Raw genomic sequence first — 144,179 nt, forward strand, 5'->3', positions numbered from 1 at the left:
GGGGAAATAATGTTGATTTTCTGAAAGGCAGGCATCAGACCGTCTTGAGTGTAAATCAGTCAAAAGGAATTTGCAAGAGCTCTTTACTTAAATACATGCCAAATAGCCTGGGACAAATCCACAGAATGAAACAACCGTAGAAATAAAAAAAGTTGTACAGGAATGTGGCTGACTAGATAATATTGGTTCAAGGTCCTTTCAGGCTACGGGCTCCTGAGCATTCAATGTGCAATTCAAAAATTCATATTGATTTTGCAAGCTGATACCGAAAGAAGAACTTCATGTGTTCAATTCTCTCTCAAAGTGGTTCTAAGTGCTTATAATTACATTTCAGACATCTGCGGCAACAATCACAGCTCTGTGCTAGTTTTCGCAACCCAGATTGACTGACAGCATCTCTACTGACAACAGTTCTGATTCAGCTTCAGCCTGAGTTGTGAGAATTTGCAGTTGGGAGCCTTATCTGAGCTGTCACTGTTATGTCTTATCACCCTCAAGCAAATAGCCATTCCTGGATGGTACTCACCACTCGAATTGCCTTAAATTAGAACGTTGGTGGGACCGGACTCCAGTATTTGCTGGTATTTTTGCCCCATAAAGTTTAAAATTTTTCATTTTGAACAACTGGAATTTAACTTCCCAAATTAGTTATTGGGGTAGTCCAGCAGGTGGTGGTAGCTCAAGTGAGCCCCTGCTCTGATGGTCAGCCTACTATCTATTTATACCGAACCCAATAGCTCTGTTTTCATTTGCCTGTTGACAAACATGGAGGGGGTCAAAATAAGAATGACACTGGGTAGACTAGACCGCTCATTGGAATAAAACCTTTTCTCTTACAAACATGAAGACTTGGTTTTCATCTCTGGATCTCACAGTGGAAGGAGAAAACTGACTCCTGAGAGTTGTTCCCTGACTTCTTCACGCATGCTCTCATATGTGCCCCACCCCCGACAGGTGCATTGCGACAGTACTGTTACTACTGTGGCTGCTCCTGCTAAAAGTAATAGCAAAAATAAATGGAATTTTAAAATAAGAATAGCAATATAATTTCATGTCAGAATTATATGAAAATACAATTTTGGAGTCTGCAAACCAAGTTTAACTGGACCTGCAATTCGATGATTCATTCATACACTCTTTCCCAGTGGTTTTACCATAGTAGTTGCGACTGAGACCATGCAGCAACAAAGGCTCCTATGCTTACCATCTATTCTTTGCAGAGAATGTTTGTTGATTCCTGCTGGATAATCCATGAGACAAAGGCAACTCCCTTGGAGAGTCAGTCCTAATTCTTTTACCTGTTCCTCCCTCCCACCCCCGGCCCAAAGAATAAAGTTTTGCTTCAGGGAATGTTTGCTAAAAGGCCAGCCTAGATGTTGAAGAGACACAGATGGACAAAGGTTGGCCCCAGTTCAGAGACTGATGGATAAGATACTCTTCCATTGTGACTGGAATCTTGAGAAGCACACCATCAGATGAATTTTCAGTCTTTTCTTTCAAGAACTTTGTTGAATGGCAAGGAACTGAGGGGGACTCAGCGGAAATCTCATGGTTTTAGGTAACTCAGCAGCAAGCTTGCTGAAGGTGGTGCAACCAATTGCAGAAGCGTATGCTAACATGTGCAAGGCGGTGTGCAGAAAAGGTTGGGAAGGAGAGAGTGTGGCTAGGTGTGGCATAGATGAGGATAGTTACATACTTTTGATATTAGCATTTTTTGCTTCTCACCTAAGCATGCTATGCCAGAAAGAGAGAGGAACACATTTGTGTCTTTCTACAATGCCAGAATTCGTTGAATAGCAATAAATCCATGAGTATTGGCCATTTCAATAGCTATGATCTGACTTAAAATCAAGGCTACCTGCCTTGGTAGCCTGGCTGAGGACAGTGCAAGTTCTTTACTTCCATCTTAATTACTAAGATTAATTCATATCACCCATCACATAGCCCATGGTGAATATGCATATTTATACATATTAGATATGGGTTGCAGAATGGATACAATTTAAAGAGGAGGCTGCAGTGGTATCTAAGAGATTTCAGGAAGTGACTTCAGGAAAAGTCTGGGTTCTTAAGATAATGAACAGTGAAGCAAGGGAGTTGTTGACAGAGCTCCTGGGGATGGTTTGAGACTGAAGGTACAGAGTTCAACAGGGGGGTGAAGAGTGGAGCAGGAAATAGGCGTCAAGTCAGGTCCAGGTCCAGAATAGCAGGTGGCTGCTTTAATGGCAGAGGACCAAAATGAGTTTGGGAGTTCTCAGTCCTTGAGGCCCACCGCGGGCACCCGGTGATAAGCTGGCATGAGGCCACGCTATTGAAGTTTTAGGTGTACATCACTTTGTGGCATCTAGATGAAGGAGCCACACCCTTTGCTCTACCTGGTGTGTCTGAGAAGTTCCTGGGCTGTTCTTCCTGAAGTGGTTATAATATGCCCATGTGTGCCCAAAGTCTTAACTCACTTCAATAAACTTCTCGGGTGGCTCCTGTTCTCCTCTCAGGAAAAAGTCATTTTTCAGCCTGTGCTGGAGAGGTGGTGCCAGGCAGATGGTGGAGACTCTGGGCCCACCTAGGGCCTATGGTCATTCTTTTCTCTGAAATGGAGCCAGAAGCTGCTTGTAACTTGTAGTCTTGTGGGGGCAGTGCACAGCTGGAAATCCCACTTTATTTTACACCATACTGGAGTAACCCAGAGTGGAACACAACCTGATCTCAACAGTCCCTCTGCACTTTTATCTGGTGTCTGGCTCCTCCTAAAGGCAATCTGAGAATGGTTAATTTAAAACGTATTTTTATCCCTGGTACAAAGGTGTTTTGTTTTGTTGTTTTGTTTTTTGCTTTTTAAATCTTATTTGTCAGTAAGAGATACCACAAACCGGCAAAGGCCAGAAAAAAATTAGATGACCGCAGGGATGAAGCCTCAGCCCCTGTCTCATCATCAACTGTGAAATGCTACACTTGGGCTTCATTCTCCATTTTCCCCTCCTTTCTTTGCTGCCAAATCCTTCTCTTGTTTCCTACTTCTCCTCATCCAATAGTTTCCAGTGCAGGGTAGAAACTAGCTACTTGATTTTGCTTTCTCTTTGAATTTCTCTGCTTAAAAACCTCATCCACACCTGTGACTTCAAATAAAAATTTTGTACTCGAATGTAAGAGAACAAATAGTTCCCCAGCTTGCACTGGAGACTTCAGATTCTTCCCGCTGATGCCTTGCAAGTATAGCCACTGGCTTGACAATGAATTCGAGGTTCAGCATGTCCCGGCATAATCCTCCTATGAAAACGGGTCTTCCTCCAGGGGTCTTTCCTAAGAGAATGTTGTCATCAATCACTCAGGCAAATCAAGACACTAAATGCCTTCTTGCCCCTCATTTCCTCCACTCAACCGCAAAAATGAGCCTGTGGATTTCTGAAATACTACAAGATTCAGCTGTATCCACTTTTTTTCTTCTTTATCCCCACTTTTCTACTTTAGATTTTCTAAATTTCTGATCTGTAGCTACAAGTTCCTAACCACTCCTGAAATCCACCCTTGTACAGTTCCATTAACCTCAATAATTTCATTCTTGAGTCCAAAGAAGCGCATACCATGTAACTTTTCCTGCCTTACAGCTTTCAACCATTTCCAAGTGTTATTAAGATATATGTATGTGTCTCTGTGTATGGTGTATGTGTGTGTACATGCTACATGTGTGTATGTAGTATATGTGTCTGCATGTGTATATTCATATGTGCACACAAGCATATGTATGTGTGGAAACATGGTACATTTGTGTATTCTCTGAATATGTGTATTCATGTGTACACACATGCATGTGTATGTGTGGAAACATGGTACATCCGTGTATTATCTAAATATGTGTATTCATATGTGCACACATGCATGTGTATGTGCAGAAATGTGGCACATCTTTGTATTGCATGCACGTGTGTAATCATATGTGCATATGTGTACACATGTGTACTGTATGTGTGCTTGTGTGTATATGTAGGGTATGTGTGCATTCATACATGCAGATGTTCATGTGTGTGGAATGGAAAAGGGTACAGGTCCTTGTGCATTACATTCTTTTGTTTTCCAAAATATTCTTTTATTTATTTTTTATTTTCCAAGGCAGAGTTCTTCTGGGTAGTCTTGGCTATCTTGAAACTCTGTAGACCAGACTTGCCTTGAACTTAGAGATCTGCCTATCTTTTCCTCCTGATGCTAAGATTAAAGCTAAGCCCCACCACCAGCTGAAAGTCCAGAACATTCTTAATAATGATGATGATGATGATGATGATGATGATAACAAAAATAAACAAAATAACCAAGCCAAGTTCCTGCACTGTTCTCACATGTGTGCATATCACAGAACTCACTGGATAGCTCTTTCAGGCTTTGTTTCAGTTTTCTAGACTTCTTTCATGTTTCCATGTTCTAGTGCATTTTCAGTTATATTAAAGATCCACAGGCTGTTTCCTCTTCTTGGACTTAATTTGGAAGGACCCTTACTTCCTATAGAATGACCTGAAGACAAATGAGGTCTTCAGAACTATAAAACAACTGAGCCTCAGAGGAGTCTTGGCCTTCTTCTGAGAATCTGCCCTGATCTCATGCAAACTCCATCCAGTGATCTGATTGACCAAAAAATCCAAGAGGTAGTTTTAGTAAATCCATTAAAAAAAAAAAAAGAAAGAACAGTCTCCCATAAGGTCTTGGATGTTGTCAAAGGCTGCTTGTTCATTCCCGGGTACCCAGACTCCTGAAATAATTACACAGAAACTGTATTGATTACAACACCACTTGGCCTATTTGCTTATACATATTTCTAGTTCATTCTTATCTCTTAAATTAATTCATTTCTTTCATTTTATATTTTACTATGAGGCTTGTGACCTACTAGCAAGGTTCTGCTTCATGGCTTGTATCTTTCTCCTCTGGTGGCTTCATGGCATCTCACTGACTCTGCCTTCTTTCTCCCAGCATTCAGTTTAGTTTTCCCCACCTAGCTCTATTCTGCGAATGCACTGGCCAAAACAACTTCTTTATTCATTAACCAATAAAAGTAACAGATATACAGAAGGACTTCCCACACCATTTCCCCTTTTCTGTTTAAATAAAAAGGAAGGTTTTAATTTATCATAGTAAAATTACATATAACAAAATAGGTATCAAGCAGGAGTTACAATTACAATATTAAATATTTACTTTATCTTTTGTCATAACTAAGGAAAATTATAACTATCTGTTTTTCAATTCCATCAAAGACTCCAAAAGGAGATAATATTACCTAAGTAAACAGAAAGTGCATTGTAAGCAACTTCCAAAACTCTAGAATTGACAGAGACATCTCACTGTCTGGACAGTCATCCCCAGTACCATTGGAGAATCCATCTTCAGCCTACAGGCCCATAGTATCTAGCAGACTTTTCCACAAAGCAGAAAATTTCAAAGACGGTTCTGCCTATATTATCAGTCACTTCTGTGTCCTATAGAATGTCTAACAGACTCTTTGATGAAGCAGGAACCCTGAAGGATCATCTCACCTTTAGGTAAGTTCAGCAGTTATTTTTCTCTGGATCCTGGATGTTCACTTCTTACAACATAACATCAAGCAGTCCAGGCAAGAGCAGTTTTTTGCCCAAATGGCTAGCAAACTCCATGAGGAACCTCTTTGGTGCCCATCTTCCTCTTGAAGCTATTGGTGCTACCAAGAACAGATGTGTCTCATTGTCGTGAAAAGTCCTAAGTTATCAAAACATTTAAATGCCATATTCTGAAGGTCTCTGAAAGATTTGAAGAATACCTATCTAACTGACCTAGATCTCTATATATCTAGGAAACCTAATTAACATGACTACAAGCTTGACTATTATAGATGATTATTTATCAACCTATATTTATTAATTATACATTGCATTTCTAAATGAGCTGCAAAAAATAATACCTTAATCAGAGCATAAATATGCATATAACAAAAATGACCTTAAATTTGTATCAATAAACCAGGATCCATACCAGTGCAAATTTCTATAGCATATCTATAACATATCCCCTTTTAAATGTAAACAGACATTTATAAACATTTAAGGAATTTGGGCATAGTTCTCTCCAAATTGCTTCCTGTTTTTTGTTAGGCAAAGTAATTTTGGGGTTTGTGGAGATCTTTCAGGGGGTCTTAGTGCATCAAATCACATCAGTCTGGAATTAATTCACAGGTTCTCATCTTCTGTAGAAACAAAAACAGAACCTCTTTTCCAAAGCAACATATTCTTAGACTCAAATTTTGAAATCAAGAAACTTTGAAAACACATATGTTGGATTAGTTTAGCAGTCTGTAAAGTGAAATATCTTTCTGTTCTTAGCTCCTTCATAGTCAAAAAATTCAAAGAAAACACAATAATATACATAATCTAGACGCTCTGTGTATATTTCATCTTTATGTGGCTTATTTTTCTTACTCTATTACTTTTTTACAAGTTTATTATTTATTATCTTTACTCCTTTAATCTATGACTATCTTTACTCTTTTATATTACTTTTACTGTCTCTTTACTCTTTTTTTCTTTCTCCTAAACCTATGTACAATTTTTTTAAAGATACTGTGTCTCATTTAGAGGTCTTTAATGTCTGAATCTGTCATCTTGTGTCTGTAATCTTTTTTTCTGTCCTAAAGAACTTTTGAAATAGTAAGCAGCTTGGTCTCAGTGGCCCTGGGTGCTGACTCCACCTCTCTCCACTTTTCAGAACGGCAGAGGTACCATTACTACCAGCTCTGGTACCTCCAGGCAGCAGCCCCGCTCACCACTTTAACTCTGAGAAGGAGCATACAGTACATAAACCCTTTTTATCTGAGTAATAGCTAAATATGCCATGCAGCACACTGTGTGGTCTGTAAATATCTCTGGGTATGGTGGCAGGAACCCATCATGCTCTCCTGTTTGTGCAAGCCTAGTAGACCTGATTCCACTGCCTGCCCAGGTGGGGAGCGCTGAGCTGCGGGAGTGGTGTCAGCTAATTTCTTCCCTACCCAAAATGGGCAAACAAACACCAAGGCCCACAAATGCCATTCAAGTGCTCAGCCTCCTGAAAGAGCCAGAGAAATTTGTGCTGCTGTTTTGAAACCATGGGGGGGGGTGTTTTGTTTTGTTTTGTTTACCTTTCTTAAAGGAGCTGTAGCATGCTGCCAGCAAGCAGAGCCCATCTGAAAGAAAACTGCAGCTAAACTTTGTTTTTTAGAGTCTAGAATTGCATTCCAAGTTTTCTCAGTTTTTACGTGGATATAGTCAACCTTGTTGTGCCAATCTTTTGTGGGAGGCAGCTTGTTTGTATTCGACTGCTCAGCCCCAAAATAACCATACAGAACACTGTATTAATTAAATCACTGCTTGACCAATCATGCAAGTGTACTGTTAGCTAACTCTTATGTCTTTGTTTAACCCATTTCCATTATTTTATACTTTACCATGAGGCTGTGGCTTTGCATCTGTCTCCTCTGGTGACTGAATGGCATCTTACTGACTCCATCTTCTTTCTCCCAGTATTCAGTTTAGTTTTCCCTTGCCTAGCTCTATTCTGCTAAGCCACTGGCCAAAACAGCTTCTTTATTCATTAACCAAAAAAAAAAAAAAAAGGCCACACATATGGAGAAGGACTTCCCATACCACATGGGTACCTTTATTGCTTATATTTATAACTCCTGCACAATGAAGAGGATTCCTTCAAGGGACCCCTGAAACAAAACATACTCTGGGATCGTTTGCTGTCTATTGATGCCAGAAAGTTGAAAAATGTACTCACAATTGTTCGTGTTTGTCTATGTAAAAATCAATATGCCTTTTGATTAAAAAGTAAAATCAATCTTTCTTTTAAAAAGTAAACACATAGATTTTTTTAAGACTCAAATAATTTAATACAAGTGTACATAACATAATGTAAGATGTAACTCATTCCCAGGTCTTTGACCCTTTTCCCAGACATGAAGAATTTGTTATCAATACTTTTTTTTTCCTTTTTCTTTTTATGTAACAGCCCTGTCTGTCCTGAAACTTACTTAGTAGACCAGGCTGGATTCGAATTCAGAGATCCATCTGCCGTTCCCTCCAAGGTACTGGGACTAAAGGCACGGGCCACCAATGCCGAGCTCAATATTGTCTCTTACGTCTTTCAGGGATTGGCCATGCACACACAGTACAAGCACATAGAGATGCAAAGACGTTCAATTGTAGATCTTCACAGTCCCTTTTCTTATTGCTCCATTGCTTTCTCTGTACGCTCTGTCATAACTTATTAAACTCATTTTCTGCTTTTAATTTTTAATAGTTTGTTTTTTAAATTAGAAATGGCTGCCATAGGATCATATGATTGAAGACATCTTTCACAGTTGGTGAACTGTGGGAAGGATTTGGAGGTGTGGCCTGTGGCACTGGGGGCAGGCTTTGAGGGTTCAAGGACTCACCCTATTTCCAGTTAGCTCTCTGTCTCTCTGCCTTGTAATTGTTTCAACATGTGAGCTCTCAGTTATTGCTCCAGCACCATGCTTGTCTGCCTGCTCCCATGCTTCCACCAAGATACACACTGGATGCTAGTCCTCCTCCAAAACTGTAAGCAAGCCCCTGATTCGACTCTTTTATTAGTTGCCTTGGTCGGGGTGTTTCCTCACAACAATAGGCAAGTCACAAAGACAATGATAATGAATGCTCTGTCAAACTTTTATCACAACAACAACAAAAAAAGGCAACAATGTTTTATGTGTCCAGTGTCTTCATATGAAGGTATGTTCTGAAGGAAAGTTTTCTAGTAATAACATTTCTTTATCTAAGCTATTTTCTGAGTCAGGCAGTGGTGGCACATACTTTTAATCCCAGTACTCTGGAGCCACAGGCAGGTGGATGGATCTCTGTGAGTCTGAGGCCAGCCTGGTTTACAAAGTGAGTTCCAGGACAGGGGCGGCTACAAAGAAACCCTGTCTCAAAAATCAAAATAAAAAATAAAAACAAAAAAATATTTTCTGTATTCTTTTGGACGTGAGTACCAAGTTATCCTAAAGAAGTAGTCTCAGTGCTTTGTGTGGACTCTAGCCATGCAAGAAGATGTCTATTTCCCTATTACTGAAGGCTAGTAGGTATTGTCTAGTCCATTTTTTTCCAGTTTGTTGGTAAACATTGTTGTCTTGTCTAAGTTTTTGATGATTGCTTATGTTTATTTAATTATTTGGTGAGGCTAAGGATTTTTCATATTATAACAACTGTTTCACTTGTTCTCTGAGTTGAATAGCAATGCATCAAGTTGTTCAGAAATAATCGACCAATTTCTTATTTAAAAACTTGTTCTGTTTTTTCTTAATGTACATGGGTGTTTTGCCTGCATGTGTGCCTGTGCACCATCTGTGTAACATGTATGTTCAGAGGCTAGAAGAGGGCATCAGATCCCCCGGGACTGGAATTAAAAACACTTGTGAGTTACAATGTGGGTGCTAGGGGTTGAACCTGGGTCTTCTGGAAGAGCAACCAGTGAGTGTTCTTAGTCCCGGACTCATCTTTTAGCTTGTAGTGTATTTTCTTATATATTAAAAAATAATTTTTTATATATTGTATTTTTAAAAAATCAATTTGTTCTTTGATTTCCTTTGGCTGATTTTAAAGTTTCAACAGATTAAATTATCAGGTTGTGTCTTACTGTGGTATAATACATATATGCACAAAATCATACATATTTGCATATGTGGGCATGCTTTTTAACATGTGAAACTCATATTTTTATAGTTAGAAGCTTGGGTCTCTGCTTTACAGGAGAGGAATTAGGAGGAAAGACATGAACAATTATAATTGGTGACTTTTAAATGATCATTATCCATGGCTGAAGGAATTTAAAACTCTCACGGCAGCCGCGAAGTCAATGCTTCTTTATTCTCCCTGACTGACAGCACATCACAAAGCAGCATCCAAGGTTTTTCTTCATTTAATTTGTTCTCAACTCTCAGCTGAAGACTGAATTGAGGGCTTTGCACACATGAGGCAAATACTCCACCCCTGAGCCATACTCCCGCCCTACAAGCACTCTTTGAAAGAATGATTTGCTCATGGTAGACACTGGACCAAAAAAAAAAAAATCATTAGTCCTAAAAATAAGTAAAATTAAATGTAATACTTAAAATAGTATTCATAGTCTATGTACATGTTAAAAAGCAAATAATTGTTTTTAAAACAGAAATTAAAGCTCACCTATATCTTTGTTTATCAGATTTAACCACTTTTGTTTCTTTTTCTTCTTCCCGCTGTTTTGTCTATGTCATATGCTAGCCAATAGGAATGAGAGCAGGATGGCAGACTCCTTTCTTTTGTTTCCTTTTACCATCATGTATCTCTTTGAAGAACCTTTTCTCCCTGCAGCCTGCCCCAGTTACAGCAAGCATACATTTAACCCAGTCTACACTTTCCCTTTTCAGGCATGCGCACCTCAAAACAGATCAGTCATGACCCTTATCATCTTGCTAGAGTGTGCATTTCTGCTTTGTTATTGTTTTCATCTTGTAGGGGATTTTAGAATGTGAGGACCCTGTGTGGGGAAACTGCTGCCCCTTTACAGGTGATTAATTCTTCCTTGAGAACAAAGGTAACACTGAACTAGAAGGGAGCATTGTTCAAACTCTCCTGGATTCAGCTATGCCTGAAGCTGTTGACATGGACCAATATCTTTCTTTTCGAGTTTGAACTAGTTGCGAGCTTTGTTTGTGTTGCTGTTATTGACATTGCTTCAGTTGATATTGGAAGAGTTTCGATAGTATGTGGAGTTGCTACAGTGAGGACTCTGACTTCACTTCTCTATTTTAGGGTTCTATTACAATGCAAAATGGAGGGCTTGAAGACACAAAGAAAACAAAGATAAAGGCCGTTCCTCCTAGCTGACTAAGGAACCAGGCTAAGGTACAGATCTGAGTCAGAGTGCTGGACAGAGCCCTAGGCAGAATCTGCTCAAGACTTAACACATTACCAGATGAGTTGCCAGCGAGGGTGGTTTTATTACATATTTCCATCAAAGTGGACTGAGCTTTATTTAATGAAGATTAGAGGAGTTAATTAAGTGGATTTAGAATTTAATATACAGGGCTTTTACTGCCAAACAGCTTTCAAATACATGAGTAATTTTCCTGATTGGGGCTGGCTATGGAATCAGACTACTGTGAGTTTTATCATTTTATCTAGCAGCAGCAACATCAGACAGTCGAAGCATTTTCAGGAGAGTGACAAGTTCCAAGGCACACTCATCTGGGCTGAGAGTCCAGTTCATTAGACAGAAGTTTTGCGTAAGCTATCAGGGACATATTTAATTGTGAACGGTTGGTAGTCGTGAAATACCATGTTAATGAGTAGAGAAATAGTATTCATTCTCTTGTTTATTCATTAACCTATTCATAATTCAACAGTTTCTTATGGACCTCTGTTGTGGGTTTGAATGAGAAATGTTCCTCAGAAGCTCACGAGTTTGAACACTTGGTATCCAGTGGGGGAGGCTGTTTGGTGAGGTTATGGAACCTTAGAGGTGGTTTGTGAGTTTATAGCCTTCCCTCACTTCCTAGTTAATCTTTCTTTCTGCTTCTCCTATGTGGACGAAGATGTGATCAGACAGCTCCTACTAGTGTTGTCATGCGTTCCCTGACCATCACCAGGCCTTTTCTACCATGATTGACTCCATCCCTCTGCAATTGTGAGTCAGAATAAATTCTACTTCTTTTTTTAAACATTTATTTACTTATTATGTACACAGTGTTTAGCCTCCATGTATACCTACAGGCCAGAAGAGGGCACCAGATCTCATTACAGGTGGTTGTGAGCCACCACGTGGTTGCTGGGAACTGAACTCAGGACCTCAGGAAGAGCAGTCAGTGCTCTTAACTGCTGAGCCATCTCTCCAGCCCTAAATTCTATTTCTTTAAGCTGTTTTTGTCAGGACATTTTAGCTCAGCAACAGAAAAATAGTGAATAAAATCACTTTTGAAATGCCTACCACCATCTAGATCCAATAACAAATGAATAAATGACATAGGTTTTCCCCCTCATGCTCTATATGTTCAAAGCACCTCAGTTACATGGAACCAAACTTAGTGTGCATGTTTATTAATCTGTGTAGTGATGGGTATTTTCTTCTAAAATAATGAGGGCAATCAGGGCAATGAGCTGCACAAATAGAACTGTAAACATGGAGAACAGGGACTTACTTTCTGTGAAATCTTCCTTTTGATTGCCTCTCTTCTCTGTTTTGCTTTGCTAGTGGAGGGCCAGTCTTAATACTGTGCGGGGTAATTATTTCATAGGAGGTAAGAGAGTGAGTGATGAAAGGAGCTGATATGAGTAATTATAGTGTTATTAAAGATAAAATATTTTCATAATTTGCAGTGATGACATGCTATCATTACATAGACGTTTTTCCCAGTGATTTCATCCCGGCATTACTTTGCCTTTCTATTGTGACCAGAAGGCAGGGGTTATCAGCATCCTTCAGTGCTGCAGATCTTGAGTAAGTGATCTTTGTAAGTCAGGGTTTGATCAGGTGTCAAGGAAAGCCCGATTATAGGTTTAAAGGGAGAAAAACCACAGCTGCAACGTTTCCCCAGATATCTGCTTCAGGATTTTCAGTAAACAAGAACTTTGGACACATTCATTTACTTTCTGTAGGCTTCAGCTTTCTTTATCTGGAACGAGGAAAGGGCCAGATTCCAGGTCTACTTGCATTTCGAGTCATCCACTGTGGGCAAGCCATGTGCTGTGTGCTTTAATGTTAGATTAACTTAAATTTAAACCAATTCTCACAGCATAAGAAGAAAACTAGTTACCAAAGTACACAATTTCCCAAGGCAACCCAGCTAAGGAGGCGGTCAATAGAGTAATCTGATTCTCAATTTCAAAATCAGTGTTCTGTGTACTTTTGTATTTCCTCTATATTTTAACAGTTCTGGATTTACATAAAACACACACATTTAAATAAAAATGCATCTACATTTATTTACTTATAGGCAAGTGAAATATTAACATCAAGACTTATTAAAGATGTTTTGTGTCGTATTTGATATAATGAATCTAAATTATAATGTTTTGAAGAGTCTTTCCACAAACTTTTTGTGATATAGTAATGTTTGAGGTCTCTGAGTGATAAAAGAACATGAAAATCATAGGACATGGGTATAGTCCATTGACAAAGCTTAGCATGCCCAAAGGAAACCCTGGGTCTCATCTCCAGTTTAATAGCTAAACCAAAATAAAATGTAATAACCAATTGTGGTGTGTGTTCCATAAAACAAGATGCTTACTGGTTAATATTCTAGATCAGAGGCCAAACTGAAGTAGTAATTACTTTGTTGACAAAGGGATATTTTCAAACATACCTTCTCATTCTGCTTGACTCAACAAAAGGATTTTCATCACATACACTGACCCCGAGGAAGCTATTATTGAAAAGAAAGATTTAGGTGGACTTCCATATTTGGTAAATCTGCTACTGAGCCTTCCATTAATAGTTATTTGTCTGCTGATAGATGTTAAATGCTATTATTTGCGTGCAGGACTGACATTACATGTAGATATGCAGATGGGCAGTAGAGGACAAGGTGTGATATATTTGGGACACAGACATGCAGGATATACTGCTTTGGAAAAGCCATGGTATTTCTGTAGTAGACTAGCGCTTTATGTTGTACTCTCTGTTATGTATCTTGAGCAATAGTTGAGGATATTTACTTATATTCTAGAAAAGGAAAATGTGGGAGACTTGAGAGAGGGAAAAGTATTAAGTCTATGAGCAAGTAGATGTGAGACTTGGCAGACCTGGGAAAGTAAATAGAGTAGATATCATAAGCAGATAAAAGTGATGGAAGGTACAAGAAAAGTATTTATGCACCAAAAAGAATGGGAAGGACCAGGAGATGCCCACTATTCACGGTCCACTGAATGTACAGCGGGCATTTGAAGCACTCAGTACTTATTGACTTGATCAGTGACTTCTAATATAATCATCTAGTCCGGAAACACACGTGCTGTACCCAAAAACCACATGCACAATCTTCAGCCCATTAATGGGTTTTTTTTTTGGTCTGGTTGTGACTATGGCCAGTAATCACTGCCCCCATCTGTCCAGAAGAGCAAGTGGTCCTTAGTGCCTTTGATCTGTCAGCTCGCTTTGCTCTTTCATTTCGACCCGAGCCTTAAAATCACACTCATCACTGGGGGACATTGATGTGTCTGAGTTCAAAGACAGGTACAAACACACGAATTAATCCAGACAGTGTCTATGATATTGTAACTTAATATTGAGATATAATGATACTTTTTCAACTTGTGCCCCTTTGTTTTTAACCATTCTTTAGTTTTATTATCTTTGTGCGTGCATATAAGAAATGTGTATATAGGCATACACATGTGTGTAGGCAGAGGTTTTCATCGGGATCACGGGTCAGCTCTGTTCTGCCAACAGTTTCCAAATAGCCAGAGACTTAATATTAATTACAAATGTTCAGCTGATAGCTTAGGCTTGTTACTAACTAGCTTTTACAACTTAAATTAACCCACATTTTTATCTATGTTCTACCACGTGGCTTGGTACCTTATCTCAGTACTGCATGTTCACATCTTCTTCTTCTGCATCTCTTCATGACTCTAGAGATTCTGCCCTTCTTCCCAGCATTCTCTCTGCCCTGAAAAATCCTGCCTAGCCATCGACCAGTCAGGTCTTTATTAACCAATGTTTACAGTGTACAAACATTATTCTACAACATGTGTGCATGCAGATGCTTGCAGAATTCGGAAGAGGGTGTCACAGTCTCTGGATGAGAGTTTGAGAGGACCTTTAGTCCTTGATGTCCGTGCTGGCAACTGCACTCCAATCTTCTGGAAGTAGCAAGTGCTCTTAACTGCTTGTTATGGTTTGAATAGAAATGGGCCCCATAGAATCAGGGAGTGGCACTTTAGGATGTGTGGCCTTGTTGCGCAGGTGTTGAGTTGTTGGAAGAATTGTATCTCAGTTCACTTTCTGGTGCCTGTGTATCAGGACATAGAATTCTCAGCTCCTTCTCCAGCACCATGTCTGCCTACTCTCAGCTTTGTTTCTCAGCCCCAATTTAATGTTTTCTTCATAAGAGTTGTAGTGGTCATGGGATGTCTTCACAACCCTAACTAAGACACTGCTGAATCATCTCATCACACTGTCTGTGTTTTTAAATATGAAACAACCATGAGATATGAGTATATACTGAGCCTTTTGGGCCCATGAATTGGTGCTAGCCTATCTGGCTATAAAAACTCTTGGTAGCTGCTGTTGTATCAAATTAATTCATCATATGGCAGGGCTGCTTAAAATTTCCCTCATATTTCCATTTTGTATTTACAAATGATAATAATTACACTGCAGTGGGGAGAGAATATATCATTTCAGAAAAATATTTGGTCACCCAAAGAGAATATTTTCCTGTCACAAAAATACATTTCAATAAGAGTCTGGCTGCTTCACACAAGCAATGAATTCATAGTTCATCAGGACAAAAATCAGATTTTAAACCCTGTGCCCATTTAAGCATTCATTCCTAAAGGTAAGTAATAGTGACTTTCTAAAGGCCACTGTGTCTCCCAACAGGTGAGCCAGCGCAGGGCCCAAAGCCGGCAGGATATCTGAGAGAGTGCTACTGATCCATCTGGGTCCTGGGTAATGACCAAGCACACATTCTAGCGTGTTATGAAAATACTAAAAATAAAAAGCCACAGCTGTCACAATTAATAGACACAATTCACGGACACAAAAAGAGACTGAGAATGTCTGTTTATTAGCGAGGCGGACTAAGGGTGTTAGAGAGACGCTTCAAGCGCTGACCACTGCTGTTCCTTCCTGCTGTAAATTTGACCATGACATTACACATTTCCATCTGACCCTAGGAGCATGAACTTCCATCATCTCATGTTAGCTGACATGACCTGGGAACTTGGGCCCGGCCATGCAAAATGCTTAATTCAATAAAACTTATTCTCTAGCCAACATGGTTGAGCGATAGCAGCAGATGCGTGAAACATGAAAATGAGTAAAATTTAAATGATGTGATTAACAAATGCTTCTGAGTTCCTTCTGTGCCCTGGAATGCCCTAGGTGGTAGGAAGTGCTAACAGTGGTGATGTAAACTCAAGGATACTCACCATTGAGAGAAAGAAGTCCAGAGGCTTGATTGACAGTACACCCATGGTCTCAGTGACCTGAATGCTTTCTGTCCTTCAATATTCTTCTATGATTTTGAAGTATTTCTTGAGTTTTTTTTTTCTGATCATAAAACACATGTTTCATGTTTAGGTAGCATGTTCTCATAAGACCATGTCCAGAAGTGGGAAAATGGAAGTTGTGGGAGAAAGATGAATTATTAGCCAGTTAACAAACACACACAGGTGACATTTTTGAGACCTCTTATTTAGCCTTCTAATATTTTGAATTTTTATTTTTAAGTGTTTTTATTCATTTGTTTATTGTATGTATGGGTATTTGGCCTGCATGCAGTGCCCATAGTAGCCAGAAGGGGGCATTAGCGCTCCTGTGATTGGAATTCCATATAGTTGTGAACCTCCAGGTGTGTATGGAAATCAGGCCACAGTCCTCCAGAATAGCATGAGCCATCTCTCCAGCCTCTAGCCTCTTTTTAAATAAAAACACAAAGAAGTTTCTGGTACTACTGTAAGGTCTGCACAATCCACAGTGGTATTCATCAGTGTTAAGTGACTATGAAACACTGACCTGAAGAACTAGGAAATAGAATTTTTGGTTAAAATCTTGTCAAACTTTTAGGTTAAATTTTACAAACTTAAATTTATATAGTATATTGAACAGTATAATTGTTGATTCCTTTAGTGGCACACATGCCACAAATTGTAGCGAGGATGGCTGGACAAGTGATTTGCCTGAAAAGCTCGAGATTGGATTTTTGGCAGCAACCAAGGGTGAAATCCATAGGAGGTAAATAGGGAGCATCACGGGGCTGATACTGTAGCAGGGAGAGCTAGCATGCACACATATAAAATGAGTACAAAAGGAAACCATGGTCCAAGTTGACCTAAATCAACAGAATCTTTTAGACTGGATCTAAATAATCCAGACTCTAGAGGCATATAATTGCAGGAACAGAAATGGGAGAGAAAGATTTGAAAATGGGAGTAAGAAAAACTTCTAGAAGCTTGTCATCTGGTAGAAAAGGCAGATATGCAAAAGAAATTGTTAGTAATAGATTTAGGTAGACATATTATCTGTGAACACATATATTAAACGTTTTTGTTATACATATCCATGCAGACATACACAGTTAATACAGTTTTTTTTTTTTAAATCAAGAACAAGGCATCTTTGATCTCTCTCACAAGCCTTACGAAACAAAATCCTCTAGACTGGTGTTGGAATGTGGCCCACATACCATCCTTGAAGCAACAGTTGATGTGACATTGGACGGTGTGTGTGTGTTTCTATGGTTACCAAGCAATATCTCAGTTTCCGTAGGCCTTGCTACAATGGGACAGTCACAAACACAGCGAGAACTCAGAAAGGGCCTATGAAACCCTACAATTCCAAATGTTGCCAGTGCTTGAGGCCTGAAGGCGGGATTAGCTGTCACTGGACCTGTCTGGCAAGAAGCTCTCAAGGCGACAGTAGCTTAATTCATGTTTAGGTTTTGGTGTGATTGAGGGACAAGAGACTGCATAAAGCTCACACCATATTACCCTCTGAGACCTCTGCAGTTATGAAGAACTTCCCCCAAGTCCTTGGTGCTTCTAAAGAACAAGAGGCTCTGCACATTCCAAGGTCTAGTGTTGTGAACTTCTTTTTCTTTCTTTTCCTTATTGTTCTTTTCTTACCCAGCCTCCTCCTGAGACAGGGTTTCTCTGTGTAGCCTTGGCTGTCCTGGAACTCTCTGTAGACCAGGCTAGCTTCAAACTCAGAGATCCTCCTGTCTTAGCCTCCAGAATGCTCTACCACTGCCCGGCTGTTTCTAAAGCCTGCTCCAGTTTCTGATTTTTTTTAAAGGAGGTTTTTGTTTGTTTTGGTATTTTGAGACAGGGGTTCTCTGTTTAACTTTGAGTGTCCTGGAACTCACTCTGTAGACCAGCCTGACCTCAAACTCACAGAGATCTGCCTGCCTCTCTCTGCCTCCTGAGTGTTGGGATTACAGGCATGCCCTACCGCTGCCTAGCTAGATGAGTTATTATTTTCATACCAACTCCAGTTCCAACTCCCCCCTTCTCCTGCCTCTCATTTCCTGTCCCCTATCCATTCCTCAAATGGGGTAAATCTTCCCTTGGGGAGTCAACAAAGTCTGGGGGAGATATGGGGGGGTTTTATGATTTTTTAAAAAAAATGCTGCAAGATCCCTGGCAGCAGTAGGCAGCAGAAATGCTGTAGGTCCCAAATGGTGGTAGGGGGCCATGTGGCAGCAGACAGCGGGCCCTGGGAGCAGTCAGTCCGAGGCAGAGATGGCTGCCAGTCCCCCAGCCGTGGTTGGTCCCAGGCAGGGAGACACATGGCAGGTGGGCAGGAGACAGACATATGGATAGACAGGACATGCAGAGTGAGGTTGAACATTTATTCAAGGGGTTATGGAGGGGGGAGGAGAAGGAGGTAGAGAGAGACAGAGAGAGAGAGAGAGAGAGAGAGAGAGAGAGAGAGAGAGAGAGAGAGAAAGAAGAAGAAGAAGAAGAAGAAGAAGAAGAAGAAGAAGAAGAGAAGAGAGAAGAGGAGAAAGAGACAGAGAAGGGGGAAGCAGAGAAGTGGGGAGAAAGGCAGAAGTAGAGTGCCTCTCTGAGAGGAAGATGGAAAAGAGAGTGAGCTCAGGCTGGAAGCCGATCAGCCTGCCTCAGCAGATGGGGGAGGGAGTGGGCGTGGCTTGTCTCTTAAAGAGACAGAACAACCATTACAGGGGGAGAGCAATGAAAGAAATATCTTGATAGAATGAGTAAATGAGCTATTTTTAAAGATGCTCTGAATGACTTCCTTCTGCATATATATATGCAAGAATATATCATATCCATATAAAAACCCATTTCCTCCATATTTGTCTTTGGATTCAATGGTCTTAGGTGTGACATCCCTTTTTCTGGTGATTTCATACTTTAATGTTCTCAACTGTAGTGAAGTACAAAGAAGACACCAAACTGAAGGCTTATGCTAACTACATCTCAGAAGAGTCAAACACATTCACCTCTGTGATAGGTATCCAAATCTTCTTACAGTCTAGGTTCACAGGCCTGTCTACAGCTGTACCAACAGCAACAAGGCAATTAAAAGCTTCCAAACTATTATGGTAAGATTTTATCTTTATGGGGAGAACAGGTAATGATGACATGGTTGGTATCATTTTTGGGAGGGAATCATCTTCAAATAAGTTCTACAGAAACATGACCAACCTCATCTTCATAGATCATATCAGTTTGTGTCTGAAGTCAGTTATACCGTTAACGCTACTTAATGTAATAGCCTACTTTTCCTACCCATTGTAGGTGCAGATCTGGGCCGCTCAACACATGTGTTGAGCATTTAAAGTTGAGTTTAATAAGAACGAAATAAAAAAAAAAACACTTCCTACAGAATGGTAGATCAATTTCAAGGTCCATACAGGGCTACCACCAGGTCTGGAGCTCTCTTTCCCCGACATACTTCAAGTTCCAGATCTAGAATAATTCTATCGTCATTGAATGTATTAGTAGACTCTAGACACTATTGGACTTAAATATTTGATAGTTCAGTCTTCAAGAAGTGCCAACTGATGCGCTATTCACACTTATCTAAGTGTATGGTAAATACACTTAGGATATTTACTATTGAGAAAGCCAAATAAATATTTCTGGGACATGATCTTGGAAATAATTTTTTTTGGGGGGGGGCTTTAGACCCAAGTAAAAAATAATGCCCTCCTCTTCCTTCAATTCTCTCAATGTAGGACCAAACAAATGGAATGTTCACTCCTGAGGTTCTGTGGCAGCCGAAGGGCGGCTGTCGGTAGAACAGACTGAATGGGTTCAGGCATCCACACACGTGTCACACATTCCTGTTGTTGAGTGGAGCTGGCACAGGAAGCAAAGTCAGCAAGGGATGGACAGGCCAAGAGCTGTGTGTGATAACATGTTCTCTAACTTATATGTGACAGGGTAGAACTCCAAAGTACATGAGATTTCTGTATATCAAGTTGCCCTTCTTGGTTGTTAAGGAAGTCTGTTTCTCAAGGGATACTAAAACTCACTTTGTTGGCTTGTATAGTGTCTATAAAATTTAAAGATAGGGTAGGTGAGTCTTGGTCTTGCAAATGTTAGGGTGGGGTCTGCGGTCGCAGGCATGAATAATGAATTCAGCTTCTTGGCTGCTTCATCACTACTGCTCCAAATGGTTAACATCTGAGCTATCTGTGGCCTCAGAAATTTCAGTCTAAAGGTCCCCATGCATTCTCATCTGGACCATAGCCTGGTGCTGCAGGCCAGGGACAGCTTCTGAGTTCTGTTTATTGGAAAGAAACCTGTTTTTTTTTTTTTTTTTTTTTTTTTGCTCTGGCGGAAAAAGGGGCAGATGAAACTTTCCAACATCGCCTTTCTTCGGAATGATCGGTTTCAGGCTTTCTCCTCCTCGGGTTGGAGGAAGGAACTTCACCCCCTCGGGCTAAGGCTCTCGGGGCGCACAGGGCGGCTTTGTCTGAAAGGCGGCGGAGTCGGGAAACGTGGAGCAGAGCCGCAGGGCGGCGGGAACTGGGACTAGTCTAGAACTTTCTTCCGCCCAGGGCAAGAGTAGCCGAGTTCCGGCCAGGACCTGGGGGCGTGCCCGGGTCGGGGTCGGGTCGCCCGCGGCTCGGGGAGCGCGCGGGGCTGGTGTGGGTGGAGCGGCCCCGCGGGGAGGAGCCCGTCGGGAGGAGGCGGTGCTCCCGCCGGCCGAGCAGCGAGCTGCGACCCGGCGGCCCTGACCCCGCGTCTCCGCGGAGGGCGAGCGCGGCCGCGGACAAAGGAGCATGTCGTTGCGGAGCAGGATCGGTCCTCGGGCCGCCTGGAGGATCGGGCCACCACCGGGCCCGGCTCGCCCCGCCGCCTCCCGCTAGGCCGGTGCCCCTCGCCGCTCGGCTCGCAGGCCCGGCCAGCGGCATGGAGCCGCCGCTGCTGCTGCCGCTGGCGCTGCTCGCCCTGCTGTGTACGGGAGGAGAGCACGGGGTCGCGGCGCTGCCAGCGGGCTGTAAGCACGACGGGCGGGCCCGGGGTACCGGCAGGGCGGCCGGCGCCGAGGGCAAGGTGGTGTGCAGCAGCCTGGAGCTCGCGCAGGTCCTGCCCCCGGACACGCTGCCCAACCGCACGGTCACCCTGTGAGTAACGCAGGTCGCCCCCTGGCCCTTTCCGGGGGCGGGGGAAGTGCACCGAACGGGTTCGGGGTGGGGGGTCTCCCCTGTATCCATGCTCCTTTGTGTGCGCGCAGCGGCGGGCAGGGGGTGGTGCTGGGAAAGCCCTTAAGCTTAGCGTGGAGACCGGGGTGGCCGATCGCGTTACCAAACGCCTCTGCTACTTTGCAAAGAAAAGTTTTCGGGGTTCTCGGGCGCGCCCCATGCTATCTCTGCTTTTGCGCCGCTCCGGTTGCCGCGTACCACGTGAGGATGCAAGTAAACACTAAGTCGGCGCAGTTAAAGCTCATTCATCCTGGCTTGGGGCTCAGAAGTGTTCTTGAAAATGAGGTTGCACCTGAGGTAGAGCGTGCAGGACACTTGGGCTTAGGATGACTCTTTGTGGTCCCCACACCCATTCGGAGACCTTGCCGTTTTCTGCCTTAGCTTTAATGTTCTTTAAGAACAACTTCTTCTGAAGTAAAGTTACTAATGTCTGAAAAGTGCGAGATAAAGTTGTTCAGGTCCCATACTCAAGTATGTTTCAGCCCCATACTCAAGTCTGAGAGCTCACACTGGAAAACCAGGAACTTCGGGATTGAAAGCTGTTTGCTCAGAGAGCCCCCCAGACTCCAGAGGATGGAGGGACTTTGGGTTTTCGCGGTAGGTTTCCACCTGGAAGGAAAAAGTTTAGTCTTGGAAACGTAGTTCTTTGTGCCAATTGGGCTGAATCGTTGGCCCAATGACTGTTTTCTGTAAGAGATGAAAATTGGTTTGGAAAAGTTTAAGTCAGAGTGTTTCTAATGGATATTTTGTCAGACTGAAATATGAGTCCCCGGGCTTCGTGTTCCTCCGTGTTGTTTTGGTTGGTTTCTTAAAAAAAGAACCAAGGCGGCCACTAGGCACACATGAAGGCAAAGGCATGTGTGATCTACGAAACCACTTAAAAGTGGTATTTTTAATTTAGCCCAGCTCAACAGAAGGATATGTGGTGGGGTGGTTTCAAATAGCGCAGTCAACTCCTTTGTTGACTCATTTTCATTCTCTCCCTTCCTCTCCTACTTTCTTTTTCCCTTCCTTTCTTTTTTTTTTTTTTTCCAATAAGGAGACATTTAACAGGAGATACTGCGTGTGTTTCTGTTGACTCCGGTTTATAAAGATGGGTAAAGTAGTTTTTGTTTTGTTGGACTCTCACTGACCCAACTGGTCTTTGTTGTCTTTGCCATTTGGTGGTGGCAGGAGTTGTATTCATTTAGTTTTTGACCAGATGCTTTGAAGTGAAAAGTGTTGGTCCCTTACTTACAGTCCGAGACTGGTGGAGAAAGGCCCCGTCTTGGAGAAGTCACTTGTGACTGTACCCATGTTTTGACTTAAACCACAAATGTTATGACTTAAGCAATGATTTGATAAACCCTCAAATGCTGGCCAGTGAGTGACACTCAGCCTGATTCCTTTTATGTTCAGTGTTTCTGAAATGGATCAACTGCATGTAAATTGTTGAAAAAAATTGGTGATATTGTAGAAAGTCACTTTTTACCTCTTACAAATTGCAATAGATTTGTATGAGTGTAGTAAGGCCTTTGAAATATCATTTTGATCCTTTTTTTCTGTCTGTCTGAAACTGTTTAGATGAAAATAAAATGAATAAACTTAGGTGACTAGGAGGAAGTAATTAAGGATAGGTTAAGCTGATGCTGAGCGTGTTAGGGTATTTCAGGCCGGCGAAGGCCTTAGGAGGCTACTTACTTTATTTTGCTAGACAAGCTATCAAAAGAACTGTGGGTAGCTGGCAGATCCAAGACACATAGTGACTTGGTGTCTGGGTCCTGGTCTAAGATTCTTGTCCTGCAGTTGAGATGTTTCTCATCAGAGACCCACATTTGCCTCCATCTTTCTTGGATCAGTGCTCATTGCTTTGAGCTGCTGCTTGGTGGACAATGTTGTGTGGGAGTTAGGATTGCCTTTTTTTTTTCTTTCTTAAGACTGCAGTAGATTGCTACACACCTGACTCCTTGAAATAATAAACTTCTTTTTCCCTCGGTTCAGGAGACCAAGGCCCCAAACCAAGATGCTAGCTTCACAAACTTCAGGACAGACTTCCTTGATTCTTTTTTCATCTGTTGCCCTTCAGTTTATGACTGGAGAACTCTAACCTTCCCATCTGTGTTTACCTGGCCCTCTTCCCTTGTGTCTTTGTGCCTTAGATGGCTCTCTCTCTCACAAAATGAACATAGAGAGATTGAATTTAAGGTTCACTTTAAGTTCAGATCATCTCACGTCAGGGTTCCTTAGTTCATTACGCCTGCAAAGACCTGTTTTCCAAATAAAGTTACAAAAGTAGCGGCAATTAGTGAGGACTTGGACAGATATATTTTTGGGGAATCGCCAAAATTACAAAAATGTCTCATTACAGCATAGAAATAGAAATAAGAGTGGGGGTGAGGTGTCGGTCAGTGGTTGAGCGTCTTGGGCCTAGCTCACACAGTGTTCTGAGGCTGATTTTCATCACTATGGAAACAAACAACCATTCTTCTTGAGGGATGCACAGGTATTTGGAGAATAGTTTCTGAATAACCCTTTAAGTAATATCGGAAATGTTTTACTATGGGATACACATCTAGCACAAATGACCCAGGGGAAGACCACAACCTTGGTGCTCGCCGTCACCAAGAGCCAGGCTCTGAAGGTCTTGAGCCAATCCTGGGAAAATGAAGAACAGTGAAGAAAAAAAATAATTAACACAGAGAGCCAAAGAGGGGGTTGGAGTCAGTGTGCTTCACCGTGCCAGCACTCCCAGAAGGCAGTACCCAGTTAAGATGCCGTGCAGTCGGTGGCAATGGAACGTTAGGAGCAAATGCCCATTGCTTGGATGCCCACAAGAAGGAGACATTGGAAGATGAGCTCTTTGATTTAGGTTCTAGGCCCCAAACCTGTGTGGCCAAAGGTTTTCAGTGAGTTGTCACGTTGCTGCAGAGAGGAAATTTAATTGGTTTGGATTGTGAGGATGACAGAGACGGGCTAGTTTCCTGTTTGGTGAGGAACTTGACATCTCTGTAGCTTGATGATGTAGCTGACCTTCTAACTGTGTGCGTGAACAGCTCTCACTTCCAGGGCTGTCTTGTTTGCTTGTTTGAGGCAGGGTTTTGCAGAGCTGTATTTATCTGAAGAAGCTGAGCAGGAATCTTTGACTTCATCATGCTTGTTCCCAGGTTCTCTTATAAGCCTTTGTTAAGGAATTAAATTACATTTATGAGTATTATATACAAGTTGAACAAAAATTACCTCTATTTAATAGTTATGCAGGAAGCAAATTATTTAGTACCTTCCCATGTTCTATATGAGATATTCGGTATGTTGTTTTCAAAGTTCTGAGAACTTCATTGGTTGAGTGTTTTGCAAGTTTAGCTGTGCTTTTCCATGTTTGCCGTCACAGTGGTTCTAGGAGAATACATAGATTTGAGATTGTCACTTAGGCACGAAGTCTAGTTTTCTCTTAGATTGTTTGGTAAATGGAAATAGTGTATGAGTTTGAGTTTTTTATTATAAAATATCATGATTGTTTCCTGCCAATTGGTAATTATTTAGACATCTCGGTGTGGCCCAGTAGAAGGTACAAGAAGTAGAAGTCTTGTCTTCTGGAACTTAGCCGTGGTTAGAGAGAAAGGACAGGATGGTAGGAATAGGTGGCAGTAAGGAACTAGTAGAGAATGCCTGTAATTCTGCAGCAAGTCCCACGTTGCAGGCATTCCCCATGTTTTAGGAGACTAGAAATGGGGAGAAATCTGGGTAGTTATGGAGTCACTGGGAAAAATTTTTTCCTGGAAGAAGTAAGGACTCGAGTTTGACCTCAAGGAAGGGAAAGATTGGATTGGAGGACAGAGAACATGCTAGGCATAAGAAGATACACTGGTTGCCAGCCCTGTTGAAAGGGACTTCTTGTGTTGGATCATTCGTGTAGCAATAGATGGCGGACACTGGCTTTCATACACCCTGTACTTCACAGACCTGCCTTGTTGGAGTAGTTGGGAAAGAGATGGGAAGGAGGAGGGAGTCGTAGGCAGAAGCTAGGGGCTGTTGGAACAGTGGAGATTGGAAAGGAGACCACCCTTCTGGAGGAGCCACTGAGGCTGATGGAGCAAAGAGACAACTAACCATGAGAGCCCAAAGAAGATTATATTTCATGGTAGGAGAAGCTGCCTGGTGATGAGGTGCCCAGAGGTCATGTACAGACAGACCAGGATGACCCTTCAAGAGTCCATACAACACAAGTGAAAGATGCCAGGCTGGGTGGCTTGAAGGCAGTAGGGATTGGGTGATAGAACCAGCATACGGGCAAGGCAAGAGTGTGGGGTGAAAGCAAGCAGGAGGGTGTGCTGTCCTTAAATGATTTGAGTTTCCTGGGGAATTTGGGAGTGTACTGAATAGGATTGGAGAGAGTGGCCAAGAGAACTGGCCATGGAAGGGGAGATAGATGGAGCTGACGTATGTGGAGTGTGGCTTATTTAGCAGCAGGGACTTTCTGTCCTTGCCAGAGTGGTAAGAGACAAGGTGTAGCTAGGCAAATGGAGCAAGAGAGCAAGGTGCAGGGAGGAGGTCTCCTCCATTGCTTCTGTGTCCTCGGAAAACACAGGCAAAGGAAGGAGGTTGGAGGAGGAAGGTGAGAAGAGGAGGGAAAAGGGAAGTCCTTTCAGAAAGGGAAGCCACTGGGAATTGCCTAGTAGTCACCAGCGTGGATTCCTGTCCAGTTCTGTCTGATGATGGGACTCAGATCCAGAAGGAAGCAACCGGCAGGCTTGCTCTATCCAGTTGCCTTTGGCTTGTAGCTCCCACTCCGTGTGGGTAGCAGGTTGCTGGCTAGGCAGGCCAGTATAGTCACAAAATTGAGCATGTTTTGTGGAACAGCCACTCTCCCCTTTATTAACCCGCGGTGCTCCCAGATAGCCACCGGGTAAGGTTGCCATCTTTGAATTCAAGAACTTGCCTGCAGCCTGGTTGCCCTACTTGCAACAAAGCTTAGGGTTTCTCCCAGCAGGTGTCTTCTTGCTGTTATGGTGGCTCTGATCCCCTGGGTTTGCCTCTTTGCCAGGGAGAATCTGCTCCAGCGAAAAGTCAGGGGTCAGCAGGAAGGAGTCCTGTCCGTTTTTACTCTGAAGTTTCTGTCTAGACTCTGTGCCTTTCATTGTCTCTGGAGCAGAGTCTGTGCTTAGCTTTCTCGAGAGCTCGGCTTTCATCCTTGGCTTGGAATCTGTGCTCTGGGAAATTTTGGATCCTCCACAGTCTGGCTCAGCTTCTGGGAAGTCTTCGCTCACTGACTCTTGGTTTGGTCTTAGGTCACTTTGTTTTTGTCTTCTCTGCCTTTTTCTCCTTCCCTTTACCTCCTGTCCCCTCTCGCTACTCCCAAGGCGTGGTTCAGGCCAACCACCCTGGAACACTGAGATAAGTTCTGTCCCACACCGTCTGCAATCCTGGATAGCCGTGGACACAGTCTCGAAGGGAAGGATTCGGAAGAGACCTCTCTCAGGTCTCTCGTACAGCAAGTGTTCTTTGTTGGCAAGCGTATTGTCAACAAAGATTCAGGAGCGAACGGTGGAAAATCAGGAAGCGTGGAGGTCGAAAGAAGGATGAGAATTCAGGCTTTGACACTGTTACAGCAACTGAGAGCATCTGTTTATTTTGGTCTGGCCCAGTAATGCCTAGCTGTGGGACCCATGATTCAGAAATGGCTGCAGTAGGTGCCTCTGGAGTTACACTCGACCTACTCCATCTTCTCTAGCGACCTGCATTCCTACAAGGACTGCTTTACAGGCGCAGTGCAGAAGGAGGGACAGACTGAGGCATCTTTGGTCCTTGAATGCCTCGCTTAAGTTTGTCTGATATGATGTCAAGGTTTTGCATAACCCCACCTCCAAATCTTGTTTCTTCTTGCCTGCTTGGAGTCCTTCAGCATCGGGAATACAGGAGAGCAGTTGGTGGATTTGGCGGTATGCCAGGTTCAGGCACAAAGGACCTGGGAAAGTTTGGGGGTGTTTGTTCCAGTGTAGTCACTGCATCTGTCCCCAGGAGCCTGTAACGATGGGCTTAAAAAAGAAGTAAGATAGAATAAGCAACATACAAGTAAAAAAAAATATGTATATAAATAAAAAAAAAATCTTGAAGTAACTCAGAAAGTGACCAAGGATAGAGATCTTCTTTTTGTGTATTTATTTGGTTTTCTTACTGGCCTCTACTCTTGGCAATCCTCCTGCCTCTGCCTCTTCAGTGTGGAGTGCTGAGCTTTGCTTTTAAGCATTATAGGCTTGCAGTTCGGTGAATGGTCAGTTAGTTCAGCTTTTTCTTGGGATGCTATTTTCTGTTCTGCTTTGACTCTGGAAATCTTATGTCCAGAGACTACAACGAATGCATTATTATATTATTATTTTTCCTGTAACTAGAAAAAACCCAGATCTAGAGTACTCTAGGTTTTAGTGGCATGTTAATTCACTCTTCAAGATTAAAAAACTATAGATGTAAACTTGGTCTCTGAGATTTTGATTGTTATACAGCAGCTCAGTTTGGTATGGTTTATCTCGAATGCATGTTTAAATTTAGTGTAATGTAGAAGGTGATTTAAAAAGTAAGAAGGTCCTCCCAAGGTTTGGTTTTTCCTTTTGACTAAATTTCCATCACCTTTGCTTGTCCAGTAAGGGGATCTGTGCATGTTGGGGTGACTTCCACAGGCTCACTCTTCGCACATTGGCTCTGTGCGGCCTGCAGAGCTGACATTGACTTTGCTTTCGTACTGTTTTTAGCAAAGCATTTCTTGCCCTCTGATTCTTCTTGTGTCGAGCCTGAGGTGGTCAAGTACAAGGTCAGACCCCAGCCCTATGTAGAACCTCTGCTCTCCTTCAGCCTGCAGCCTCTTCCTCCATTTCCTGTTTGCCTGCAGACGACAAACCTGAGTTTGAACCTTTGCCTTCCTACATACCGTGAGGACTGTCCAAAGACTAGAATTTGCTTTAATGTTTACTTACCTTCGTAGTAAATATCTTAGTCTGTAACCGTTTGAATTCACGTAATGACTAGCTGTTCATATTTGGGGTAGTTTCAGGTTTCTCTCTGGACTTGACTGTTTTATAGTTTTTGCCCGGCCCAGTCTTACACTACCACTCTGGAGCTCTGCCTCTCGCCTCCTAGCTGTCCCTATCTGTTGTGCCTCTCCTTGAGTGGACGAGACCAGCCCCTCAGGATGTGAGTTTACTCCTGCTCTCCCACATGCCCACATTCTGCTGAGACAGAGCAGACTGCAGAGATGGTTTATGGGGCTTTAGATATGTTAGCGGGAGTCAGGGTTCCCAAAGGGAGGATCATACGACAGCACTAGGCAGGACTTTGCTGAGGGGGCCCAGTGATGAATTCATTTGTTCCATTGACCATGGCTGTGTTGTCTTTTCTTTCTCGTCCATCTCCTGGGCACAAAGCCTCGCTGTGCCCCCAAGTGTCTCCAACGTGGAAACTTAGTCGTGTCATTATTCATGGAGTCACCAGATACTCACACACACACACACACACACACACACACACACACACACACACACACATGGTGGTGAAGTATAGTGAAGAAGGCATCCGTCGTCTCCACTTTCCAGAAGCCTGCTGGGTGTGTGCTGTTGAAAATTTTATCCATATCACCCAGGAGCATTAACGATTCCCATACCTGGACCAGAGGCCTGTGTTCTGATGCCCTTCTTCAGGGGTGGGGCACCAGACAGTAGTGATTTTCACTGATTCCCATGTCACCTACGATTAAAAACACATTGTAAGGTATCCCGGTCACCATAAGGGTTAATCGTGGCTACCAGCTGTCCTCTGCTGCAACAAAGGAAGATGGAAGAAAGAACTTAGAAACAAATTGAGGGCAGCTGGGAGAGGAGGTGGGAGGGGAGAGGAGGGGGGAGGGCTGTTTTCGGTGCAGAAAAGAGGGATGAAATTAAGAGACATTGCTGGGACATAGAGAGCTGCAGGCTCGGGCCTTGTTCCCAGGAGAGGAGAAGAATCGTTTGCAGAGCCGGGCATGGTGTCCGACAGTGGATTTCCTGTTAGGTTGGTGGGTGAGGGCAGGGTGGTGCTAGAGACGGGCTGTGGAGATGGGTGAGTGGACTTGAAAGGCCTGACCACTGCCAACATTTGTCCCAGCGGCCCTTGAGGGCCTGCTGTGTGTTTGATTTTGGACGGGCAACCAAACAGAAAGGGTCCTTGCTCACGGTCCCTTTACTCGTTAAATCCCTGAGATTTAAAACTAGAGATTGGTTCTTGGCATTACTCAAGGTCCGGTTTCCATGTGCGAACCTTCTCAGAGAGCAGGAGTCAAGAAGATGAGTCACTGGAATCTTCCGACAGAGACCACAGTGTGAACAGCGAGTCGCTAGATGAACGCCAGCAGTGTGAAGGCTGGGATCCCCACTGCAGAGGACACTGCCAGAGAAGACGACGTGGCAAACCAATTCTGGGCTTTGGACAGTACTCCCTGTGTGTGGGAGGGCACGGCTCAGATGGGCTTGTAGCCTCTTGCAGGCAGACAGGAGGAGAAGGCAGACGACACTCTGGGCAGCAGGGGCGGGAAGGTTCTGCGCAGGGCTGAGGTCTGATCTTGTGCTTGTATTTTCCTCAGGCTCTAGAAGAAAAACAAAAGAGATAAATGGCTGGTCTGATAAAAGAAAAAAAGAGAGAGAGACAGAGAGAGTAGCCGGGGAGAGAGAGGCAGAAGTTACTTCTTCAGAAGAGGAATTGGGAGAGAGAGCATAAAGAATGTAGTTTTTGCTGTTATTGTTCCCGGCCTGAAGGAGCATTCCTGTTGCATCGTTTCCTTGCTGTTTTGGCTGGCCTGCGGGGGGCGTTCCTGCTCACCTCTTCGTGTGGCTGACCTCACAGTTGGCACGCGTGCCGTGAACATGGCCCAAGACTGCCGAGCGTGAGACTCGCTTGCCCGCGCGGAGCAGCTCAGCTCTCAGGCTGGCAGTTGTTAGGTTGTTATCAGCTCTCTTCACTGGCGTCCCTGCTTCTTAATTTAAATAAAACACCAATCTTACACCTGCTCTTCTTTGTCTTCCTTCCCATGTTTTGCCTTCTTAAGTTTAAATTCCATAATATTTCTACACTTGTCATATTTTTCCAGAATGTTCATCATAGGTGTGGGGTTAGAACATGGCATGTCTGCAGAATTATGGACTCTGTTCAAGGAAGGCTGAAGTACTACCCTGGCAGTCGGTTAAGAACTTTTATTGATCTCATATAGGATTTTGTCCAGTGACAATATCACCATAGCAACTTTTCTTTTCTTTTCTTTTCTTTTCTTTTCTTTTCTTTTCTTTTCTTTTCCTTTCTTTTCTTTTCTTTTCTTTTCTTTTCTTTTCTTTCCTTTTCCTTTCTTTCTTTTTGTTTTTTTTTTTTTTTTGAGAGGGTTTCTCTCTGTAGCCCCTGCTTCCTGGCTGTCCTGGCACTCCCTTTGTAGACCAGGCTACCCTTGAACTCACAGAGGAGAAAAATCTTTATAAGGCTTGTTAGGTCTGAATGTGAAAGTGCTGCCCTGCCCACCTGTTGAAATTGTGTTTGCAGACTGATGTTTTTCCAAGGAAGCCAAGCATGGTGTTGGAGGGAATGGAAGGTTCCCGGGGGTATTTCCTCCCAGATACCACTGTCTACCCTCCCACGGACATGCTCTGAATGTGACTGGTATACATGCAAACACACGTATGTACGTACACATATGAGAATTCCATCAGTACACGATATGAGAATATTTCTCTTCTGGGATGTGTAATCCCACGGTGTGGCTGGCTCCTTCCGAACTGCTGTCCGGGGCTGCTCTGCTTCATCTAGCAAGAGCACTTCAGGGACGGACAGTTAAGAGGACTCCCGTGCTGGCCTGCGTTTCAGTCTAAATCCCCCTTGGATTTAGCTGAAAGAAACTCTGCACGGCCTTTCCATGGAATGATAATGAAGGGTCTCTAACAGCAGTGTTGGTTTCCCTTCTTTAGGCATGCTTGATTCGGAGGCAATTAGCTGATTCCTTTCCCATCAAGATAAGACTTAAAGAGCCTTCTTGTCTGTGCAGTTTTTCCTGACTTCTTATGAAAAAGGCAGAAAGAGATCACAGGGCAGTGGTGAAGATGTCCTTTCTGTTATTCTTCTCTGTTTTTAAGTGATTTTCATTAAGTATTAAATAGAACAATATAGTGAAAAGTCTACCAAAGAGGGACTCAGTAAGCACAGATGGACGCGCCCTTGGGATTAGTAAAGAGAGCTTCGAGGCTCTCCCCAGTGGTCCTGTTCTCCTTCCTCAGGTACCCCGAGCTTCGGAGGCGTCATGTTCTAGCTCTTGGTGATGAGCCTGCCTGACATTTGCATTCTCCAACAGTTCATGCTTGGCGCTGCTGTTTGTATTCTTAAAAATAACACCATTCTATTTGTGAGCCAGTTCGTTGTTAATGTCCACGTATCCCGTAATTTGTTATTACATAGAGTGATGTATCTATTATGTGTCTACAACATATGCATGTATTATTACTCAGCCATCTCTTGCTAGTGATATGTGTGTGTACTCACGTGAGCATGTGTCTATCCACCCCCCCCCCCCATATATGGACACAGTCGGCCGTGAATATTCTCAGGCTCAACTACCACAGATTCATTCCATCTCACTGAAGAATAGGGAGACACCTCCTAGCCGAACGTGAGAATATCAGGGAAACGGGGTCTCTGTAAAGAGAAATACTGAATGCTCCTGTGCCTGAATCTGACACAGACACCAGTGTGACCAACAGGAACCCATAGCGTGGCCAGCGCGTGGGGACAGCAAATGTGGGCATTCCACAAAAACATGAGAAGTCCCATAATGTAACACAAGCAAGCAGCAGGCAGGCACGAGGCAAGATGAGCAACCGGCTTTTAAACAGGGTGCAGGGCTGATTCCAAGCTCCCACTGCAAGCACATTAGGATTCTTAGGCTGGGCCGTGAACGGAGAGCTTGGTCTTAGAGAATGACAAACAAAAATCAATGTTAAAAAAGGAAAACATCCGGCCTGAGCCTCCTGATACACTTGGCTGGAAGTTTTTAAAATAAACACACACACACACACACACACACACACACACTCTCCATGTGAGAGTCCAGCTTTCGCTCTCTCAGTCTATCTGACGGTGCAGTGCCTGTCTCTCCCGCCACATGATTCTGTTTCCTATTCCAGTGGCTTCCAGCCTTCTGGGAAGCATGCCTTATCTTTCTTCTCCGAACTTCTTGCAGTTTGTGAAGGTGTCCTTGGCATACCCTGGTCTGTCCTTGCTCCTCTCTTCGAAGCTCCCCAAATGTCCCCTGTAGCACGATGCTGCACGCCCTCTTTGCCCCATTGCTGGCCTCCTTGGACCTCATTGGCTCTCTGTCTCCTCCAGTCCACTTTCTGTCTTAACCAGTTGCTCACTAGTTTCTGCCCCCTGTGTGCACTCAGGCTGCTGAGAGTAAAGCTTCTGGCTGCCCCACAGCATTTCCCTTCTCATTCTGGTCCTGTAGTCTGATGCCTGCATTTGATATCACACTCCCGTTATTACTGAATTTCAGCAACTGAATCCACCCTTTCATCTTGTGTGGTTTGGGCTAGAAAGCCCCTAGAAGCAGTCTGCTGGTTTCCCCACCAAGAGAAACCCAAGAAGGATAATGACCTTTGGGGCAGAGGGGCATGTGTCATGTGGTGTGAACCTCCGAGAAATATAGACTGTGTTCCTCTAGATTATTTTAGGTCATTTTTTTGCTTAAAACAAAAAACAAAACAAAACCCTAGTTAACTCCTCTATTAGATTTGATTTTTCGGGACTCTCTGGAGGGAAAATTGCTTAAGTGCCCCCCTCTCTTGTGGTAATGGGGTGTATTAGTTACACTTTTTTGGAAAAAAAAATTCGTGACAAAGCTGTAATATATTGAAAGAAGGGTGTGTTCTGACTCACAGTTTGAAGGTACAGTCCGTCATAGCGAGGAAAGCATGGTGGCAGGGGCTTGAGGTGGCCGGTCGCATGGCATTTAGTCAGCAAGTAGATGAACACTGGCACAGGTACCCTGCCATGGACACTCGTCAGTGGGATGGGGCTGCCCCGCGTGTAGGACGCTTCTTCCCACCGCAGTTATTCCAGCCTAGAGACCCTCGCACACACGGGCCAGAACTTGTGTCATGCGATTCTAGATCCTGCCAGTGTTTCCCCGTGCTACTGTGACTGAACTCAGGTCCTCCAGAGAGGTATCTGAAAAAGGATTAAAAAAAAAAAAAAGAAAGAAAAAAAAACTTATCAACTTGGCTAGAAGTTAGCAACCATGTACCATATTCATGCCTGTGAAGAACTTTAATACTTCATTTTATGTATTTAAAAAAATGTATAAGCCTTATTTCCTGGTGTTCACTTTTGCATTGTGTAGTGTTTTAGCGATGATAACGTCTTTTGGATTCGGACGTTTTGCTGTTGATGTGTGCAGCAAAACTGTGGGAGGAGAAATAGGGAGCTCTTCCGTTTTGTCTTAGTGCCTAGGGAGTGTGTGTGTGTGTGTGTGTGTGGAGGACCCAGGACCAGTAGAGGGTGAAAAAGAGGCTCCTCTCTTCCTGAATGGGAGGTGGGAATAACATGGTTGGCTCAGCGGTTTTCATGCTCTTGAATTTCTGTTTTACATTGGTTTATGAAACATGTGTGTTAGGGAGCCCCATCCCTTGGCCTAACCACCACCATCTTCATCAGAGCCGCTGTGACTACGTCTAAGAGGTCTGTATACTGTGGGCTTTTGCTCCGAGAAGGAAGGACTGGGCAAAGGAATTACTGCATTCTCACCTGAGATTTTGACAGCTCCCATCCTGTCCCCCCTGCTATTTGTATACAGTTCTGTCCTAATTGCACATGGTCTTTGGAGGTGCTAGAGTATAGTATAAAGGATGAAAAGCAAAACAAAGGCGGGTGGGTACTTTGGGCAGCTGTCGGGAAGTCACCATCCGTCATAGGGTGAGACTTTAAAGTGGTGTGGCAGCTTTGGGGTCATACGCCTATAAGCATCCCTTCATCTGCATTTTGTTAGTAAACCAGATAAACTCCTTGGTTCCCCAGGATGTCTTTTGGTGGACTAGCACATTGATTTGTGCTAGAGGACAGACATTGGTTTGCAATTCCCCAGAGAAAGGGTTCCCATGAAATGGGGTTCTGTTATGCCCTACTGCTGTGTTCTGGCATGACTCAGTTTATTTTCCAGGGGTGAGTTTACTTTTTGTTGGGTTATTAAAGGGGAGGAGAGTAAAATGAAAGATCCTGCCCTCACTTTTCTTGTAAGAATAGGATTTCAGAAAACACCCCTTACTCTTGTGTGAGTTCTTTTTGAGATCTGTAGCTTTCATTGTTGAAGTAACCACAGTTGAGTCAGCTCATGCACGGGGCTAGTAGGGTTCTTTAGAGAAAGGAACTATAGGATGCAGATGGAGAGAGGGAAGGAAGGATGGAAGTGATGTTACAACAGTTGGCTCATTTGGTTGTAGAGTCTATAAGGAGTGCCATCCAGCGTGCAGACTGGAGAACCACGGGATTCTCTGGTGCGATTCGTCCCAAAGTCAGGGCTCCTCAAGCTGAGCATCGGGTACAGGAGACAGCAGTGTGGGCGTAAGTCCCAGCCTGGATCTAGAAGTACCAGGCACACCCATGTCCCGTGACCAGTGAAATAATGTTTCCCTGGGCACCCGTAGTCCCATAGTGGACACAGAACATTCATTACCTGAACGGATCGAATGGTTTTTCTTTTCAAATTGGTTTGGGAGTTACCTTGAGCTGCCGGGGCTTAGGGAGCATAAGTTATGTTTGGAGCGCCTTGGTTTTAGAACCTCAACATTCTTGGCTGATTTCCAGGTTCTAGAGATCATTGATATCTTGATACTTGTTGGGTAGTAGCTACTGAACTCAGCACTTCCCAAACAGCAGATTCCAGGCTCTGTCAGATTTCCACGAGGGGGGAGCATCTGTGTTTTCAGGTGCTCTGGCTGAGGCGCCTCCTCTCCACTTTCATAGGTTGTAGAGCCTGGCTTTTGGGTCTTCTCTGTCACTGCAGGCCGGCAGTTCTGACTATTGCTGTACCATAAAAGCAACCATTTACCAGTAGGGTTGAGCGTAAGTCTGTAAAGTGGTTGACACAAGAGACCGGTGTACACTGAACAACAGGTGGGTTGGTTAGAGATGGCTGACTGATGGGGAGACAGGAACTGAGAGACCGCACTTAGCACTTAGGTCCTAATGGCACTGGAAGGGAAGACGTTTATTATCCTATTTCGCTCTCCTGGCAGTAGCTGTGGGAATGACCAGGACAATTCTGCTAAGGTAGAGCTCTGCTCATCTGCGTTCTTAGACGGACTGTTTCATCCTGGGATCACAAATGACTCCTCAGACATAGCTGCCTTGTAGACCTGGGACAACTAAGACCATCGGGGGGGGGGGGCACAGCTGCCCTTTGTCTTCTTTCCATGTAAAGCCAGCTTTTGCCACTCCGCCTAAGTTTCCGGGGAGGTTCAGGCTTCCCCTGGTTCTGAGCTCCAAGATCCCTGTTTAATAATGACACAAGAAAGGAGGAAGCAGAGGAAATAACAGCAGACGGGTTTCAGGGAATTCGCACAGGCTTTGCCAAGTGTGGATGGTAGCCCTTAGCTCATTACAGCTACTCTGGCCTTCACGTCCCCCAACAGGGATTGTGAGTTACATTGTCCTTAAGAGCTCTTTAAATGCCAGGTTTCTATGAATTTCCATAGCTCACAAAACCAAATCAAACCTGACAAGATCGCTGAGGTGTTTTCTAAAGGCACAGACGTTAATGAAGCCCCAGTAGTTTTATTAGAAGGGATGGATTCGTTCCATCATTAGATGGCATTCACACAGTAAGTGCAGGGGCTGTCTTGGCAGAGGCAGCCAGGGAAGGCTGGGCAGGGTGGGGGTGCTGTGATTGGCGGCTGGCCTGCCTGGTTCCTTCCCTCTCTTTATTCACTACTCTTAGCTGCTCTAATTGCCCCTCACTTGCCAGTTGAGACCTGCCCTCCTTCCCTTGGGCTAATCCCCACATCGGGACCTTGAACTCTGCTTCTCTGTTAACTGGATTTCTTTCTTGTCTCAGGGTTCCCATCTTTAAGAAGTACTTGTGAAGCCTGTTTAGTATGTGAACCCTAATATATCCCTGTTTCTTCCTTTGCCACAGGAACATAGATTTTTAAGTTCCAGCTCCATGAGTAACCCGGGCTGCTTGTTTCAATTTCTGAGCTCTCGGTGAATGTGTGGGCATCCATCAGTATAGGAATCACAGGCATTTTTGTTAGGTAGTAAATGCCCCCCCCCCCACCTGCAGTTCCCACAGGAATTCTCCTGGCTCCGCCTCCTCAGCACTACCATTACCCAGGCTGCATCACATCTCTCACACTTGCCTCGCAGGTGTTTTGCCAATTGAGCTTTCTCTCAAACCCTCAAAAGATGGTTCCCCTTCCTCCTTCCCTCTTTTTTTTTTTTAAACCAGTGTAATTATTTATGCTCTGTACAGAGTAGTGAGCTCTATCGTGGTCCAAATGTTGATTCCCAACAGGGTTCTTCAGTTGGTGGAGTGCTTGCCCAGCACGCAGAAGGTCCTGGGTTCAGTTTGCAGCGGTGCATGTGTTTGCTATGCTGGTGCCTGCCTGTGATCCCAGCATTTGGGAAATAGGGATGGATCAGAAATTCGAGGTCATCCTCTACTTCGTAGTACTGAGCTCTCTGCCAGCCCGGGATGCACGAAACCCTGTCTCAGAAAACAAAACGGGGCAGACTTAACCCCAAAAGACAAAAGTAGTAACCCTTCCTCAAAAATAAAACAAACAACAGGCAAACAAAAAGCAACAGCCCAGTTTGAATCAGTCATCTTTTCTCATGTAGTCTTTCCTAAGGACTCTGATTAGGAACGACTCTAATCAGCAATCAGATCTTTGGGAGCTGCATTGGGGGAACCTAAATGAGAAAGAAATGACTAGCAAGCCATCAAAAACAAGGCTAACTCTAACATAATTTTGCTGACTGTGTCAGGTCCTGTGGTATGTACGGGAGTGTTGGAGTTACTGTCACAGTTCCCTAATGGGGTCGTTATCATGGGGAGGCCGGGTTCGTGCCTGAGGAAGTACGGCAGGAGAAGGTTCCGAGGTCACCCAGCCACCAAGACGTGGAACCCAGTTTGAGCTCAGGCAGTTGGCATCCGGAGCCTATCTTAAGAGTGACAGGACAGACTGACCTTCAGCAGTGTGAGCTGAGTCTGTGAGGTGACCCTGTCGCTCTCAGAGTCCGATGTGAGGCTGGCAAGCGGTGATCCATGCGCCTACATTGATGAGTATGCAATACTTTATTTGAATGCTTTTTTTTTTTTTAGCAGGTTTTGGCCCTACTGCCCCTAAATCTGCCCCTGGGAAATGTCTGTAGCTTCGTTCTTGTTATCATCCTCTCTTCGTCTTTCCCATTCATTTTTTAGCTCCTGCGTATTTGTCAGAGGAGCCCCCCCGATCTGTCACTTGGTTTCCTTCGAGCTACTTCTTTTACAGTGCATTTTTATTACTTTTATGTACGTATATAGGTGTGCTGGAGGGTGAGCTTGTGCCCATGGGTGCTGGGAACTGTCCTCTATCCTCTTCAAGAACGGGGAACGTTCATACACTCAACTGCGGAGCTCTCTTTCCTTCCTTACGTTATCCAGGACAAACAAGATGAGTAACTGGTCCTTTCTTACTCACTTTCAAAATAGTGAATTGACTCTATTTATAGTCTTTAATCTTTTACTCATAGAAATGTCTCACTAGTTAATAATTAAAAATAATCCTCTAAGTTAAAAATGGAATGATTATTTGCTTAGAATTTAGTACTTTGACTCTATGATCCCCCCTCTGCCCGTGTGTATGTGTATGTGTGTGTGTGTGTGTGTGTGTGTGTGTGTGAGAGAGAGAGAGAGAGAGAGAGAGAGAGAGAGAGAAAGTGAATTCAGGAACTTGTGTCATGGCATATGTGTGGAGGTCAGAGGGCAGCCTTGGGTTTGGGTCTGGGTCTGTGACTTTCTCCTTGTTCGAGAGAGGATTTCTTCATTGTTCACCCATGCATACAGACTAGCTGGCTGGAATCTTCCAGGGAGTCAGTCTCCCATCTCTTTCTCCAATATTCTATATGAGGGCTGGAATTATTGATGTTTGCCACCACAACTGCCTTCATGCAGACACTGGGGATTTGAACTCAGGACTTCAGGCTTGCATGGTAAGTACCTTATCCACTAAGCCTCTCCCCAGACCTGTCTTTAGTCTCCTAACAAAACAAGTCACAATAGTGACAAACAAGTCCCTAACAAGTCTGCTAACAGCTGGTGGTGGTTTGTGGCAGTTTCATTTAGGACAGAGTGTGTGTAAGTTGTGTCCTTTGCAGTCGAATGATAGAGCATGTGCCTTTTAGCAGGTTCCTACATTTAAGTGCACATTCAAATCCCTGGGGAGGCCTGTTCAGTAGAATACAAGGCTCTGCCTTTCAGGTCCTGATGCTTCATCCCATTGCTGGTGTAACTCAAGGTACAAAAGGCTTGGGAACCTCTATCTTTGACAGAGACCATCTGCATGCATCAGGATGTAGTATTTGGGACTGCCAAAATAGCACCACCAAGGATCTCCCACAATGTCTAATTGATGGTAATGATGTTTGCTTTTGAGACAGTTCTTTACTCTGTAGAGCAGGCTGGCCTGGAACTCACTGTGTACCTCAGGCTAGCCTCCTGAGCCTGCCGCCTCAGCCATGAGCTGTTTGTTATTCCTTTATTAGTTTCTGTTCATCAAACAAAACAGGGTCATACTGTGTGATGTTGCTAGTGACACATTTAAAACATAGGTGTGGTCTTGGGTACTGATTTAGACACAGATCTATGAAAGACCTTTCTGAGATACGTAGGAATTTGACTGCGGCCTGGGTATGAAAATCACCTGAACTGGAAAGGTGGAGTCGGTAGCAGAGATCGCTGGCATCCCTGGTGACTGCGAGAGGATCTGTGTCTACAGAGCCCATGCCTGCTTGTGTCTATGGGAGACAGTGTCAGGGCTGTGTGAAGGTGGGAACTTAGCTGTCTGTTCGTGTACACTGCCACTGCTACTGTAATAAAAATTACTTAAAAACAAATCACTCTTTAGTGAGAATTGTCACTTATCATTCAAGATGGTCTCTTCATCTTACTAAACCTTAATATCTGTGGTTTTTTTGTATATTATTTTTCTCCAGTAGATTTTTTTTTCACCAGCCAGGACATTACTATTTTGCTGATTTGGTTGTGTACCCCAGCCCACTAGTATATAAACTTCATGAAGACTGGAATTTTATTTTGATTTCTTTCCCCCAGCATCTCTAATGCTCTCAAGCATGTAGTCGACACTCAATAAATCTTCATCACCAAGTACCTGAATGAGTAAAAATCGATGTGCATGTATATTGAGTTCTCTGAGGGAGCTGTGGGTTTCAGTCATGTTTAAAAACTATTGTATTAAACTATGTTTTGTAACAAACCAAAAAGCCCTTGAGATGAGTTAGCTTAAATAAAGTTTGCTTCTGTAAGGTTACTTCTGTAGGGAAGTTTCTAGAACTGGAGGGTCAGCACCAGAGGCTGAAAATGGTTTAGTATATGCACTCCCTTCACCCCCAGTCCCCCGCCCCGCCCAGCATGTGTACAGGTTTTCTCTGTAGCCAGTGGGGAGGAATTGACCACAGAAACAGCCTGACTGGCTTGTTTGGGCATGTGTCTTAGGTGCTGCAGCGTTCAGCCTCCTCACTGGTAGGAAGTTCATCTGCTCTGATTGACCAGATGCTACATTGCTTGGTCAGTGGTGTGTGTGTACTCTTTAGTTAGAGTTTTTTTTCAGGTCAAGGTGGGTTCAGTAGGTACTGAGGCTGTTTTGGGTTAAGCTTTAATCCTTTACTAGATATAATTTAGCATCCTCTTCCCTAAAAGTTCTAACTGTGCTTAGGGGCATATTCCTGGCTCTGATTCTGTGCTTGAAGATCTGCTTCTATCCGATATTCATTCACACTCATTCATCCATCCCTCACCTTCCCCCCTTTCTCCTGCCTTTTACTCTCCGTCTTTCCCTCCATCTCCTTCCTCTTAATAGAGCTAGGCTAAAGAAAACAGGACAAAGGGCTGGCTGCATATAGCTTTTTCCTTCTAGTATACCTTTTCAAAGTAAGCTAATTTTATGTCCCTGTGTTTGCTCCCAACACACCAATGCCTTTTCCTTGGTTACTACTATAAAGCCGTAGTGTGGGACGTGCCTTGGAGGGAGTTTGTGTAGGAAGGCTTCTTGGCAGCTTTTGTTTCCTGCGAGCTATACATTCTCAAGAGTGAGGGCAAACACATTCCTGTTCTTCCTGTTGTACAGCCTGGGAGTGGAAAAGGGGGTTTTACATTTGAAATGGATTTGATGATCAGAACTGCCGTTGGTGAAATTTTATCTTCTCTCCTTCAGAAAAGGAAACGACGTTCTTCTTTTCCGTTCACTAGTGAGTTAAAGAGAAAGTGTTTATGACCTTTGTTAAAATGAGAGCAGAGACTCTATTCATGATCATTTTGATGAATGGTAGTTGGGCCGAGACCCTGGGCTTAACTTCTAATATAATACTGGCGAATGGGGGTGGCTTGCCAAGGAGGTTGGGGCAGAGGGTCATTAGACGGAAAATTACTAAGTGGAGATGTGAAGGGAGAGACTGTTGCAAAACTGACCTAACAGGATTCTTCCAGGTGATCTGCTGTCAGGAGGGACGTCAGGGAAGTGAGAAATTCCATCAGATAGCAAGAGAAGGGGGAGGGGTTCTAACTTAACGAAATTATTGTTAAAGTGGATTCCATGCCACAGGGCCAAAGGTTGAGGCCTTCTGAAGAGGAGGGTCCTGAGTCACCTGACTAGAGTTTGGTTGGGGAGAGCATCTGTGTGTGTGTGGGGGGGGTTTATAAAGAAAATCTTGCTCTTGTTTCTATGTTTTGAGCTTGTTACTCAAAATTTGTGAAATTAAAAAAAAGATACTGTAAAATTTATTCTCCATCTTGGTAAAGGATGTTCATTGGATTTTCTGTCTTTGTTAAACCTTAAGGACTTGGCACTTGTGCCGATATGGTGAGCCCTGCTGTAGAGTTTCAGGACGGCTCTTATGGGTCCTAGCATCTCTACACAGGTTACGTGTGGCTCTTGTGCACATTGTGCTGGGAATGTGGGCACTAGGAAAGCACGCTTGTCTTCTGTGGCCTTCTAAGGTCCCCTCCTCCTGAACATGTGCGACTGGACCCTGTGAGTCCAGCTGCCCGTGCCACTTCAGTGGCTGCCCTTTCTCCTCACCCTGTGTGAACCCTGAATCTTCTATGCCTGCTGCCCTGTCCTCCTCTGGCCGGTTCTACCTGACACAAAACCCATCCACTCCCTGCCTGCACTTCTGACCTGCAGAGCTGGGAACTGTTGGTGGCAACCTTTGCTGGGGTGCAAGGATCTTGCTCTTCAGAATCTTCCAGAACTTCCTACCCACTGGAGTGGGGGAGGGCGTGACCTAGGGTATATAGTTCAGAAATGTGTTCTCCTAATAAGCTTATTTTCAGTCATCTTTAAAGTCTGTCTTCTTGTTGGACCAGCTTCTCATAGTGCTTAATACCTGGGCCGTGTGTGTGTGTGTGTGTGTGTGTGTTTATTAGTCCTTGAGGTCTGCTTTTATATCCTTGGTGTCACTTCCAACCCAGAGTAGTTGCTCAGATATATTCTGAGCTAATGAGTAATTGATACATCATCAAAATTTTCAGCTGAAAAAACAAAACTCTGAGTCCTCCAAAACCTCAGTGTGGCCCCAATGGAAAGCTTTCTGTTTGATTAAAATGCCAAATAAACATGCTTTTTATTGTATTCATAAATATCACGTTTCCAGCATTCTCTCTGATGTACCGACACCTTGAAGAATCGGTGTCCTTTGCTCAAGGAGCTAATGTGTTTGTAAGACATGATGGAGTGTTGTTTAATAAACAGTTTTTCATTTTTAGACGTTGTTGAAAGATATCTAGTATGGTGTTAAAAACCTTTTAGATTTTCTTAATCAACTAAAATTTGTGTAACTTTATGTAAACTCACTCATAAAATACTCACTGTGTTTAATGCTAAGACTGAAAAATAGGTTATTTACCTTTTATTTATGAAATTGCTAAATAAAACATTGAAAACAAATGAGGGAAAATCAGACCTTAATGTATTATTTTAAGTGTTGGATCTCTGAGAAAAATGCTTGGGAACTTGAAATGTTATTTAATGAGCCATTTGGAAAGTCAGGGTTTATTGTGTACTCAGGTGATGTTTGCTATGTTCGTATGGTTATTAGAGGCATCTTTTAATTTTCAGACTCTGTAATCATGTGTTCCAAGCTGTCTTTGACTTGCTGTCTCATGTAATTGTTCACTTTGGGCAGATTGAAGTTCAGTGTTGTGTACGGCTTTGAGAATGTAGCTAAGTTCTCCAGGCTGCTCTGTAAAAAACATTTCATGGATATATAGTGAGGGGACAGCTTGTTCGTCCCGGCCACCCAGAACCGAAATAATCACACAGAAACTGTATTAATTAAATCACTGTTTGGCCCATTAGCTCTAGCTTCTTATTGGCTAACTTTTACATATTAATTTAACCCATTTCTATTAATCTGTGTATTGCCACGTGGCTGTGGCTTACCGGGAAAAGTTCTGGAGTCTATCTCCAGCAGTGTTACCTGGCTCTTCTCTCTGACTCCACCTCCTTTCTCCCAACATTCAGTTTAGTTTTCCCCGCCCACCTCTATTCCCTGCACAGGCCCCAGACAGTTTCTTTCTTAAACAATGGTATTCACAGCATACAGAGGGAAATCCCACCTCATGGATAAGTAAATCTGAGATGTCCAGCAGAAGAAATTCGGTGTCCTCTGTTTGGGTTGGTGGGGGTTTCTGAGTGCGCTTGGTCAGAGAGTTCATTGGCAGGCTGCTTAGTTGCATTTTTGTTCTGTCTATAGCTATGTTGTCAGTGGTAGTAGGGCCTTTGTGTACACCCCACAATCCTTAGTTGTTACAGGGTACCGCCTATCGCCTGTACAAGATTATCCTAACGCTGGGAAAAATGAGCCTCTGCAGTGTAACGGCTGGTGAAGACTGGTGTGTGAGCAAGGCCGCATGGTAGCCTTGTCCAGTTGGCAGTTATCAGTGGGCACTGCTGAATGGAAACTCCTTCTGCCAGGCTGGTTGTTGTCTGGTTGTTGTGATGAAGCAGTACTAATGGCCTAGTTTAAGTACCATGCCACGTGTTTGCTTATATGCCCGCTAACAACCTCCATTTTCTTTCCTCAGTACCTAGAATAGTTTATAGATGAGATATTTAGTATCAGAGGTTAAGAACCTTGTGCAAAACGATGAAGCCAGATCTTGGTATTAAGGTTCAAATCCAGGTAGGTTGTGTGCCAGAGTTTGCCTTCTGTCCTGGTGTTACCTGCTCAGTAACTGTTGGGGTCAAGGCTGGGACTGTAAGCAGGACCCTAAACAACATATTTGTTAGTGCACAGCCAGGAAACAGTGTCACATTGTTCTCCTCAGCTGGTCATGTGATCCACTTTGGTGATGGGGTAGCCCCCAGCACCATGCCCATGGCTCAGAGTGAGTGAATTCTTATATTCAGGGACACCATATTGTTTCACATTGTTGCCATAGAATTTCTGGACCTTAACTTTGGTCCACACGGCAATCTTGTGATTAAAGTAATAATTCTGTTAAGAAAAAGATGTTTGAAATTTTCTTTTTTTCCACACATTGTTCCCTCTCACTTCTGCCCTGTCCAAAATCCTGTTGAAAATGATAGCAGAAACTCAGACAGGGCTGAAAAATGGGAGAGGTGCTCCTGTGGCCTTGGAGCGCTGGGGACTCTGGGAACTCTGGGGACTCTGGAGTAAATACGGGCGGATGATGAGATTGATGGTCAGACTCCAGAGCAGGGGACTTGCGACCCAAGAGAGAAAGTGCCGACTCACTAGAAAAATGAATTTTCTCAACAGCATCCTGGAAGAGTCCCAAGAACCGCAGCTATAGGGAGTGGCGGCAGAAATGGATAATGTGTGTGCCCAGCCAGGAGCTAATGACCTTGAAACAGCTCTGTTCAGCTGAACCGCTGGGCCGGGAGGAGGGGATGGTGATCTGAGTTGGCCTCAGCTACTGGACCATTTTGCTTGGTCTCTGACTGTCTGGTGATTTGCCGAGGCTGAACAGAGCGGGAGACTGCAGCAGGAAGCCGTTGAGCCTCACAGCTTTTGTATCTCCGCCCTCTAAATTACTAGACTTCTCAAATTTGGCATACGGGGAGTCTTGCTGTCTCGGTCTACCCTTGTTTTCATATATGCTAGCGAAACCCTTCTGCTGCCCCTCAGTATTGATCAGCCCAGGGAACAACCAGGAAGGTAGACATTTGAGAAAATGTCAACACTGTGAGCCAGCAACGAACCAGTCTTTTGTAAGCATTGGTGCAATGTTAACACGGGAGAATTCTAGTTTGTACCTCAGATCCAAAAGAATAGCAGATCCATAGGGCAAGAATAGTTCGTGGGAAAGGATGAGAAGGGAGCTCTGAGTAGTTCAGTCGTGGGATTGAGATGTGAAGGAGCCTGTCCTGGGGTCAGTGGGTGGACTGAAGGGCAGAAGAGAAGCAGTCGGGATGTGGAGAATTAGTGGTCTGGAAAATTGAGCAGAGGATTTATTTGCAAATTCAAAGCAGAAGGATTAAGATGGAAGTTGTGAAGCAGGAGTTAGAACTGGAGGGCGGGGCTAAGGGGTAAGTATCAGCTAAGGCAGAGACAGAATCGCAGACACCCTGCGGGCTGGAGAGATTATTTATTTCTCTCTAGAGCTGGCTTCTCTAAATATGGAGGTTTCTCTCTCCACACCACAATGGTACCACGTCTTTAGCACCTCTGCCAACCCCCATCCCTCTCATCCAGGGTCCCAAGTCACAACCCTCCAGGTTTGCATAGATCATTTTAACACACACATTCCCAGCTGTGGTTTAGAAATAGCTTAGGCGAGGTTCAGGTGCACAGGGTTTGGGGAGAAGCTGCTTGAAAGTTTTAATCTAATATTACCTGGCTTTTCTCTTACGTTTTACTATTTTTTTTGTCAGTGCTTTCTTGTTCTTTTTTTAGATGAATGCCTGTTACTTTAATTATTGTGGCACACACTGCATGTCTCATTAATTCTGAGGATTCAAAAGTACATTTTAGTTTGCTTTTTGAGTGTGAGTATCTGTGTGTATGTATACAGTGGTGTATACTTGTGATCCATAATGCACTTGTGGAAGTCAGAAGAAAACCTGTTTACTCCACTGTACATGTAACAGGGATTTCAACATTGAGGTTTTTTGTTTGTTTGTTTGTTTCTTCGAGATAGGATTTTTTTTCTGTGTAACAGCCTTAATTTTCCTGAAACTTACTTTGCCGACCAGGCTGGCCCTAAACTCACAGAGATTCGCCTGCCTCTGCCTTCGGAGTGGTGAATTAAAGGCATGTACTACCACCACGCCCAGCTAAAAACGTGTTTGTAAGAGTATCTTCAGTCATGAAAATATGAAATACAATTTGGATGGCTCTGAAGTGTTTTTAAACGTTTGTTTAGTTTACCAACCTTCCTATTCCTCATTTCTCCCACGCTCTCAGTCGAATCTTGTTTCTAGAAACGTCAGTATTTCTTATATAGCACGGTTAGATGACGGCTTAAGAGAGCTGTGGCTTCGTAGTTTTCCCTGGCGTAGGAATGGATTCACCCAGCCTGTCTGACATGCACAATTCTGAGAGTGGTGTCGTTCCTTCTCACTCACACCGACTGTCCTGTCTTCTGCTATACAACTTCTAACTTCAGTGCTGCTTCGTAATGGGACCTTGATGTATAAACATTAAACCATAACTAAAGATCTTAAAATTCAACCACAGGTTGTACGTGGGCCCACGACAGCACTTCCTGATTAAACTCATGGCGCCTTCCTTCTCTAGGAGCTGGAGATTTCTCCCTCCTAGTGTTACGAGGGCACCAGCGTGGACAGGCGTCATAGGATACTGGAGTAGTAGAAGACAACCACACATTCTCGGGTAGATTTTCAGAAAATTCCCCAGAGCTTCCCAGAGGAAGGGGGGGAGTCTAGATTTATACTTCTCTGTACCACTAGAGGCCAGTAAATTACCTACTCTGTGTCTTGTGGTCCTCAGCGAAGGATCCTTGAACAGAGAAACTTAAACCTAGCCATATTTTCATTTCATTCATTATGGAACAGCTGTTGTGAGTACCTTGCCATGGGAGCCTTCTGGGAACCGCAGGCCAGGATGGAGGTTGAAGTACAGAATGATTTACTGGGGAAGAATGACTGAAAAAGAAAAATGAAGGAAAGCAGGAGGTGGTGAGGGTCCAAGCTGAGCATATCTGAAAGCAGAGGCAAGAAGAACGCTGGGTAGGAGACGCCTTTGCCTCCCCTACAGCTATAAGCTGGTTTTGACTGGCCCAGCACAAGCTGTCAGTGTGGTGACTGCCCAGGGGACATTGTGTGCTGGGCGGATGGCTGGAATTCTCAGTCCACAGACTGGGCACTGCTTACAGAATGAGCACCTTCAGAAAACTGAAAAGGAGAAAGATTCTTTCCAGGCCTGCAGCTGGACCCTTTCTGCCAACAGCTACGCTGCTGGATGGCTTAGTGAGAGGGGACACATGCAGCACCTCAGTGGCTGCAGATGATACGTTCTGTCCGGGTGATGGCATTAGCATCTGATCTCAGCTGGTGGGTAGGATCGGCAGTCTGAGCGAACCGCCTGCTGCCTAACTAGTTACACAGATTTTTATTACTGTTTTGGAGGCTTCGGTATAACCTTTGTTCTGAGGTTTTCAGGAAGGGTGAGGAAATCCACCTGAGGGGTAGATGTTCTCCAGTGTGGTTGTCTTTCTGTCTGTGAGATTTACCAGTAATGGTCAAACAAGAAAAGATACATGCGCTGTATAGCCCTTACCGTGGCTGCACTTTACGAGATGTATGTTCAGTGAGCGGAGTAATGGCAAACCAAAGCGTACCGTAACCTGGAACAACTTTCTGCAGAAGTGAATGAATGGATTCATCTAATCGAGAGGACCCATTGGTAAACAGAGTGCTTAGTTGGGTATAATGGGCCATGGACTAGATAGAGTGTTGAGCAATGTTGAGCTTACGGTTTCCTCAGCAGAAAAATAAGCAAGCAAACCGTCAGCAGAAAACAAACAAGCAAACAAACAAACCAAAACCAAAACAGCAACAACAACAACAAAACTCCAAAGCTCCCCTTCATTTCTAAGGAGTTTCATCCTGACTTTAGCTGAGAGCAGTTGGCCATAAAGGTTTTGAGTGTAAGCCAAAAGAGGCTAATGACTCACCAGGCTCTAAACCTGGCCTGCTTTGCACTATGGGAAAGGTTGTAGGGAGAGCATACGTTATTCTACACAATAAACTTGACGTGTATCAATTTGTACTATACCTTGTATTACAAGAGTAAATTAGACTTGTCAGTGCATGGAGGCTTACTATGTGAATAATGCTTTGTCTCTCTCCCCACCCGCTCCCTGCACTGCCTCCAAACTCTTTAGCTTTAGGTGACCTTGCACGTATGTTCCTCTTGACTGTTTCTCCCAAGAGCTTGGATTGCAGGCTTGTCCCACCCTATCTAGTTTATGTGGAATCAGGTCTTGAACCTAGAACTTTGTGAGTGACAGGCAAGCACTCTGTCAAGGAACCTACATCCTGAGCTCCTGTGCCTTGATCGGTATGACTCTCTAGGGAGTTTTATCTCCTTGAATCTGCAATACTTACCTGTCAATACTCATTTGGTAGGCAGGTAAAAAAGAGCTCTTTACTGGAACCCATAGTAATATTTAACCGTTAGCTTTTACAATCATTTTGCTATATTCATATAGTTATGTGACATACAGCATGTCATATATTTTACCTAAGTGCATGCATCTGTGTAGGATGGGTTTTCTAGGAAGCAATCAACGTGTTTCCATTGACTCGTTTCCCTGACATAGTGGTTCCGTTGATGCATTGTAAAAATGTGAGTGATTGTTTCCTCCATAATAAGTTATATTTTCCCATGGTAATAAATGAATAAATGATACATGGTATCTTGACTAAGTCTATATTTTCTTCTGATTTAAGATGCACATTTGCCAATAAAGTCATGATCCTTTGTGGTTTTCTTCTTTTTTTGTTTTAAGGAGACATGGGTCTCCCTTTGTCCTTGACCTCCTGGCCTCACACGATCAATCATATTTTCCTCAACCACCCTCACAAATGGGGCTTCAAGATCTGTTATATGTTATGTGTTTGATTTCATTTTTACTTGTACCAAGTTGTCTGTTCAGTCTTTGCTCATTTTTTCTATTATGAATTCTCTGATTTGCACTATGATTTCATCTTCCTGTGGCCCTGTCTGCTTTTCGTTGTCCAATGGCACCTGTCACTGGCTTTGGGCCTGCTGTTATCCTGAATGGTCTTGTTTCTAGGTCCTTCATTACATCTGCATGAACAGATCCTCACTTTGGTCCTAAGAGGATCCTTTCCAGGTAACAGGTAAACCCATCTGCCATTCCATTCTGTCTGTCCTAGCTTCATTTCTGGTGCTGAGATAAAACACTCTGACAAAAAGCAATTTAGAGGAAGAAGGGTCTTGCTGCAACGTATACTTCCAGGTTGGAGTTCTGTTGTCACAGCGAAGTTAAGGTAGGAACTTCAAGTAGCTAGAGAAGAACAGAGAAAAGTGTGTGCACGCTCGCTTGTGCCCAGCTTGATTCATCCACTCTCATGCAGGTCAGGATGCTCAGTGGGCTGCTGGGTCTTCCCACATCGGTCAACGTAAGACAAACTGCCTACAGACATGCCCACAGACCAACCTCACTGAGATGCTCTTCTCTCATGATTCTGGGTTGGGTCAAGTTGACAATTAAAATTAAGCATAACGACCCCCATTCAGTGCGCTTCCCTAACCTCACTGGATTGCTAACCTGGATTTCCCCGCTAGCAGTCAACATCCCACACTGTGTTCCTGAGGTCGAGAGTGCTCTGGAAGTGTGGTTTCAAGTTCCTTTCGCAAAGGAAATTATATTGTGACTACTCTTGCCATTCAGCGAGCGGTTCCCGTTGATAACATTCAGGTTCTGATCCATTTTGGGTCTAATAGTAGCAATCGTCTGAGGACATCTAATCTATATCATTCCTTTTGGTTTTGATTTAATATCTGTCTGGTGCTTTTTTTATACTTGAGTGTAGATGATGTAGGGCGCTAACTCGGCCTTGCGTGCGGTGGCAGTGGCCATTAGACTCTTCCATCTAGTTTCTGAACTGAAGAGGTGGACACTGAACAACATTCCACTCATTGTCTGTAGATTGTGTCTTGTTCACATCATTAATGTAGAACAGGAATGGGTCTACATAAGCTCTATAACTCTGGCCGAGTTTGAAATTTCAAAGGTGTCAGCGAAAAATATTGATTATGAATGGGTTTTCGGTTCATCGTGATATATATGATATTAAGCACCTGCTGGTTCCACAGCCCCCCGTTTCAAAATTGAGTATAAAAGCTGTCTGCAAAGTAGATTTATTCTTTCCGATCCTGTTTTCCTGCACAAAAATCCTTAAACACATCCAGTAATGTGTAGACGGAATATATTAACTTGAGGTTGTAAACTATATTTTAAGGTTACAGTTATAACTTTTTAAGTGTGATGAAATGTCTTCCTTTTTACTTTCCTCAATAAAACCTATCATTTATTGCCGTAAAGCCTTTATGCCTGAGGAAATGACAGTCCCATTGCTGAAGCTATTCCACATCATAGGCAGAGCTGTGCTGTCAGTGCCCCCCAGTTCTGTGCAAGCTTCTTCCGTATCTTGGCATCTTTCCTCACTCAGAAATGGTGTCTTGAGCTGGGTGGAGTGTGTATTTTCCCCCTGATTTTTGGGTTAATGCTTACATATTCTTGGCCTCAGTCAAACTTAGCGGCTTTGTCTATTAGAACATAAATCAGTATGGAAAATAAAAGAAGCCGGAGGGATTTTGGTCATCATTTTGACGTAATATCCTCTATGTTAGTGTTAGGGATATTGAAGGCTGTTAGAGAGTGAAGTGGCTGGCACAGCCCCAGTCATCTCGGTAGTTTCTGTTAATACCTGGGCTCCGAACCTGATTGCTCTCTCTACGTCTTTTGGTGCATGATAAGATCATAACATCAGTCACTGTCTGAGCATTGCTTGATCTAAACAAACAAACAAACAAATGGGACTGAATCTCAAAGCACTTAGCATTTCTTTTAGCTGTTACTTCTGAGACTATACATAGCCTCAAAATTAACTCAGTTTACAGCAAAAAATACTTAAGTTTCATTCATATGTTTACCACCAGGAAGGAGGATATGAAACCCTGGAAGGAAGAGTCTCTCTGTAGATATTTCAGAATTTATACTATTGAGTATAGTCAAAGAGAAGTGCATGATGGCCTTGTCACCCAGATAACTAGCCATGTGCCCGTGCGTGCCTTCTGGGTCTTTGCCGTTTTTCTTGTTTGTGGATACATCTAGATTCTTTTCTGTCTGTGGTATTAAGTTTGTTGTTTGCTCCTAATTGATGTGATCATTTCCTTGCCCTCGGCTGGCAGCTATACTGGACGTGTAAACTTGCTTTGTTGAGTTGTATTTGTCCTCTGCTCTCGGCCCTTTGGTAGGCCCAAGCATTTGTTCCATATATGTATCACATTGAGATCATGGTGTCAGGCTCAGGATGCACGTGGTGGCCTTGTGATCTATGCTATATTGGGTGACCGTGGGCTGAGACTCTGGATGTCCAGTGATGAGGATTGGGGTTCTTGCTCTGAACTACCTGGTTGTGGGAGAAGCCTGTTGGCACAGTGACTTTGGGGCCATATGTGTGAGTCAGGTTTTCCTTGCCTGAGTCAACTACCTTTCTTTTTAAGAGCTTTATCATTTTCATGGAAGAAAACACTATTGTATTTTAGTTAGAATGTATTGCACCTTGCTTTCCCCAGTCTCACTCTTTGGGCTTTGTCTTTGCTTCAGTGATGCCTTGGAGCCAGACAGAATGCTACCTAATGGGATACTTTGACCACAAGGTACAAAGTGAACTGAGAAGGGTGTATATACTTCAGATTCAGGAAAATGAACCCTGTATCTTAATGGCTGCTCACTGGGTGTGTCATGCCTTTTAAAACCCCCTGTTAGTGTTCATGAGCCTGTCCTTGTTCTTAGGAGTTAGGAAACTCTTGCTGGAGACCAAGGTAACTAGAAAGTGCTAGAGCTGTGGCCTGAGTGGGGCAGGCTTGACCTGGAGCTCTTAAGCGCATCACAGTCGCTGCTCTGTCTGCTGTATTCATCCCAGGGCAGGGACCTCTCCCTTTCTCTTTCCTGCTCTCCTCTCCCTCTCCCCAGGGCAGGGACCTCTCCCTTTCTCTTTCCTGACCTCCTTCTCTCCCTTTCCCCAGGGCAGGGATCTCTCCCTTTCTCTTTCCCGCCCTCCTTCTCTCCCTGTCTTCTTTTCCTTCTTCCTTTTACAAATCTGACATATCCAAAGAAGGCTGGATAACAGCTGGCTATTCTTTGTTTGTTTTATCAGTTGAGTTATGCTATACAGAGATGCATACCTACAGTCTTGCCTTTCAGAGTACCCCGTTAGTACTACACATAATGACTCTTCTGCCTGTTGCAAAGGTTTTTCCTGAGAGGCAACACCATGTGAAATGCAGTTTTCCGCCCTAAATGACAGTTGTATGGCTCTTGGCCAACTTCGTTGCATGCTGAGGAATGTGGGCAGAGAAGACATTGCTTGGGTTCAAAATCTGGCTGCATTTGAAATGTGGCTCCACAGTTAAGAGTACTCACGCAGAGGACCTGAGTTGGGGTTTCAGCTCCAGTTTCAAGGGTTTTACACTGCTCCATGATAGCCGATCTGGCCTCTGAGGGCACTTGGACGTATGCAGTGTAGCAGTGTATATACACACTGACACACGATTATGTGTAAAAGTGAAAATAAATCTTCAAAATCTGAATGCTGATTGCAGCGTCACCTGGCACTTTACCTAGTTGTTGTTGCTTGCCTGCCTGCCTGCCTGCCTGCCTGCCTGCCTGCCTGCCTGCCTTCCTTCCTTCCTTTCTTTCGAGACTGGCTTTCTCTGTGTAATAGCCCTAAGCTGTCCTGGAACTGGAACTAGCTCTTGTAGACCAGGCTCACAGAGATCCACCTGCTTCTGCCTCCCGAGTGCTGGGATAAAAGGCTTGCGCTGCCACACCGCCGCCAGGCAGTTTGCTTAGTTCTTGTCTCAAATTTCTCATTTTCTCCTCATCTTGATTTCATCACCCTCTTGAACCAGATACTATTGTGTTTTCACTTTGTTTCTGGACACGGTCGACGTTCAGGTGCTGAACACTGTAGAAAATTCCAGACTACTAAAGGAAGGAACATAAAATATGTACAGTCTCTTTTTGTGGGGAGTTCTATCAGGGACGCTGCCCATCTGTGGCTCTTTGAAAGCAGATTTTTGGTTTTTATTTTATCTTTTAGTGAACACTCTCCTGGTATGTGAGGTTAGCCATGATGGCGCAACTACTGGGACAGTGAGCGTTAAGGCAAAGCAGGCAGCGCACACATAGTTAGTACATCTGCATATTTTCTAACTGCAGGTGAGATCCAGCATGTTCAGCGTGAGTTTTCTAACATATTTATTTGTAACATAGATAATTTTGGGATCTCATGTCATGTTTTCTAATATGTTTCTAGTTGTAACAGGTCCTTAAGTTTCTAAGTTGACCAACTTTACCCTATATTGATCCTATTGCTATTGTCTGTTCAGTTCCCTCCCCCTTTTCATTTTCACAGAAGTGTGACAAGATTGACTTAAGATGGGCCAAGATCTGGAAGCTCTTTTGGGAGAGAAACTACCTTGTTCCCAACTGCCTAAGAAATTCTGGTTAATGATGTCTGAGAATTTCTTCTACTACATTTAACCAAAATGAGCTCAGTTGCTTTGATACTGATGGCGTGTGCTTAGACAAGTCACATACTAATTTTTTGCTTGTCATTTTTAGGATTCTGAGCAACAACAAGATATCTGAGCTGAAGAATGGTTCGTTTTCTGGGTTAAGTCTCCTCGAAAGATTGTGAGTATTCTCTCATGGTCATTTCTTCATATTTTATGTAATTAATGTATTTTCATTGTAAGCCTGCCGAAGGAACTCCCAACAATTAAAAAAAATTTCCAACATTTTATTATGCAGAAGTTCAGGAAGTGACATTTCAAAGAGAAGCAATCACATAGTCCGAGGTCAGCACGCTTTCTGGGAATAGCCAGACAGTAATTCCAGTTCTCCTCTGTGGGCTCTCCGTTCGGTCACAGTGTCTGCACTGTGCCCGTGAAGTGGTAAAGCAATCTAGACAGCAATGAGTCAGTACTTACTGATGTATTGTACATGACAGCACGGTGGTCATGAAGGACCTCGTGCGGCTCTCTTCCAATAAAGCTGTTTACTGGACAAGCCAAGGACCACAGTCTGCTGACCACTTGCTGGCCGAACAGGGGTGATAGTTTCAAATGGTGCATCCTAACACGACGTCATGTTTCTACTTAGAAGTTTTCTCATGAGCTGATGTAGTGCAGCCACTTATTTTGGTGGATTTGGGGGAATGGATATGCTGTTTGCTTGTGTTCTGAATGCTGCTCAAGGATCCTGTTTAAAACTGACCTGGTACACATTCGTTTACAGTAAAACTTAAAAGTACGTAAGGGAGCCGCACTGTGCATGCACAGTTCTGGGAACTTAGAATCCAGACTTATTTTCTCAATTCTGTTTGTTCTTCTTGATATTCTGACCTTCTCTACCCATGTTTCCCTTGACCATTCATCCAGCGGCTTTCACAGTCAAACTCCCATGGCTTTTGATTGCTTAGACTGCTTCAGCGTATACCATCTAGAGTTCTGTGTCCTTTTGTTCATGGCTCTGTTCTCTTCATTTTACTACATGTCTTTTTTTTAACTTTTATGATTTATTTATCTTTTATTTTATGTGCATTGGTGAAGGTGTCAGTTCCCCTGGAACTGGATTTTCTGACAGTTGTGAGCTGCCATGTGGGTGCTGGGAGTTGAACCCGGGTCCTCTGGAAGAGCAGTCGGTGCTCTTAACCACTGAGCCATTTCTTCAACCCCTTTACTACATGTCTTTAAGTTAGGTTATGTGTATATACTTATCAATATCCATAATATGCAGGACTACATATACATAAATATATGCATACTTTATGCATACGTGTACAAAGCATGTGAACACACACACACATACACACACACACACACACATCCATAAAATCTTTCTTGGCCCTTCAGGACTTAGTGCTCACATTCTTTTTCTACTGTTTCTGTTCACGTATTCCTGGCATAGTTCTCACAGTCCATGAGTCTTGAGGATGCTGGCTGCTTCTTCAACTCCAGACCCGACTGTGCCAACTAGTCCTTCATACACATTCTGTGGTTGTTTCAGGATGGGTGTTTGGATAAGTTTGGTTGAGTGGAAATGTGCCTGGGGTTTGAGGGAACGAATTTCCTTACTGTCAGGAGGAACGAAGGAACCCACACTTGCTAGGACCAGGGCATCAGAGAGTGGGGTGAGGAGCGACTCTCAGCCGTGGGGAGACAGCGCTGAATCCACACCAATCGGTATTGGGATGGAGAAGACAACATCTTCCCTTCGACCACTCTTCCTTGTAAAACAGTGTTGTTGGCAGATATCCCAGCATGCAGCACACTGCGAGGCATTTAGTATTTGCTGAGCTGATAATTGGAGAAATTCATGTGATTAAAGGAAGGGATACAGACCCTTGCGGTTTTTTGATGGTGTCTTTCATATAGAGAAACACTCCATTTGGCTTCATGTGGTAGTTCATGTACACCATAAACAATGTAGCCAAGACGGCTAATACTCTGTGCTGCACTGTGACGTATGCCTTTCGTTCACATCATTTTAACTTCCTTTGTCTTTGACTATATTTTCTGCTTTTTGTTGATAATAAATCTCTATACATAGTTGAAACAAATTGAGTTGCCGTTGTGGGTATTAAAATGAGTTAAATGTTTTTAGCCAGGGGTCTATTTATACCTGACTCCCAAAACCATGCTTTTGTGAGGAAAACAAAATATGCATATACACAAGCCAGACTCTAGGGAAACTAAAGTTTCCTACTGATCAGTGTGATTCACTCCCAGTTCTTAAGTCAGTGTCGTGTGTTACTTTGGGATCACCGGAGGAACTTGTCATCTGGTTTTAGCTGATGCAAGAGTCTCTCTAGTCCCTAACTGAATAGGGGCTTTGGAGAAAGAGCTCTTGGTTTCTTAGGAGATACAAGAATACAGTGCTTGTTCCTTGTTGTTTTTTTTGTTTGTTTGTTTGTTTGTTTTTTTCTTGTGATTGTGCCCAGAGGAATTTGGGCACCTGGGGTACCACATCCTGAATGACGGACATGCATTTCCCTGTAGGGGACGGTGGCTCTGAGAGGTGTATGGAGCCAGCCACATCTGCTCGGCTTCTCCATTTCCTTTAATGTGCGATGATAGTTTTATTATTATTACTACATTTGAGACAGGAACTTAGTTTGCCATCCTAGCATTGAACTAGCCAAGAGCACCCTGCCTTCTGAGTGCCGGGATGACAGGTGTGCACTGCCATACCCAGCTGAGGTGAGCCTTGGGCTGCTTGCAATTAAAGGTACCTCATCCCTTATTTTATATATTCATTCCTAAAGACGTCAGTGCTTTTACCCTTTGGTTGCCATGGTAAAACACCATGACCAAGGCAGCCTAGAGAGTCGGCTGTGACTGAGAAGCTTGGCAGCCAGAGGACAGCATAGCCCCTGGAACAGGAAGCTGACAGCTCACATCTGTGACCCTAAGCATGGAGCAGAGAGGACAGCATGGAAGTAGGTGGGGCTCTTTGCTCTCAAAGCCCTCCGCTGATGTCATAGTTCTTCAACAATCCAGCAAAGCCACACTACCCAACTTCCCCTCCACACACAACAGTACCACCAACTGAGGACCGAGTACTCAGATGCCAATGGAGGACATTTCTCACTCAGGTCACTGCGGTGATTCTTCTGTTGCTGCCGAGGAGAGTCGAGAGATTTCTTTTGGCTTACAGTTCCAGAGGATCTATAGATCATGGTGGGGCATCGTGGTAGCTCAGACAGACTGAGAGGCTGTGTGAGATGAGCTTCCCCGTGGTCAGTCACGGGGTGATGGCGAACAGGAAGTTCCACCTGAAGCAGACTGGCTGTAACCCTGAAAGGCCAGTCGCGAATGACACATCTCAACCAGCTATGCCCCACCCCGTAGAGGGGTTCTATGGCCTCTAAAAACAGTGCCACTAGCTGGGGACCAAGTGTCCACACACGTAAGCCTGAGGGAGGACGTTAAACAGGCATACAGGCATTCAGGTTTGTAAGAACATGTCCTGGGCTTCTTTTTAGGTAGGTTTTTTTTTTTTTTTTTTTTTTTTGTGATTTAGCCCTGCATCCTGAAGTTGGACTACTGTGTACTAGAGTACTAGACACACTTTGCATTGTTGGGGAGAGAAATACTAAATGAGTGGGTCTGATTATAAATATCTTTTGGCAGTGTCTGATTAATATGGCTATTATTAAATATTATATAATATGTCAAGAATTTTGTATTGTTAAAGAAAAATGTATCTTTAAATCATATTACAGTACTCAGTTATTCATGCGAGGTATTTTGTAGAAACACACACAGTTTATCACTGACCACAGATTTATGAGCGGCTTGGTTCCTCGTGGAGAAGCTGTTTAGAATCTGAGAAGGGAAGCTTATGCTTTAAAAAAGTAGGGCTGCTATTGTATATTTCTATTTGCAGAGATTTTGTTTGTTTTGTTTATTCAAAATAAGTGATAATCAGAGTTATTTACTCTGAAACTCTCCCTCCTTGAGGTGTGCAGTGCGAGAGTGGGAGGCAGGACCTGAAAAGTCGAGGCTTCTGAGGTATGTGCCTCCTGTTAAGATCTGATACATTTAAGAAAGGTGGGACAAAGGGAATTTTATTATGAAAGCTTGTATACTTCTGAAACATGAAAAGGACCATGTTCCCTCCCAAATCAGCAGTTTGCTCATATTCAGCAATTTAATAATGATTAACAGTTTGCTGCCCAACATTACCATTGGAATATGGCAGTACATCATGTATACATTCGAAGTTATCACATGGATGTCACTGATGGACATCATGACACTGTTGTTTCTGAGAAGTGTTCATGTTGTGTGAGATGCCATGTTATTCACCCTGTCTGACTTGATTCGATAGCTGGCTGATTTTGTGACTCCATAGTTACATATGGAGTTGTAACTATAGTTACAACTATATGTTGTATAGTTGCCTGAAGGATCTGTAAAGTTAAGGGTTGGTCTTGTGATTTTGGGTCTCTTAGCTTTGGCTTATTGTTTCCTCCATTTATCTGCCTCCCAACCTACTCTCTGTACATGATCCCATTTCCCGAGGCCACAGTACACCATGGTCTGTCTGTCTTACAAGTTCCTGGTGCTGTGGACTTGATGTTGAGGAGAGAAACCAGTGCCGAGTGTGCCAGAGAAGCGTCCTGTCACCGACTACATGTCTAATGTGAAAATGGTCCTTTGTAGACACGTTGCGAAATGAAGTTGGGAAGACTTGAATGCAGGAGCGTGAAGGAAGGGGTCATAGGGAAGACGGACAAGGACAGGGTCTCAGGGATCAAGGCTCTTTAAAGACTTCGCATTTTTTCCTCCCTCTCGAGTAATGGGAACTTTTGGAGGTTTTAACAGAGAGACACAATCAAGGTTCTGCTCAGGAAGATGACCTGCAATGGAGAAAAGCTGAGGAGATAGATACACTGTTTAAAAAGTCTGTGCTCGATATACAGTGCAAACTGTGTTTAAAAGTCTATGCCACATACTGCCACGGGGCTCGCACAGGACCTGAGTGACTTGAGACATTACTGTCGTATACAATAATTTATTTTTCAGCTTCATTTTCAAACATGCAGGGAGGCTGAAAGAATCTTCCCTCCAGCACCTTGATTTAATGATGACCAGCTTCATGGCGTGTTTGGTTATCAATTTTTCAATTGCTTTAGGTGTAAATTTACTTAGTTCCTTTAATGAATTCCTGCTTCATGAAGGGTGTGCCTGAATCCTGACATCAAGAACTTGACCAAATTTTCTTCATCTTTGTGCATGAGGAGCAAAGATTCCTTTTGCTCCCTTTAAGTCCACATGAGTGTTGGGTGGGTATGAGAAAGCATCTCATATCATGGCAGATATGAAGCAGAGAAGGAGGAAGTCCTGTCCCTAGTGAGCTACTTCCAACAGTGAGACTTCACCTCCCAGGGTCCCCACCCCCTCCAAAAGTAGCATCCCCAACTAGAGACCAAGTATTTAACACATGAGCCCGTGGGGGACAGTTCATTTTCCAGCCATAATACTCAAGGAAGGAAGCGTGCCAGAAGTCAGTGGCGGCCACGACACAGATAGGATTCGTAAAAGTGGAACTGGAGTGGTCCAGAGTACTTGTAGTCCATCTCATCACCTGCGTGGCCAGCATGGGAAGCCACACAGTCAGCGACACATCAGGAATGTTGGCTCACAGTGAGTGAGTGAGTGACTTCTGCCACGGTGAGCAGAGACCAGCCTTATCAGAGTGTGTGTGTGCGTGTGTGTGTGTGCGTGTGTGTGTGTGCGTGCGTGTGCGTGTGTGAGTGTGCGTGTGTGTGAGTGTGCGTGTGTGTGTGCGTGTGTGTGTGAGAGAGAGGGGAGGAGGGGAGGGAAGGAAGGGAGAGAGAGACAGAGAGAGAGAGAGAGAGAGAGAGAGAGAGAGAGAGAGAGAAAGAAACCTTCCAGAATGCTGCCCCTGTATTGCATTCTTGCTGCGTTGGCAATTAGAATAAGCTTTTAGAAGAAAAGAAAAGCATGTGTGAGTCAGACTGCACGGCAGTTTTCATTAGCTAGGAGAGCAGTGATGTGGGGTGTGCCTCTCAGATGTCAGATGGGATGGGCAAAAACCCAGGACACTGCTCAACTTGGTGAGACTTATTCTCAGGCGTCTTTTCTTGAACATAAGTTGAAAAGGGATTCTGGTGATTTCTGAGCTGTAGTGGGTTTGAAAAGGTTATCAGACGACTGTGTCTGAGTCTTAGAGACGTCCTGGGCATGGGTTCAACTGTCCTTGGTAGAACCATAGTTCTTAGATATGCATGGTGCAGGTTAACTCCTTGTTGTAGGAGCGGGTATTGTCCAAGTCCAGGATCGATGGCCAGGATGGCCTTTCCCATCCCGAGTGAACTGGAAGGGACTTTGGAGTCAGGTAGCTGTCATTCTGACTTGGTGAACATTCACTTAGCTCATATCTGTTGTTTGGTCAGCAGTGTGCATGTGGCCAAGCCGTGTGTGAAGACAAGAGTCCCAGGAGATTCAGGAATGGCTCTGTAGGGGCAAGGCTGTCATCACTGAGGTGGACTTGTGGAGAAGACTTTCTGTGTGTTGCCCTCAGGCTTGCTGACAGATGACCAGCGGGCACTCATTGGACAGGGCATCTGGGTGGGCTACTTACTGGAAGCAACGTGATACTAGGAAATTATCCAAAGTACTGGCCTTCTACAGAGGTCTAGTTCACACTTGGATTATCCATCTTCAGAGGCCTGACCTTCTCATGGGTAGGGAGACATACATGGCTCTGGAACTCACTGCTTCCCTCCTATCGTCGAGTACTGGCATGGAGATGGTCGTCTGCTTGAGAAGATTAAAATGACAGGAGATACAGCTTCTTCTGTCTTTGCTCTGGGCAATGCATTGTGATTTATAATGTGTTTATTTATAACCTCAGTTTATGGAGAATTTCAGTCTAGAATCCCAGGGAAGGGGAACAAAACAAATCACACGAATTTCAGAGTACGTCTTTTAAAAATATTATTTTGGAAAAATTCGATTTAATGATATTTGTGATAAGCACAATTACCGATGTGCTTAATAACCAAAGTAAGGAAGAGATTGCAGACATAATGTGTGTGTGGTCCTGGAACACTGCCTTAGTGGCTAAAATGCTACCTTTGGAAGAGGGAGGGCTGCTGGGCGCTGGTGGCGCACGCCTTTAATCCCAGCACTCGAGAGGAAGTGGCAGAGGCCGGCAGATCTCTGTGAGTTCGAGGCCAGCCTGGTCTACAAGAGCTAGTTCCAGGACAGGCTCTAAAGCTACAGAGAAACCCGGTCTCAAAAAGCAAAACAAAACAAAAGGAAAAAAATCTGACTTCGTTCCACACATCCTGAAATTTTCTGGAGGACCAAGAAGGCTGAGTCTGATGAAGCAAGACTTTGCTGATCCACTCCTCCTAGACAAAGGGGTGGAGAAAGAACAGCCTTTCCTGGAGAAAACCGCAGGGCTGACAGTACTACCCAACATTTAAAAAAAAAAAAAAGAGGAAGAAGGAGGGAGGACGAGAGTTTGTTTGGTTCACCCCGAATATAATCCATATAAACACCTGGAAGGCGCGACAGCCCGCCTGGGCTTCCCGTCTAGGGAGGCTGAGACAGGAGATCCCCAGAGTAAGCTGACTAGCAAGACAAACCATCAGCAAGACCCTTGTTTAGATAATAAGGAGGAAGTGCTGTTGAGGCGATTCATGACATCGCGCTTGGTTTACACATGCAAGCACACATGCCCTTGCACCCCCGTGTCTGCACGCATGCCTGCAGACATTGCACACCATACGTACATGAACATGGCAAAAGGGAAGGACAAAATAGATCTGCTTAGAATTGATGGACCTCTGAGTGCTACTAGAACCCTGTACCTCTTGTGACATCTTGTTGGTGAAACAAAAGGCTTTGAGGTCAGAGGTCTCAAGTTTGCGTTCCCATTTTGTCACTCGCTGCTGGGGAGATTGTGGCTTACCCACCTTTGCTGTGGTTTTCTCCCACCTTGGTGGTTGTGTCTGTGGCAGGTAAGTGTATGCTGAAATACTTCATGAGGCGTTGACTGTTTGACTGTCTTCCTTTCGCAGGGACCTCCGGAACAACCTGATTAGCAGGATAGCCCCTGGTGCCTTTTGGGGACTGTCGTCGCTGAAGAAATTGTGAGTTTTGAATTGCTTGCTTGGGAGTCTGAACCATGCCTTTTATCGCTAGCAGTGAACTCCAGCTTGACAAAAGAGGCTCATCTGGCCAGGTCCCTGGCAGAAAAGAGAGGGTTTAAATGTTCCATCAGTATGCTTTGGGTGCCTCTCTTACACTAACAGACACATTATCATGTCAGCGCTGTAGCCGCGACTACTGTAGAGACAATCCTGGAGTTTGACTCCAGTCAAACTGTACGTCTTTGGAGTCCCAGGAATTCAGGCTTTCCATTCATGGTGTAATTGCTTGCCATTTCCTTGTGTGTTTTTACTTCGAAGCCTAAAGAGTCTGTTTGATTGCTCTGAAGGCTCACCTCCTGCTAGTTCCTCACATTGGAAGCTGACTGCACTAAAGGCACGTAGACCATCCTCCATTCTGTTCCCTGTAAAGACAGCTACTGCGCACTGGCTACGTACACACGCCCACTTCTCTGGAACAGCTCACAGCCTCTCGATGTGAGTGAGAAGGTGGACCGGAGGACTGACCTCCTAAGTGCCCTATCTGGACTTAGATGACAAAATACTGACCAAAGAGAGAAAATTAGATTTGTTAACGTGCTATACAGTGTGGGCAAAGAGTCAGGAATGAATGGCTGCCAGACAGCGACTTGTTATTACTCTGGTTCACTGAGCCTCCTCAAGAAGGAATGATACTATTTTTGGAGAAGAAGCAGGATGAAGGAAACAGACTCTTGAGTCTGTGCGTGGTTAGGTAAATGAAGAATTAATGATAAGCCCCGATAAGCCCTGTCCCGTCAGGAACTCTGGATCTGGGCCAAGTTTGTTTTAATCATCCTTCCCAGTAACTGATGCTTACAATTCATGTTTCCCCTCCGACTTCTTCCTTCTATTACCATCACATGTTCTCTGTTTCCTGTGTGTTCCACACCACTGTCTTCACAGCCGTTTGGATAGCAGAAAAATCAATGCTTGTAACACCTCCATGCCAAGATACAGGCCAGAGGAACTAGACTGAACTAAAAGGCAGTTCAGTGACATTTTCAGCAAACCTCTGGTTTCTGCTTTAGTTCCTTATCCTAAATAATGTCTCAAGTACCTCCATCCAAAAGTTTAATAATCTTGTTCAGTAGCGTTTAAGTTAATTACTGGTAATTGTGCGGGGTTTTGCCTTAGCCTGTTTGCACTGCACTGCACACTAAGTGCTCTTCTGGTGTTCCTGCCTTGGAAGGTAATTGCCATTTACAGTCTTCTTCCTGCCAGCAAATACATTCTTAATTCCAAGCAGCTGACTTGTAATTGCGCTTATGGCGTGCTACTTGCAAGCTGAAGGAGTCCTACGTGGAGGCTTAGTGGGATGGAAAGATAGCCCTGTAGTTCGTAGTTAATGGTTGCTAGTTTCTTTTATAGACCCAGACTCTCTTTCTTGCAAAGCTTCAGGTCATTCATTTCAGTGGCCACACAAAGTGTTTGTCTGTGTCCATGCTTTGGTCTGTAGTTATAGATAATTGGAGTCAGGAAGATTAAGTAGCTTCTGAAAGAGAAACTACCAGGAGTAGTGGAAACTCGAACCCTTTCACGCGTTCTTCTTGGCTTTATCAACGAATTTAAGCTGATTCTCAATCCAAATGAAAACTCATTATCAATACCTAAATTCCATTTAAGTAGGTGAAGCTATAATGAAATTGTTTCCCAAAGAGTCAATGGTAATTACATCACTTAAAGCTCAGAAGAAGGGAGCTAGGATAACGAATAGGACCGGAACACGCTTGTTCCAGCAACAGCCCACAAGATGATACCTCATTTTCTTAAACTGTAAAACCTAGAAATAAAAGGAAAATCTACTTTTAAAAAAATCCCACATGATTAAATGCTTGGCTTTAAGATGGTAAGGAGCTTGAGCTATCCAAGCCAAGAGCAGGCTTTGTGTGGCTTAAGGTTACTTTAGCCATAAAAGAGGAAAGCCAGAACTAAAACGTCTTGTTCTGCTGGATAACTCAGGGTGGCCTTGAAATCCACAGGGGCAAACTCACTGAGGAGGTACCCAGGTGACGTGCTCTGGGCTTTGGATTTATAGTCAAATGCATGTGCTTTGTGTGGTGAATTTTGCAGCTTTTGTTTGGAAATGAGCCCTCTACCCTCCTCTTTTTTTTTTTATTTTTTTAGTGTAACTCAAAGTATAGCAAAGGATGTGTTCTTCTGTGTTGGAAACTCATGTGGACGTTAGAAGAAATAGAACAGTTTTTTTTGAGATTTTGATTTATAGAAGTTTCTAATTTCGCTATAATAGTCTAAGTGAATTCAGTTACTCAAAATGTAACAACTGATAAAAGGAAGGATTCATCACAGGTTTTTTTTTTTTTTTTTTCCCAGAGTTAGAAACAGAGATAGAAAGGCGTGCCAGCCATGCCAGGGAAAAGTATGAAATTGCCTTTCTACACAGCTTTCACTGGCACCCTGGGTAAATGGAAGCTCCAGTGTGTTCCTTGTTCCAGGTGTGCATTTCAGTAAGAGAGCACAGCAGCCATATTAGCTAGAGCTTCACAGGGCCAGTGAGAGGGCTCCACAGGCAAAGCCCTTGTCGGGCAAGCCTTACGTGAGTTCCCTCCACGGACACAGCCTGGAAGGAGAGAACCACCTCCCGAAAGTTGTCCGTCAACCTCCACATGACGCTGTGTCACTTGTGTGCCTTGTACTTATGCTTGCTCCCCCACATCGTCATAAATAATAGTTAATAAGTATGCATAAATAAAAAGGAGGACACTTTATAGATTTATGAGAAGAAATATTTCGAGGGCGGCAGGTGCTAGGAGTTGTTAGGCATTACGGTATGCTGGTAGAATGGCTGGGCTGTTACCCCAGTAATTTTAACAGCATCTAGATGTTGTTAAAATCATTTGGCTTGAGAGTGAATGACAGATTTGTAAGGTCAAAGCTAAGTTAGTGTTTCTCCTCATCATTCTGCTTAGAGCGTCTGAGTATCTAAAGGCTGGGGTTATAAAAGTCATATTTGCTAATGCGATTTGATGATTGGGCTACGTTCCTGAGCCCTCTCCCTTGACTGACTCTGCAGGGCATCTCAGGAGTTCTAGCACATAGTAAGATAGAGTGAATCTTGTTTTTACTACTCCAGTGTTGTCTTGAATAATTTCATAGAGTAAGTGGGTGAAATATAATTAAATAGCATCTCGTGTGTGTGTGTGTGCCAGAAGGAAGGTAAACCAGGAACTATTTTCTGGAGTGCTGTTTGTGTCACATTTGTGGGAGGATGCAGAAAAGAAGGGAGTTAATGTTCTTGACCCGAATCAGAATCTATCAGAGCTATATTAATTAAGAGAGCTAAATAAAGTCATCCCTTCCTTCTTCCCTTAGGGACCTGACAAACAACCGAATAGGCTGTCTGAACGCAGACATTTTTCGAGGGCTCACCAATCTAGTTCGGCTGTAAGTACCTTTTCTACTCTATTAAAACTTAAGGTATTTGAACCAGTAGGTACCGAGGAGTCTCTGAACATCAGTGGCATGCTAATTAAGTAGCAACTTTAGGCCTTGTAGAAGCCACAGAGACAGGAAGCTTACTACTGGGTCATGAGATGTTGTATTCTCAGAATAGAAGATGGGTTGAGAATCCCTTACCAGACATGCTTAGGACCAGAGTGTTTCCTACTTGAGGAGATCTATGCACAAGGACATACTTTGCAGGTGAGACGCAAATGTAAATGCGGAATTCTTTTCTCTTTCATAATCACCCCCTAATCAGAGCCTGGAGATAATCTTACACAATATTTTAAATGCTCAGTTGCATGAAACACAAGTTTCGTGATATAAAATTTTCCATGCTGTTGTCATGGAGCTCAAATATTTTGGGACACGTTGGATTTAAGATTTTCAGATTAAGGACTTATAATATATCATCTCACCACACCGGTCCTGCGATCTCCCTGGAGACCATTGTGTACTGATTCTGAGTGTTAGTGCTTGTGTGATAATAGGACTCTGTCCCAACCCAAGAACCCCTTGTGTGGGTGTGAGTGACTCCCCCCACCATCATTTTCTGCCCTCTCTCCATAGGTGGCACTCTCTACCACACTGAAGGATTCAGTCCATACCTTAGAGGAGAGCTTGGCCTATTCACAACCCCCACACTTCTGTCCTGTGCCCTTTCTGTGTTCTGTTCTGCCTCTCCTCCCCTTCTCAGATAATCTAAATTTATCTGTCTGTGGTACACAGAACAGATCTCATGGTTTTTGAATGATGCTACCAGGGTTTTCAGAGACCGCCATGATTCTTTTAATGTTAGAAACCCACGGAGCGTGTTCTGTCTATCCTGAAGATTTACCACCAATATTGAGTGCCCATTTTCTTTCTTTTTAACTTGATGATTACAGCAGTACAAGTTAATATCATATTGTTCTTTTTACCTGTGTGCCATATCCGTAACTTGTCAAATTTTATATAAGATGCTTTCCTAACAAACAAACAAACAAAGGTTAAAGAATCATGGGGTGCCTATTTTCTACCTCTACCTGCCTGAAGCACACTCCCCCCAAGTAAGACATGTGTTGTCTTTACTCCAGTTCTTCAGTGTGTAATCAGGCAGCGCTCAGTCCCTGGCACACTATAACACTACTGCCATTGAGTTTACTCATACAACATGCTGAAAGGTTTGACCTGAGCAGCATTTGGCTGGAAGTGGGCCAAGGGAGGGTATAGACCTCATCTGAGGTCCTAGTTGCCCTGTGCACCAAGAGTCTTCCCAGCCCCAGGGCTTATTACTCTGTCCACATCTCTTCAGTCTTGGTGTGTGGTTGGTTGCTGTTGACCATGAAGGTCACTCTTTCAACATTTGTTTCTTTTCTGAATGATCCCAAGTGAACATCGGAGCAGGCATTCTAGTGGGGAATCCATACGGAATGTTGGGTTGTTCTGAAACTGGGTAGAAGAATCTTACTTAGTATTAAGGTATTTTTAAAGCTTTTGCCTAGTACATTGTGAAGACCACTGCCCTCCAGCCTCATGAAGGTATTTACACTTCCCCTCTTCTATATAAGAACTCAAGCAACTTACATGAATTCCTTATTTTTGTTCATATCATAGGATATTCAAGACAATATCAAATAGTAAGTGATGTGTTTGCTAAGTATTTTAAAAAGTGAACCTATTTCCTCTTTTCCCCTAGAAACCTTTCAGGGAATTTGTTTACTTCACTGTCTCAAGGAACTTTTGATTATCTCGGCTCATTGCGGTCTTTGTAAGTAAGAATTCTTTGTTGTATTTAATTTATATTCAGTGTTGAGGGAAATAAAAAGCAGACAGTGGTTTTGTAGTTTAAGAGGTTTCATGAGAAATGTCTCGCAAATTTTCAAAACTTTTGCTTTTGCGGGAGCCAGCGTCTGACCTGAAGCTCATGAGGTAAATCTCAGGGATATTTCAAACCAAGAGGGTCATCACCTGATAATGTGTCCCTCCCAACTGCAGGAAAAATGAATGAACTGGTGGCAGTTGTGTCTCATGACTTCATTTTCAGATCCAGAAGTTTTTGTTGTTGACTAAATGTCTAAAGTATAGCCCGTTCATTCCTCCTGAAAGACTCATTCTGGAACGACTTTATACGTAAAGGATTAAATTCTGTCCCATAATTTCTGCTCCACATTAAATGTCCAGTTTGTTACAGATTTTCCTAGGAGTGCTTATTGAGAAGTCTCTCCACGTATGATCAAATTCACACAGTTCTCTGTAATTATATAGATTATTTTGTCTGTCGCAAATAGAGGCTGCAAAGGAATCATGTTTGAAAATTAACTCTGTTTCCAGATAATCATTATTCTATTTCAACCTATAAATTATACTGATTTTTGTAAGAATCACAGTTAAACTGTTTATCACATTGTCGTTATGTATGATTTATTGGGTTGAGTCATTTTCCAGGGAACTGTTTCTTTACCAGATGCCTCTGTTCATTGTATGTTGGCCCCTAACCCCAGTGCTGGGAATTAGACCTAGACCTTTGAACATGCAGGCAAGCGCCCTACCACCAAGCTGCACCCTTGACATTAAATAAGATGGCAAAGGATAACTTTGCTTTTGAGCCTTAGTTATAAGAATCTGGGACGTAATTCCATCAAGGAAATGCGAGACGTTGGCAGTGTTTTTACATGGCAGAATTTATGATTAGAAATACATCAAGAAATACATCTTTTGATAATATTTTCAAGTTCATTATCTCTGTGCTGCACTGTGTCCTTCCCCTCTCCCTCTGTTTTGCTAAAATTATGAGATGACCCCATATAGTAGCAAACCGTGTATTAGAAGAGTGCTCTTCTGTGCTCTTTGTTGATTTAAGGCTCACTTTCCATAGGGCTGAGTTAGTACTGGTGCTTTGTTGCTTCTATTAGATATGCCATGCTGGCAGGGATGGTCTCCACGGTTAGTTCTATTAGCCAGAGTCATCATCCTGTGCATCATAGGGGTAGTCGTTGTGTAGTGAAAGGAATGTCACATTAATGGGTTTCTGTTTGCATTCATATTGATTTGAAACTGCCGTTGGTCTTACTTTCTACGTAGAGTCCCCCAGTGCATAGTAGAAGAGTGCCATGAAGTGGTCCCCACCTAGGAGCTCACAGTCTGCTCAGATGCCCAGGATGTAACCACAGAATGGCCCTTCAGTCCTTTATGTTGCTATATCATTGCCAGTATCAGCAGTAGAATTGGCAGCATTTAGGCCAAGAACATGGCAGTGATGTGGTAAAAATTTGGGAATGCTTTAAGATTCCAAATTATTAACAAATGTTTTACAGTAAAAGATAAAGGCTTGATAGGGTGGGCTAGGACCTGGTCAGAAGAAGGGCCTCAGGGTCGGGAGACACGGTGCCTAGAACAGGGATAAGCAGGATTCCTGACGAGTATGCCATTCTGTTGACTTATTTCAACTTTGATCATCAGTAGTCCTAGGATCCTGGGAGGTACTGGAGTGCTGGACAAGAGGGCATTGGAAACGGACTGTGACCAGGTGACAGGCTGTGCCTTGTGCTTTACACAAAAGCAGTCAACTGTTCCAACACAATAAGGAACCAGTACCGAGTCCAGCTGCTGCCTGCTGCTGTTCACTGTTGTCCCAATCTGTGTGTTACAGAGAGTTTCAGACTGAGTACCTTCTGTGTGACTGTAATATACTGTGGATGCACCGCTGGGTAAAGGAGAGGAACATCACTGTGCGGGACACCAGGTGTGTTTATCCTAAGTCACTGCAGGCCCAGCCAGTCACGGGGGTGAAGCAGGAGCTGTTGACTTGCGGTAAGGGAGAAACCAAACTGAGGAGCCTTTCCTATGTTTGCTTTGCTACCGTGTTTTTCTTGACTCTGAAGTTCTGCTGACAGAATCTCAGCCCAGCAATTCATCTCAGTGTAAACCGGTGGTTCGTCAGCCAGATGAGAAAACACTTCCTCCATTGGCCTCCAGAGTAGCTGTTCTTGGTTCTGAACAGCTTGCTTCATGTGAACCCACTTCAGATAGTAGCAGGGTGCTCATGTATTCTTCAGTAGGCAAATGGAGACCTCGTGAGAGGAATCCAGGCCCAGGAGGCTCTCCTACTGCTTGTTGGGGGGAGTGGGGTTCCAGCAGAGCCTTTGCGGTTGTTGTCTGTAGTTTGTGTCCTGTTGTGATGGGGATCAAACTCAGGCACATGGTCGGCCAGTGTCATACCCTTAGTCACACAATATGACCTTTGAACTGTAGTTCAGCAGTATGTGTCTGCATCTTAGGGTAAAGTCAAAGGAACTGATCATGGTATATATAATCGTATGCTGAAGTTCATAATAACAAAGAAATAGTGAATGACTTGGCATATCCCTTCAGCGCGTAAAATGCAGTTATTGAAAAGTCATGGTTTTTGCAAGTGTCTGTAGACTGGAGAGAAATAACACAGTTATTGTGTATGAAATGATCAAATGCACAGTAGGAACTGAACGTGACACATGATGGACGGGAAATAAATCATCTCCTCTCTTCCCGCCCTTTCTCTTTATTACCAATAGTATTGTCGTTTTACAATCAAGGTGTGCTCTCTGAATGAAAATTCAGACCGAATGTGAAAGAGAAAACTCAGAGAGAACAAACTGCATATCTGCGTCCATGCTGTTCACGCACGGCTGGTGTTGAGAGCTTAGTGTTTTACTTCTGTACCTTTTTCTGTATTTTGTCGATAAAAAGATGCCGTCATATTCCTAAAGATAACTTTCTGAAAGTTAAAATAGTGTACGCTTACTTCTTTGTGTAGCGCAGAGCCTGCTGGTGCATTAATGTAGCCGTAACTGTCATGTAACTGCTTTCTCCCAGCAGCATTTTTAGCTTGTTAATAATTCCCCACTTCATTAATAACACAGTGATTCATTTCTTTGTATTTATTTTCGCATATTTTTAATTTTGATTTCCACACATTACCGCTGACAACAGAATTGTGTTAGATTAATGAACTAAGCATTTTAAGGTCTTTAATGAATCAGTAGTATTTGTATATTGTTTTTTTTTACATATATAGGTAAAATCCCTTTTTCTGACATTGGAAGGAATTGTAATCTTTTTCAATAGTGATTGAAATAAGGGACTTATTTTTTAAAATTTTTCTTTAAATGTTTTAAAATTTTTCTACTATATGCATAACTTTATAGGCAGAAGAATGCATTTTAATCCAAGGAAATATGATCTTCAAAAATGTATCTTAAAATGATAGCCAGAAGCATTTATTCTCCCACACTCCCGTCTCTAGATCTCAGCATTTTCTGATTTGGCCTCTTTCTTTGCTTCTGTGTTTGTCCGGTGATGTTAAGGACATCCCTGGAAAGGAGGGGTTCTGAATACTGGCAATGAATGTCAAATGGTTTCATTTTCAGCTTTGTTCCCATTTGTGACCTATTTGTGTTATTTTGTTTCTGTTATAACAAAATATGCAAAGTTGAATAACATCCTAAATAAGAGAGGTTCATTTACTAGTTCAGTTTTGGATTGAGGGTCAAGATCATGCTTCTGAAGTGTTTTGGCATATGATGAAGGCCTCCTGATAATGACATCGTGATGGGAGTAGATGACATCTCAAGACAGAAAGCCACACTGTTGAGAGTCAGGCTCTGGCTGCTATACTAACTCATTCTCATAAACTCATTTCAGGGGACCAGTTTCCGAGGGCAGCACCTCTAGTGCCCTAATTCCCCCCAGGAGACTCATCATCTTGTACATTGCTGTGCTGGGTACCACATTTCCAGGACATGACCCTGGGACCTTGGGACTCTGGGAGCACATTGCTATGACTTGATTCAGTAGTCACATTGGTACTAGCATTAGACTGCTGGCCCTGAGGAATGTTGGTGCTTCCGCTTCCGTTTTTGTCAATTTCCACAGAATATCTGTAGCTTCTAACGGTAGTGCGTGAATTGCTTTAGCTTTTGTTCACTCCGTTCTTTGTTTCTCTGTCTCTAGATCCTCCCCTTGAACTGCCATCTTTCTACATGACTCCATCTCATCGCCAGGTTGTATTTGAAGGAGACAGTCTTCCTTTCCAGTGCATGGCGTCATACATAGACCAGGACATGCAAGTGCTGTGGTATCAGGATGGGCGCATCGTTGAGACCGATGAGTCTCAAGGGATCTTTGTGGAGAAAAACATGATTCACAACTGCTCCTTGATTGCGAGGTACAGTGTCCCTGGGTTTGTTGCCCTTTGGGAGTTGCAGTGCTTAACTGGAAATTAATTAATCATCTCCTCATCCGGTTTTGGAAGAAAAGGCTGACTATAAAAGAGAAACACTTAAAGTCGAAATCTTTTTCTTTAAAGTTTTAAAGGAAAATGTAAACGTTTAGTGCCCAACCTAATTGCTAACCATTTCTGCTGCTAAACTTTTATTTCTCTTTGAGGAATCACCACACTTTCACTACTTCTTCCTCTGATTAATGCTATGTTTTAAGATACTTTATCTTCCCACCTACTTACTGTTAGTGTAAGAGTAGAATTCTGAGCTGTCAGCCCTGTGGCTTGTTAGTCTGAATGAATTCAATAAAATATAAAAAGAGCTTAAAGTCATGGATGCTATCACTCGGGAGTACTGGGAGTGCGCATCCTCTTCGCTCTCTCTCCTTGGCTCGCTCACTGCCTACTTGCCTGCCTAGAGTTTGGCTGGAATTTTTGTTAGAGTAAGCTGCAGTTTCCACACTGCCAAGGCAAGGATGCTGGGAGAATCTTGCTGAGAAAGTGAGGGTTCTTTGAACTGAAAACGAACTCTGGGAATTTTAGGAATGCATTTTTTTTTTTAATTTTTACAGTTTCATTTTTGAAAACCCATCCCTCTTTCCTGGAAGCATATTTTTATTTTATGTCTTCTCATGTTTAGAATAGATGCTTCTACACCCTTGCTCTCCAACTCCAGTATCTGAGTCATCTTTGGGGGGGGGCGGGGTCATCACTCCTGACTACCTTTCTTTTGAACATAGCTGTAAAAAATATTTGTACAGTAATCATGTTGGGTTAAACCCCGATTATTATAGATGTATGATGGAGAAAATATTGATAAAGCATTCAAATTGCGGCTTGCTCTGGCCCACTGAGAACTGCCATTTTTCAGCAGTCACATTTCAAATGGTTACATAAGCATTTATGCAATATCATGTTTGTGTTGCTTCTTAGCTCGCAGAATCTAAAATATTTACATGGAAAATATTCCATGACTCCGTTCTTCTAGTTGTGTTGTAGTCCACTTAGGAGAACTAAATTTTGTTTGGATGGACAGTTAGCTTGTCTAACCTTCCACTTCTGGCTCTGTGTCTCTGGTAGGTGTTGACTGGAATACATGTGTGTTTAGTGCAGGTGTCACTGGGGTTTAAACACATGACTTCACACATGCTAGGGAAATACCCATCACTGAGCTCCATCCATAGCCCTTGAGTATATTCCCTGATGTAAGACATTTGAACTTTTACTTTTACTCTGGTATTCTAATTTTTCAGGCTCCAAAAGTTGTATATTTCTAGTGTTAAAGGAGCCTTGGGCCTAAGCCATTTAATAGTGCCCAAGTTCTTTCCCACTGCCAATCCCTTCTTTCTCCATCAAATCGTCTTTAGCTTCTGACTGCTTTTGCTCATTTTTTTTATGCATCCTAGTACTTACATTTCATTAATGTGTTTAGAGCTACGGCTGCTAACTGCAGGAAGAAGCTTAATGTGGGCTCAGCCTCAGCTTCTGAACTCCTTATTAGGGGTGCTGTTAACTGTAAGAAATGATGTATTCATTGTTACACTGTCTTTACTGTGCTGATAATTACACAGGCATATACATATGTCAAAACTCATCTAATTGCACACTCTTAGGGAGTTTATTGTATAAATAAGCCGTAATTGACACAACACAACAACAAAACTTTAAACATAATAGATTCTTCTATATTCAGAGAGCTTTGGTTAATTTAAAAGTCTAAGTTGTATGGCTAAAGTGGATTTACTTTATAAACCTGTTTTCAACGCCATGCTTAAAGTATATATAAATCTCTTTTACAGCAACACAAAACATTAATTCTGAGAAAAACTACTTGGCCTAACATTTTTCTTGGTAGAAACACTTGACTGACATGACAGTGTTTCATATGAAGATGGAGCATCCTTTACCCCAGAATGTGTAGAGAAAGGAAACCCATGGTTGTTGAAGAGGGTGAGGCTGAAGCTTATTGATTCCTTATAGGCCTCTTAATGTCACCCATCCTTCATCTGTAAGACTTGATTGTTGTAGTTTTCTTACAAGATGAAGCTCAAGCTGCTGCTTTCTTCTTGAATCTCCTGTCTCCAGACCTGCTGTCGGGAAGATTCCTGGAACTTTTATTCCAGTGGATGCTTTTAGACATTGAAAGCATTGTTGAAAATTATCCACAAAACCTTCTGCATAGTATGTAAAGTTCTGTGGTTCCCAGAAAGGTACCACCTACACCAGGACGCACATTAGCCCTCTGAGGCAGTGGCATTTGTTGGACACTACAGGGTACTAGCTGCTAGTACAGTCCTGTGTCCCCATCAAAACATGTCATGTCCCTTTTGATGGTACCATGTTTTGAGATGTGGGCCATGAGGCAGTTGTGGTGGTCCAAATGAGTACTGTGTCAAAATCACAGGAGAAAGAATGTCCTTTGCCTAATTAGACTCTGAGATATAATTATTTTCATAGTGGTTGGCAGGCAGTCACACCCCCTGTGGAATCTTAGTGTTTATTTAAAGATAAGTTAAAAATTTTATTTTTTGTTTAAGTTTTAATTTTATTTTTCAAACTGTGTTTGAAGTGGCCAAACTATTAATTTATTAGAATGTAGATCCATAGGATATTTTTGTTGTTTTTATGAGCTTAGACTGGCCTTGTGATGCCCCTATCTCTGCTCCTCTATGTTAGAACTACAGAGGTTTGCCACTGTGGTTGACCATGCTCAGTTTTGACATTTGTCTTACCGGTTGGAACTACCCGACATTTTCCTTCTGAGGATTAGGTACATAGTAAAGGAGTGTCATAGTAAAGGCGTTTGAGCTGATCTCGCAACCTGGATTATGTAGAGTTTTTATCACCACAATTTCTGTGTATTTCATCCTAGTTCAGTATAGCTGCACAACATAAAATATCTTTGGATTTAATGATTATTTAATAAAGCATTTTTCTTTTTATGTCACTCATCATTAAAATATTTATTACAGCTGTTGACTTGTTTCTTAACTTAGGGAAGCTAATATTCATTTTCTTTGATGATTCAGAATGCAGCAGTGCCTCAGAGTCTTTATTAGAATGCTAGCTAGCCCTTGATGATTTAGGAGACCAGACAAATGTGTATTCACTTCCAGACATACATAATTTGATAAGTTAATTAAGATGATACATGCTTTATGTCTAATTATTTCTTTTCATTTGTGTCTACAGAACAGCACAGTATGGTGGATCATATAGAGGAGAGGAGGTTAATTGAAGGCTTTGACACTTGGTCTTTAATTAATAGGTTTATATTAGAGAATTATGATTTCATATTGAGAATGAAATTTACTGACCATTATGGAGACGTACAGCTCTAAGGAGAAGCATGGCTTCCCATAGATACTTCTTTAGGAATCATTAATTGGCCATTTACTAAGCTTTTCTGAGAGTTACATTTATTCACCATATGCGCATATATTCTTGCATGACTGCCACACTATGCATGTAGAGGTCAGAAGACTTTGCAGCAATTGATTCTCTCTTGCTGCATATGGGTTCTGGAAATTCAAACTAAAATCACCCAGCGTGGCGCAAGCTCTTTTACCTACTGATCCACCTGTTTTTCTGCGTAATCTTTTTTGACACACTATTTTCTGCTAAATACATTTATTTCTTTATTTATTTTTATGTGTGTATTTGCTTTGCCTCCATGTATATATGTTCACAATCTGCATGCAGTACCCTTGGCGAGCAGAAGAGGTCATTGGACCATCTGACACTGGGAGTTACAGTTGGTTTATGAGCTGCCGCGTGGGCTGCTGAGAACACAAAACTGTTCCTCTATAAGAAAAGCAAGTGCTCTTAACTACTGAGTGCCATCTCTCTAGCCTTGTCTCCTTGCATATTTACTTTTTAAAAACCACTTCATAATAGTCCTTTTTTCATGAATATTTTGTTTGGAATTTTGAAAAGGTGTGGCTTACAACAGTGTTTCCACCTCTGGGCTGGCGGGTCAGTGTCCCCCTCTGCTTCTGGACTGCTTTGTGTTATGAGCCATTGTGTTCTCTTCCTGCCCCTCTGTGGCTCTGCTTTTTCTGTGGGACACTAATATTTTTCTCTTTTTAACATTTTTTTTCTTTTTTTTTTCTGCAGTGCCCTAACCATTTCTAATATTCAGGCTGGATCTACTGGAAATTGGGGCTGTCATGTTCAGACCAAACGTGGAAATAATACAAGAACTGTTGATATTGTGGTGTTAGAAAGCTCTGCCCAGTACTGTCCACCAGAGAGAGTTGTGAACAACAAAGGTGATTTCAGGTCAGTGGCATGGAAAATACTGGAAAAGGCTGGTTTGCTCCAGAGCTTTGCATTCTCAAAGGCATAATTGGTCGCTCATCTTCAGTAATAAAACTTAATAAATACATGTGTGTGTATATGTTTTGTGTGTGTGTGTGAGCATTCATTAATGCCACTGAATGAGTCTTTGATGAACATTGTGCTCTATCTATGCTTATATTTAGTACTTAAAAGTATAAAGTACAACATTTGTTAATTTTGTGGCGTTCAACGTCTTTTATCAAGTAATCGTGTTTTTCCATTTATGTTGGGGTTTGTCTTTCATTCAATTCTTGAGTGTATTCCATGCTTAATTGATTAATGAATTATGTATCTTCTGATTCTCCTTAAGGTATTGCAGCATTAAAGCACTGCTGCGTTAAAGTCATTTGGTTGTTGCTTGATTTGTTTATGGAGTTTTTGATCATGGTTTCTATGTTGATAGGAGCGATCTCTCAGCAGTTCCGCTGCTACACATCAGTTATAATTTGTATTAAGTGTGCACAACTTCATTTTCGATTTGAGAAAAGAAGAGTTCAGACACAAAGCTTTCTCCCAGCTCTGACAGGCGATGCGCCAGGTTGGAGTGACTCCTGGCAGAGTAATGTTTTACTGATAAATTCTATTTAATACTGTGATGGAGGTGTCGGAAATTCACTACAAGGTCTCGTATGTGAAACCTTAGTATAGCATCTCTGTGTAGAAATAGTTAGAGCTTAAAGATAAGGGATAGGCAGATTCTGCAGGAATCCGTGGGTAAAGGACACACAGTGACTTCTCCAGGAGACTCAGAAGGCAGCCGGCATGTATGGTGCGGTGTTTCTGCTCAGGAACACCCCTCTGAGACTAGCACCAAGCCTGCTGCTGAGTGCTGGTCTTTAGTCTCTCGCTGCTTAGCACAGCCCAGACATCCTGGACTGTAGGAGGGAAGCAGAGCTGCAGCTAAGCCTGCAGTGTACCACAGCCAGTCACACTTCGTTCTGCAGATCACAGGAGTTCACCCCTCCCGTCGCCAAGCAGCCACGGATAGGGTCCGTTGTGCAAATAGCGTTTCCTCAGGGTTGTCCTGAAGGACCTGTGATGGCATCTTCTCTCTTCACATTTCCTGGCCTTACTTTTCCAAAAGGCCCAATTCTGTTTTTATTGAGCAAGAATCTTATCATAGTTGTTCTATAATTCCAAAGATATAATAACATTGATTAGACAGGAATATAATCTGATACGTGGCTGTGCTATAATTCCCTTGAACATTGCTAGTGAGAATTAGATTTTTATTTTAGAAAAATTATTTTACTGTATTACGCTGTCAAAATGCTCTCAGGTGATAAACTGAATAAATGGTTCTGTAATAACTTTAATAATAAGTATTGTGATCTTTACTCTCCCAGGCGTTTGTTTCTTTGTGATTTATCTCTGCGATCATATTCATGTCTCAGTCTTTTTTTTTTCCTCTGTACCATTACCATCCTTGTTAACCTTTGCCACTCTAGGTGTTCTTAGACGGTTTTGTTTCCACCTGTGTAGATGGCCCAGGACGCTGGCAGGCATCACAGCGTATCTTCAGTGTAGCCGGAATATTCATGGCAGTGGGATCTACCCTGGCAGCACACAGGATGAACGGAAGGCATGGCGCAGGTGTGACAGAGGGGGCTTTTGGGCAGATGATGATTATTCTCGCTGCCAGTATGCAAACGACGTCACCCGAGTTCTGTATATGTTTAATCAGGTAACTATAGGACATTCTGGTTCACCTGGGTTGCTGATGAACTACAGTATTTTTTAAATGCCAGATAGTGTTAGGTGTACATTCTTTTATATCTTTGGGACCACAAAGTGTTCTGTGGTAACCCATCTTTTCCCTACTACTGCCTGGCCAGTCCCAGACATATCTGGGTTTCTTGTTATATATTTCTACAAGACCCCTGTCAGAAGGGATCACCTAGAATTCTCGGCTGGCCTCATTTCTACTGCTTCTGTGTGGCCCTTTTAACCTCCCCTCACCAGAATGTGGTGTCTGTGTTAGGTGTTTTCTCTGCTCCTCAGTACCAGCTTACCTTTCATGCTCTCAGAGTATCAGTCAGTACATTAGCTGAAAGTCACCCCCGGCCGTGCTCTAAAACACAGAGATCAGGACTACAAACGTGATTCCTGCTTTATCCACCACTCGCAGCTGGAGAACTGCGAAAGGCTTTTCTGAACAACTGGAAGGGAGGTTTGCGTTTTATCTGGATAAGCAAAGGGTCGATAGGGCTGTGTGTGAGCCTAGTGTGTCTCTCCGTATTACTTTATTCTGAGTTTAATTTATGCCCCCTCAGTTTTTCTTTGTCTTTTTTTTTTTTTTTTGTCAAAATATCTTTCTTTTGAATTTAAAAAATCATTTGAGACATCTATTGGTTTTAATTCCTTGGAAGATTTTGCAGGACAGTTAATGATACCAATGTTAGTCCTTATGAAAAGGTCTTTGCCTTTTTTCATAGATGCCCCTCAATCTTACAAATGCCATAGCTACAGCTCGCCAGCTGCTGGCTTACACGGTGGAGGCGGCCAACTTTTCTGACAAAATGGATGTTATATTTGTGGCTGAAATGATAGAAAAGTTTGGAAGATTTACCAAAGAGGAAAAATCAAAAGAGGTATGTTCCTGAGCTCAGACTTGCAGCGTGCATTTCAGCCAGTGGTAAGCTCTGTTGCGAGAGAGCTAGTTGAGTGCTTCTTTTTAAGGTTGGTTTATGTTTTCTGTATTTGAACTCCATACACTTTCTGATTTCCAGACTTGCCCTTGAGAATCTCGTGTGCCAGTAGTGATTCGGACCTGTGTATCTGGGAGATGGAGGGGAGCTGTTAGCTCTTAAACACTGAGGAGCCATAAATAGCAGAGGAAGTGGGAATGCAGCCTCCACCATCTTGCGTGTTAGCCAGATTCTTCTTGTAGCGTCTGGAATTCCCATTGTCTACACAGCCACATGCCCCTCTTTTTGTTTTAGTCAACTGGACCTTGTTTGGAACTACCCCATTGCTTTCCCTGTGTAAAGAAATGAAGGCTGCTGAGGAACTTCTGTGTACACAGAGGAAATGCCATGGAACCTGTAGACATACACAACTTGTATGAGTCAGGTCAAGGAAAGAATGATTTTTGAGAAGGTGTGTATTTAAATAGGACACATTAAAGCTATGGTAAGTTTGCTAGCATGGCATTCCTTAGGGGAAAAAAAACCTCAGATTTCCAGAGCAGCAAATAAAATGTTATTTAATTTTTGAGCCAAAAATAAGGTTTGCTTAAGTTGTGGTTTTGAGCTCTTTAAGAACTTTTTATGTTGTTTCTCCTGAGATGCAGCCGTTTAACTAAGATGAATTTAAAGGTGGGCAGAAAGAGCTTCGGCTGAGTGTGAGCTGAAGCCTCTTGAAAATGAAGTGGCATATTAGTACACACAGTTAGGCTGGGGCTGAGGTGAACACAGGTGGTGGGAGTCCTCACGAAGGATCCAGAAGTGTGTTTTGCAGTACCTCCTTCACTTCCAGCCTTGTCCTATAACTACAGGGAACTTGCTAGCTAAACAGAGTCTGTATATTTCTTTATGGACGACACCCCAGATTCATTGCAAGGATTTTCCTTTTTTTTCTCTTAGCATTTTCTAATCTTGGATGCTGCTAGTAACTTGTGACTTCATCCCCCGTAGATTTGGTGTTTACTTGGTAGGGTATAGTTAGTGAAGGAGGGGAAAATGGTATATGTATATAAATGGAACTCGGGTAACGGGCAGGATGGCTGGAGACTGAGGCTGTTTCAGCGTGGTTGTCTGAACCCATGGACCCTGGTTTTCAAACAAACTGTCCCGTGCTTTTGGCAAGGGCCACATCCCGCTGGGGGAAGTTTTGCTATCCCTGGAAGAAACTGCTTGGGTTCTGACGGGTGCTCTTACTCTCTGTTGGTGCTGATAATCGCAGGGTAGCTGCCCACATGATTGCCCCTGCTTCCTGAAAGTGGAGTGCTTCGAGTTTGCATGATAATTACAGTGGCATTTGGAATGTGAGCCCTGCAACATTCATGATATCTCTATTCCTCCTGTGCTGAAAGCAGATGTGCAGAACTGCTTTTCGGTACTCACCCTGGAAAGAGCAGCGTGCAGGCCCATGGGATGGCTCAGCAGGTGAACCTGCTGGCAGTGCAAACTGGGTTGATACCCGGAACCCCTAACAAGACGGAAGGAGGGAGAAACAGCCAAAGACTGTCCTCTGCCCCCTCCCCCCCCCCACTAGGATAGTGTAGACAGCAGTAATCATAAATATAACCTTGTAGACAGCAGCAAATGACAGCATGGATTAAGTCACTGTTGCCTGGTGCTTGTGATGAATAGTCTTACCTCCATGCCTCAGGCGGCAGCATCTTCTTGGGTAACTACGTAATAGTTACCATGGGCCCAGGATGGCATCAGTCCCCTTTAGCCTACAGAGTTTCTATACCCAAGTACAAGAATTCAGGGGAAGTGATGTTGCGTAGTGGTTTCAAAGCTTGGGTCTGGTTTTACAGGATTATGAAATTTTCTCATCTCACAAGGTATTTATTTATTAGACAGCACTGTGAATCTTACCTCCTGACTTTGTGTCTCTCAGTGCTGTCCCACTCTAAGGATGCCCTTTCCAAACCTCTGCCCGGCTTCAGTTACTTCTCCGAACACTTAGCTTGGAGGCTATGTCTGTCCGTCATCCCGTGTGATCCTTCGGGAACTGCAGGCGTTGCCTTTCACTGTTTATTAGTGTAGTGAATAGAAATTGTGGGAGTTAAGGACTGCGTTTTAAGTTAATTACTGCTGCATTAGATTATGCTAAGATACTCTGAGATGCACATACCTAGGATGGATAAGCAGGTAAATTTCTCAGTCATTCAGCAAGGTCTTTGCAGTGGGTACGCCCCACGCTTCTCTACATAGCCAATATATTTTGAGGTGAATCCTCCTTATAAAGATGGTTGATTTCCACCGGTCCAAGCCAGGAGCATTGTACCAGGATAGCTACTTGAAAGGTATCACTCTGACAGACCTAAAAGGTACATTTAGTGGTCATAGAAAGGCAGCCAGTGTTGTCTGTCTGAGTGTAAGTGTGTGTTCCATATTTACTGGAAGAACTTTTCTTATGAAGCCAGTACTTACTGTGTCCAATGATGAGAAGGTTCGGAAAGAGCAGGTTTTGTTTGGCGTTAGAGTCCCGTGCTGTGCTCCAGCCGACAGTATGGGCAGGATACACGCCCAGGGCCAGCTCCTGTGAGTGCACTCAGCACACTTTCGTGCATCCGTAGTTGCCCATTTGTTCAGCTGCACTCACACGGATGTAATCACATCCATTCTGGTGGCTCTGGATACCTTCGTTTCATTGTTTCTCATTTCCTTTGCTGAGTCTTACTTCAGAGACCTAGCACCTGGTGGTGTGAGCCTCCTGGAGGAGCCGTCTGCTGGGTTCTTAACGCAGATTGTCGTCTCTGTCCTGCTGATCCTGCCTCTGCCCAGGCTCTGAGTCTTGTCCTCCTGGGATAGGTTCTGGGAATCTGCTGCAAGTGCCTTCCTTCTTCAGTACAGGCTCTGAGACCTGCTGCTGTGTTCTCAACTTGTGCATTACATTGGAGCTTTTTCTCTTAGAGGTTAGGCTCCTGTGGACGTTTTATTGGAAACCTTCGGGAGTCTTGAGGATGTTATCATTAGTTAACTCCTGTCCCATCCTCTCACCTAGCTTGGGCAGTTTTCGCTCAGCAGTCTTGTTTATACAGCCTATGTGTGCGTTTAGTCTTCTCGCCCACTTTTTCCCCTGCTAGCATCCTCCCCATCCTCAGTGTTGGAGTATTTAAAAGCTAACTTAACGTATTTTATACATAATTTTTCTAAGGTAAAAGAAACTTTAGAACTGGCAGAATTCTTTAGTAGGTGATGAAGGCTGCTGCTAAGCCTGAAAACCCGAGTTGGATCCTGGATCTCCATAGCAGAAGTCATGAGGCAGCTCTGTGAAATTCTCTCTTTCTCTCTCTCTCTCTCTCTCTCTCTCTCTTTCACACACACACACACACACACACACACACACACACACACACACAGAAAGATAGTATGGACGTGCCCAAATAAAGAATAAAGTGAAAAAGAATTAGTATTAAAAGGGCTGGGGCTCTAGCTCAGTCAGTAAAATGCTTCTCATTATACGCATGAGGACCCGAGATCAGCCCTAGAACCCATGGTGGGTTTATTTGTTGTTGTCTTTTAGGCTGAAGGGTGTTTATAATTCTAGTATTTTGGAAGCTGACGCAGGTTGAGCTCCCTGGGACTTGTTGGGGCACCATTGAGCTTAGTCTGACTGGTGTGTTCTGGGCTAATGGAAAGCCTGGCTCAAAACAACAGCAAAAGCAATGAAAAACAACCCAGGAGTTGGTTGATGAACCTGAGGAACACCACCCGTGGTTCCTGACTCCTGTGCACTCAGGAGTGTATAGACACACACACACACACACACACGCGCGCGCATGCACATACACACACACATGTACACATACACATGCTCACACATACAAACACACACGCACACATGCTTGCTAGCCCGCTCGCTCGACATAGTATCGCTGGAATCAACTCTCAGTCCTTACTGCCATCAGACTCGTGGTCTGTGTTTTGCTTTTGATAGAGCTCATTTATGCATGGTCCTGGTCGGTCCTCTGAGTTCAGCGTGATAGGTGAGTGTGAGGAGAACCCTTTCCTTCTGACCCTTTTCTGACTGGAGTGGCCTACAAGGAGAAACTTCATGCTGCTTAACACAGGCCCAGGTTTTGTTCTGCTTTTTACATATGTGTCAGGTTTCAGGAATTCTTTTTTATCTAGTGTAGCTTTTCCTGCTGCGGTGACAGATTATGAAGTATTTTCGTAATGGGACCATAGAAGCATGGGGCATTTTGTGGTTATCTGCCGCAGGAAATATTTTGGTGACAGATCCTTTTCCTGAGTTCTTAGCCGTTCGGTATGGAATAATGAGGAAGTTTGCTCATTCTCAGCTGAAGCCGCCACTCTTGTTTGCTCTATACGTCTTGGAAGGTAATTTCCCCCTGTACAGTGCTTAGCACGAGTTCCTGTCTGACGCTGGCCTTATCTGCAGGGCCAGAGCAGGTGTCCTTTGTTCATGCTGTAATCATAGGTTTTCAGGGTGGGTGACAAGTCTGGCAGGCCTCACATCAGATCCTCAGAAAGTTCATGTGTTTAAGTCAGAAAGGAAAAAACCCAACAACAACAACAACAAAAAAACCCCCACTAAATGCATCTCATTATAATCGTGTTAGTCTGTAGTAGCTCATAGTGGTTTTGTCCTAAATGCAATCAATGCTTTTGTGTGCGGTATCTCTGAGATTTTTTAATAATCAAAAACAATTCAATTCTGGTAGTTACTGAGCATATCTGAGGACTTCATCACACTGCCTGTTACGTTTTTGCTTAAAATCCTGAAGTAACAGCAAGCCAGAATAAAAGATTAATAAAAAGCATTATTCCAGCCGTTCTTAATTTGCATTTAAACATGGAGATCATTAGTCTGTTTCTGTCAGTGTCGGATTGACAGGTGCAGAAAAAAATGCATGTAGAGTCGGTAGCCACCTTATGAACTGAGAAATAGGGACCCTGACCGCCACAGGACCTGTTGTCAGCAGGAAAGTGTAAGACGGATATTCCCGTGTTTCACATGAAACCAGATGAATGAAGTCATACAAGTTAGTGGTGGCTGTCTGCTCTTGCTCTTTCTCCTCCTGCTTTTCCCCTTACTCTCTTGGCCTTCCCTCCCCTCTCCTACATTTTCCTCCTGCTTCCCTGCCCTTCTTCCTTTTTCTCCTGTTCCTCATCTTCCTCTTGTTCCTCCTCTCCCCCCCTTCTTCCCCCTTTTCTTTCTTTTCCTTCATTTCCATTTGACATCAGATCTCACTCTGTTGCCCGGGTCGGTCCTTCCCTGCTTCCTCTGCCTTAGCCTCCAGTGCTTCGCTTGTAACTGTGCACCACTATGCCTGGCCCGTTCTTAATTATTCTGCCAGTTGACCCTGTTAATGCTTTGTGTTAAGGAGATACAGTCCTAGAGAATGTGTGAGTCAGCTGAAATGGAATGTTCTGTTTATATTTCATTATTTTCCGTAATATTTCTGCTCTGCTTCGTCCTTCCTTGCAATGGTCTCAATGGGAAGAATCCCATGCTTGTTTCCTCTCTGCGTTATAAGCTTGAAAATGGGGCATGTGTGATTCGTCTAGGGCTGTCTCCACTGCGCAGGGTAGTGAGTCACGGTCAGTCAGTGTTTATTCAGTGATAATGCAAGTGAACACCACAAATGAACATTGAACCACGGAGTAAATGGCCACTGATCACCATTGGCAGTTCTGCTGAGCCTTGTACAGGGACTAAAACACGCGAGTAACACACTTTTTAGGTCCCTGACTGAAGGGAGTTAAAATGAGGCCACCACTGTGATGCTGTGTGCGGTAAGTGCAATACAAAGTTAGGATTTTTAATAATTAGAACTAGGGTTGTATTTGAGGCATTAAGTCTTGATATCTGAAAACAGATATGCAGAGTGCCTCTGCCTTTCTTTCTCTCTTTCTTTCTTTCTTTCTTTCTTTCTTTCTTTCTTTCTTCCTTTCAAAGCAGTTGAATAAAGGCATTTTATTAGGAAACACACATGTAACAGGCATACGGGTCAGAAGCTGAAAATGCAGTCGGATTTGAGACTTGGGGGTGTATAACCTCTCAAGAGATGGTCTCCCTAATTTAGGGTTGATTAGTTTGAAGAAAGGTAAGATGGTTGATTGACTCAGAACTTTTCTGTGATGCCTCCTTAGTTGCCCTTGAACTGGTTGAGTCATTCCATTAGCTGCGGGGGGTGGGGTTGGGGGGCTGCTAGTGGGACACAAAAGCCTATTAAGCCTTTTCCTTAAGCTGCTTGAATTTTATCTGCAGTCAGGAGGATGAGGAAGAGGCTGGCCATCTTGGAAATTTACCACTTTTATTCCCTAGCCATGGCCCTTCTCCCTGTCTGTCTGCTTATTCCCACCCTCTTAGACATCACCCTAACTGCCATTAGGGCATTCGCAGCTCTTAGCTGCTTCAAACTGACAAAGGCACCAAGATGGAGGGGCAGCAGACAGACACTTTAGTGGAGGCTCTATTTAGAAGGCCCTAGGAAAATGTTACTGGTGTCACTAATCAGAGCAGAAGACAGACTTTTGGTGATGGTGTACAGTTTTGGACCTTGTCGTGTAAGTGAAGTAGCATTTTGATGAGTTGGTGGTCCCCAAAGAAGTCCAAGATGAGCCCTCAAAATGATACAGTCTAGGGTTCTTGATCAGGTTTGCTTTCTCTTCCAGTTAAAGAATTAAAAGGCAGGATAACACTGAAATACCAAGTGCCCCTCTGTACATAGCTTTCTGTTTTAGGAATCAGGCCTCCATTGGGAAGATTTAAATTTATTTTTTAGAAGAATAAAAGAATGATGGAAAAAGCCAACATAGTTATCCTTGCCATGAGCCAGGCTGGTTTTCAGGAGCCTGGTATCCTGGAACTTAGTGCTCACCATTGAGAAGATACAGGTCTGTTGTTGCCTCTTTCCCTGACCTGAGAGATCTGGTCACTGTGGACTTTGAGATTTACTGCTCCAAGGTCATAGAGCTGGGATTTGGTGCATTTCCATCGACCTGTTTTCTTTGTCATGTGGACCGTGTGGGGTGGGTGGGCTGGACCTCTTCCTAATCCCCACAGCCATCTTACTCATAGTTGCTGTGTAGCGCATTGGATGCAGAGCAGGTTGAGAGCCTTAGCTGGGATCTTCTGGGATGAGCAGAAGCCGTGTGCTAAAGAAGCCCAGCTTTCTGGGTTGGCTTTGCAGCTTAAGGCCTTTGATGCTTGCTTTGTGGTATGAGGACCAGCTGGTTTGCAAAAGCTCTGCTCCTGCCTCTGGAATTCTTTTTTCGTTTTTCGTTTTTCTCATTCCTGTCCTCTGCCACGATGTCCTTCTCATGAACCTTTGACTTCAGTGGGTCTCCTTAGCCATGAGGCTGCCCAGTGCATTTTCCTGTGCAGTAAGCAGTAAGCAAGTGACCTGTTGCTGGTATTGCCTTAAGCTGATGCCTGTAGGGCAAGTGAACAAGTAACAGAGCCAATGAGACACGTGGAAGGAGTGGCAGAGAAGTGAGCGCCTCCTGGGATCATTGGTCGCCTGGCTTTGGGCTTTCCCCGTGTCCTTTGAGTTGGTATGCATAAAGGAGTTCCTTTACAGTGGAGGGGGTAGTCATACGTGTACATGCTTGAGAGTGCAAAGCCCACGTTGGGTACTCAGAGTGGTGGATATGAATGGTATTTTGAACTTTGCCAGGAGGTGGAAGAGATTTTAGGTTATATGCATTTGATAAGCGTTTAAGCTAATACACAGGAAGTGTTCATCATAGTTTCCTACGTGATGAGCTGAAGTCTTTCTGTGACAGTGTGTCACATCTCCTCCTTAATTAATCTAATTGCCTTTCTTTTCCTCTGAGATGCTGCACAGCAGTCTTGTCACTGGTGATGTAGTGGCTACTTAAGTACTGTTTTGAGCTAAATATTAACCAAATGACCGTAATTGAACGTGCTGTTCATATCTGAGGGCTTTAATGAGAAGCAAGCGGGGCTTTCTTACAGCACATTTAGACAGATGCCAATACCACCCTTTAATTTTTTTCTTTACATTTCATTTATCTGTCTGTCTGTCTGTCTGTCTATTTTATTTATTTATTATTTTGAGTCTGTTCAGCAGCTTGCTCTGGCTTTTAACACCTTTTCTCTTTTCTGGTCTGCTCCACAGCTCGGGGATGTGATGGTTGATGTGGCGAGCAACATCATGTTAGCGGACGAGCGGGTCCTGTGGCTGGCACAGAGGGAGGCCAAGGCCTGCAGTCGCATTGTGCAGTGTCTGCAGCGCATTGCCACGCACCGCCTGGCCGGCGGGGCTCACGTGTACTCCACAGTAAGTGCAACCCTGTCCTAGATCCGGGGGAGGATTTGATTATGTCCACTCTAACCTAGAAGGGCCTCGTCTTTCTACCTCAACATGGTTTTGCTGTTTAGCACAGAATGTCTTCCTCTGGAACACTTGAGAAGTTAATTTTGCTTCTGAGCAATCTTAGTCTGTTTTCTCAGTAATTGGAAAATACTTCTGTATTATGTAATTTGAATGGCTATCACTGTCTTGTCCACTGAAATGAGTTCTATGACAAATACAAATGCTTTTAAGACTTTACTGGCTTGTTACCAGTGTCCGTCCAAGGTGATACTCAGTTCTGAGCCTGAAGAATGCTTTGGGAGATTGCCTGATAGATTGCCTAGGGTTTAGTCTTAAAGAACTGGGATGCTCTCCAACACTTGGAAAACTACTGGTACAATATAATAATCTTGTCTGTTAAACAGTATTAAATTATGTTCATGCTAAATTGAACTTGTAAATTTCCCTGTGTATCGCTTATTTGTGTTCTAAAAATGTGATAAACAAATGTGTTATTTCCTTAGCTGTCATACTCAGATTTGACTCACAGTTTTCAGCTCCTCACCATTACGGTGAAGTTGAGTGCTCCATACTGTGACCCATGTCTGATTTTTTTTTGTAAATATTTTCCTGAGCCCATTTTGATTTTTCTGTACCTTATTACACCTTTAGCTACTGTCTCCAAACAAAGTTTGTGGTAGTTTGGCCCCTTAGATGCTTGGCCTGACTTGAGAATGACTTGTCACTCAGTAGCCTCCCTGGCTGCTTCCACCTGGTCCTGTCTTACAGCCTTATTATTACTCGGCTAAAACTCACAGGTCCTGATGCCAGAGAAGGGTGTAACAGAAGTGGTGGTGCATGAGTGAAGGCCGTTTCAGCGTGTAAAACTGGCTCCCCGGGTTACACATCTGCTCACACAGCTGCCTCTCTTAGCCCTGGGACAGTATTCTAAGACCCCAGTGCACGCCTGAAGCCATGGAGAGTGAAGAGCGCTGCGTGTGCTGTCTTCTGTGTTCATACCTGTGAAGCTCAGCTTCTAAATCAGGCACAGTAAGGGACTGATAATAACACCGCGTCGTAAGGCGGAGCAATTATAACAGTGAAGAAAGCTGTTTGTAACTTATGAGTTGTTTATTTCCGGAAGTTTCCATTTAATGCTTCAAGACAGTGGTTGGCCTTGGGTATCTGAAACTCTAGGAAATAAACTAATAAGATGGTATGTTCTCAGAATACCAAGAAGAGAGTCTGCAGAAGGACAGCTTTGTTGTTCCTCATAGGAAATTTCATGTAACAGCGGTGGTTGGTGAGACTTACCAGCGGCTGTACTGGATTTTTGTGTGTTGTGATCCAGCCATAGTTTGGAGTACATGTTATTATGAAATTAATGCTGATTTCACAGGGTTAGTGTATGAAACAAAAGATGTGCGTACATAATTATCCTGACAGCAAGGCGAGTCATCCTGCTATCCTTAGATTTATGGTTAATCCTGCCACCTTGGCAGGTTTGAAAGTGAAGCTTGTCACCTTTTATCGTCCTGTGTCTTCCCTGGCCTGGGTGGTGAGTGGGAGACACGCTGGGGGTCCTGCTGGGTACAGACGTGGTGGCTCATGGATTGACAGCTCTTACATCTTAGTGATCACCTCAGTTCAGGTCACTCTTGAATTCCTTTGAAGCTGGAGGGTCAGCAGGTGCCATCTGCTTTAGGCAATTATTCTGACCTGATTTACTTTCTGACTCTGTTTATTTCCTGCCATTTGGATCAGCATCTGCCTTACTTTTCTAGGTGAAAATAAAGTGTAGACAGCCTGCGTGTTCTCATGAAGAGATGCTTTGGGTAGCTGAGTGTCGCTAGTGTCCCCTTCTCCTTCCCGTAGTTACTAAGAGTCATTGATAGCCCCCCTTTTTAATTTCACAGCTCATTGTCTAAGTAAAAATACTCTAGTTTTAGTTGTTAGCTCTATATAAGGTATTTTAAAAATTGTTTTTATTATTCCATTTTATATGTAATGCTGAGTTTCAGAGCTAGCATTGTGTGTGCTATGCAAATGCTCTGTAACTGAGTAATAGTGCCTGTTCTCAGGTTATTTTTATTTTTACGTCTTTTTTAAATGATTAAATATTATATAATTCCCTCCTTTTCCCTCCAAGCCTTTCTACACCTGCCTCTCCCACTTTTCTCCCAGATTCAGTGTTCTCCTCCTCTTCTTTAACATGTGTGAGTGTTACTGTGTGGGGGTGGAGATGTCTGTGAGTCTGAGAGAATGTGTTGTGTATGTGTGTGTGAGCCTGTATGTATGTGTGTCTGAGAGAATGTGGTGTATGTGTGTGTGTGTGTGTGTATGCCTGCATTCATTAGTGTGTATGTCTGCATGCATGTGTGGGTCTATAAGATAGTGTATTATATGTATGTGTGTGTGAGAGAGAGTGTATTGTGTGTCTATGTGAGAGTGTGTATTGTGTGTCTGAAGAGACTGTTGTGTGTGAGAGTTTGTGTGTGTATGTATGTCTGTGAGGGAGTACATATTGTATATGTGTGTGAGAGAGTGTATTGTCTGTCTATGTGAGAGTGTGTGTCTGAGTGTGTATTGTGTGTCTGTGAAGAGACTGTTGTGTGTGTATGTATGCCTGTGAGGGAGTACATATTGTATGTGTGTGTGTGTGAGAGAGTGTGCATCTGTGAATATGTATTGTGTGTCTGTGAGTGGCAGAGAGAGAGAGAGAGACAGACAGATAAAGTGTTTGTGTGAAATTTCCCCTTATTCTAAATCTTCTAACTCTTGTTTGGTTGGCTTTTGCAGTATTCGCCAAATATTGCTCTGGAAGCTTACGTCATCAAGGCAGCTGGCTTCACAGGGATGACCTGCTCGGTGTTCCAGAAAGTGGCTGCCTCCGACCGCACAGGCCTCTCTGATTACGGACGGCGGGATCCTGATGGAAACCTGGACAAGCAGCTGAGCTTCAAGTGCAATGTTTCCAGCACCTTCTCAAGCCTGGCCCTGAAGGTGCGCTGTGCTCACTGCTTGTCTAGAGTTGTCTGTACTTAGACTTAAATACAGTCTTTGCCTTTACACAGAAGTCTCCTTAACACCGGGTTTGTTTTGTTTTATTTTTGGGGGGTGGCGGGGAGAATATGTGGAATGTCGTGTCGCTGTTTTACAGGAAACTGACAGGAGCAGAGCTAGAAGACTTCACTGACCCTCTACATTTTTGCCTTCATCCTCCCTTTTGCCATCTGGAAATATCAAAAACTACTGTTTTTCTGATTGCCATGGCAGATTTATTAATACTACATATTGAAATCTTTTCTATCACATAAAAGTTTTCCTTTTTTGATTTTAAAGCATTAGAGCATTTTCATGCAGCCTTAGAATTATTGCGGGATCCTAGCAGTGTGCTTACAGTTTCTACAGAAGTCAGCCTTGAAGCTGGCTGTTTAGTCAGTCATGATGTATGTCAAAATTTTTGGCAAAGAAGTGCAAATATATGACATGTATTTTTCAAAAGTCCAAATCTGTAACATGAGGGCTGGCTTGTTGGGGTATCTGTCCCGCCCAGTACCCCACAGCTGGCAAGCCCAAAGAAAATCACACACAGGACTCCATAAGGTTATAAACTGATTGGCCCATTAGGTCAGGCTTCTTATTAGTCCTTGTAACTTATATTAATCCATTATCATTATCTATGTTAGCCACACGGCTCAGTACCTTTCTCAGCTGGGCAGGTTACATCCTGCCTCTTCCGTGGTCTGCGCAGGAGTGGCTGAGGAAGCTTCCTGCTTCCCAGAATTCTCCTGTTCTCAATGCATCACCTCTACTTCCTGTCTGGTTTTCCCGCCTATACTTCCTGCCTGGCCAATCAGCGTTTTATTAAAATACATGATTGACAGAATACAGACAATTCTCCTGCACCACAAATCTGTGATATAATATTTTAAAAGTGCTTTGTTGTTCTTTGAGCAGTGAAAAGAAAAGCTTATTTACTGACTTTTGGAGTGTGCTTCAGCTATGTCGAAGCAAAGGATTCTAGAGGCAGAATGGCGGCCCTTGATGAACTCACGTGTCTCTCTTTGCTCCATTGTGTTCTCTGTGACTTTTAGTTACAGGGAGCCTTGTTTCTGTCTTTCCCTAAATGGTGTAGGAAACAGTTTTTAATGCCTGCAGAAAAATCAATCACAGAGGTGCTAATATGAAGGTTCCTAATATGTGTCCCGTCAGAGAGTGGATAATTAATGACTTTCCTCATGGTTTACCCTGGTGCCCTTCATAAGGAAAGCAAATACGCTGGATGTAGAAATCCTATAGCTGTCCAACATAATCTGAAATGGGTGTGAACCTCTGGTGGTGCCGTGCATTTCCTCCATATGGTGTGCTCAGAGGCAAACTGGCCAGATGAATCTGTTACTCTTGACCTGATGACAGCACGTGTTACCTCAGCCTGCCACCTGCAAGTGTAGCTCCACTTTCCTTACCACGTCTTTTATTGACTAAAAGAGAGACTGTCAAGAGATTTTGAGACAGCAATAGGTAGAGCTCATGAGAGATAGGCATGTGTATCTGAGGAGGACTTAATTGTTGTCTTACAGTTGCTAGAAAGGGAGAGAAATGATGCCACCCTACATATCCTCAGCGTCACAGCCTGGCCCTGTGTCAGGAGAGTGTTCACAGCTGGCAGTGAGGGCTTCAGGGGAATCCTCTGCGATCTGCCCATTTCAGACCGTTCTCCTTTAAGATCATCCTGTGGCTAGAGAACAAGGCACTCCGTGTCATTATTTCCATCTCATGGGTGGTTCTGGTGAAGAGAGCAGGAAGGAACATGCTCTTTGCGATCCGGAATTAGGTGGTTGAATGTCAGTAGTGAGACATGCATTTCAGCTTTTCACTGAAACACAGGATTCTCTTCTCCCCAAAACAATTATTCTGGGCAGTTGTTTTACTCCTGTTCATAGTTTAAAAAGTGCTTTTAATATACTGACTAGACTCCTTGATCATCCAGTCATTGATTGCATCCCTCTTTAGTGTGGGCAGACTAACACACGAGTTGAACCTGAACAAAAGATACTTTTACTTAGCATTAGCAGAAGGTGTCTGTCTGACTTGTTTGCTTCTTGTATTTTTTTTTTTTTTTTTTGGTGCATCCCTGCTTGCCCTCACCCAAGCTAGATATAGTCTCCCCTTGCAGATTCTCCTGGCTTATAGTATGGACTTGTCCTGATAAAATGATTTCTGTTTGAAATAGTGCTGTTGAGAATGTAGTGATCTGCTTGAGCTCCTGTATATTCTAGATGAACAGCACATGATGCTGTGCAGTCCCGATGTTCTGTGTGACATCATGACCTGTGGGGACGTGTGTTTGCTGCTTCCTCCCATCGTTACAAGAGGGCATGACACTACCTGTTATTAGACCAAAGGCCAAGGAATGGGTGGTGCTAAGTGTATTTCTTTCTCAAAAATTCGTGAGTGAAGAAGTCATCCTAAGTTTTAGGAGCTGCCTGTATTTCTAAGGCCACTGTACAGTCCTTAAAAGTCCTTCCCCTATCTGGGCTTCTGAACACGGATCACGTGTACCGTCATTGCCCTGCTAGTTAATGCTGTTTTGAGATGCTTTTCTGCCATGTGGCTGCTGCCACCACTCTTGAATGCCCCCTGGCCCTGCGATGTTTCTGTGGGGAGCCTCCTGTCCTACCTGGGCCCTTGGTTTCTCCCCATCATGCTCTGATGACTGTACTCACTGCTTGTTGTCCCAGTTTTGTGTGGGGGCTACAGGGATCATCCTGTCAGGCAGATCAGCTTCTCCAGATTGAATCTGAAGCCTGGCCCCAGTGGGCTCCAGAATAAGACGTCCAGGTGCCTGGAATTCTCTTCTATGTGTTACACCCAAGGCTGTTGTATTACCTGTCGTCCCCAATGATTCCTTTTGCTGTTGTTACCATCATCTAGATTTGTTCATTTGCTGAGGCAGTCCATTCCCAGTAACCTACTGAGGGATGCTAGAAGTCAGTGTTGAGTACCTGCCCTGTAACTAAGCGTTGACTCCTCATAACTGACTAGAAGCCAGTTTTCCTTGAACATCCCTCATGTCTCTTATCTCAGACGCTGGGTCTTTATCCCAGCAAAAGACCTCTCCATTTCCCACACCAGTCACCAGGCTCCCCCATTCTTCCGACCATGATTCTGCTCTTTGTTGTGTGCCTAGCTCTTCCCTGCCTGGAGGACACACTGGGCCTCTCCCTGGAGTTCCATGCAGACTGCCTTTCTTTCTTCAGATAGAATCACCCACTGTTAATCCCCAACTGCTTTGTTGGTTTGCTGGAGTAGTTGGCGGAACTTCTGAGAGTGAGTTGGTCCTCAGAGGTCATGCACTGTATTTAAGAATGTGGTCTCTGCAGCTAGGTAGGTTTGTCTTCTCGTTCCCTGCTGACCAGCTGCATAAATGGAGGCCAGTGTCTTAGCCTCTCTGTCTGTCAGTTCCCTGCTGTTGACAGGGGCTCATGACATGGAACCAAACTAGAAAGGCTTTGGAAAGATGAAAGGAGGTAAATATGTTGGTGTTCACAACAGTACTTTCTCGGTGTTAGTTTTATTGTTGCTTCTTAGTGGTCGCAGCTGTCACCTCTCGCTTGTTCTAAATTTTGAGTATTTAAAAGCCAGGACATGATACCTTTGGATTCTACATGGGGCCAAGCACAAAGTAACCTATTCTCTAATAACCATTGAATGAAACGAACAGTTAAACTTACTTAATAAAGAAAATCAATTGAAAATGAATTCTAAAAGCATCCCTTACCCCCCATTTATCCACAGCAAGAAAATGTGTTAGAACATGCCATTTTACAGTTACATGTGTAAATAGGGAGGCATACATGAATAAGTTGGTATTTTCATTGTTTTTAATTCAGTGATTTTTGACTCATCATGATCTTAGTGCTAGAATTTTATAAACATTAGGAAAATTTGTTATTGCTTAAAATTTGAATTTTACTTATGGATGAAGCCAGTATTCCCTCATAAGATGCTGACATCCATCCAAAGTGCTTTCAGGTTTGAGTTAACATCTGTCATGCCTCTTGATATCAAAAGGCACATGATAGCATGCCTTTCATATGTTTTACCTGTTTTTTTTTTATTAAAATTAATAGTTCAAACAGAACTACAGATGTTAGAACATGAGGTTCTGGCTTACTGTTAAGTCACCACTTTCTTCCTGGTCCCTGACCATTGTCCTCCCACTCCTAGAGGAAAAAGAACCGTAACACCCAGCTCTGCGGACTGTGCAGCTCCTCATGGCCACACCTGATGGCCACACTTCCCTCCATCCTTTGTTATAGAGGCCACTGGGTATGTTCAGAAGTTGAGATGCAAAGGTTGGGAGAAAGTGAGCGTGTCTCCCGAGCATGAAGCAGCCACCTAAAACATGTTTGCCTCTATCTTCTGTAGCCCCATCATCTTCCAACAATGATAACTGGAAGCCAAAATCGTGCACTTCTCAAAGCTTCTTAGGAGACATTTCCGGTTTATTAGCTGTAATTTGTGTGTGTATTATCTTCCTTGTTACTGTAATCCACACATTTTTAAAACCCACATATGATTAATTGAAATTATAAACTGTGCTTTCTGCCTTCAGGCCAGCAGACAAAAGGTACAGTCATGAGAAATGCAACAAATTAAATGTTCTTCAGTGATTTCTAAAATTAGATTTACGACCTTCCTAGCCATAGTGAGCAACACTGCTTTTAAAGGAGGGCAGCATCGTTTTACATCCTTACTATAAATGCTGGACATTATTGATATGACTGTAATCCATCTTATCAGCACCCCAGGGTTCTCTCTCTCTCTCTCTCTCTCTCTCTCTCTCTCTCTCTCTCTCATCTCAGGGAACCTGTGATAATTATTTGGTTATATTCTTTATTGGGCTTCAGAGGGAGTTTAGCAGCTCTGAGTACGTAATGGCCCTGGGTCTGAAGTTCTTGCTATGGACTTTTTGCTTATTGTTTTTGATTAGTTTTACAAGCTTAGGATTGGACTTTATTTCCCCTTAATTTCAAGGTATTTCATTTCCCTTTTTCAACTTTCCTTTAGGAAATATTCTGATGTTTTAAAATTCACTTTGGTTTATTGTTACTAATACCTTCCTGGAGAGCTCTATATATACTTTCAAATAATATGAGTTCTTTAGTAAGATTATTTTATGAATTTTATAATTATTTAATTTGAATAGATGTTCATTATGTAAAATTATAAACTTTTAATTTATTAATGTTTTAATTTTCGTCTTCAGGTACATTCTTATACCTCAAGATAAATTTATGTACTTTATAGAAATTTACTAGGTTAATAAATAAGTGGATTTATACTAAACTTTGTTTTTATGTCATCTTATATATTTCTTCCTTTTATTGAAAATAGATTCTTTTCTTATACAATATATCCTGATTATGGTTACCACTCCCTCTACACTTACCAGCTCCTTCAACCCCCAAATCAACTTTCCTTCTCTCATTAGAAAAGAACAGATTCCTAAGAGATAACAATCATCATATGGAAGTTGGTCAGGACAACCCAACAGGACAAAAAGAGTCCCAAGAGCAGACACAAGAGTCAGAGACCCCTCTCAAGCTTAGGAGTGCCACAAAAATGTTAAGCTAACAGTTAAAATAATTGTGCAGAGGACCCAGTGCAGACCCATTTTGGTCTTGTGCTTGCTGCTCCGGTCTCTGTGAGCTCCTGTGAGCCTTGCTCAGTTGATTTGGATGGCCTTGGTCTCTCGGTGTCCTCTGTCAGGCTCTCATACCTTTTCTGCCTCCTCTTCTCCATGGGATTCTCTGAGCTCTGGGGGAGGGGACTTGTATCATCCTATAGTTTTAAGAGCAGTAGAAATCTTTGCATGGTTTTTCTTAGGCAATAATTTTCACAGGTATTTTTCATGACGTCTTTAATTTTAAAGCAATATGTAAATTTCTCAAATAACACCCAACAGATTATTGTCAGATATCTGCTGTGCTTTCGCTGTAAGCGGCGCACTTAAGCCGTTATAAAGTCAATCATTTGCTTCAGTAGAACCTTGAAAATTTCTTTTTCCGTAAGCATGCCATGTGGACTTGGTTAAATGTATTAACAGCGAGCTATTTTCAGTAAATGGAAGTGACAGGAAGTAGTCCATAGGTGATAAAAAATGAATATTGTTATTTGCAGCCCCAATTCCTTCCTGTCTGGCTAATGAACAGAGGGTGAGGCGTGTGCGTGTGTTGAAGCTGCAGGCTTTGGTTGTGTGACACAGGTGTGCACATTCTCCAGAAGAGGGGAAAGCACCTAGGAAAGCTCGCGGAACGACTGTGCCACCAAGGAGCATGATGCTCCAACCTCGTGTAAAGTCTTTCTCTTGGCCTCTAGCCACGTGGTCTAACGTGTCTTTCCCATTGTCGACAGAATTATCTTGTTACTAGCAAGTCGAATGGATAGATTCAAGAGTCTTTCAGACAACAGAACTGCGGGGTAGGGTGGTTAGGGCCCTGTTTGCCCAGCATGAGGTGTGTGGAGAGCACAGGACTCCTTCTGTGGAGCTCGTGGTGCTGCAAGCATGGCAGGACATGAACTTAAGCAGGAGTCTTCAGTCCAATTATGTGGAGACTTAGGGTTTGGTACAGTGTTCTCTAGACAGCTCAAAACCAAAGTATTCTTAACGTAAAATAAGAGTCACCTCTGTCCTTCAAGAGACATTCATGTGGTGCCCTGAAGGTTGGCTTTGAGGGAAAAGTGGTTGGCGGCCAAGAAAATGACTTGGTGATAAATTCTCCAATTAGTAAATATTTTCAAGCTAGCTAACTGTTAGCTCCTGACTGTATAGATCTCCTTGTGTTTGTTGAGCAACTTAAAATGTGCAGCAAACACAGAGAGGGTTGCCGCTTTGCTCTTTGGCTGAGATCAGGTGTGAAGAAATACGGGTGCCTTCTGCGGCCACCAGCACTTTGGGTTTCTTCTGTTTTTCCGAGCACCGGTTTCTTAGGCTCGAGAAAACGGATGCTGAAATAGGAGTGTGTTGAATGTAAACTTCTATTTTCTTTCTAAAATTCTGTTCTTTTGTTGTGTGAACCTGGCTGTGTTTGTCCATCCTAATTGCTCTTGGTCACTATAAAGGTGAGTGGCCTCTGAAATCCTTGGTCTGTTTAATGTTCTCTGCTGTGGCTGTGCATGCTGTCAAGGAAAATTAGCAGTTTTCTTAGTCTTAAACGCTTGGATAAATTACTTGGATTTTCCTGTGTATTATGTATTTGTTCTAAGCCATACTATGTCGCTCAGACTTTTTTTGTCTGAACTTGCCTGTTGTTTTAAATGTTAATTTTTTTAATATACACTTTTAGAATGTTTAGCGTATAACTTCAACATTTTCACAGCTACCTGACATTGTTTAGGTTTTGATATACTAATATGCCGAACCGTGTGTGTGGTTTTGTTTTTTTGTCTTTTTGTTCTCAGAATACCATCATGGAGGCCTCTATTCAGCTTCCTTCTTCCCTTTTCTCACCGAAACAAAAGCGAGAAGCCAGAGCAACCGATGACTCGCTCTATAAGCTTCAACTCATTGCGTTCCGCAACGGAAAGCTTTTCCCAGCCACTGGAAACTCCACCAAGTTGGCTGACGATGGCAAGCGGCGGACAGTCGTGACCCCTGTGATCCTCACAAAAATAGGTTTGTGCGGCAGATGGTCGCCGGCAGTTGCCGGGCACCATGGCTTTATTGGTTGCTCTTCCTTATAAAAGCTTATTTTTGTTCGCTGTTGTTTTAATGAGTCACTGGTGAGAAAAGATCTTGCAGAGTGCCCATCGGTGTATAAGTTGGCATCTAATTGTTTATGAAGTTGGTTTGAGAAATACCGTGCTTCCCCATTTTCTCCAGATGGCGTGACCGTGGATACCCAGCACATCCCTGTTAATGTGACGCTGCGACGAATCGCGCATGGAGCAGATGCTGTTGCCGCGCAGTGGGACTTTGATTTGCTGAACGGACAAGGAGGCTGGAAGTCAGACGGGTGCTGTATTCTCTACTCGGATGAGAACATCACCACCATTCAGTGTGGCTCCCTGGGCAACTACGCTGTGCTAATGGTGTGGCCGTTGTTAGCTTGATGCATAAATACTAAATATTCTAATGGTTCTCTATGCATAATTAAGCTCAGACGCAGAATTTACTTTTTAACTTAACATAAATGGCTCCATCTAATTATGGAAGAGGTGATTCCGGGTTTCAAGGGAAATTGAGTTACTACCAAGTGAAATGAATGAGACTGTGTTTTGTGGGGGATGCTCTGGTGAACCCTGTAAGGAAATCAGATTAGCTAGGCCCTGACCTCCTTAGAACATGGAGATACCTTGGGTTTGTTTATGCAGTTCAACTTTGTCAACTTAGGGCAATTCATTTGCTAAAGGGTGCAGTGTGGGTATCAAAAAATTTCTTTACTGCTTTGCCTATTCCTGGCTTTCTGACCACACGCCAATAGTGCTGACATTTTGAGTTGAGGACGAACATGGGACTGAATGGTAACGGCTTTGACTTTTGTGACTGCGTCAACAGTGTGGAAGCAGGGCCGTCGCTTTGCTTGGCAGTCAACCCTATTCGGTCCACTATTCACCATTGCTGTTGCCCGTTAGCTTTTGTAAAGTTCATTTCTCTCAATGCATGGGATCAGGTCTCTTAGAAGCCGAGGTGCTTGCTTCGGTCTTCTCCCTCCTGAGCACATCACGCTGAAGTGACTCACCCTAGTTGCTGCTGTAGCTGACTGTTTCCAGTTGTTACATGGTGCTAACATCTTGGTTGTGTGTGTAGAGCAAACAGGAATCACTGCTTGTCTGAGAGACACATCTCAGAAATGAACAAGGCTTCCCTGTTTTATTTAGTTCCAACTGTGAATCTGGTACGTAGACAGTACTTTATCCAAGTATAAGGTGATCTTGAAACGTGGTTTGTTTTATATTTGCTGATTTTTTTTTAAATATGGTAGCAATTAGCACTAGAAATGATCTTCGGGCAAGGCCAGATTATAATAATCTTCCTCAATGTTTCCTTCATTTTCCTTTCTTCTATTTTGTTTTAATGCCGTTCCTGGTCTGCTGGCAGAGGAGGCAGCAAGATGGATAGGATTGTCTTGTCAGTGGCACATGAATCTTTGCACATAGCTGTAAACAGTGCACTTGAACTATATCCAACATACCCGTACTCCAGCGTGCCTACTCTTGGGACCTTTGATGGGTGGTGGAGTGTGTATCTTTAGAAGCAACTTTTATTATTATTATTATATTTATCCTTTTTTGCTTTAAGTTAGTGTTGTTAGCTAATGATTTTCTTCACATGGTGTCTGGTTCACATTTCACTGTTTTGTAACTGTCTTTTACTTAAAGCAGTAACGGGCCTGTGGGCTGGCTCCGTGGATAAGTGACTGTTGCCAAGCCTAGGCACTCATACATGGTGCAAGAGAACTGCCTCCAGTTACCCTTTGACCCCTACTCATGCCATATGGCACCCAACTTCCCCCGCCCATATGCATGCAAGATACCTAAGTAAAAAGTAATCCCCCCTTCAATGGATTGGCATTCATTAAAGTTTGAGACAATTTCTTTTTAGGCCTCCATTTTTTTTTTCGATTTTAATACAACCATATCATTTCTTTAAATGCTTTCATGTACTTCTTCTTGCTTTCTTTCAGATTTGTAACTTCTCTTTCCTTAATTATTGTTGTTTGTGTGTCTGTCCATGTATATACACATGCTTCTAAATACATAAGTACAACCTGCTCAGGCTATATAGTGTTACCTGTGTGTATGTTTTAAGGGCTGACCCTTTGGTACTGGATAGCCAACCTATTGGTATGCTCTTCTCTGGAGAAGATTATTTCCCCACCTTGCAGCATTCCATAGTTGCCTGTAGTTTATGCGTCAGGGTGGAACTTGGTGCATTCCCTTCCCCTTCACATTAGTTGATGTGTTGGTGACCTGGTTCAGCTCATGTTTGGGCCTCCATGGTGGTGAGACTTGTGGGTGAAGCTTCTGATGCTGCCAGGATACGCAGTCTCCCAGCAAGCTCCCTGTTCCTTTGACTCTTAAAATCTTTTCCACCTCTTCTTCCTCGATGATCCCAGAGCCCTGGTAGCACGAGTTGTGTGTTGGGTGTGTCAGCTGAGACTTGGTTCCACAGTTCTGCATTGTGATTGGTTTTCTCTTAATTTTTTTTTTCCACTCACATTTTGAGGATAACATTTGAAGGGGAAACAGCAGGAAACACAGTTGTCTGAAATGGATATAGTACTGATCAGAAGTTGGGCAAAATAAGTGAAACACAAAAATACTGCATTTTTAAGCTTCACTGTGATGCTCCACTATGTGAAACTTTTGTTTTTCTTTAACCTAATACGAGTTGAAAGCTTCTATTTTTGAACTTCCTAACTGTTCTTCTAAACTATTTAAATTAGTATAATCCTTTTCTAGACGGAATAAGCTATTCTTTTATCTTTCAGACTTTTAATCTTTTAGAAAATGTAAAACACAGTTTTTCAAAGGCTGCTAAGATCTTTTCCCCCTATTTTCTGGTGTCTTGTTTTATGAGATGCAACTGCCACCTAGAGGCAGGAAATGGAAACACATCGTGGATTGCTGACAAAGTTGTAAAGTTGCAGTAGAGGGAGGAAGAAAATTCAGAGTTGCTGTTTCATTTATCGTACAGGCCTGTAATAGAATGAAACCCTCTTAAGGCTCTAGGCATATCTCTGAGCGCTTATTTAGCGTGTATGAAGCCTTGGGATCCATTATCTGGACTACAGCAGAAAATTAGACCTCTCCTATAGTAATTAATATCAATTAAGATAGAGGTAATGCCTTCTGGAAATTGAAAGTTGCTTGTTTTCTTGTAAACTCTTTTTGAGTCATAAATGCGATCCTGCCTTTCTTCCATGCTGTCCTCACGTCCTTATGTGAAGTCTAAGTGCCCTTCTCTCTTGGATGATAAGCCATGTGCTTCCTTTTTATGATCCCGTTTGAGAACTGTACTTTAAAGAGTGAGATGCAAACATGTTTTTGCTGCTCTGTCTCAAGTAGATGATACCATGGTTGGTTTTCATCTGCCTGGTACACTTAGTTATGGAGAAGCTGTCCAGAGCCTGAGGGGGAAAAGTCAGCAGAAGTTAGGATTGCTGGATTGATATCAGAACTAGCCAGTGGGGGTAGGAAGAACCAAAGGAGCTCTGGGCAATAGGAGCAAATTTGAGTAGACACTATGTAGGCCCTTAGGAGCTCATTCAGTAATAGTTACAGGGGCAGAGTGCTCACGAAACCTGCTATGTTTTTGTTACTGGCATCATCTAAATCATTGGTTCTCAACCTGTGGGTCATGACCCCTTTGGGGGTTGAACGGCCCTTTCACAGGGGTCTCATCTCACATGTCCTGCATATCAGATATTTACATTATGATCCGTAACAGTAGCAAAATGACAGTTACAAAATAGTAATGGAATTGTATGGTGAGGGGTCATGCCAATGTGAGGAACTGTATTAAATGGTTGCAGCATTAGGAAGGTTGAGAACCCCGGTTCTAGTTGTAAAGATCACTGCCACTTCCTTGTTCCTCTCATGATGCCTAGGCACACTCAGGCTGGGCTCCGCCTTCACCAGCTGTTCATAAGAACCCATACACAGACTCAAGATCTCAGTCACCAGAGTATACGTGAAAACCACAGCCCTGTAACACAAGACACAGACTGAGTAAAACCACTACCAGCGAAGACTGATGATACCAGTGGTTACGAGGATGAGGAGCAACCGAGAAACATCCCAACAACTGAAACGAAACTGGTACCAATGAACTGGTCAGCTGTGGACGTTAATACTGAAGCTGAGTACGGGAATGGTTCACACTCCTGGCCTCCACGCCTGAGGATGTATAGCCAATCAAAAGTAAACCTATTCATCAAGATCAACTTCCACCCAGTAACCAAATGCCCATTATCAGTACAACAGTTTTGCATGGACGACACTTAGCTTTTAAAGTATATAAGCTGCTGCTACACACAAAGAGAACTCTTTCCAATGTAATGTGGGGGAGAGAGCAGATACGCAAAAGCAATACCATGCTCGCTGAGTGTGGAATGTGAGCCCAGTCACTTCTTGCCTAGGGCACACCATGTTAGAAAGGTGGGAGAAGAAAAACATGGGGCTTCTAAGTGCTGGAGTAGCAACCATGGTGGTTAGAGGTGGGCATATCACACATGGAAATAGCATTGATCCAAGCTCAAGGGTTTAAGTCCTCTGTAACAGTGTTACTAACAGGAATGATAACTTTGCTTTTTCTCCTCTTAGTGCTGCTTTTATACATTGTATTTAGCATATTTTTATTTCCCAGTCTGTATTACTATAACATGTAATTGATAATAACTTCACTCATATTTCTCTTTTGCTTTTCGATCTTTAGCTTTTTCCCTCTCTTACTAACCTAACGTTTTCAGTGGTCTCGGTTCTTATATTGTCTAATAATACTTAGTCCAACAAGCTGCACTCTCTGCCTTCCCCCTAAATGCTGAAAATCTAAGGGGGATTTTATGGTTCAGATGATTCTGTTGAAAGTTAGTAAGTACCTGCAGCACACCCTGCAGATCCTCACGTATTTACTGTTTTTCCTTCTGCACATTCTTTTGGGTCTCCTACCCACTGGATTTTCTTTGCATTTGGACAGGTCCCCAAGCAGCATCCACCGTGGTAGAGCAGAGATTCAAACATTCGCTGTTCCTCAGTTTTCATTGGAAATATTGGCGAGCAGAATTTGGTGCTTTGAGATTCTGTAGCTATTATCCTGCTTCTGTGACCATGTATCATGCTCTGCCCAGGACTGTGAGAGGTGTCTTTGCATATGCTTCCTCAGTCCATCCCCTTGCCCTGTGGGATGATGGTGACTTTCAATCTTATAGGAGAAAACAGCCCCAATTCCTTCAGTTGCTCAGTGGACTCTGAAGCCAGCAGTGCCTGAACAGAGTGTGGTGGCTCTGTCAAGATACTGAAAGTCTATCCCTAGCTCTTAACTTCTATGGTAAGACTGCTTCTCCTAGAAACTGAGTGGAATCATGTCTGTTTTTCAGGGAATCTAACTGATGTTCATTACCTATACTTTAAAGAGTCTCCCTCTCACTGGGCATCATTCTTGAGGCCATGCTCTGTAGACCCATATTGTGGGCCCCTTACATGGGCACACCATAGGCTAATCGGCGAGTCCTCTGTTTTCTTCTGTGTACCTAGTTTACCCCATGTGCTCTGCATATCTGCTCAGCACTGTGCCTCTCTGTGGTGAGCCTCCAGTTCATGGATGTCAGGTAAATGGAGGAGTCACCCGCGGGAGCTTGTCACGGTGCAGTGAATTCTAAGATTGGAACTCAGTTTCCTTTGTTTCCCCTGTAGCTTCCCATTAGCTGTTTTGTTTGTTGGCATTAACTTTTCTGTTGTTAAGATGTTGGGTTTAAGATGATCTGATACCATCTTGTTAAAGCTACAGCTTTCTATTCTTAACTTCCACTTCATCCGTAGAGAATTTGCCCGTTCTCTCCCTGCCCTATTCAGGGTACCCCTGCCTTTGCTCACTGTTCTGCTGAAGGTGTTCACTCCTCCCCTTCCTGCTCTGTTGATGATGCCCCCTCCCTTCCTACTCTGTTGAAGATGCCGTCCACTTCTCATCTTGCTCTGTGAAGGATGGATTCCTCTTCTTTGTGTATTTGTCCCCCATTCCATCCTTTTCCATATAGCTTTACTTCATTTAGGTATTGTCAAGAGCCTTCTGGTTATGGATACATCACTATTAACTCCTTCCTACATCCAGCCACCATTTCGTACCCCAGGAATCATTGTGGGAGGAGAATGTAGTAGGGAGACCTGGTGGGTCCACAGATTGACCCCTGCTGCATACGATCAAGGGTGTAGGTGTCTTGTCTGAGGGAGGCAGATTGAGGTGCCTGTTCTTTGTGAGCAAGGGGGTGTCCGTATTACGCTTGGGACTTGTGTGTGTGTGTGTGTGTGTGTGTGTTTTATGTGGCTTGCTGCCATTGGTGACTGACTCTGTTTCTTTTCCCCTGTGGCTATGACCTACGAGGGCAAAAATCACATCTTCCATTGTATTTGGTCTGTCTGTGGTTTTGGAACTTGAACTTAATGTCTGAAGTTTTTGTTGCCTTGGAGACACTGTCATCTGCCATATTGTCTCAGCTGGTGGCTGTGAGCGTGTTAAGTGGTGAAAGGCATTAGGAGGGTGGAGCCTATACTTTTATGTGATCACCTCCTGTGGGAGCCTGCTCACGGTGGAGCAGTAGTAAGGACATAGTCCAGTGCTGAACATGACCGTTGGACTCAGCAGGTTATTCTTTTAAAGGATATAAACTTGGGAAGGACCTATGTTGGTGGAGATGGTGGGTGGGGGAGGTTGATAGACAGGAGTAGGGTGTGGATATGATCAGGATACATTGTATTCATGTATGAACATTTAAGAGAATAAATGCAAAAAGTACACTTTAGATAGCTGTCCTCCAAAGGTCTGCCTGGTAGGGTGTGGGCTAATAGCTTGTCCCACTCTAGATGGAAGAACTGCTGAAGAGTGGGTTGGAGTGGAGAAGGCATAGGTGACTGAAGGGCCCCTGGGAAGGAGGTTAGGGTCCTCATGTCCCCTTCGTACCCTAGCCCACAGTAGGCAAGCACCTTTATCTACTGAGTACTTCTACCATGATATGTTACCCTCGGCCCAATAGAGAAGCAAGTGGTTAGAACTGAAATCATTAGACAGAGAAAACTTTTTGTAAGACAATTTACCTGTTTTGGTCACTGTTTCAGGAAGCTGGTTAATATATTACATAAAAGCATCATTAAAATCTTATGGGATACAATTGCATATTCTTTCTGTTAGTTACCAGAGGTTACTTAGTGTATGCAGTATTTGTCCTGTTTTTGAAACACAGAGACAAGGCTTAGGTTCTGGTGACTGGCTGAACATCACAAGTCCATATGATACAAACCATAGATGACATGGTGGTGTGAATGAGAACTAGCTTCCTAAGTTTACGTATTTGAGCCCTGGGTACCTTGTTAATGGCATTGTTTGGAAGTTATAGAACTTTTAGGAGGTAGAGCACTGGGGTAGGCATCAAAAATTTGTATCCTTGCCTCACTTCTTATTTTCTCTGCTTCCTGTGTGTGTGTAGGAAGTGTGATCTGCCGGATGCCTGCTCCTATGGCCATGCCATGCTTCCCCAGTCATGATGGGCTTGTATCCTCTGAAACTGAGGCTAGATGAACTCTTCCTTTCTGAAATAATAATAGTAACATTACTATTATTATTATAATTATAGCAAGGGACATTAGTCCTTGAATAAATACACAGAGATAGATGTCAGGGCCAGAGGTTTTAGTCAACAACATGTTTCAGACATTCAAGAAACTTCTAGTAGCTAAATGTCCATAACAGTCTGTAAACTGTTTTTGTCCTCGCAGGATCTGACAGGGTCAGAACTGTACACCCCAGCAGCCAGCCTCCTCCATCCTGTGATTTATACTACAGCCATCATTCTCCTCTTATGTCTCTTGGCTGTTATCATCAGTTACATGTATCACCACAGGTAAGAGTGCTCCTGGCCATTGCAGATCTGTGCACCTGGATGGGGGCCTTTATTGGGGCGCCAATGGTGCCTTTACAAAGTAAGGATGCTTCCCATAGACTGCACACAAGTCTTCATTCCATACCCATCTGGGATGGACTCCAGAGCTTATTTCAGCCCTGAGGAATTTTCTCATTCCCTCTCTCCTCTGTTGAAGACATCGTCCCCTTTCCAGTTTGCTGGGGTACATGGAAGAGAATAGAGGCCTATGTGTCGGAGGCTGGAGTGACAGGTGCAGGTTGCTCCAGAAGGGCCTGAAAGAAAATGGTTCTGTCATCTATACGGTCCCTGCAGAGGTCTCTCTAGGTTGTTGACTGTCTGCACTTGTCTTTTACAGCTTTCGCGATGCTCTGATAGCTTTAAAGATCGCACTTTAAAGAATGTTGGTGACACTTTAGCAGAGGATTGGGGTTCTCTTCATTGGAGGCACAGCTATGGAAACTTGCTTTCTGATTGGAAGTAATGAACTAAAAGGATTTGTGAAACGGGAAACTCGCTTCACAAAAGATTCTGCTAGAACGTATTTTCCTATTTAAGCTGGACATGTCTGGCATTTCTTGACATTTGCTTTGGAAACAAAAGGTGATTTTGTTGTATTTTTAAAAAAAAAAAAAGAAAAGGAAAGAAAAGAAAAACTTCAACATTTCATTACAAAAGGCCAGGAGAAAAGGCATTGGGCATTTAGGCTGTGTGCGCTAGCCTCCTTTGTCAGGACCCAAACCCATGGGCACACTGCAGACGTCTCCACAGAGCCGAGCACGTAATCCAGTCTTCTTGGATATCATTAGTACCAGTTGTCCATCTTCCAATAGGGGAGAATTTTCATAGCTTTAGAGGGTGCTGTGGTGCCATCCGTGTCTTTTTAATACATAAAGCTAAATGTTAAGAGACAGTGTTAAGTTAAATGGGTCCTCAAATCATTTTGTGTGTATGTGTATTTATAGTATATGTTCCGTAAGTAAGGTCTTTAAATTTGAGGCATTTCCATGTTCCCTGTTGTGCAGCTGGACTTAACCTCTCAGTGCCTGTCAGAGCCCTGCTGCCAGCCTCACAGCCCCACTGTTCACATTCCTCTCTTTCCCAACAGCTTGATTCGGATCAGTCTCAAGAGCTGGCACATGCTCGTGAACTTGTGTTTTCATATTTTCCTGACCTGCGTGGTCTTCGTGGGAGGAATAACCCAGACCAGAAATGCCAGCGTCTGTCAAGCAGTAAGTCAAACTTGAAAGGTTTTAGGGTGGAAAAATATTATGAGTCTAGAAAATAACTTTCGTTAACTGTAAAACAAAAAACTTGTTTCTCTGGAGGCTTCCCTTTCCCTGCAGCCCGGCCTAATGCCTGCCCACTAAGCAATCTACCAAGGTTCTTGAGGTTTGAGTACCTATTCCCAGACTAATGACGAGCTCTAAAAGCTTGTTTCTGTCCTTGGCAATTGCCTGTTATCTGTCAAGCCCTTTGCAGTGCTTAATGGTTCATTTAAATTGTTTATAAAGTCCCTTTGAGTAAAAAAGATAAATGGCATTTTTTTTTTCTGACTGTAGATTTTAAATAGCTTAATCCACTGATGAAAACAAGAAGAATTGGGCAACACAAAGAAACCCATTAGGTTTGGTAAATGTAAAGAATTAAATAGTCAACTCTTGCATTTACATTGTTACCTCTTCCTTTCAGGTATGGTATTGTTACCTTATTCTTCACATAGGAATAGGAGATAATGTAGATTTATTTCTTTATTTGTACATTGCTAACCTAAGAATAATGGCGAGTTAGGCTATGTGAATTTGCATCTCAGTTCTACCACTTGTTGACTGTGTTGTGGTTGCAGTTTGTTGGCCTGTTTTGAAATTGCGACATCAAACACAGCATGTGAAATCTGCCCCAAGTGCATAGTCCACAGGTGTGCTGTACTGCAATACTGACCCTGCATCTTCTGTCGGAAACTTCCTGCTTCGTGTAACTCTGGGAGTGTCCCTTCTGTACCCACCCAATAGCTGCTCCTATATTCTTGTTCCTCCAACAGCTAGCAGTCCCCCCCTCCCGTGAAACATGAAGGGTCCTGCTTGTTGGGGTTTATTCCACCTGGTACCCCACAGCCAGCAAGCCCTAAAGAAAATCACACAGAGTCCACATTAGATTATAAACTGATTGGCTCATTAGCCCAGGCTTCTTATTATCTCTTGTAACTTATATTAACCCATTATTCTTATCTATGTTAGCCACATGGCTCAGTACCTCTCTCAGCAGGGCAGGTCACATCTTGCTTCTCTGTGGTCTGGGCAGGAATGTGGAGGGAGCTTCCTGCTTCCCAGAATACTCCTGTTCTCATCACCCTACCTCTACTTCCTATCTGGTTGACCCACCTATACTTCCTGCCTGGCCAATCAGCGTTTATTTAAAATAAACAGATTGACAGAATACAGACAATTCTCCCGCACCACTCCCGCTTCATGATCTTTGACTACCAGGGTTATGTAACGTTCTACCATTGTATAATGTCCATAAAGTTTATGTTGTTGACTATCACACAAGTTGCTTCTTTGTTATTGTCAAACAATATTCCATTTTAGGGCCCTTTTGTATTCATTATAAGCACTTAGGAACCGTTTCTACCCGTTTGGCTATTGTAAAGCTGCAGTGAACATGGAATATAAATATCAGTTTGAAATCCTGATTCCCATAGTCAGTGCGTCTGTCTTATTACCTGCAAATTGAGGTGATAGTTGAATTGTTGGGTGAGTTGACTGTATATATTAAAAAACAAAAGTAATTCTCACATATATTACTAGAAATGGTATGAAAGTTTAGAAAAGACTAAATATGACCTTACTGTACAACGGTCTCATGCCAGTGTGTAGACATGATGTCTTGGTTACTTTCTTATTACTCTCTTAAGACAGTATGACCAGTTGGGCATAGCAGATCTCTGTGAGTTCAAGGCCAGCCCCCGCCCCCTAAAAGACACCATGACCAAGGCAGCTTATAAGAGAAAGCATTGCCTTTGGAGCTTTCTGTACCATTATGACAAGAGGGCACAGCAGCTGTGCAGGCATGGCACTGGAGATGAGTAGGTTAAGTCTCAGGAAGGACATATAAGTTCCGAAAAATCAGCTCAAGACGGACTAGGACTTCTCATGGTTAGATAAAAGCCTCAGGAACTTAGGAAACAGTTTCGCAGCTGCCAAAAGGAATCAGTTCCCTTGTCTCTGGCAGAAGAGACATATGATCCAACAATGACATATACATCTGGTGGCATATCCAGACCATGTTGGTCTCCAGACCCCTCAGTCCTTATTCACAAGTAGCTGTTAGACACTCCAAAGCCCCCATGCCTGCCTCCTGGCCCTGCTTACCTCCCCCAGGTTATTTCAGTTCCTCTGCCCCATTTGTAATGGCAAGGTTTTCTTCCCTCCACCTTTGCTATACTCCCTTCTCTCACAGATAGCTCTGGCCATGCCCTGTCTGCTCCTTTTTCTCTCAGTCCGAGAGCATACATCTAATCCACAGGTATGACTGATGGCCAGGGGGCTCCCAGGATCCTGTGTGTGCCGTTGGTTCGAATGTGAGTAGACATATCCTATGAGGCTTTACCTTGGGAGGTAAAATGTTTGCAAACCACTGGAGCCCGCAGTTTCGCTCTTGGGTTTAATGACTTGCTCATGTGGGTGGGAGTCTACACATGGGCATGAATATTCATGGAGTGTTATATTCAGTAGCAGGAACCTGAGAGGAACTGAGTGAGTGCCTGTCGCAGACAGTGGGAAACTTAGGCCTGCAGTGAATAGCGAAAAACACAGCCAGCGAGGCTTAGGTAAAAACAGGCTGAGAAGTCATATTCACACTGATAGATCCTTTTATTATGATAAAAATGACGAACGTAACCTACTTTCAACAAGGATAGGCAGTTGGGAGAAAACGGAAGAGCAAGGACAGAGGTGACGGTACCTTGAATGGGGGTTATGTGGTTAGATCGGGTTGGTGTCAAGTCTGCATTTCATCTTACTGGTGGACGTTTGGATGATTATTCCATGATGAACAAATTTATTAACACAGACAGAGCCCAGTCATGTTGTGTTATGGCCTGTGGGTGATAAATCCATCATGGCATTCCTAAAAACTAGTCTAAAGTATTTGAGTGTTTGTAAGAATTGCCGCGAAGACTCAGTGACGTTTTAGTGGTAGCAGCACGCTTGTACTGGCTTCTCAATAAGTGTTATCTAGGCTGCTGCCTGTGTTGACACACTCACATCTTGGCGGTGTGATGTGCTTGTGTCAGCCATTCCTCTGCCCTTGAAAGTGTACTTCGGGTAATCAGCCTGGGATCAGCACAGTGCACAGACAGAAGACAGTTTCTTTGTCTTTGCTCCTTCCCTATTCATGCCACTGCTTCTGGCTTACATGGAAGGCACTATCAGTAACAGTTTTAGAGATACTGCCCCTCATCTCCCACGATCAGGGCTTGCTATAATCCTACAGTGCCTAATTACCTTCCCTTTTCTCTGGACTCTAAGCTGCCACGGGATTCTTAACTTTCCCCTAGGTGAGAATCGTATCAGTTTGGTTCATGCACATTTATCTAGGAACCACCACAGGATCTGACCCATAGTAGGTGCTCTACAATTACTTAAAAAAAGAAGGAGGAGGAGGAGGACAAAGAAGAAGAAAAAGAACAAGAACAAGAAAAGACGCAGCATCAGCCTGTGTTTGAGGATAGAAATTAAGCCCCCGGCCTTGTTGAGCATATTTCCTGTTAGAACTGGCCGCACACATTGATTCAACTGTCCTCAATTTCATCCCAAAGTGCTTCTTGGTTTCCTGAAGCAGACACGTTAATTTATTCATTAAAGAAATGAATAGGAAGTGACCATTGTAAAAATGACCAAATGGTGTTTTATTAGCTCTCTACAATGAAAAGGAGAGGGATTGCATGGACTTCCCAGTACCTCAGAACAAATGCTCCAGTAAAAGGTTTATAAAGGATGCTTTTAGTGTGTAGTAGACAAGGCAGCATTTGTCTAGGACTCATGGCTCAAGGCTCCTTGCTTTACTCTTACATTGTAACAGGATTTCATTGGTTGGTCTGGGAGGGGCGTGAGGAGTACAGAAAACTGGGTGAGAATTCCAGGTCCTGGTGGGTAGGGAGTCGTTCTGTGCCTGTCTCATCCACTTATACAAGTCTCTCACCCTAGCTGAGGCTTCTGTATTTCTCCTGTAAAATAGGAGTCAGACTGGCTAAATTAGCATGGCCCTTATCTTCTTCTGACTCTAAAACCCTGCTAGGCATGCCTTCCATCTAAGCGCTTAGGAGGGAGAGGTGACTGAGTCTCTTGAGTTCAAGGCCAACCTAGTCTGCACAGTGAGTTCCAGGCCAGCACAGTGAGACCCTGTCTCTGTATAAACTGAGTGTTTTGGCACCGGATGTATGAACTAAGAGCATGACCTCTCCAAGGTGTGGTTGAGGAGAGGGTATTTATTGTAGATATGAAGGAAAAGTCCAAAGGAGAGAGAGAAAGGATATTGGGCATGGCCAGCAGACTGAACGTGGCTAGGAGCGGTGAGGAGAAAGAGAAGGGGAATACGAGAGGGGACAAGGAAGAGCGCGCCAGCCAAGGCAGCCAAGAGAGGGAGACTAAAGAGAGCTCTAGAAGAGCTCCTGGCAGAGGTGACTGGGTTATATAGGAGTGAGAAGCTGGGGGAAGGGATGCTCGCGAGCTGGAGAAGCTTAGAGTAGAGGATCAGGTGAGAAGAGCCGCAGGTAGCTGTGGCACTGAGAAAGTCAGCAGGCCAGCATGGGCTTGAGGATGCTAAAGGCATCCCAGTTAGCCATTTTCCTTTGGACCTGACAGTCTGAGAGTGGACCCACCACCGAGTCACTGAGCCCTGATGTGTTCATTTTTTAGGTGCCGTTTTTGCAGATGCACGTAATTTATGCGGCTCTTTCTTCCCCCTTTCAGGAATCACATACTTTACCCAATGGGATGGTGGTGCCTACTGTTCTGTCCCACAGAGATTGGTAGAGAGTGTTAGCGGTGCCAGCTGCTGGCTTCCTAGATCAGTTCCAGTTTTCTGCTGCCTTTTACTGATTTTCAGAATGAGCTGGAGGAAGCAAGGAGGGAGGTAGAAGGGGCCTGACCCAGGGTTGAGAAGAATCTGTGTTCTAGTTCACCATGTACCACTAGGTCATTGCTTGATTGTTCATTTTCTGCCTTTGGTTTTCTTAGCATTGTGTTAAGGGATGGACCTTGTTTGGTTGTTCTACTGTTCCAGGGTTATCTACAAATACAATGCCAGCTGCCCTTCTCCAGTGTCCTTTTATGTCTGTTATCTGGAGAAATGCTGTGCTGGCCTGGGAGAGCCAGAAAGGGAAAATCTAATCAGGAAACAGGCAGAGCTGTCTGCTTGCACCTGTGTCTAACTTTTCTATTAACCCTAGGAAGCATTTTCTGCCTGTTACGTAAGTGTGCAAACTCAATTGTGTAGAAATCAAGTGCCCTAGATCACTCACTAGTGGTGTGTCACAGCAGAGACTAAATGCTGAATGGTTTGATCTGATCTCCCCACCTCCATTACTGTGCCCTGCTAAGGCATTGTAGCCCATCACACCTGTATGTGAAGAGCCTGTTGGCTTCAGGGGGCCTTGGTTCAGGGGACTTTGGTTAGTGCTGACCTCATGGTGATGTCAGGAGCCGTAAGTCAGATAGCTTACAGAAATTTGTTTGTGGCCATGTGACTATCACTACTGGAAGCTATTTATTTTATTCTATTCTATCCTTTCTTTCATTCTCGCTTCCTTTTTTTTTTTTCCTTTCTTCAAGACAGGGTTTCTCTGTGTAATTTCTATCCTGGAACTCCCTCTGGAAACCAGACTGGCTTCAAAGTCACAGAGATCCACTTGAATTAAAGGTGTCCACCACAGCCCAGAAGCTGTTTCTTTTCATTTTTGCCTCTTCAAATATGATTATATTCATCATACTGGTGATTTTTTTTTGTCTGTTACAGTGCATGCTACAGTTACTTAGTTTAAAAAGCAGCTTAAGTATTTGAAAGTATAGATTACTACATAAGTAACATAAGTGGGGCTTACTCCTTATATAAGATTTAATTACGTTTTAAATCATGTGTCTGCATGTATGTGTGCTTTTGGGGGATATGTGTATGAGGCTGATGCCCACAGGGGCCAGAGTCATTTGATCCCCCGAAACTGGAGTTATCGACAGTTGTGAACCAACCACCCAACATGGGTGCTGGGGACAGAGCCTGGTCCCTATGCCAGAGCAGTAACCCTCTTAACCTATTCACCAGCTTCCAGCCCCGAGGCTCACACTTTTACACCTGTATGTAGTGTGGAAATAACTGTTCTTCTCCACCCCGCAATTGCGTGTGTGTGTGTGTGTGTGTGTGTGTGTGTGTGTGTGTGTACATTGTCCCCTGTGTGTAGAGACCCAAAGTTAATATTGTCTTCTACCTTTCTTTTCTTTTTTTTTTTTTAAACTAAGATAGGGTCTCTCTCAGAGCCTGAAGCTCGCTAACATGGCCACTTGATCTAACTAACTCGCTTGTTCTAGGGATCACCTATCTCCCGAGTGCTGGGAGGACAGGTGAATGCCGTGCCCACCCAGCTTTCTTTTGGGTTCTGGAGATCTAAACTCTGGTCCTCAAACTTCCACAATAGTATTTCTCTCTGGTCCAAGGTAACTTTCTTCAGTAATGACATGTTACTTTTAATGAGCCCTTTACATGCCCCGTGGATTACTTCTTTCTAAGCTGTTTAAAAAACCTCTGGCTCTCTGATGTAGTTGGGTTGTACTTTATGCACTGCCCAAGTGTTGAATGGAAAGCACCACACAACCAGGGAGCTTCCCTCCTGGATCTCAGTTCTGTTTTTCTGGTTCTTAGTGGAGTGATGATTTGTTATGTGACTCGCTGAACGCTTCTATTTTCATAATCGTTTTAGTGTAAGGTATTCTGAAGAGCAAACACTTTTGTGGAAATTTAGAAATGCTATAGAAAACAGAGACTAACTCTGTTTTTTCTCCTTAGAAGAAGTTTCTGCCTTGCCCCTGTTTTGAAATGTTTACCACTTAGAGTATTTAACAGTTCTGCTTCTCCAGCAATAAAAAAAAACCCTATCACTTTGAGTAAAAGCTCAGTGATTCCTCTTGAATATACTAGTTTCTATGCGACAAATTTACTTACGCTATTTTTACTTAAGGTGCTTAGTGTGACTTGGGGTGGCACAAAGGGGTATGCCATTTTTAGTCTATGAACTTGGCTTTCCTAACAAGTCAGCAAAACTGATGGGAACCAAGGGGCTATTTCTGTCCCTTGGAGAGCTCCGTGACTTCTGACTTTTCTAGTTCAGCTAATTGGGATGCCCTGTCCTGGCACTTCAATCTGCAGGGTTTATTGTGGGCAGAGACTCCCCTGGTTAAGGGCCATTGGACTTTTGTGCCCCCGGGCTTTAGCTGCAGATCGGCTCTTGTTCTTCTGTTGCTGACCTGGGTCTGGTAGTGTCAGCTTGGTTTAGATTTTTCTTGATGTTTTCCAGTTCTAGAACTTTACCTGTAGTAACTGTGGGAAGGAAAGTACCGATCCGGGATTCAGTCCTCGGCACTGTGTAACCCATGTGTGGTGAAACACCCTGGACTTTGGAACCCAGGAGGTCGAGGGGGTTGTAGGAGTTCAGAGTCATCTTCCACTACACAGTGATATTTGAAGTTAGCCTGGGGATCTTGACATCCTGTCTCCAAAAGAAGCAAAGAAACAAGAACAGCAGCCATTTAAAAAGATAGCAAGTCATGAGTTAAGAAAGCTAGCCATGATGTCATGTTTATAAATCTAGCACTCTGGAAGCCAGGAGGATTGGTGCAAGTTCAAGACTAATATGGGTTACATAGTGAGTTATAGGCCACTCTGGGTTACAGATTGAGTCTTAGTCTGACTTTCTACTCCCATCCCATTCTAGATTAGAAAACATTCTAGATTATGTTCTTGCTCTGGTGATATGGAGTGTTTTCTTCTTCTTCTTCTTCTTCTTCGTCTTCGTCTTCGTCTTCCTCTTCCTCTTCCTCTCCCTCCTCTCCCTCCTCTCCCTCCTCTCCCTCCTCCCCCTCCTCCCCCTCCTCCCCCTCCTCCCCTCCTCCCCCTCCTCCCCCCCCCTCCCCCCTCCCCCCCCTCCTCCTCCTCCTTCTCTTCTTTTCCAATCCTTGTATTCCCTTTCATCATGATCTAGAATTTTATTCTCAGCCAGAGGCGATGCAGCAGGTCATGTGATCAGCATACTTCCTGTCACCACTAGCAAATGAGTTTAATCTGTGTCATGTACTGCACTGCAGTTACACTTTCGGGTGCCCTTGGTTTTGTGCCCATTCGGTCTCCAGTGCCGTTTGTTGGTGAATTCCTAGCTCTCAATCAGAGCCCAGGTATCTTTCTCAAGAATGTACTGTGTGCTGTTGTGTTTCTGTTGCCTCTGTCGTCTCTGCTTCTTCTTTCTGTGACAGAAGATGAACTGATAAATTGCATTATCTGTTAACAGCCTTAATTTCTTCGTGAGCATGAAAAGGAGTCGATTACAATATACCTTCGTGTGTTTTTTAATCAGACTTGAGAAAACTGTTCTCCTTTTAATTTTCATATGTTGTCCAATCTTCCTCATAGGTTGGGATCATTCTTCATTATTCTACCCTTGCCACGGTGTTGTGGGTTGGAGTCACTGCTAGAAACATCTATAAACAAGTCACTAAGAAAGCTAAGAGATGCCAAGATCCTGATGAGCCACCCGCTCCCCCACGACCAATGCTCAGGTATCCTGAACCTTTGTTGTATCTCAAGTGTTCGTTAAATATTGTGTTTGCTTTAGTTGAAGCACAATCATAAGTTGTAACAGCAAGAAACATTGGTGTGGCTTTCAGAGGTCAAAGGAAGGACTTGTAAGCCGGACTGACTGGCCGTGAGTGTTATCAGCAGCCACATCTCCACTGTGGGTTGCTTGCAGAGCACGGAGGTGGGATTAGCTCTATTGTCAGTTCTATGGAATATTAGCTTTTTGAATTTTTTTGAGGTCATGTGTCATTGATCTTAATCTCAAGAATTAATTTCTTTTCCCTACAAACGACAAAATGAGTTTGGAGTTATAGATCCTTCCTACCCATTGTACTAAGAAGAGTTGTGAGTGGATTGATGGTGCTGGAGGAGTAAAACTATCAGCGGGGAGTGGGTTCACAGAAGGCCGACGACACCCCCTGCCCGTGAGTCTGCAGAACGGGCTGTGGACTGTGGAATACCTGCTCAGGCCTCTTGAAAGTAGAGAATTGCACATACAAAGAAAAGCCACTCATGTGGGAGGAGGGCACATGCCGAGCCACTGCCATGAGCCTGGCTTTGGGGTTAAGGTAGTGGTAGAGGTCCCCTGTAAATAAGGGAATAAACAGAGGAAGCTGAGATCTGTAGATTGCTGAGCCTAGGGTCTGTGGCCTGGAGGAGCAGGAATTCAGGCGGTAGTAGTCTGGTGGGGGCCTTGAGGTTAATTGTCCCAGAGAGAAGTCAGCTAGAAACCAAATAAATGATTTAAGTCCATCGTGGGGGAACCAGTGCATTTGTTAGATTTACCTCCATCAGCATGGGTGGCTTGGACAGCAGTGTCACAACTGTCCCACCCCAGCATAGGAAAGCTCCCTGATTGAATTTATGTGGAACTGGCAGGCGGCTACTTATTGAAGAGGTCGCTCTGCTTTAGGGATCCCTTACTGCCTGTCGTACCTCAAGGAACTTACCCCTGAGTTGTGTAAGTTTTGTAAAGTTTATGAGGATGTCCTGCAGCTGATGCCTGCCTCTCCCAGGAATGCATTGTTGCAGTACCAGCAGAGAGCTGCGCGGTAAACGAGTCGTGTTAAAATATGAATGGCTGCAGGAAATCTGTAACTCGGGAGGTGGCCTCACGGTGTCACTTTACGACAGTGTGGAGTATAGATTGGGATGCTTGAAAATAGGAAATGTCAGGGAGTCACTGGGGTTGTCCCTGCGAGGGCTGAAGCCAGGGAGTGTATGCTAGATGTGTGAAGTAGCTTCCATGGGATTGGCGACGGGTTGGGGTTGGACTGAAGAGGGTGAGGGTCAGAAAGTTGAAGGAGTCTGGATGGCTCCAGTGAGTTGGCCATCTCTGCAGATGGTGTTTCCTTCAGCTGCAAATGCTGCAGGAGGAGTAGCTGTGGTGGAAGGCTAAGCACGAGGGAGGCTTACCAGTGCTCAACCCAGTTCATCTCCATGTGCTGCTGGCACCAAAGCCCGGATAGTGAACAAGGTCTAGGGAGGAGTTAGAAGTGTAGTGATCCTGGGTCGCGTCTGTTTTCACGGGGTGGGCTGGGGGAAGAAATGGAAGAAAACACCAGGCAGAGTAGATAGCTCCAGAGCCCATCAGTTTGCTCACTCAGCCTGCAGAGTCACCAAAGGATGAGGACCGGTACCTGTCATTGTGTGAAGAATGTTGACTTTGCTGAGTGATAGTCCAGCAAATCCCATGCTCCTTCGGTCTTCCTCTGGGTTCTAAGAAAAACACTAAGCTTTAAGGAAAAGCATCATGAGACCCAAGCCCTAGGACACCCTGCCCCTGCAATGGCCAACAAACATTCCCTCTGCTTCCTGCGTGTAAGGCTGCTGCTTGCTCCCCCTGCTCTGAGTCTTGGGCTTAGTTAAGGCACCTAGCAGTGCTGCTGCATGCAGGAGCAGCTGGTGCATCACTGTAAGCAGGAAATGAGGCAGGTGATGGTACATACGTCCATGGGTGTGACAGAAAGACAGTAGAAAGTAGCTCAGCCAGGAAAAGACAGAAGATAGAGACACTTGAACATGTGTATAGCAGAGCAGAAGAGACAGTGAAGAAGACCTGAAGACCCGTAGTTGCAAGCGAGGAACTGTTAACAGGACATTACAGGAGGTGTAGTGAGGCAAAGCAAATGTGAAAGGAAAGCCTGTTTTCAAGGAAAGCCGGCGGGAATTGGTGTGGCAGGAGTAGGAGGGCCATAGTTCTTGGCATTCACTGTAAGTGAAACGTGGAAGGCGTAGTTCCAGACTTCCAGGGCAGCTTGTGACTTCAGCAAACTGATGTCATATTTGAGATACTTGTAACTGAGTATGATGAAGAAAATGTTTCAGACATGCTTTTCACGTGGGCCACTCATGATTTAGAGCAGCTTTTCAGAAACGGGTAATAACAGGCTTCTGGCTGTCCTGGGTGATCTGGACCTGGGACAGCAAAGCCATTTTAGTGGGTAGGAGGATTCAGATGCCCTAGCTACAAACAAAGCTTTTCTTGGCAGGATTAGCAGTGCCTTGTATACCACAGTTCCTTAAAGGAAACTAATTTATGATTGTGTTTCTATGTTTGCGTGTGGTTGTCGGTGTGTGTAGAGGCCAGAGGACAGCTGTGAGTGCCATCCTCAGGAATAAGGCTGGACTAACTGGCCAGCATACCAAGGGATCCGGATCTCCGCTTCCAGCTCAACAGCATGGGAATAGAAGGGTGTGCCACCATGCCCAGCCTTTACATGCGTGCCATGGATCATACGTAGGCTCTCCTACTTAGAAGACAGACTCTTTATCAACAGAGCGTTCTCCCCACCTTCCTTTGTTCTTATTTTCAACTGTTTGCTCCACAGGGAAAGAGACAGGTTTTTGTACTCTGGAAGCTTCTGGGATCCTGATGCCCTCCTTGTTCTCAGTTTGTGGTAGAGATCTTGGTTGAGCGTGAACCAAGCTCTAACACATCACCATATTTTATGTGTGTGACTCTTAAAAGTTGCCGTGTCATAGACTGACATTTGTAGTTCACCAACCGAATTTAATGGAAGCCTCTTTCCCTGAAAACACAACCAGCAAAAGCCTTACCTCGACCCAAGTGTTCTTCCGCCTGGCCACAGGGGGGCAGCAGCTGACCAGCTTTCTTCAGCTCAGAGCCTTTCTGCAAAAGAAACAAGTCAACAAAAAAGCATGGCAGAACAAAAATGCCAAAAAAAGCGGGGGGGGGGGGTCATTTAAAAAAGCAATTACTGAAAGTTGTCGCAGAGTGCTCCTAGAATGAGAGTAATTAGCCTCCACAGAATGACCTGTGAAGTGTTTCAATGTCGTAGTAGGTCTGTGGGCCTTATGGACAAGATAACGAGCCACTGTTTCTCCTAGGTTCTACCTGATTGGCGGCGGGATCCCCGTCATAGTGTGTGGCATCACTGCAGCCGCGAACATCAAGAACTACGGCAGCCGGCCTGGTGCACCCTAGTGAGTACTGTGTTCTCTGTACGCCCGAACCCACTGCTTCTGGAGCAGTTAGTTTGTAGGCACCGCAGTTGGTGGCAGCTCCTAAGTGCTTTGCAATGCAGAGTGTCTAAGCTCATTCCCCGTGTTCTCTCCTAGTTGCTGGATGGCCTGGGAACCGTCCTTGGGCGCCTTCTATGGACCTGCCAGTTTCATCACTTTTGTAAACTGTATGTACTTTCTAAGCATATTTATTCAGCTAAAAAGACACCCTGAGCGCAAATATGAGCTCAAGGAGCCCACAGAGGAGCAGCAGAGATTGGCAGCCAATGAAAATGGTGAAATAAATCATCAGGACTCCATGTCTTTGTCTCTCATCTCGACATCCACGTTGGAAAATGAGCACAGTTTTCAGTCTCAGCTTTTGGGAGCCAGCCTTACTTTGCTCTTGTATGTGGCCGTGTGGATGTTTGGGGCCATGGCTGTTTCTTTGTATTACCCTTTGGACTTGGTTTTCAGCTTCTTTTTCGGAGCCGCATGTTTAAGCTTCAGTGCCTTCATCATGGTGCACCATTGCGTCAACAGGGAGGACGTGAGACTTGCCTGGATCATGATGTGCTGCCCAGGGCGGAGCTCATACTCAGTGCAAGTCAACGTCCAGCCTCCCAACTCGAGTGGTACTAATGGAGAGGCACCCAAGTGCACCAATAGCAGTGCAGAGTCTTCATGCACCAACAAAAGTGCATCCAGCTTCAAAAACTCTTCCCAGGGCTGCAAGCTGACGAACTTGCAGGCTGCCGCAGCGCAGTACCACAGCAATGCCTTACCTGTGAGTGCCGCACCCCAGCTGGATAACAGTCTGACAGAACACTCGATGGATAACGACATTAAAATGCACGTGGCTCCTTTGGACGTGCAGTTTCGAACAAACATGCACCCAAACCGCCACCATAAAAACCGAAGTAAAGGACACCGGGCCAGCAGACTCACGGTCCTGCGAGAGTACGCCTACGACGTCCCAACGAGCGTGGAAGGAAGCGCGCAGAACGGCTTACCTAAGAGCCGGTCGGGAAACAATGAAGGACATTCAAGGAGTCGGAGAGCTTATTTAGCCTATAGAGAGAGACAGTACAACCCACCCCAACAAGACAGCAGTGATGCTTGTAGCACACTTCCCAAAAGCAGCCGGAATGTTGAAAAGCCTGTTTCAACTAGTAGTAAGAAGGAGACGCCGAGGAAGCCAACTGCGGCTGACCTTGAAAGTCAGCAGAAATCTTACGGGCTGAACTTGGCCGTGCAGAACGGACCAGTTAAGAGCAATGCACAGGAGGGGCCTTTGCTAGCTACTGACAGTACTGGTAATGTGAGGACTGGACTATGGAAACATGAAACGACTGTGTAGCGTTGTGGGGGCTTCCCACACAGAGTCGGCCCAAATGTGATACTCACATTCCTTTAAGCTACGAACTCTTAGAGACAAACTGTTTACAGCCGCCTTAGGGATTCAGAACATCCAAATATGCTTGTGAGTTTTGGGACTTACTTATTTTATATTCCTAAATTGTCACCCCCTCCTCATCAAGAATTAAAAAAAAAATCCTTTAAAACCTTGTTTGACTTGTCAAAGCACCAATACGATATTTTGGAAGTTGAAACTATAATTTCTTAGAGATTGCTCTGTCTACTTAACATTTCAGGCTTGTATTTAATGAAACAAATAGGAGCTTGGTTTTGTGCCGATGGTTTACTTCTACATTGCGAAAAGCATTTTAGGAGCTGGTAAGATAGCTCCATGGGTTAATGGTGCTTGCCTCCAAGTCTGTTAGTTTGTGAGTTGTAAACCTAGTGCCCATAGGGTGGATAGAGGAAAGTCTCCTAAGTGGTCCCCTGGTCCATATGTGCCTCCACCCTTACCTGTATATACACACAAATAAATAAATGTAATACCTTCTAAGAGCATTTTTAGCTCTTATTTTAATAAAGTTTTTGTAGTGGTGTCTTTTCAAGGTGAATCAGGCATAAATAAATTATCAGATGTACTGTTGGTTCAACTATACTGATTAAAGCGTTTATGTCTGGGGGATTTCTGAGTTGAAGTTTCATAAATACAGTTTTAAAAGTTATAAGGGGTGAAAATATCTCACAGAATGGTTTTTAAGAATGGGAATACTGTAGGAACCTGTGTGTAAATCGCATAATTTTGCCATATCACTTTTACTGGTTTATATTTCAATTAAACTTTCTTTTATTTTTTTTTTCTTTTTCCTTTTCCTCATTTTCTTTTCTGCTCATGTAAGGATCTCATGTGTCTCAGGTTGACTTCCAGATTGCTATATACCTGTGGATAACCTTGAACTCCTATTTTTTTCTCCACCTCCCAGTTGCTGAAATGACAAATGCATAGCACCAGGTCCAGTTTATATAGTGTTGAGAAGCTCTTGGAACACTGAGCAAGTATTCTCCCAACTAAGTCACATTCGTGGCTGTGAGTTAACTTTCTTAGTGGTTGTTTTGGTGTGCCTGAGGGTCCCACACGTCTGCTGTTTGTTGAATATGCAGGAAGCTCGCATGTGAGACTCACATTCTTTCTGGAGTCTCCAACCAAGATTAGCCCTATGTTGACTTATGCTTTGTGCCAAACTGAAAGTAGTTTTTGGTCCATGCTAAAGTACTGTCCTTTATATTCCATCGCAGCGGGAAACAATTCTGACACAGAAACATCATTAGTTGTCAGAACTCTCTGGTACCCAGTCCTACCAGGTTCATTTTCTGTGAAATACGATGCTGGGGAAAAAAAAAATCACACAACTCAGCAATCGAAGTCTCCAGTTTGATTGAATCCAATCAAACTCAACAGCACATACTCAAGAAAAGAGGCAAGCAGCTTCCCCTAGGTGTTAACCACAGAGACAGTGACGTGCTCGTCACTGCGGGCATCCTCAGCCACATTCCAGACCGACCCCTCAGCACCACACTAGTCTTCATAGTCATGGTGTGCGGCTGGAAAAACAACTGGTTTTGGTTTGCGATAATACAACTGACACTTCTGTTCAAGCCTTTATTGTATGTCTTTCTGGCGGGGAAACAAGGCAAGCGGCCAGGAGATTGCTGTTTGCACCCTCTGTCTACTTTTCAGCCAAGTATTGGAAAACTACAGTAGCCGAAGAGCGGTGAATGGTTCTTTTCTTATTACCTTTTTGCTTTTCCGATAACCCTTGGTGTGCGAGGTGAGTGCTCAGCCCGTTTTCCTGTGTTGCTGCTCCGCTCTTGATGAGAACTTCACTGTTGTTCCTTCTCTACCGCTCCGTCAGAAACAGGCAATTCACTTGCCATTCAAGGGTGTTACGAATTTAAACAACTTTCTTCAAGTAACAGGATGGAGGGATTATAAAAGAAGCCATACAACTGGAGAAAATGGGGCTTCCACTTTTTAAATTGGGTTTTGTTTTTTCTTGAGCCAGTGTGTTATGCTATGTAGTTCCGGTTCACCTTGAGTTCTGCATGTAACTAAGGATGACCTTGGTGGGTACCTCCTCCTCCTGCCTCCTGTGTGCTGTGAAAGATTTCAATATTGAGTGACAGTCTGGGCTCTGCACTCACATTGGCCTAAGTGGGGAAGGTTGTTACCACATGGAAAGGGATGAGTGTTGGCTTTCTGCATCCTTTGTATTTGATGGAATTAAAATTTGATGTTCATGTATAGGGTATGAATAATGCATTCGGTTTACCCCCACCTTTCTCATTCATGATTTGTGGATTGTTGCTGGCTGAAATTTTTCTATTTTTCATAGAATTGTAACCTGTTAACAGGTATTTCAGTCTTAGGTAGAGGTCAGCACTTCATTTTTCTTACTAAAAAGAGTTGAGAACTGAAATTCACCAATTTCTGAGTTTTTGGATTTCTGTTGAGTTACGCCATCTCTGGGATGAGGGGCAAAGATCTTTTCTAATGGTGACGCTCTTGTACTTAGTGCCACCTTTGGTTCTATGGGAGGTTGCTATGTATAATTTCATCAAACTACACACACATTGTAGTTGCTCTGAATGTTATTTTGAAGCATAGTTGGTAATATTTAGGGGAACACAAATGTTTATTTTATTCCATGAAAGTCAATCTTTAAACCATGCCATATAACAAGAGTTATACATACTATATGTACTTTATTACATTTTATTTTTTATTTTATGTTGAGGTGACATGAGTGGAAGTCAGAGACAACTTTAGGAGTTGATTCTTTCCTTCCACCCTGTAGGCCCAGGGTGTCAAACTCCGGTTGTCTGATTTAGTGACGAGTTCTTTACAGTCTTGAGCCATCTTGCCAACCCCATATTCCATACTGTTTACCCATATTTATATAACTCAGTGTTCTAGTGACCTACGTTTTAAGTTAAGAATTAGAAACATTGGTCTTTGTATGAGTACTTTTGCATATAAGTACTAGAATCAAATGCTGAAGTAAATGTGTTTAATATTTTAGATGATTAATAGGTGATTAGCTGATTTCCAGATTTGTGCTATTTTGCATATCCATAGCAGCATAATCATGTTCAGTTTATTTATATAAATGGTAGATGTAAATGGGAAGATATGTCTAGATGCTGATGGGGCTCATTCTGGAGGAATAATGCTGTTTGACTTGCGTGTTTCATGAATTGAATTCATAACACCCCAACCAAAGTTGGTTGGAAACATAAAAATGGAAGAAGGAAACGGAGCCTGGAACAGGGTGTGTCCTACATGCCCACAGACTGGCCAAGAACTTATGGTTCTCCTGCATCAGTTACCGGAAAACTGAGATTGTAGGTGTGCACTGCCATACCTGCTTTTACTTAATTTTAATGTAGTCAGCCTTCTTTTTCTAGGTACTTGTTCTTCATCTGGATTCAGCCAACTATGAATAGGATGTAATTTAAAGCAATATTTGTTCTGAGCAGTGCAGGCCTTCCCTCATCATCCCCTAAATAGTACAGTGCATCTATTACAGATGTGCTGTTGACATACCATGAGATAGGAGGTGCTCAGAGTAGGAGGCACTGGGGAGGCTATATGCAAATACTGTGCTATATGTGAGTGATTTGAGTATCTGGGACTTTTTGAGGGAGAGCAGTTCCAGGAACAAGCCCCAAGATACAGAGGGATAAGGTTTCTATTTTTCTATACAAGAGATGGTGTATTTGTAACCACTTAATGTTTTTGCAATTCAAATTTTTCAGTGCCTATTTTTTTCTGTGGCGGTATTAACATCTATATTGATGCATTCGTGCGGATTGATCAAATCCTCTTGTCTTTACTGAACTGTAAGTAGTAATAAGCCCAGCAGGTATTTTTGTATCCCCAAAGTAAACTTCTGAAGAAAAATTTGTAATTGTTTATGATTTGTCAGTACTTAAATCTTGACTGCGATTGTTGTTCCAAATTTATCTTAGGCAAAAATGAAGCAGGAATCAGAAGATCTCCACTGCTCAATTGTGTTTTTTATTGGCCATTGATCTCCTAGCTAACAGGAGTATTAGGATGTGGGACATCCATCGATATACATATTCATGTACAGTGTGCACTGATTCAGTCTCTATAGGTTGCCTCCGCCTTACTGTGTACCCACCTTGATGGAGCACAAAGTTCCAGCAACCTTTTGTGGACGTCAAGGAAGCCTTGAGCGAATATGTCAAGACTGGAAGAAGTATTCCCAGCGAAGGCGTATTGTTTTACGTGGGCACCGCCATGCCACGGATCCCAGTGTCTCTGACTCATGAAAGTAGCAAAGCCTTCCCCTAGGTGAGACGAAAGTTAATGCCAAAGCCGTCCTAACTATCCCGTCCCTCTGTGTTATACATGATAAACGTGCTGAGGATCTAGATTTTCTTAGAGTTGCTGCTGCTCCCACAGAACAAGTATAGCCCACCCTATGATCCCATCTTCTCTGTGTGTCTGCACATTTTTCATTCCTTGTCGCTCTAGTCAGGTCAAGTCCCAGTTTTGTGGACTTAGCAGCCTTTGATCAAGTTTCTTCTCCCTGGAGATGGAGGAGACGGAGAAGTATATGCTGACTGTGAACTTACAAGACTGTTTACTATTAAGAAGCTCTTATTGTTTCTGTAACCAGTGACTGTCCACTGCTCCTTCATAGGGCCGAGTGTTTAGCATTAATTCTACATACTACCTCAGTATCATCAAAGTTAACTTTTGCCTCATGCTGATCAAGACACAGATTGACCTTCTGCATGTGTCCTATTTATAAAGTGATAGAGAGCGTGTATGTGTGTGTTTTAGCCCATCGTCTGCTTCTGCCATCTGGGGCAATCCATTATCTGCTGCTGCCATCTGGTCTGAGAAGATGCTGAAGGCCTTTGTCAGAGGTACAGGTATCTTTAAAAGGTATAGAGATAGTTGTCTGAACAGTAAGAAATCCAACTAATAAATGCTTCCGTTTTATAACCATTGTGTTCATTCTCTGGCCTGGCAAACAGTACTAATGAAGATTTGCTTTTACACATGAACTTAGACCGTTGACATGAGGCAGTGTATTTGCAAGAGCAGATTGTTTTCAGAACCAGTAGTCTTGAGTTCCAACCCAGCCTGCAACACATTGCATAAGAAAGTACTGAACTCCAGTATTGAGTGGTATTTTGTTAGCAATGCCCTTTCCTTTGTACAACAGAATCAAAATGTTAAACTAGTGATGAACTATGACATATTTTCATCGCTTAATGAAAGTTCTTTTACTGATTTCTTTGTTATTGCTTTTGCCTTTCACATTGGACCTAAGCAATCTGCTGTAATAATGCAGCACCGCAGTGCCTTAACATAATTTCTCAGTGAATTAATAATCTGCCATATGTGTTATATACAACCTGAAGCTCCCCTCACTAGTTTTGTGCCTCTCCTTCTGAATAGGACCCTTCTGAGAGAATAGACAGTGGCTCATTTGAGAGGTTGTTATCTTTCAGACTTGGGTCTTTTCTACCTATAGTTCCTTAACTAGGACTCACTGTAGTCATCCCTATCAGGAAAGGAAGTTAGGGGATGTGTACTCTGGCTATTAAGTCCGAAAGGGAAAAACAGATGATTTGGTAATGTCATAAACAGATGACCAAAGGATAATTTCTGAACTTTGGTCCTACCTGGTCTTCCCTTTCTTGTGGGATATTCGATCACACTGTGAAACCTGACTGTGTTGTTAAAATCAGCCTTGCATTGGGGTAGAGCCAGCAACAAACCGACAGGAATAGCAAGTTGACAGGAATTAACTATAGGGAGCACAGAGGAGCACAGGAAGGAGTAGGGAGGGACTTGGAGTTTCATGGTCTTTTTGGTTTGGGATGGCTAGAGAAAGACTCCCTTGCTGGGTGCCGGTCAAAAAGGGAATTCAGCTGGTTGCTCCTCTGCCTCTGAGCTACCAGGTTTTTACCCCAGCATCTGACTCCTGAGTCTTTATTGGTAAAGAGAGCAATAGAGACTTAGTTAAAAATCTACATTTTGCAGCAGCGGCAGAACTAGTGTCCGTGGGACTGGGAATCTCATCAAGCCGCAGCCTGAGTGGTGGGCACTGACTGTGGGAGGCCGAGGGGTCACAGATGCCAGCAGTAAATTCAGTTGGAGCTGCTAAGCCAACAGGGAAACAACATCCTTAGAACACAGTCTTGCTTTTAAGTACTAATCCATTATGGGTCCCAAACAGGAATGTTAGTTTTTATGTCAGTTTCATGATCAAGCCCATAATTACATTGGTTTTGCTATGGCAAACAAACCAGAGATTATGGAATTGCTAACAATTTTGCTAAAAGCTTGATGTTCAAGATGAGGGTGTGAGCATGTTTGGGTTCTGTGGTAAGGTCCTTTTCCTGGCTTGTAGAACCTTCCATCTTGCTGTGTTTTCACTTTGTGGGGAGAACATCTCAGGTCTCTTCTTAGAGTCTGTGGTGGATTGGATAAAAAATGGCCTTCATAAATCAATAGGGAGTAGCAGTATTAGGAGGTGTGGCCTTGTTGGAGGAAATGTGGGGCTGGGCTTTGATGCTCAATCCAGGCCCAGTGTCTCACTCCCTGCTGTTTGCCGATGTGGATCTTAGCTGCTTTTCCAGCACCATATCTGCCTGGGTCTCACCATGTTTCCCACAGTGATGACAATGAACTAAACCTGTGAACTGTAAGGCAGTCCTAATTAAGTGCTTTCCTAGGTGAGTTGCCGTGGTCATGGTTTCTCTTCATAGCAATAGAAACCATAGCTAAGACATAGTCTCTCCATTAGTGTTCCAATCTGATGTCGTAATTATGTCCCAGAGCAGCACGTCCAGGCAGCGGCATAGGGAAGCCTGTGATTTCAATATAGGGATTTGGATGTCCAAAGCATTTTCCCACAACTCACATCCTTCACAAATAAAAATCATATTTAATTCCCTCCCCTAACCCTCAGAAGTCTTCATTTCTGTCTCAGTTTCAGAGTCAAATACTCATCCGGATGTTGTCCATGTGTTAGGTACGAGGTGGGATGTATCACAGGCAAAATTTCCCTGCAAAACTGAAATGAGAGTCAAGTGTGTACTTCCAGGAAACAATGGTGGGATACACACAGAACATGAAGCTCTATTTCAGAAGGGAATCGTGGGAATGATGGACAAGTGAACATCTTCAGTAAACCTAAGGCCTAATGAGGCAAATCACATTATACCTTAAGACAGAAAAAGGTCTTTAGTTTGTGACTCTGCTCTCCAAATGAGTCTGATACCACTCGCTAACTTATTACCCTCATGACCCACAATTATTGCTCCTGTGCTCTCCTTGATTGTTTGACTGGCCCAGATGTTTTCCTCCCATAGGGAGGAATGTTACCATTTTAATAGAATGACTCTTCTCACTGGTGATATTGGGCTCCTCCTGCCTTTGACTTGATAAGCAAAAACATGCTATTGTATTGGCTGTCCGGATTGTCAAGAGGGCATCAGATTTTACCCTACGGAGGAAAGAGTATGCCTGTAATCATTTTACTATGTCCTGTGATTATGATCAATAGCAAATTCATAGGCAAGTGCTAGTGTCCGTACCCTTCAGCAAGGGCAGGAGTGGAAAATATCAGCGACAGCCATGGGACCAGTTACAGAAATGAGAACTGTTAGTGGATATGACCTCATTTTTTTTTTTGTAAATGTTTGACATTTATGTCAGATATCTTTATTTTCTTCCTATTCCTTTAATATGGGGGCACCAAATTCATATCACAGTGTAAAGATATTGTATCCGATTTTAAGTTTATTGAGATTTAACATAACTCAAAACCTTTACCACTGCTTTGGGAAGAGGGATGAGTGTATTATTCCAGTTCTGTGCAGGATGGATGTGTCATGTTAGGAAGGCAGCATGTTTGTTAGTCTTCCTGACATTATTTGGAGATTAAGTGTAGTTTGAGGAGATGAATGTGTCGAGTTGACACGGGCGGATGTCTGAGGAGCAGAGAATGTCCAGATGGCATGAGCATTTGATCAGTAGACTCAAAAGACTTGTCCTCCAAGTGTGCCTTAGCATTGTGCATCCACCAGGATCTGAACTGAATGAAGGGTCAGGAGGGGAGAATTGAATCTCTCTGCCTGGTTTGAGTTACAGTTTTCTTCTGGCCTTGACTGGGACTTCTTAGCCTTCATAATCAATGAACTAGCTCCTTTTAATAAATTTCTTCTGTGTTATCTCTGTTTCCTGTTTCTTTGGAGAATCCATACTAGTGTAGCCAACATTCAGATGCACCTCTGCAAATAATTCAGCTGTGACAAGAACAATTAGCATGTATTCTAAGTATGCATATCTATAATATTTATAGTAAAATGGTTATGTTAGAAGGTTCATTTCCTGAGGGTCTGACTTGTTCATAGGCATGCTTAAGTACTATAATTCAGTATGAAAAATAATTGCCTTGGAGCTATATTTAAAATTGCTTCTTTTGTGGTATATAAAACAGTAAAATACACAAATGTTATGCATGCATCTTGCCATGACAGAACAAGGTAAAGAACCAATTGCCACCTGAAAGTTCACTATGTTTCTTTCTAGCCAGTGTGTTTTCCCAAAATAACCACCATCTTAACCTTCAAATTCCATCTGTTACTTTACCTTGTGTTTGTGTATTTTATAAGTAAAACTTCTTTTTGTTCTACTTTGTGTTCGATTACTTATGTTCAACTTTGGGTGATTTACCCATGTTGTGGAAAATCCATTTTTTTTCTTTTTGCTGTGCCGTGTTCCATTAAATGACCCCCAGAACTACTGTCCCTCCATATTAAACATTCTCAACTTGTCTGCTGGTGGATGTGAGAACACTCTTCTCTTGTATGTACACTGAGACTATGAGACATGTGTGTAATCACTATGACTAAGCCAGACCCACCAGTCCAACAGGAGAGCTCTTGAGGCTCCATATCCTCAATGCCATCAGCTGTTCTGGTTAGGTGGCTTGATCTCTGTCTTAATCACTGTTCTAATGCTGTGAATAGACACCCTGACCAAGACAACTCTTAAAATAAAACATTTAATTGGAGGGTTGCTGGCAGCTTCAGAGGTTCAGTCCATTATCGTCATGGTGAGGAGCACAGCAGTAGGCAGGCAGGAGCTGGTGCAGTAGTGAAGAGTTTATTATATACGGCAAGAAAGAGACTCTGGGCTGTGCATGGGCATTTGAAACCTCAAGCCCAATCCCAGTGACACACTTCCTCCAGCAAGTCCACTTGTCCTGATCCTTTCAATAGTGCCACTTCCTGGAGACCAAGCATTTAAATATATGAGCCTATGGGTGGGGGCATTCCTAATCAAACCACCCCAATCTCTCAATGCTGTAATCTGTATTTCCTTGCTGACATTGTTGTGTGTTCACATTCTTACTGATTGGCTGGACATTCTCTTTCGTTAGGCACTTGGATCAAGATCATCTTTAACGCCTGGATTTTCAGTCTTCTATAAGGCCTGTATCAGACATTCTTATTTTAATTTCTCTCTAGCCTCTCGCTAGCTTTTTTCAATCTCTTAGTTTTTCTTTTTTTTTTTTAAGTTAATGTTTTTCTTTTTAGAAAAATATTTTATTTTATGTGTATGAGTGTTTAGCCGAAATAAATGTCTGTATACCACATGTGTGCTTGGTGCCTGGTGCCCATGCATGTTAGAGAGCGCATCGGATCCCCAGTAACTGGAGTTACTCGTAGTTGCCTGTGAGTTAGCATATGGTTCTGGAAATCAAACCCAGATCTTCTATAAGCACAAGAGGTGCTTTTAGCAACTGTGCCATCTTTCTAGCTTCAAGAGTTATGATTTTTCAAGGCCATACTTGTTTTGTGTGTTTGTTTGATGCAAGATCTCACTATATAGCCCAGGTCATTTTCAAACTCAGAATCCTTTTTCCTTAGCTTGCCAAGTCAAGTCAAGCACAGCACCCTGCCTAGGTTAATACTGTCTTTTGTTAGGTAACAGTTTTTAATTTTAATGAAGCACATTATAAATTTTTATTTTACAACTAGCACTTTATGTGTCATGTTTAAGAAGTCATTACCAGCCATAAAATTATGAATGTGCACTCTCAAATTTTTTCCTAGGAACTCAATCATATTAACACATCTAGGTCTATAACCTACCTCAAATTAGTTTTTATGGCTTTAATGAGGTAAGAAATAAGGTGCTGTGTCTTCTCTTTTGATTTCTGTAGCTCCCTGATAAGTTTTGAAATTAGGTAGTGTGTGATTCTCAACTTAGTTCCTTTCGTTTATTAAAGATTGATTTTGTCTATTTATGTGTGTATATGTCTGTATGAGCATATGTCTGTATGAATGTATGTGTACATGGCCATGCCTGTGTGTGTGTGCGTGCGTGCGTGTGTGTGTGTGTGTGTGTGTGTGTGTGTGTGTGTGTGTGTGTATGCTGAGTCTGCACAGAGCCAGAAGAGTATGCTGGATCTCTTGGAGCTGGAACTAGAGATGTTTGAGAGATTCAGCCTGTCACATGAGTGTTTGGATCCAAACTCCTGGTCTCATGATTGCTTAACAGTCTGTTCAGCTCCTCATTTACTTATTTTGAGAAATGGCCTTGCACTGTACCCCTGAGTGGATTGGAACTCACTATGTCTCCCATACTGATCTCAGATCTGTGTTTAGTCTTCCGGCCTCTGTGTCCTGAATGTTGGTGTTATAGACCTGTGCTGCTATACCCAGCTCCAGTTTTGTTACTCTTGAGATTACTGTATTTCTTGGCCATGACTGCTAGAACAAAGTACCTAGACGGGTTAAGTAATAGCCATTTACTATTACTTATGGTTCCAGAAACAGTAGTTGAAGATCAAGGTGTCTTAGCAGGTGTCTTTACTGGTGTCTTCCTCTATGGCTATAGTGGCCAATCTGGATATCCTCATGTGACATTGCCTCTGGGAACTTATGAGGAGTACACATTCCTGATGCCTAACTCTGTCTGGAGTTTCTCTGCTTAAAAGAGTACTAGTTAGATAGGATCAGGACCCTTAGAACATTATGATACCTCACTCAACACTTTAGAAAGTGCTTTCAAATACTTTCCGAGGTACTGGATTTAGCTCTGGTTATTTTTTTGGGAGGATTAAAACCTAAACTGTGATATGTTTTGGTTATTGATATTTTGTATTTTCTGTCAAAATAAAAACTTCTGAGATTTTCATATGTATCATATTTCATGTATACATAACTGGCTGATATAGACATTTTAACAATATTTAACCTGTCAAGGCCTGTCTTTCCATTTACTGTTATATTTAAATCTCTTTCTTCAATATCTTACAGTTTTCAGTGTACAACATACCTTTTGCTTCCTTGGTGAAGCTTATTCTTAAGTATTTTCGTCTTTTTGATGTTATCGTCAAGGAGATGGTTTCTTAATTTTCTTTTCAGATTATTCATTCCTCAAATACAGAGAGTCAATTGACTTTACTTAATGGGTTTTTTTTTCATCCCTCAGCTTTGCTGAATTAACTCTGTCTCTCCCTCCCGCCCTCCCACACTTCTCTTCCCTTCCTGTCCTTTTCCATTGCTGTCTCCGTCTCTCTTCTGTTCCCTCTCTTCCCCTCTCCCTCCTTTGCTCTTTCTTCCTATCATCTGTAGGGTTTTTCTGTATGAGATCAGAAAAAAAATCTTCAGTTAATTTCACTTCTTTTGAATTTGGACGACATATTTCTTGTTCTTGCTGAATCACCTGTGGTATGACTTTTACACTGTGCTCTTGTGGTTAATTTCGGTTGTCACCTTGACTAGATCTAGAAGCAACTAACAGAGAAACCATATGAAGGGTTTGCTCAATCGGTTTAGTGTGACAATCCACCCTAAATGTGGGTGGTAATCTACTCGTGGCAGCTCAGATAAATGGATGTCCAAGAAACAGAAACTTTGATTATTGCCTGCTTGCCTTCGTGCCTTGATGGCTGCTTCTCCTACCCTTGATATCTTCCTGCTTCTAGTATTATCCTGCCTCCATTTCTCATTGGCGTTGTAACACAGCTTCTTTGGTCTTCCAGTGTGGGATGAAGACCAGTGGCTGTCCGAGGATTCTGAAGGTTTTCAGCACCAGACTAGGACCACTGAGGCATTCTGCCTCACGGACAAAGTCTTGGCTTGTCCACTGTAAAGGCAGACATAGTTGGATCATGCAGACCATTTGTTATAATCCCATCCAATAAAGCATATATTCATTCTCCACTAGAGAAATCTAATGTCTATAAAATGCCAGTAGGGAAAGCAGGATTCTTTATCTTGTTTTCTGATATTCAAGAAAAAGGTCTCATGTTCTCTGTGACATATGTTAGCTGTGACCATGTCTTATTCAGAGTTTTTTTTTTTTATGTTAAGACCCTTTCCTCCTCTTTCTCCTTTGTTGAGGGGATTTCAGTTTTTTTATTTGGATTTCTTTTTTTGCTTTGATTTTTGTTTTTTGGGGGGGGTTAAAATGATGATGAACTTTGTCAAATACTTTTTCTGCATCAAATAAGACATGTATTTCCTATGTTTCCTTCCTAAAATAGTATATTAAAGTGATTTGCATATATGGAAACTTCCTTCTTACATGAGTTATAGTATATAATATTTTTAATGTGTCATTGGACTTTTGTCTTCTTTGATTCTGTTTGTTAAAATTGCTTTGCACTGCTAGAGATCCATGGTTTCTTCTTTTAACTTTCTTCCCCTTAGACTGATGTCTATACTCATAGACGTGTAAAATGTAGCAGGGACTCTACCATTGACTACATCCCCAGCTCTTGTTTATTCTAATGTTTGATGTAACTGTTTGCTTGTGTTTGTCTATCTGTGTGTTGGTATGTGTGTATATGTGAACTTTGTGATAATTAGGGACATAATTTATCCCTCATTTTTTTGTTTTTAATGAGTGAGATTTTGATTTTATCATATACCTTTTCTATATTTAGTGAAATGTCTAAATGAATATCATATTTTTTTTTCATCTAGATTGTCTCCCGAAAGACCTAGTTAAAGGCTTGGTCCTAAGCTTGGTGGTGATGAAAACTAGGAACTGGGGCTTCACAAGGGGTGTTAGGATGCTGGTGGCTTGACCTTGAAGAGAACTGTGGGACCCTGCTCTCTTTCTCTTCCCTCCGTCGTCTTCCATCAGGTGAGGACCTGCACATGCTTAGCCACGTACACTCTTTGGAACCTTCAAGCCAAAGAAGCTTCCTGTCTTCCTAAGTTGGGTACCAGGTGTTTGTCACAGTGATGAAACCCTGACTAATATAATGAACTTCCCATTTTCTGTTGCTATATTCAAGGACTTCGAATGTGAATCCATTCCAACTTTTGATGCTTGGAGAAATGCTGTGATAGAAGTGCCTTGTGCCTGGTTTTAGAGGAGTTATTTTGTCACTTTGTATTTTTTCCTTCTGTATTTCTACATTCAGTTCTTCAATTTGCTTTTTTTAAAAAAAAGTTTCATGTTTAATATTGTGGGAACGAGAAATGAATCTATACATTTTTCCTTCACTTTAATGTATTCATTAGGCTTTAGACAACTAGATTTACAGGCCCCGTAGTGTGAATTGGGATGCTTTCATCATGATCTTTTCTATGAAGGGACTTGTCTGAGATTCAAATCATATTACAACTAGGACATAGTATTTGGAGGTATGTGGGAGTTTTCAGCTGAAGTCATTTTGAGCTTCCAAAAGTTGTTTATTTCTTTGAAAACAGTTTTCACTTAGTGCCAGTTTTATTTTATTTTTGCTACTTGAAGCAAAATGAGCATATTTATTTAATAGTATACTTACAATTAAGAAAAATATTGAACTGTCATACATTATAACTATGTGGACTAAAGGAATGGAAAGGTAAAAATTATAAAAAAAAATTACTCAGAACAGAGAATGTAGAAATTGGTATACAGAAGGAAAGATAGCACAGTTAAAAATTTCTAAAACTAAAAAAAGTCAAGAATATCCAAGAAGTGTTAAGACAATAATATATTAATATCTAAGATTATTTCAGAAAATTGAAGTTACAGAATAAAAATCATACTAAAATTAAATACTTGAAGGAAAATATTGTTGACTCAAGACTACAGATGCTAAAATAACTATACTATTTTTCGCAGTAGAACTGATGCAAAACAAAAAAAGACGATGTCGTTTACAGATTTTGAAGACAGACATCTACTTATACATGCAAATATAAAGGTGACAGATGTCTCTCACATGATGAGCCTAGACCAAGATTTTCATGCAAATCCATCAAAGTTTTCTGTGTCTCTTTGCTTAGTGTGTTGAGCTGTATTATTTTGAGACATCTGTTTTTCCCGAGTTGGGTACCTTACCAAAAAAATTCTTCCTCATTATAGATGTGCACCATTGTCACCACGTTTTACTTCATAATGCCTTTTGAAAATGTCAATATTAGTGATTTTCTTGTTGGTATTAACATTATCGTGAAGCCACTAGTAACTTTTTTGTTTTTTTCTTCATTTATCATTGATACTGAGTATTTCATTTTTACCACAGCTTTGTAATTTGCATTGTTAATCTTTGTTTTCTTATTTTTTCTTATTTAGGTATGGGTTTGGAGTTCTTTTTTTCAATGTATTGTTTCATGTCCATTGGTGTTTTACCACGGTGTCAGTTCCCTGGAACTGGAGTTACAGTTGTGAGCTACCACGTGGGTGCTGGGAATTGAACCCGGGTCCTCCATAAGAGCAGTCAGTGCTCTTAGCTGCTGAGTCGTCTCTCGAGCTCCTTGTCTAAGCTTCTGAAAGTATCTTTTTATGAAAACATTCTTTTAAATAAATATACCTCCTGATCCATATTTCCTTTTAATATTGTTTTAAAGAATGGCGAGAGTAAGATTCATCTCTACTTTCTCATAGCATCTAAGTTTTGTTAAGAATGAATAAATATTTTGCTCTGGTTTGAATGTGGTTTGGATGGGAGCTTATATGTAGAGATTTAACCCCAGTTGTGTGGTAGAGTTTTAAGTGGGTTTATAGAGGTGGGGATCCTTGGGAGGAGTTGAGGATTGACTGAGTCATTGGATTAGAAATGGTTTGAGCTCTGTCTATCCTGGGTCCCCTTTCTTCTTAGAAATATTATGTGATCCCCAAGTATACAGATTTGTGGGATAGGCATAGAAATCAAATATTGACTGATAATCATTGAAATTTTACTTTTTAACATTTTGATAACACTCTTACCATTTGCTGAATGCAAAAGAGAGTTGGGTATGATGGGATGAGTCTGCTTTTTTTCTGCATAAAGACCAAATCATGGCTGACACTCAATATTGGAGGGCATTAAACACCTGTACTACTTGATATTTGAGCAGTATTTTGACCTTGCTGTAGCCATTGCTGAGAATGTTGCTTCACTGAAGAACTAGTACAAAATGGCACCAGTGTGCTAATGGCTATTTCGAAAATCCTTTCTTCCAAAGGGGAAAAAAAAGAACCATTTAATGATTTTTTAAAATATTTTTTATTTTATGTATGTGAATGCTTTACCTACATGTATGTGTATACACTGAATGTGCACCCAGTGCCTAGTGGGTGCCAAATCTTTTGGAACTGGAGTTAAAGAAAACAGATATAAGTTGCCATGTGTGTTCTTGGATGCAAATGCAGGTCTTCTGCGAGATCAGCATGTGTTCCTTAGCTGCTGAACCATGTCTCCAGGCCCCATTTAATGGGTTTTTAAATGAAACTCAATTCAGCTGCTGTTCTCACAGCAATTTCTTTTTAAACCAAATATTGCAAAGCAATACAATTTAAGGCATACACATTTGATATGTGGTGTTGAGTGATGGTAAGAAAATATTAAAAGTATTCATTTCTGTAATTTGAAACATGCTGTTTCTGTAAGAGCAGAAAATCTTGTATGTGCAATAGAAATCATGGCAGTTTTTCACATATATTAATCTTGGGTCTGGTCAGAGGTGCTTCAGGCAGGGTTTGTATACTGGGTAGTGTGATGGTGTCCAGAGTAGACGTGCTGGATCTTCAGACCAATCCCAAATCATAAGATGCAACCTGGCAAGGGTTGTAGGGACACCTTGAATTCATTGCATAGTTGAGTGTGAATGAAGTTTTGGTTGTTTTGCATTCAGAAACCTGTTAATGTCAAATTCATATGGGATCACAAACCAAAGCATACAAAACTATAGGATAGAATTTGGCAGTTGAATCCTAATGACTTTTTAGAGGATAGAGAAAAAGGCTGAAAATGTGCATCCTGCCTCTTGCCACATGAGCCCTGTACCACCTCAAGACTGCCAGTACAAAGAACATTTCTGGCTGCAGTTTTGAGTTCTAGACATCCAGGACTGTACTCCAAATAAACCTCTTTCCTTTAAACTGCCTTAGCAACCGAAGGAACAGAAACAAAACAAAACAAAAACAGATTACTTATGTTTCACTGAAAGAACAATGGGAAACTGTTTTAAAGGTGGTTTCCTCATCTACCAAAGATTCCCAAATGACTTCCACTTCAAAACTATCCTTTTAGCTATTTCTCCAGTCACATGATGGGCCCAGTGTAGACAGTGGCAGCTGCTGTGAGACCCTGACTGCAATCGCTGTCTCGTGGATAGAAGCTAGGATTTTGCCACCTTTCCCCAGTCTACCAGCTCTTACATTCTTTCCATCCCTTCCATGCTGCTCCCTGAGCCTTGGAAGTGCAGGAATGCTCCCTGAGGCTTGGAAGCATAGTTATTCTCCCTGGGCTTTGGAGGCCCTGAGACTGAGATAGTTTGGTGTAAGTATCATGTTACAGCTGTCTTATGTTCAACTGTTCATTTTCCTCAGTACACTGAGAAGCCAAGAGTCTCTGCATTCACCACCTTCATTGTAAAGAGACGCTTCCTTGATTAATGTTGAGAGTACCGTTGGTTTATGTGCATGAATACAAATATTTATAAGGCAGTTTGACACCATGTCAATTTAGGCAGACAAGAGTCGTAAGTTTTCTCTTCACCTCAGGCATCTCCACTATGGATTTTTGACTGGCTTTACAGTACCAAGCTTGAAACACCTCCTGCAGTACAGGCCTCAAATACAATTAGGCAGTAGCTGGTTTCCCTAGTAACTGCCATGCCATTAATTCACCACTGGAGACATTTTATCTGTCAGGTTGATATTGTAGTTCATAGGGTTCACAGTTGGGTTAGATTGCGTATATCATTTCTTCGCAGTCAGCAGGGAGGAGGCTTCCAACTTGGATCTAGCTTGTTTTCTCTGTATCGTGTAAAAAGATATGATTCCCCCACCCCAGCAATTGTAGGTCCTTTCTCGTAATATTCCCTGCAGAATGGGACAGACAAAGATGATGTCTAGAGATTCAGATAATCAATAAAAGTTGACTATACCCAAAGGGAAAAAAATCATCCCATTATTAAGGAGAGGAAGCAGTAAGTTTATGGGTCCCAATATGGCCTATGGTTTGTTATCTCTGCCAGTTATTACTAAATAGCTATGGTGATTAACTTTTTATTACCTTCATCTGTAGTTATACCCAACCAGAAATGGCAGTACTAAAAATGTCCTAGTAAGGTGCCATTTCAGAGGTAAAGTTAAGCAAAGGATAAACCTTGAAAATACTTTGAAGGTCCTGTGGAATTTAGGTGCCCAGATGTGAACAGCCCCTTTGGGTTTTGGCATGACTCTAATCAAACACTGTCAAGTAACCTGCTATAATGGCCTTTTGTATACCTTCATCTTACCCTTCATCTGTGTAATGTGGCTAGAATAATCATGGTAAAGTGTGATTACCTGCATGATTAGTTATTGCAAGAAGGAGTTCAAGGCCTCTCCTGGATAGTTTTTGTCCACTTGGCACAAGCTAGAGGCATTTGAGAAGAGGGAGCCTTAATTGAGAAAATAAACCTACCAGATTGGCCCGTGGACACATCTGTCGAGCTTCTCCTCCTCCTCCTCTTCTTCTCTACTTTTAATATACTAAAATATTCAGGTACTCTTAATTTCACCTTAAATGAAAACTTAATTTTTAACAAAATCTTATTCAAAGTATTAGGAATACAATATGCAAAACATAGAAATAGGGCATAGCAATGCTGCATAGATGCTGTGACTTCTAAAATAAAATTTCAGTTTTCAAGTCATCAGTAGAAAATGGTAGCTGCATTGCCTCTTCCTTCTGGGGATGGGAAAATCTCTTCAGTGGTGAGAAGTCACATCATTGTAATGAAGCGTAATCTTCAATTTAATTGTATTCTCTCTGCTAAAGATAAAAATTTGGGATGTAAGGATTATTGGAAGGGATCAAGACGTGAATTACCTCTTAAGAAGATACTCTGATCTGAGTTTATGGTGGAAGTTCACTCCTTTAATCCCAGTACTCAGGAGGCAGAGGCAGTTAGATCTCTGAGTTTGACGCCAGTCTGGTTTACAGAATGAGTTTTAGAATAGCCAGGACTACACAGAGAAACCCTGTCTCAAAAAAAAAAAACAAAACAAAAAACAAAACAAAAGTCATTTTAATGGTGTGGTTTTAATTTTTAAACTTTAATTAATATTTGATGGAGTAAAGTAGGCATTTTATTGATTGATGATTGATGTGGAAAGACCAGGCTCACTGCTGGGACAGGTGATTGGTTCTGGGTGGTATCAGAAAGCAGGCTGGGCAAGGCATGGGAAGCAAGCCAGTGAGCAACACTCCTCCAGGGCCTTGACATCATATCCCGACTTCAGGTTCCTACTTTGAGTTTCTACCCTGACTTCTGTCAGTCATGCAGTGTGAGCTGTAATTTAAAATTAACCCTTTCACCCACTGTTGCTTTTGGTCACAGTGTTTTATCATAGCAATAGAAACCCTAACGAAGCCAACCCAAGTTAGGGCAAGATGTCTCTTCGTTAGGTATTTGAACCTAGAAGTAATTTTTAGTGATTTTATTATTAATTTAGAAGCTGATAATCATTTGGTTGTGTTATTCTACTATGTCGTACTGAAGCAAGACAGAACACTGTGGAAAGTAATATGGAACACTTAAAACAGGCGAGGTGTTTACTAAAACTTGGCTACATTCTCTAACTGTGGATCCTGACAAGTTTGTTTTGAATCCCTCAGCCTTCCACCTTTTTCATCTTCTTCCTCCTCCTTTTCCTCTTCTTTTCCCCCTCCTCCTAAATTGTAGCTGATTTTTGTTATTTAATCCAAAAAAGAATGCAAACCAACAAAACAATGCAAATTCCATCTCTCTTGGATTTTTGCTATGTTCTTAAAGATAGCATTTCAGTATTATAGAAGAAATGTCTCATACCTGACAATCTAGTACTGAAATATCTTTTTGGATAAATACTATTTAATCCTCATATGAATGAAACCACCAAATACCATGGATATATTTACATGAAATTTTGCGCATTCAAAATTATCCTAAACATTGTATTACTAGAGAGTGGTTTAAGAAGGAATAAATGTATTTCTTTGGGCAATCTTAGACACGCTTTTAATATCTTGTAGGGAAGGTAAAAATTATTATTCTTCATGTGATCAGGAGACTGGCTGATTGATAGCTCTTGATTCAAGAAGGAGCAATATAACGAAGACTGAAAAGCTACACAGAAGCAAAAATACTATCTTAAAAATAAGTTTGTGTTCTGTAGATGGCCCTTCATTTATTATTCACTTTTGATTATTGAAATTCTTCTCAACTCATCAGTTATGTCCTGTCACAACAGAGGACTCATCTTAAGAATTTAGCAATTCATGAAGATCCATTTATAGTTCTGTATTTCTACTTTAGTGAGAGTTACATGCATGGTGCTAGAAAGGAATGCTCCCAACTTCTGTGGCAGCTGAGGGACCAATTCAGTGATTGCTAGGATGCCAGGAGAAATCAAAACACTCAAGCAATGTGTTTAGAGACATATAAAGCAAACTGGTCTTTGCAATTAAACTGAGGACAAATGCCTAATCTCCAGAAATAAAGATTTGTTAGTGTCAGATTGGAAGGCACCTTGGTAGATGAGCTTATATTATGTTCTATTTCTATGACAGTCTGTCCTTAGCTCTTTTTTTCTTTCTCTCCATCCTTCCTTCCCTTCTTCTTATAAAAACCATTATAAATCAGGATTCTTTATGGGTCTGGCCTCTTGTTGAACATGCTCCTGTGTATGGCCCACAATTGTTTTGTTTTACTTTTTTAAAAAATTCTTTACAAAGGGTGAACAAATCTGGTCACACCTATTTTATCTCAGTAGAAGTAAAATTTCCCACTCTGTTGAATTTTAAGACAATTTATAACACAACTTACTACCTATCGAGGTAACTGAAGTATATAAAACAATGCTCAAAGAATGTTTCCTATCTATAAAATGGACATTTTATCACTTTTGAAAATTATGGAGTTGATTATGAAAATTATATATATGTTAAGGTAGAAATAACAGCCTCATAAGATCTTCAGAATTTTATCAGTTAGCAAAAATCTTAGACAACAAAAATCTAATTAAGTAACATTACATTGATCTACGAAGCATTATTATTGAGGGTCTGTAGAACTTAGTCATTCTCTACAAATTTGGCAGAACATTTTATTGTATATTTACTTTATGACAGTGTCATTTTGTCATTTTCTAAAGAATGAGTTTGATGAATTGTTAATTCATGATTTATGTAAATTTTAGAAACTTATTTTTCTGAGCCAGCTTGTCTGATTTGAAGTGATACAAATATCTCTCATCTTATTTCAGCCTGATACAAAGAGTCAAGAAGGAACATTAATTTATTGTTACTCATTTTAGAGAAACCAAAAGCTGTTTGCTATAGATTTGGCTTCTTTTATCTTATTATAAACATTCCATTTTCACAGACTTTTATAATATTTGAACCCCTGATCAGTAAATATCTAAAATGCCATATTTTGGGAATGCAAAGTGAAAAATCTTGAGAGGATTCCATTTTGCCAAAGAAGCAGCAGAGACACAAAAAGTTTGGAGAGTGTATGAGGTTCTGTACATCCTCTGAAGCTACTTCTAGCACTTCAAGCATAAAAGTGTCTTGGTGAAGTGAGCACAATGAAACCCTCCTTTCACACTACTGCGGCAGTAAACACACACCCACTTAGGGCCAGCTGCAGCCAGAAGAAGGCTTGTCTCCGTGGTGGGTCACAGTAATTCAGGCAGGAATTAGGTAAGAACTATACAACTCCTCACTTGCCTAACATGTGGCCCAATTCAGAAAAAATTGTCTGAAAGAGTTGTATATTTAATTTTTGGAATGTGGACTACATGATTTTTGTTAAGTATTCCAATATAAGTACTATCAACTTTGACTGAGAAGATCAACTGAAGTGGATAAAATGTCACTGAGATCACAACTTTCTATGGCCAAGAGGAAAGTTAAGTATCATAGCTGTAGACGGAAATTTTTTTTTTTAGTAGAAAAGATACTGTAGAAGGATTCAATGAGAAATTCAAAGATGGAAGAGGACATTTCCAGGGAGCAGAACTGGACCTCAATGGAACAATAATTTGTAACATGAGGGCCAGCTCGTTGGGGTTTCTGTCCCGCCCAGTACCCCAACAAGCCAGCAAGTCCCAAGGAAAATCACACGGAGTCTACATCAGGTTATAAACTGATTGGCTCATTAGGTCAGGCTTCTTGTTAACTCTTATAACTTATATTAACCCATTATTCTCATCTATGTTAGCCATAATGGCTCAGTACCTTTTCCAGCGGGGGCAGCTTACATGTTGCTTCTTCAGTGATCTGCGCAGGAGTGCCGGAGGGACCTTCCTCCTCCATAACCTTATTCTATTCTCTTTGCCCCGCCTCTACTTCCTGTCTGGTTGACCTGCCTATACTGCCTGCCTGGCCAATCAGCGTTTTATTAAAATATGATTGACAGAATACAGATAATTCTCCCGTACCATTTCCCTCTCTCTTTTTTTTTTAAACAAAGGAAAATACCCATAATCCATTTGTTGGGAATGTGGGCGTAGTATTTCAGGCTACTTCCTGCTGGTTGGGGGCGCTGATAGTCTTAAGGGGACCTAAAGAAAATTTAGAGTTATAATCAAGTCATGACTGGAGTATCCTGTGAGTCTCGATCATCTCAGGCAGTAGTCTTGAATCTGTTCTGGATGTAGAACTCAGACATCTGGGCCATCTGTTCCTATCGGAGATTTTTCAGGTGGCCTCCCTTGGTCAAAGGTGATTATTCTTAACTCTGAATAAATCCAGAGTCTCTCGTTTTCTGTGGAAACAAAAGCAAAATCTCTTCTCCAAAGTAACATACCTTTTGACTTCAGTTTTGAAGCCAAGGTATTTTCAAAATTCCTATCTTGGGTTAGTTCAGCAGCATTTATAAACAAAAGTCTTTTAGCAGTTGTTGCTCCTTCCTCAGCAATCAAACAATTTAAAGAGAGCATAATAGCATACAGTATGAAGATTCTCTGTGCATTTTCCATCTTTATGTGGCTTTATTTTAACCTCTATTTCTTTTATTTTTACTTTTACTTTTTGAGACAGGATCTTTGTATATCTTTGTCCTGGAATAACACTGTAGACCAGGCTGTCTTTGAACTCACAGAGATCCTCCTGTCTCTGCCTCCCCAGTGCTGGGATTAAAGGTGTATGCTACCACACCTTGAACTCACAGAGATCTGTCTCTGCCTCCCAGGCATTGGGATTAAAGGCGTGTACTACCACACCTTGAGGTCACAGAGGTCAATCTACCTCTACCCCTTGAAGTCACAGAGGTCAATATGCCTCTGCCTCCCAGGCATTGGGATTAAAGGTGTGTACCACCACACCCAACTACTCTCTTTCTTTCCTTTTAACTTTAAGAACTTTAACTTTTAGCCTGCATATACACACTGTAAACCATTTAGAGGTTTTCTTCCTCTTTGAATCTCTCTTTACTGTATATTTTTCTTTTTCTGACCATATGAGTCTTTAATTTACTAAGTAATATGGAGAGCTGTGGCTTTGACGGCTAGATCCAGCTCATTCCTTAGCTTTTCAGCCTCAAGGCTGAGGTACCAGCCAGAGCTGTGTTCACTGCCACAACTCTATGGCGTTTCAAGGTCCTTGCCAGCAAGCAAGCTGCAGCATTCTGCTCACAGACCACACTCAGTCGGACTGCCTGCCTGAAAGAGTCAGAGTTTGCTCTGGCAGGACAGCCCAGATAGCCGGCATTTTAAAACAGCACAGCTTTTCTCCTGCTACAGCTGAAAACTGAAAAGAATGCGTTCAGCTTGTCATCAACAACATTTAAGTGTTTTGTGGCAGGACCTCTTTAAAGAGCTGCAAGGTTTTGCAGCTAAAGCTGAGTCAGGAAGCCTCTCTCAGATGAGAGCGCTTGCTTGCCTCTAGCAAGCAAAGTAGACCTGAGAAATTGCTGCCACCAAGAAGCCATGCTTTACTCTATTCTTTTCCAAGCTTTCTCAGGCTTTCTGTGGATTCAGTTATCCACGTCTGGGCGCCATATGTAACATGAGAGGGCCGGCTTGTTGGGGTATCTGTCCCGCCCAGTACCCCACAGCAGGCAGGCCCCAAAGAAAATCACACACAAGACTCCATAAGGTTATAAACTGATTGGCCCATTAGGTCAGGCTACTTATTAATTCTTATGACTTATCTTAACCCATTATTCTTATCTATGTTAGCCACACGGGCTCAGTACCTTTCTCAATGTGACAGCTTACATGTTGCCTCTTCGGTGGTCTGCCCAGGAGTGGCAGAGGAACTTCCCTACTTCCCAGAATTCTCCTGTTCTCATTGCTCCACCCCTACTTCCTGTCTGGCTTTCCTGCCTATACTGCCTGCCTGGCCAATCAGCATTTTATTAAAATATGATTGACAGAATACAGACAATTCTCCCACAATAATTTTTGTTCTCAAATGGCACCTAGTTGACTAGATTTCAGAATGGGTAGACCAGTAGTACTACTTGACTCTTCTGTTTTCCATTTTGAATAAGATTACCATTTAGGGTTGATCTATTTGCTCTTTTAAGGGAGGGAGAACCTCATCTCAGTTCTTCAGACCTGTGGATCAGGAAGAACTACTCCTATTAATCCATCTCAAAGGTCTCATCTGAACCTGGGACTGATTTAAATTTAAATTTAATTTGATGGCACAAACTTTCAGCTTGTCCCACCAATGGCCAAGGCTTGTGGGGTTCTGGGATGTGGGGATGCAGCTTGTGTATT

The 144,179-nt window shown here is 42.8% G+C and overlaps 1 protein-coding gene and 1 non-coding gene across 2 annotated transcripts; both read left to right on the plus strand.

The window, feature by feature from the left end:
- The first annotated feature begins 20,890 nt into the window (after positions 1–20,890).
- On the plus strand, positions 20,891–120,584 carry Adgra3 (adhesion G protein-coupled receptor A3). The gene is made up of 19 exons (XM_048415300.3): positions 20,891–21,319; positions 53,511–53,582; positions 61,510–61,581; positions 64,951–65,022; positions 66,758–66,829; positions 68,711–68,871; positions 71,050–71,263; positions 75,434–75,598; positions 77,141–77,342; positions 78,094–78,249; positions 86,448–86,609; positions 89,424–89,627; positions 97,095–97,308; positions 97,516–97,724; positions 105,123–105,247; positions 106,374–106,497; positions 114,941–115,086; positions 118,457–118,552; positions 118,688–120,584. Exons 1-19 carry the CDS (start codon positions 21,105–21,107, stop codon positions 119,928–119,930), a joined length of 3,924 nt encoding a protein of 1,307 aa, XP_048271257.3. The 5' UTR covers positions 20,891–21,104; the 3' UTR covers positions 119,931–120,584.
- On the plus strand, positions 60,781–60,910 carry LOC125387663 (small Cajal body-specific RNA 4). Its single transcript, XR_007227945.1, has one exon.
- Positions 120,585–144,179: the final 23,595 nt, after the last annotated feature.

This window comes from Myodes glareolus, chromosome 8 (genome assembly GCF_982192425.1).
Source record: "Myodes glareolus chromosome 8, mMyoGla1.1, whole genome shotgun sequence".
Taxonomy (NCBI): Eukaryota; Metazoa; Chordata; class Mammalia; order Rodentia; family Cricetidae; genus Myodes; species Myodes glareolus.

Excerpts from the sequence above, each read along its gene's own strand:
- Adgra3 (XM_048415300.3), top strand. The coding sequence starts at position 21,105 with ATGGAGCCGCCGCTGCTGCTGCCGCTGGCGCTGCTCGCCCTGCTGTGT. Across the intron at positions 77,343-78,093 it reads TTCTGTATATGTTTAATCAG|ATGCCCCTCAATCTTACAAA; the intron begins GTAACTATAGGA and ends CTTTTTTCATAG. Across the intron at positions 97,725-105,122 it reads GCAACTACGCTGTGCTAATG|GATCTGACAGGGTCAGAACT; the intron begins GTGTGGCCGTTG and ends TTGTCCTCGCAG.